At 49.4% G+C, this 127,265-nt stretch overlaps 5 protein-coding genes, 1 long non-coding RNA gene and 1 pseudogene across 11 annotated transcripts; 4 read left to right on the plus strand and 3 right to left on the minus strand.

Moving 5' to 3' along the window:
- Positions 1-2,073: 2,073 nt before the first annotated feature.
- Positions 2,074-7,865, minus strand: LOC134049558 (zinc-binding protein A33-like). 3 transcript variants are annotated; one of them, XM_062502088.1, is made up of 7 exons: positions 7,807-7,865; positions 7,006-7,280; positions 6,316-6,411; positions 4,453-4,686; positions 4,060-4,079; positions 3,246-3,361; positions 2,074-3,150 (listed from the first exon to the last, which is right to left on the minus strand). In XM_062502088.1, exons 2-7 carry the CDS (start codon positions 7,276-7,278, stop codon positions 2,606-2,608), a joined length of 1,284 nt encoding a protein of 427 aa, XP_062358072.1. In that variant the 5' UTR covers positions 7,279-7,280; positions 7,807-7,865; the 3' UTR covers positions 2,074-2,605. The 3 variants fall into 3 exon arrangements, with proteins under 3 accessions (XP_062358072.1, XP_062358073.1, XP_062358071.1); XM_062502089.1 differs by having other exon boundaries at positions 7,777-7,830; XM_062502087.1 differs by lacking the exon at positions 7,807-7,865 and having other exon boundaries at positions 7,006-7,762.
- On the plus strand, positions 6,975-13,428 carry LOC134049559 (uncharacterized). 3 transcript variants are annotated; one of them, XR_009933618.1, is made up of 3 exons: positions 6,975-7,071; positions 10,412-10,711; positions 12,160-13,428. It is a non-coding gene; the product is annotated as an uncharacterized LOC134049559 (long non-coding RNA). The 3 variants fall into 3 exon arrangements; XR_009933617.1 differs by lacking the exon at positions 12,160-13,428 and adding an exon at positions 10,737-10,892 and having other exon boundaries at positions 10,412-10,572; XR_009933619.1 differs by lacking the exon at positions 6,975-7,071 and adding an exon at positions 7,158-7,234.
- An 11,963-nt stretch (positions 13,429-25,391) lies between these two features.
- LOC134049720 (neuropeptide Y receptor type 2-like) lies at positions 25,392-26,630 on the plus strand. The gene has a single exon (XM_062502336.1). The coding sequence runs from the start codon at positions 25,446-25,448 to the stop codon at positions 26,628-26,630; it is 1,185 nt and encodes a 394-aa protein (XP_062358320.1). The 5' UTR covers positions 25,392-25,445.
- An 8,574-nt stretch (positions 26,631-35,204) lies between these two features.
- LOC134049490 (E3 ubiquitin-protein ligase makorin-2-like) lies at positions 35,205-36,260 on the plus strand (annotated as a pseudogene).
- A 9,588-nt stretch (positions 36,261-45,848) lies between these two features.
- Positions 45,849-65,268, plus strand: HMGXB3 (HMG-box containing 3). The gene is made up of 20 exons (XM_062502548.1): positions 45,849-45,943; positions 46,618-46,765; positions 47,191-47,365; positions 47,813-48,376; positions 49,044-49,142; positions 50,625-50,756; positions 52,540-52,955; positions 53,299-53,474; positions 53,765-53,862; positions 54,448-54,546; positions 55,099-55,248; positions 56,872-57,173; positions 58,517-58,644; positions 59,171-59,302; positions 59,572-59,756; positions 60,313-60,532; positions 61,538-61,671; positions 61,969-62,085; positions 62,417-62,626; positions 63,340-65,268. Exons 2-20 carry the CDS (start codon positions 46,620-46,622, stop codon positions 63,808-63,810), a joined length of 3,954 nt encoding a protein of 1,317 aa, XP_062358532.1. The 5' UTR covers positions 45,849-45,943; positions 46,618-46,619; the 3' UTR covers positions 63,811-65,268.
- A 135-nt stretch (positions 65,269-65,403) lies between these two features.
- Positions 65,404-85,369, minus strand: CSF1R (colony stimulating factor 1 receptor). 2 transcript variants are annotated; one of them, XM_062502549.1, is made up of 21 exons: positions 85,219-85,369; positions 80,465-80,710; positions 79,422-79,706; positions 78,546-78,682; positions 77,722-77,881; positions 76,670-76,859; positions 75,563-75,678; positions 75,188-75,308; positions 74,260-74,450; positions 73,556-73,668; positions 72,031-72,157; positions 71,441-71,545; positions 71,013-71,123; positions 70,678-70,840; positions 70,012-70,112; positions 69,749-69,867; positions 68,868-68,990; positions 68,632-68,743; positions 68,226-68,325; positions 67,565-67,670; positions 65,404-67,095 (listed from the first exon to the last, which is right to left on the minus strand). In XM_062502549.1, the coding sequence occupies exons 1-21, from the start codon at positions 85,265-85,267 to the stop codon at positions 66,964-66,966; spliced, it is 2,907 nt and encodes a 968-aa protein (XP_062358533.1). In that variant the 5' UTR covers positions 85,268-85,369; the 3' UTR covers positions 65,404-66,963. The 2 variants fall into 2 exon arrangements, with proteins under 2 accessions (XP_062358533.1, XP_062358534.1); XM_062502550.1 differs by having other exon boundaries at positions 69,749-69,860; positions 70,008-70,112.
- An 8,874-nt stretch (positions 85,370-94,243) lies between these two features.
- On the minus strand, positions 94,244-115,205 carry PDGFRB (platelet derived growth factor receptor beta). Its single transcript, XM_062501949.1, is given in 23 exon segments — positions 94,244-94,394; positions 94,895-95,133; positions 95,621-95,726; positions 95,834-95,933; positions 96,209-96,320; positions 97,735-97,857; positions 98,981-99,099; positions 99,332-99,498; positions 100,333-100,486; positions 100,847-100,957; positions 101,056-101,160; positions 101,559-101,691; positions 101,948-102,042; positions 102,684-102,895; positions 103,056-103,182; positions 103,713-103,828; positions 104,039-104,231; positions 104,813-104,987; positions 105,276-105,403; positions 105,678-105,947; positions 106,381-106,677; positions 107,685-107,761; positions 115,063-115,205. Coding segments are annotated over 23 exon segments (3,453 nt in total).
- Positions 115,206-127,265: the final 12,060 nt, after the last annotated feature.

Consider the following 127,265-nt stretch of genomic DNA (forward strand, 5'->3'; position numbering starts at 1 on the left):
CACTGGGGTGGCTCTGGGAACACCCAGGGACAAAGCAATGAGGTAACCTACAAGAAAAATACAGCCTGGACCTGGGAGAAGATGGCAAGAGCCAGCCCTGGCAGGTGTAGAGTCTGGATGCTGGGGTGAGGGGTACTTCAACTCCATGGTGCCCACTCTCCCATCCCTATCCCCTCCTGCCTGAGCCAGGCCAAGCTCAGGTAGTCACTGCATTCACACCTATGGCTCCTACTCCAGGGTGCTCTGGTTTGTCAGAGAAATGTGTTTTTCAGGCAGCATTTAGTGGCAGACTGCATTTCCTCACTGGACTAATGCCACACCCACAGCAGCCCAGAGCAGCATTTTCCCTGTATGTAGGAGCTGCTCTGCATCCCCAGTTCATCCCTGCCAGAAGGACCAGGCAAGGACATTATACCCCAAAATGTGCCTCTGCCTGGGAGCAGTGTGCCACAGCCACCACGCACAGCCTGGCAGGAAAAGGAAGGATGTGCTTCCTGAGGAGCATCTGGGACAAGGCTGCTCTTCAGCTCTGCCTCAGGCATGGGGAGGGTGTGGGAGGTGGCAGCAGTGCAGTGGCACATGCTGGCAGCTGGTGCCACCACGCTGGCCCATGCAGCACACGGCAGTGGCACTGGGCAGCAGGAGCTGGCAGACAGCAAGGCCTGGCTGTGCTCACCCTGCCAATGCCTGGCAAATCAGCCTCCCCTCACACCTTTGGGACTACCTGCTGCTGCCCAGCTGCACTTTGGGGCAGGCTGGGGAGCTGATGGGTTTCAGCCTTCCCCACAGTAACTCCCTGCTATGATCAAACCAGCCTCACCTTTCCAGAGGCTCTGAGTCCTTGCAGGGGTAACAGCCCTGCTTGCAGCCCAACAACAGCCTTCTCCACTCTTATTTCAGCTAGGGCTGTGGGGCAGTGAGGGGAGGAGATGAGAGCTGGGAGAGGAGGCTGAGCCCCACTTGTGGGTCCAGCACTCACTGGCTAAAAGCTACCAGGGGCCAGGAGGGAGTGCAAACCCCCAGCATCCCCTCCACACTGCAGCCCTGAGCAAGGCTGCACAAAGCAGAGGCTTTCGCCATCCCTGGGAGCAGCCCCAGGCTGTGCTCAGGGCTCTTGCACAGGACACATCCGCCTGAACCCTGGCTGGGACATCCTGCCTCAGGCTTCTCCTGTCCTGGCACAGGCACCAGGCACCCCCAGCACAGGCACACAGAGAAGAAACATCCCTTGTAGCACCACAGAGGAACAGGGCCCCTGTGCCATCCCCTCTGGGCAGGGAGAGGGCCAGTGAAGGTCTTCCTTTGGCAAATGGCCCTGTGCCCAGCTGTGGGAGCTGGAAAGCCTCACACCTGGCCCTTTCCACACCACAGAAAGCTGAGTCAGAAGTGTCTGGCTCCAGCCAGCACTGGGGACAACACAGTATTGGGGAGCTCCAGCCTCTGCTTTGAGCCTGGAATGGATTTGGGTGGGAAAAACATGACATTTCCACCCACCCCAAGCACTGTCATTTTCCCTCCCACCCACCATTTCCACCAGCCAGGCCTGGACTAGCAAGCACCTCTGCTGACTCATGAGGCAGAGACACTGCCAGCACTGCCTGGGCACAAACCACAGCAGTCAACCCCCCTTGACTTGCCCCCCTCCAGGGACCCCTGCCTGCCCTCCTGCAGGTGCAGTGCTGCCAGCAGGGCCACATGGGGCTGATAGGAACAGCCACATTCTCACTAAATTTGGAAATTGGGACTCGCTATTTTTCACATGTACAAATCCTTAAGACCCAGCCAGGCCAGAGATGGCCAAACCTTAAAACACTGTAGCCCAAGGTCAGGGCTAGGCTCAGGGGACCTCTCTCCCTTGTTCTCAACAGTAAATGATGAAAAGCTGCTGCAAGAAGGGCAGGGAGTGCTCCAAGGTACTACTATTCTTCCAAGCCTCCTGTGCTGCAGGCACAGAAGAGCCAGGGCTGGAGCAGAGCTCTGGGGGGGGCTGTTCCGTGCCCCCTGGCTGTGCAACACCCCAGAGCAGCAGATCCCCCCAGCACACAATCCCCGAGCAGGCCCAGCAGGCACCAGTGGCTTTCTAAGGAGCTTTAATAGTAAGGGAGGTGAGGGAGCTACGCCGCAGTCCCTGGGCTGCGCACTGGGCTCCCTCTGCTGCCGGCCCGGAGCCCTGCCCAGGGAAACTCTTCTAGCAGAGGCTTCTCGCGGTCGGGATGTGGATGGAGTTGAGAGGCACCTGATGGTGGCCCGGGACTGCTGCCCTCCTCCACGGGGCAAATCGGTGGGAGCAGAGAGGCAGGTGATTCCAGCAACCCACAGCCACCGCCCCTGCAGCCCCGTGGCTGCTGCTACTGAACTGTGCCGTGCTCAGGAATGGGAGGTTCTTCTACTAGGGGTGTCAGGAACCCCTGTGAATGCCTTTTAGCAACCACAGCCATGGCACAGGGGAGGGAGGCAGGTCCTCGGAAGACTCATCCCCTCCTTCCTCCCAAAACTGAAACTAGAACAGTTCCTCCAACACCTATCAAGTTTGTGTGTGCAGAGCTGGCATCCTGCACAGCCCCAGGGAGGAGCCAGGCTGGTGTCCCCAGGGCAACCCCATCCCTCACAGGGCCAGGTGACAGAGGCGCATGGGCTCCACGTTGTCCCTCCCATCACTGAAGCAGGTGCTGAAGAAGGGGCAGTATCTCTTGGCAGAGACCTGGTGGAAGGTGAAGAGGTGGGACATGTCCCCAGCATCAAAGAAGGTGACTGTGCCCTCTTGGCAGTCCAGGAAGATGCCTACTTTCCGTGGGGGCTGGTGGGGAGTCAGGCGCACCCAGGGGGTGGCAGAGGCCCAGTACTCTGTCCTGTTCCTCAGGCGAAGTGTCCAGTAGCCATTCTCTGGGCACAGCTTGACCTTGGCTGCCCGGTCCACAGTCTCAGCAGCCACTCCCAGGTCCCACTTGGTTTTGCTGCCTACCCAGACCTCCCAGTAGTGGCGGCCGCTGTCGAAGGTCTGCGAGCCCAGGACATTGACACACTGACGGAAGCGCAAAGGGCTGATGGGGACAGGCTGGGCTCGATCCCTTTCTGTCACTGCTGTCAGATCTCTGGAGAAGACCAGGTTGGGGTGGGCTGACTCAGGGTCAAAGGTGAGTGGAGCAGGAGCTGCAGAGACATCAAGCATGACATCTTACCAGCTGTAGACTCCTTCTGCAGAACATCCCTGGCCCACCACACCCATCTCACAGCGATGTGCTCACCAGGGTAGATGGAACGCAGCATCTGCCTCCAGAAGATGTACTGCAAGGGACCAGTGTGGCAGTCCCTGTAGTGCTGCAGGTCCAGGGCAGGCAGGCTCTCAACACACACCGAGGGCCTAGGGCAGAGAGAGGCAAGCAGGGTCAATCCCTCTGTTAAGCCACTGCCAATGCATGCAGGAAAAGCACAGGCAGGGCTGCAGGACAGCACTGCATGGGACAGATTTGGTCAAGACAGGACACAAATGTCTCTGCTTTCTCTGCCTGATGCAGCTCTCCTCCCAGTGCAGTGAGTGGCTCAGGGCAAAGGTGTCCCAAGACAGAGCCAGCAGCTCTGCTTGTGGAGCAGTGACTCCTGGCAAACCCATGCCCAACACACCCAACAGGATTCCTGCATGGCTGAACAGGCCAGGCCTGTGGAGTCAGGCTGCATACCAGGGAGGGAAGGGACAGGGACACACTCCCCTTTGGCAGCTCTGCAGCCTCATGAGCAGCACAAAGCTGAGAAAGGGCACGGAGAGGATGAAGCACACAAAGTCTGTTCCCTCTTGCAGCACACATAGCTCTTGCACCAATTCCAAACCACTGTCTCCTCCACTCATTCTTCCAGCCACATCAACGTATAAGATGCGCCCTGGGAAGAGCATTCAGTGTATGCTGGGTACCAGCCTTCAACTTGCATAGCACCAGCAATTTCCTAAGAAATTTGTGATGCTTTTAAAACTTGAGATAAAGAGTCTCTCCCCATGTGGTCCCAGCCAGGGACTAAGATAAGCTCCTAGAAAGGGAATCAGCTTCTTTCATGCCAGACACATACCTGATATCCAGGCTCTCCACCTGCAGTGAGAAGCAGAGAGAATTAGCAGTCACTCGAATTCATGCAGCTGCACAAATAAATTCCTTGTCCTACATCCTGCTGCCACAGAGCACAGAGAGAGGAAGCCAAGCTACCAGGACCTGCATCCTGGGGAAAACTGTCTGGGCGCCTGGATGGAGAATGAGGAAAGCTCCCAAGACCTACCACATCTGATGTCACCGTATCCCTTGTGGCTAAAGTCTCCAGACTCCAAGGGACTGGGCAGATAATCCAGAGGGATGGCAGTGAGAACTCTGGGGTACAGCCCAGTGCTGTCATTTAAGACTCTCGCATCCCAATCTGAGATCCTGAAACATCCCTCAGCCTCCTGCCAGAGTCAGCAAAGCATCTCACCTCCAGCAGTGACACATCCTCCATCTTGCTCAGGGTCTGCTTGACATGCTCAATGTCCCTCTGTAGCATGGCCATCCCCTCCTCCAGCTGGCCAACGTGCCTGTGCAGCTGGGCCAGTGACTGCTCCTCCTTCTCACCCAGCTCTGCCAGCACAGCTCTCTCCTCTTCCTCCAGGATCTGATGAAGGCGAGCAAACTCAGCCCGAATATTGAAATTCAGCTCCCCAGACACTTTCTGAGCAGAGGGAAGAGGCAGAAGGTGAGTCCCACAGATAAAACATACAAGCAGGTGCACAGGATGGCTGTGCCTGTTACTCTGCTTACAGAGCCCTAGAAATTTGAGGTTTAGACATAGCAATGACTTTTTGGATGGAGAACAGGACACAAAGACAACCTTTAAGGCTGCAGAACCAAAGGAAAAAAAACAACAAAAACCCTCAAGAAAGAGGCCTACCAAAGGCCCAGTCACTGTAACTAGAAATCCCCATACGCAGCCACAGCCCTCTCCCACACCACCAGGAATTTGCCTGTGGGCAAGAACTGGAGCTCTTTAAATTTTGCGGAGCTGCAGACTCAGCTGTTCAGGTTAGTTTGCATTTATTTCACATCGTTCCAGACCCCGAGAAGAACTGCCTGATGGGCAAGCTGCACAAACTAATCTCTGTCATTAAGGCTGATAAAATCCCATTCAGCTCTATCCAGAGGTCACTTTTTTCCAGTTGTTTACTTGCCAGCCAACCTTGTTGTGCTCTCACTGCCTTCCTGCCTGTTTATAAGAGACAGCCAATGACTTTTTATTTTCCTTAAATCTTTAAGCTTTTAATCTCCAAATGCAACCTTAGCCCTCATTACTTTCTTGAGGAGTGCTTCCTGAAGTGCACATCCCTTTGTCCCCACAGGAAACCCATCTCCCTCAAAGATCTGAAGCTTTACCATCCTCTTCTTGCTCTAGCAGGTGTTTGTGCTAACACACCAGAAGCACAGAGGAGGTGCAGGGCCTATTCAGATCAGCCCTTTGCTTTTTTACTCTTGAGACACCTCTTGGCTCTTGCACAGCAACAGGAAAACACGTGCTTATTTGCTAATACTTCCTCATTAATCTCAAAGGTCCATTCTACATCTGGCAAGAGGACAGAGGTTTGAAATGGTACAGGCTGGGGGATCAGAGGCTCAAGTCAGAAGACAGGGTTTTTTCCCCCCTCTCAGTTTTATCTCATCTCTGAACTACTTCCATTTTCCTTTAACTCCCCTTCCTTGGTTTTAAGGCTTTTATGCCACCCAAGAAAGCAGCACAGTCAGACTGTGGCTGTTCTCACTTCACAGATCTGTACCCACAGGGAGCCTGGTCCCTCTCAATCCCATGGAGAGCACTCAGGCTCCTCATTCACCTCGGAGTTTTGCAGTGAATCCCAACACTGTGACAAGGGCCACTACTCTCACAGTGGTGCCAACCCTGCCACTGACCCAGTTCCTTCAGCTTTGCTGCCATCCCTTCTGACATGAGAGGATTTTAGAGCTGCCAAGAGTTAATGCTCTCCCAAAGAAGCAGCACTGCAGGGCCAGAGCAGGTTGCCCACAGCTCTCACCACTCACTATGTCTCAACTCTGTTACACCAATGCACTTTATAAACACTGCATTAATATGAGTGCTAATGCTCCTCCCAAAACCTCTGCTGAATATCCAGCAGTGATGAGCATGGGCATACATGCAAGGGAGTTGGTGTAGAACCCCATCTAGAACTCATGTAGAACTTATCTAGATTTTTACAGGAAGCTGAGCTAAACCTCAGCTGAAGTGATACACACATCCTCTGTGAATACTGCCCCAGAAGCTCTCTGAAGAGCAGCTCCCACAGCGTGTTACCGTCAGGCTGCAGATGTCCTCCTGCACCACACGCTTCCTCTGCAGCAAGTTCTCCATCTCCTTCTGACGAGCTTGCAAAGCATCTTCCAGGTGCTTCTGCAGGAGCAAGGAAAAGAAGGTAAGGAGGCCATTTCACCATTCTATTGTGATTCAGGTACAGCCCAAATTCCTATGGTCAGCATCAGAAGGAGACTGCAACAGGATATCATATAAAGTCTGTAAGGAGAAGCAAGCACCTGATGCACAGCCTTGAGAATTAAGTATATGTGCATGTAATTAATCCAATTTATTTTTAACGCTGGGAGCTCCAGCCTGGGATATCTGTTTGCACAGGCTTTAAATGCTGCATGTTGTAAAAGGACTGTCTCCTCAAGCAGAGAACCTGGCACAAGCAGCCCTCACCCCCCTCTCACTTAGGGACCATATCCTTAAATGAGAAATGACAAAGCTGCGGTAGGAATCAGACACAGCAGTGAGGGAAACAGAAATACAGAAAAAAAAATGTTCAAGATACAGACAGCTGTAAGGAAATAGGGAGAGGGACTAATCAGGAACAGACACAGACGTCACTACACTTGGGTCAGATAAGGTTTCACAGCGGGGGAACTGCCCGTGGGAAGAGGGGCGGTGGCTGCACAGGGCTCATGTGGCACCTGTCCCCTTCTCCCCACCCTGGCAGAAACCACTCACCTGCATCTTTTGCTGGTGCTCCTCGGTGCCGCAGCGCCGCACTTTCTCCACCAGCCCCGAGAGCAGGTAGTGCGTGCGGAAAGCGCGGCTGGGGAACTTGCGGCGGCACTGCGGGCAGGAGGGGACGTGGGCGCAGCTGTCCCAGTACTCCTGGATGCAGGCCTTGCAGAAGTGGTGCATGCAGTCCAGCATGACGGGCTCGCTGAACAGCTCGCAGCAGATGGCACAGGTCAGCTCTTCCCGCAGGCTGCGGTCCTGGCTCCTGCCGGCCATCCCTGCTGGCACACAGGTCGCACCCTGAGCTTCCTGCCACCACCATAAGCAAAGTCCCATCCCTCCGGAGCGGACCGAACTTCTGCCGCTCCTGCGGTCTGGATCTGGCAGGGGTGGTTACCCGACTTGGGGCGGGAAGCACAGGGCCTGCCCAGCTGCTACACTGGGTGGTCGCAGCGCTGGAAAGCCCCAAATTATAGAGCAGACCTGGCCGAGGGTCACTCCTTGTGCACGGTAACAACTTTTAATTTCCCGTCACTTCAGCAAAACCGCTGAGTGCGTCTGACGCGGCCCGGCCTCGCATCCCCACGGGGCCCCAGCACAGGGGTCACCCGGCCCGAGGGCTGTCAAGCACCCACCCACATCGCGAGGAGCTCCCGGGCCGAGGCGGCACCGGCACCGCCGTGCGCAGGACCCCTTCGCTCGAGTCCCGCGGGGCGCACCGTCCGCTGCCCTGCGCAGGCCCGGCCCCCCGCCATCCCAGGAACCCCACCGTACTGAAACCGCTTAGCTTAGGTCCGGTCTAACCCAGGCCACTCCGCTCCAGTCCCACCGCGTCCCTCTCCCACCTCCGACCCTCCGAACTCGGGACCATCGCCCCGCCCCTCGCGCAGACTGACGCCCGCCCTGACCAATCACGGCGCGGACACGCCTAGTGCCCACCAGCTCATTGAGTGGGATCCCGCGGGGGGGCGGGGCGCGGTCCCGGCACGTGACCCGGTCACGTGTGAGCGCGCCGAGACAGCTGCGGGGGCTTCACGCGCCGCCCGCGGGAAAGCGCATGTGAGGCCGGAGGGTGCTGGAGTGCACTGGACTAAAGGACACTGGAGTGGAGTGGAGTGGAGTGCACTAGAGTGGACTGGACTGTCCCTTTGCTGCCCGAATACTGCCTCTGCACCTCCCCTGCACTGGCCTTACACCGTCGTGCACTGGCCCTGCACTGCATAGCTTCTGCCCCACTGTTGCATTCAGTAAAGAGCACAGAAATGAGCTCCAGGCCAAAGCCTCCCTCTCTTTCCCCTGCTCACAGTACCTTCAGAACACAGCTCTGGCCAACGCTTTAGAGTCACAGCTTTGGGTTACCTCAGAAATCACAAGGGCTGCGGGCTTGTTAGCGAAAGAAAGATAAAGAAGGGTTTTCATCCTTGTGTAGTCACCTGATAGTGGGCCCTGCAATGTGGGAAGTGGCAGACACTGGTGGACATGTGAGAAAAATCACAAGAACTTTCAATATTGTAAGTAAAATCAAATAAACCTGAAAGGAGAGGGGACACAGGGACTCACAATAGCTGCACAGACCGCCTGTCTCCTTCCTAACCACCATTAGAACCGGAGCATGCCCCCAAAAGGGCGATGTGGCAGGCACTGCCCAGCTATTGCCCTCCTCCTCCTGCTGCTCTGTTTTCTCATTACAGCCGTGCAATTAGTGCAGAAAGTATTTCTGCCCATCTTCATTTGCTTGTCTGAGAGATTTTCCCAGGCTTTCTCTCGCACTGTGCATGCTTGGTGACTGGCACGTGGCCACAGCAGCCCTGTCTGCAGGCATTGGCCTCTGCCTTGTCCCCAGCTGCCCCTCAGGCTCACACGCTCAGCCACAGCCTCATGCTGATGCTTGGACTTGGAACATCACTGCATGCATGAAGAGCAATCAGTCATGGGGGATGTTGGTCATAGGCAAGCAAGGTACCTCTGGTTGGCCAAGCAAGTGACATCTATGGACACCAACAAGGTCAGGCCTTGGCCAAATGGGCTGGAAGCTCCCACACAGTTATTGTGGGGGCTCAGAACTGCTCCAGCTCTCTGAGAAAGGTGAATGTTGGATGCACCCTCCTGCTCCAGCACCCATGGTGGCTCTGGGACAGGGATGCTCAGTCCCCACTGCTCACTGGGCACTGAAGGACAAGAACTCAACTGGGCAGGGATTGTTTCCAGCAGGCTGAACCTGCTCCCATTGCTGCCCTTTTATCCTTTCCACTGCACAACCTGGAAGAGTGCCCCTGGGAATATCACTAGGATGATGACACTGGGACCTAGGGATGACACAAGGATCCAGAGATGCCTGAACAATCTCTCAGCTGTGATTTCATGCAGCAAAACCTCAGTCCCACATTTAGATCTTTGTGCTTCCACTAGGCTGGCTCTCACCCTGTGAACATGCCACGGCTGAATGGGAGTAGTACCAGTGCCAGCCCATTGCAGCGGGACAGCGGCTGGTGTTACCTCCCATCCTCCTGTCACATGCCAGCAGTCCTGAGAAACAGCTGGCTTTGAACTCGTAGATTTTGGATGGGAGCAGAATCATCTCCTTAGATGCATCCTTTTGAGAAGGAAATGGCTTTGTCATCTGTGTCCAGCCTCCTGGCTTTGCCACTGCTCCTTATAAACTTAGGAGACCTTATAAACTATGCACAGACACACAGACAAGATTCCAGCAAAGGACACAGAGCCTAGGGTGAACCAGGATGCTTCTCCCTCACCTGTTGCAGCACTGTGATCCTTTACATGTGAGGCTCTGCAGAGAGGTCAAAGCTTTAATAATTGGTTTTTAGCAGAGATCTGGAGTATGCTGTGAAAGGTTATGTTCTCCCAGCAGCCCAAGCCAACAGTGCTGGGAGGTGTCCCTGTGAATCAGGATCTTTGCTGTGGTCAGAGCTCATCTCTCCCCATCATGGAACCCAGGAGGTGACAGCCTCCCTGGGGCACCTGTAGGCCCGTTGTTTGGAGAGGCCATAGCTGGATAACTGAATCTTCACCCTGAAACAGCAGAATTTGGGATAGCTCAGCTGATGTCAAACTTCCCCATTGTCTCCTCTTTTAGGCCCAGCTGGAGCCTAGTCCTGGTCCCTCTGTGCAGAGTGAACAGCAGTAGCATCCCCCTGGCATGGCACCAGGCTGGGCAGTGCCAGCACATACCCTGCCCAGGACTGGCACAGGGCTATGGGATGCTGTTCCCATGGAAGAGATGCTCTGCACCAGGGTGTGGAGCTGCCAGGTTGGGTTCAGGTGCTTCGGGACATCCTTCAGCACCCAATGGAGTCCTGGACCCATTGATATATAGTTTTTTCCAAATAACTCCTCTTGCTGCCAACAGAACCTGTTGCTCATGTAAAATTACTTATTTCCATCTTTGCAGGTTTGAGCTACAAATGCAGATTTCGGAGCCAAAGGAGGAGTGGCACCATTTTACCATGCACTGCACTAACCCATCAATCCAAGAAGAAAGTTCTAGTACAGATGGGAATGTCCTTGTCACGGCCATTTCACTTTCTGGGACATCAACTTCAAGGTCTAGCAGTGAGTGACAGTCATTTCCCAATGAACACATTTCCCTTCTGGGGATTGAAAACACACACCCGAGCGTCCCCTGGTCTCAGATTCCTGTTTAAGTGCTCCTGGCATCTCCTTCCTTTCAGCACTCACTTCAGTTGGCAATGTAATGTTTTTCTTTCTTTTTTTAGCATATTCTTCTTGGGAGGCTCCAAGCTCTGGGCTGGGACCTGAGAATGCTGTGTTTGGAGAGTTTGATTATGCGCTGGGGAGGTGAAGGATGACATGGATTGAGAAGGGTTTGGCTCAAAGCACATGGATTGGGTCCAAAACTCTTCACTGTTCTCTGTTCCATGCAATAAATATGTATTCTTGGAGATGGGTGTCAGAGGAACTGTTTGGCCTTGCAGGAGGAGGGGGATGAAGTGGGAAGTGTAATGGGTCCAGTTGCTGGGGACCTTCCCTGGGGTGTCAGTGAAACACGAAGGGAAGGGGAAGCAACTGCAGATCCCAGTGTCAGTCCCTTGTGTCAGTTCTCCAGAGGCAGGCAGGGAATTTCCATGGGGGACAAGAAGTTTTGCATTTTGATTTCCCTGCTTCACTTTGGTTTGAGTGCAAGTACACTCTGAGGACTTTGATTCCTCTGGATCCTGCTCTCCTGCAGTCTCTCCTGGAGGATCCTGTGGCCCTCCCTGAGCAGTGCCCAGCTGTGGGACAGGAGAGAGGCAGAGGGGTAAATTTGGGTTGATCTTTTCTTTGTGCTGACATGGACAAGCCCCAGGTGAAGGACTCCATCAGGGTGAGGATGGGGTAGCTTGAAGCCAGCCCTTCCCACTGCTCTTGGCATCTTTGTTCAGGGAGGAGTGGGGTGCTGCTGGTCCAGGAGAAATCCCCAGACTTCCCATGTCCCAAAAAGCAGTCTGCATCCCAGGAAGCTTTGTTTCTGTGGGCTCCTGCCAGCTCTTTCCTGCACTGAGAGCAGGAGGGGGAAGAAGTGGAAAGGGATTGCTGTAAACAGAAAGAAAAGAGTGAGAGAAGAAGGGATGAGGTAAATCAAGGTAATAGCAGCATCACTGCTAATGGATATTACACTTCCCTCCGTGATCTCAGCTGCAGGGACATGATTTAGAGGCCTTGGTTAGAAAGGCGAGCAGGAAATGAAGCAATGCTCCAAGATATGGTATCTTTGGACAGCTGCAGGAGAAAGGTGGCTAGAGGCGACCATTATTTGCCAATATTTTCTTCCCAGCCCCAAATGATATTGCTGTTTTGCTAAAGCCAGGGCCTTCAAGGCTTTGGAGCCTCTGAATTTGTCTGACTATGAACTGGCAGCCATAGTCCAGTTAAAAGCCCTGATGAGATGGCAAGAGGTGTTGAGCAGGCTCAAAACATCCTAAACACACCATGAAAGGACCCAGGTGAAGTGAGGGCAGGAGTCTGAAGGTTTATATGATTTTTCCCCTCATGTATCCAGGAGAAGGATTGGGGATCAGCATAGACAAATCCATCTCCTACTACACAGAGGGAGGGAAACAAGGTTTGGTACAGGCAAAGGAAGATGAACATGGCCTAATAATGTTTATGGGTTTTTGTTTTTGTTTTTTTTTCCCCCAGGGATGCTCAAATAACTCAGTTCCAGGGGACCAGTTTCATGTGCTACTGAACTTCTCAGCCCTCAACTTCTCAACCTCCCTCCCCAGGGCTCCTTATATGAACCATCATGAGCAGGCCTGTCAGGCAGTCTGTCCTGCCCTGTGAGATTCCCCATGCCACCCCACCAGGCAGCCAAGAATCCATTATGTTTGCATTCCGCCAGCATCCTTCAGCTCCCCACACCCAGGCGCCAAAACCAGAAGATTTCTGCAAATATTAACATTTCTGGCTGCCACTTGTTTGCCTGTTTATCCTGAGCTGTGCATGAAACCTCTCTGATACTCCACACGCAGCATGGGCTTGGCCAGAACAGCTTTGTCCTCTCAGCCTTCTCTGTGATGGGTTGTGTGTCAGCCCCCAGCCCAGTGCTGGTCACTGTGTGCAGGAAGTCTGGAATGCTCTTCTTCACTTGGATCTCTGGTTCAGGGTGCTGAGCATTCATAGATGTGCTAAGATGCCCCTTCAGAGCCTGAAACATTTGCAGATTTTGATTTTTAATGTTTATTTAGGTTTCTGACCTCAGCTCTCTATAGGAGGGGTGTGGCAAAGGTCGTCATGACCTCGGGCTGGGAAGGCTTGGCTACTCAGGATGCTGGAGTTTTGTCCATTAGCATCCACATTCCAGGCTGAGAACACAGTAGCCATGAAATCCATGCCTGTGGTCACATCACATACTCATATTGCTTTTTCCTGGCTGGGCTGAGGCTGTTTGCTATATTCATTACTTACATTAGAGACACCTACAGAGCCCAGTTCTCTCCCTGATGTCACATATGAAAGTCTTCAGTCCATTCAGTGGAAATGGAAAGAATTAATTTACCATCACACAGCCTTCAAGAGCCAAGGGACGTTTCTGCAGAAGATTCCACAAGAACAGTATTTCTCAGTGCAGCATTTCATACACGGCACAGGCTATTAGGCATAAATGTCCCCCTTGCTATTTATTTTACACTTTGCTATCTGAGAAAGATGCAGATGTGCTCCAAAATCTCATTCATTTTGGAGAAACTGAGACTCCACACTGCCTGCAGCTCAGCAGCCTCAGCCTGGATGTACCTTCTGTGCTCCCAAGAGGATTTAAAAGCAGCTCTTTACAACCTGGCTCTACTTCTCCTCCCTCCACATTCTTACGTCCATACACTGAAAGCTGGAGCCTGAGAATCACCAAAGTGGTCACCAGAAACAAAATGAAAGAAATTCAGTTGCTGTTGAGTGAAAGAACCATCTCCTTTAAAGAAAATTATTAAAGTGGCTGTACCTTTGTTAAAAAACCTGAAAGATCCTCAAAAAGACTTTCCTTGTGGAGCTGTCGCCATAACAACGAATGTTTGCAAAGGATGCAGTGGGGAGGGAGCAGGGAGAAATGTGCCCTTGTTAAGCACAGAGTCCCTGCCTGGCCACACAGCCAATGGCTGCAGGTGATGCCAAGGATGAGGGGCAGGTCAAACCAGCATAGTCCTGAGAATATTGCAGAAGCCTGAGCTGTTCCCAGTGTCTGTACTCGTGAAGTTGTGGCACTGCTTGGTTGGGCAGCTCACTGCCACCTCAACCCTGTGTCAGAGCTGCCCTGAACAATCCAGGGGCCAGGGCTGCCACAGGGGCCAGGCTGAAGGTGAGGCCAGGGGTAGGTGGTGGCCTTCAGGAGGCTGCAGCTCCTGTCTCTGGACAGTACAATAAATACTGAGAGGGATGATCTTACCACAGAAATCATCTTTTTTGAAGTCCTGCCCTTTGCTTCCCATCCAAAGCTTGCAACCTGATTTACTTGTAATAGGAGATGAGGAGGCTCCTTCCTACTACTTTTTCAGGGTAATAAGCTGGGGTGCTGCCTTGCCCAGGACAGTTGTCAAAAGAAGGAATAACCCATTCTGGATGCATAGCACCAGGGGCCCTTCTACCTTTTCCCCTTTCTCCAGCTACCTGGGCTGGCTGTGCTCCTCTGCTTTATGCTGCAAAATAACATTACATACTCTCTGGTCCTGCATCTTCTGCCCAGAATGAATGTCACCCTGAAGGAACATGGTTTTCCCCACGGGAAGCTGAGCACTACAAGCTGCACCACTCGAAGGCACTGAATGCTCCCAGAGGTAATGCTGTGCAAAGCCATATTTCCCTTGATACCTTAAATATCTTAAATGCCTGGGGAGAAATAAGTCTTTTCTCTCTTCAGCACGAAATGGCTTTCAAAGTAGATTTGCTGGCTCCACGCTTACCTCCCTCGTGTCTGGTGTGAGCTCTTCAGCGAAGACAGAGAGGAAACTGCTCATCGAATAATAAATTGCAGGCACGTGCTCCCTTGAGCAGTTGTTTGGAATGTGTCCCATATGCCTTGTGCCAAATTTGCTGGCCAGGGAAGCTCAGTGGTATTAGCATGTTCCAGTTAATTAGGGCTGTGAGTTGTCCTTTTCATCGCCTGAAGAGCTGAGAGAAGGACAAACCCAGAGCACTGCCTTTATAAGGCTTTGTGCTTTCCAGCACGGTCTCCACTTGGCTTGTGTATGCTCTGCTCATGCCCTGGGGACCTAGCTCTTCCCCATGGGGCACTCGGCGTCATACCTACCTCACAGTGTCAGACACTGACTTGTGAGTCATGTTTCTGGGGAACACGGAGCCAAATGGATTTTCAGCCAAATCCCTGGGTTTATATCAGGAGTGGATCTAACCCTCCTGTAGACACTGCTGCCAGCCCAGCCCGGCACTGCTAAGCTGAGCAGGGCACAGGTAACCGGCTCCTGCCCACACCTGACGTGGGTCCCCACAGGACCAGAAAAGATGGAACAAGGCAGTGAAGCAGCAAATATGACCCTGCTGTTGCTAGGGTGGTGCTGAGTGCTGGATCCCAGCTCCTGGATACCTGGTGCCTTTTGGCAACCCCAAGCCCATAGAAGACAAGTCATGATCTGAATTTTCCAGACACTTGCATCACTTTCAGTCTTGACACTTTGGAAGGGTTTAGGCTGGGGCTGCCATCAGCCCATCCAGCTCTGCCTGTTCTCATCACACAATCCAGCAATTATAGTGCTGTTTGTTATCTCAGGAGTGACAATTTTTTTTGCCTGGGCAAAAATTGCTTTGTGGGACTGTGAAGCAGGAGTATCCAGTCTGGGAGAGCAAGACCATGATGACAGAACACGCTGCCTAAATGAGATGGGCAACTTAGAAAGAAATCCCATGGGGCAAAGTGGGAAAGCAGCTGCCACTGCTGCATGTCCAAGCACCAGGTCCTCTGCTGCAGGGGTGAGTTTGCCAGAGTGAAGCATTTTTATCACCTTTTTTATGTACAGAGAACTGAGATACATCAAACTATTTGCCCAAAGGCAGACAGGGAGTCTGTGGTAGATGGGGGAAACACGTTCCAACCCAAAAACTCATCCATGTTTCTATTTTACCCAGACAACTGCTGGTCTACACTGTATTGTATTTTTGCAATCCTGGCTCTAAAGAGCTTATCTGACTGCAATTATCCTCTTCTGCAGAAGCTGTTTTCTACCTGGCTCAGTACACAAACAACAAGCAACCCTCTAATAAATTAACAAAGCTTTGAGTGCAGTGACTTGCAGAAATGGCAGCTAAATGCAGAGGCCAGTTCTGGGCTTCTGCATCAGCAGTGCTGATGTCTGCCTGGAGAAACTGCCTGGAGTCCTTCTGTCCTGATGTGAGGATGATCTAGGGATTTTGTGTGTCAGGGTCAGATCCAGGGGTGAGAAGGGGATGGAAGGGGTAAACCCTTATAGGCATTAATTGACTTAATCAAAGGAGCCCTGTGGGTTTGCCCCTGGTGGGGCAGGAGCTGAAGTGTAGTGATGTGTTCAGCAGGACAAATACTGTTAATCTTTTTCCATATGATCATGTCCATCCTGACTCACTGACCCTCACCCTGCAGACACGCTCAGCATCTCTGACTTCTGCCTGCCCTGAAGGTGAGCAGAGCTGTGGCAGACCCAGGTCAGTCCCAGGCCAACCCAGGGCTCATCTCTCCTGCTGCTTCTTCAGTGTCTCTCACTGACAGACACTATCAGTGTCAGATAGCTCAGATATTTTAGAAAACCTTGTCCCTGATGGTGTCTTTGCTCCTTCATTAATTCCAGGAATGTTCACATGGGGACAAAAAGCTGTTATGAAATGAGAATCTGTTTTAAAATTCAGAGAGGGTGCAGAGAGCTTTCGATCCGCCCTCCCACCCCTGAGTCTCTTTGTGGCTAATTTAGTTCCCAAATGCATCAAACTCCCAAATCCACTGCATCCGTGAACTCCGGGGTTCAAATGGAAAAGGGGCTTTTGTGTTACCAAAACTTGCTGATACTTTGAAAGCTGCTCAGGAAAACAGAGGCATGACACCTCAGGAAGGACCAGTGGAAATATTTTGGTTACATGCAGGTGGAATTAAACAGATGTTTAAAAAATGAAAAGCTGCTTTTTAAAGTATGTCACTATTCCTGCTCTAGATGAAGCAGGATGAACCAGAGCATCTGGAAGCCTTGGTAACAGTTTTCTTAGAGATTCCTCCCAGGGACTGAACAGATAATCCACCTTCCTTTCTGACAGAAGTTAAACTACAGCAGATGGCTTACAGCTGCAAGGTGGTGAGACCGAGGACCTGCTTGCTCACTGAGGCAGAGCAGATTACAGGCCAAAAGACAGCCCTCTTCTCTGCCCCATTTCTCAGCCTTTTGACATAATTTTTTCTCCCTGGAGTACAAAATTCATTGTATTTCTCAGAAGCATGGGTGAGCAGACTCGCTTTTGCCTAATGAAAGCCCAACCACTGGGAAAGGCTTTCGAGCTGCAAAGATCCTTTGAATGATCCCGTCATGTCTGGAAGGACACGAGGCTCCTGGGACACCCGTGCAGGAGTTTGTGGGTATCCAGCCTGTGTGTTAAAATGCCCCAGGCTTGAGATTGCAGTGCATGCAGTGGGCCCTGGCATCTCTGCTCAGGGCTGCTTGAACACACCAGGACAATGCAAGGCACCATCTTTGTATTCTCCCAGTCTCCTCCTTCAGAGTGTTGCTGGTTGGGGCTTGGAAGACCTTCAGCTGCTTTGGGATCTGTAGGCTGTGTGGGAAGGTTGTTTTATGCCTTGGTGTTCAGGCTGCTGCAGTTTTTCCTGTGAGTGGTCCTCTGAACCCACCAGGAGTCTGAGGAGTCTGGCACCACAGCCCCCAGGTGTCCTTTCCCAAGAAGAAGAAGAAGAAGAAGAAGAAGAAGAAGAAGAAGAAGAAGAAGAAGAAGAAGAAGCCAAGGCTGTGCTGCACCCACTGTTGGCTGTAATTCTGTGGTAGCTGGGTGAGATTAAGCAGACTGGCAAGCAGCCTATGTCTGTGGCTCTGAGAAGAGCCTGACTCCCAGGGACAGGGCTGGGGAGCACCCAGGGACCGGGCACCAAACTCCAGATTGGTGGGTGCCATTTGGGATGACAGTCCAGGTGTGCTGAGAGGTCAACTGCACGTTTTTGCACTGCTCTGTCTGGTTGAAGAGCTGAGGTGATGTTTTGGAGCACAGCAGGTTTTGGTGCTCCACTGACCCCTTAGACCATGGGAGAGGACATCTTAGGGACTTGCACTGACTAATCCATGATTTAAGAGTTTGCATTTGCTATCATCCAGCAAAATCCATGTGCCAAAAATGACTGGAATTCACCCCGTGGTCCTGATGAAGGTTCACAGCTTCAGACTGCACAAATTTCTCTCCTGTCAATCACTGCCTTCTCCCCAGGCATCTTATTTCAGCCCTGGTAAGAGAAGAGTTGGGAGTGGTAGCAAAGGAACCTGGGGAGAAAGCAAGAAAAATCTCACAGAAGAGAAAGGAGGAAAAAAAATAAACTCGAGCTGAAATCAACCATCCACTGCTGAGGACCCTGGAGAGGAGGAGTATCCATCCACTAGGAGCAGGGGGAAATAGCATGCACCACTAAGTTCATGTTAGTTGCTTTTCGCCTCTCTCTGCAGACCACTGGGAGACAGCAATGGCTCTTTCCAAGCAGTTTTGTCTTGTCCTGCTTCCCTCCACTCCCAGCTTTCTGGAGCAGCTAAATCAACAGCCTTAGGGAAAGTGAAGGGAGAGAAGACATGAAACTCCCACAAAAATCCAGTTAGCACAGCTGGTGGATTTCATGCCTGGTCCTTTCCATTCTGAAAGGGAGACAGAGAGATGAGGGGAAAGGATGGGACTTGTAAGGACTCTTGTCCAAGTCTTGGGTTCAAGTGTCACTTTCCATGTGATTTCAGGAATGTTCTCATTCCTCTTTTTCTGCTGAGACATTAGAGTGTTTTCTTTTTCCTGATGTATTGTGACTTTTTGGCACAAAAGGGTGTTTGAAAAGCCTCCCTGTCTCTGCTCTCACAATGAAAAGGAGTTCACTGTGGAGGTAAAGAGTAAGATTTCTCTGATAGAATTCCAGCTGTAGGTACTCAAAGCCAAGGAGAGGTGCCCTTCCCCTCAGACTGTTGGAGCATCTCCTAGCCCAGGTGAGCTGCAAATTCACAAACTGCCTGAGTTAGAAATCCTATGCTAAGAACACACAACTTCTCCTTGAGGGCACAATCTTTGAACTGGTAGGGCTTATCTGTGCTTATCTGTTTCCCTGTGTTGTGTTTAGAGTGCTTTCCTGGGCTCCAGCAAGCTTGGATTTTGCAGATTTGGACATGAGGATGCTGCTTTCCTGTCTCTCCCTCTTTCTTGGTTCAGGTGTGTGGACAGTGTTGAACATCCTAAAATCGAAAGTCACTCTATTTCCATGTCCACGATGAATCTGGCTCTGGAACAGAACAAGCCACTTCCAAGTAGCTAAGCCTTTTCAGCATTGCTTCTGTTTGTACCTCAGGATTCCCTGAAGTCCCATTCCACAGCTGCAGATTGCTCTGTGCACTGTGCAAACTCTGAGACGGAGGAGGGTGGAGGGAGGTCTGTGAAAGCTCTGCTGAGCTGCAGGACCTGCAGACCTCATCCTGCAGGGCAGGACCCTCCCCCCTCCCCCCCCGGACATGACTTTGCCAGTCCAAACGAGTTTAAAGCTTGAGGAGATGGGACAGCTGTGGAGTGAGGGCAGATAACACTTGCCCGGGTCTGTGGTATGGACAGGGAGCTTGCAGAGCTCCAGCTCCCAGCAGTTCTCCCTGGAGAGGAAACTGGATGTGGTGAAAAAGCTTCTCTCTGCTCGATGCAAGAAGCCCCTCAGTGGCTGAACACTGTATAAACAGCAGCAGCAGACTCCCTCCCCCTTTCCATTGCTGTTTGTTAAACACACGCTCTCTGCCTTTCTCTCATTCAGGAGCAAAGACAGCATCCAGCTTCATGAGACAGGGCTGTCAGTCACCCTGCAAGAGGGGGCTCTCTGGGTGCTCAGGGAGGGGTTCTAAAGCTACTTCTGGTGATGAAACACTCTCCAGCAGCCCAGATCCTCACCTGACTTCCTCTCTTCCGAGGACAGTTGCAGAAAAGTGCTTTCAACTCCTTTGCCACGGGTTGACTTCCAGAGAGTAGAGAGGACCAAGTGCTCCATCCTGGCCAGCGATGAGACAGTAACTGGAGGTGAGTGGCTCGGTTCCTGAGGAGGAGCATGCTTTGGCCTTTGTAGGTGGGTCAGGGAGGGCTCATCTGAGCAGCAGGGCTGAGATGGGACCAGGTCTTGTCCATGCCACATGGTTCAGGCAAAAGAAGTCCAAGCGTCTTTGGGAAACTGGATTTGGGGACTGACAGCCCTAAGAGCTGGAATAGAGAAAGCAAACAAGAGATAATGGCAGGAGAGTTTTGAAAGGTCCCTGAGCAGAGGCAGGGAGTGTGGGAAGCAGGATGCTAGGTGAGAGCAATCAGGAGAGCAGGTTGCTCCAGGGTGCTGCAGAACCTGGGCACATAGTGCTCCAGAGGTGCAGGTGTGGGGCTGAGGTGCACTGAGCTGTCTGAGAAATCCTGATCTCTCCTGCAGTCTGCCTCCTCGTGGCTTGGTACAAACCTCCCTCAGCTCCTCTGTGCTGGGACCGCACATGCTGCTGGCAGTCAGCTCTCTGCCACAGATCACTGTCCTCGGAGAGGGAGATGCAAAAGGGGGTATGGGATACAGGAGGAATATCAGTGCTTGCTTTCTCTCAGCACCCATTGCATGTTAGTCCTTGAACAGAGAAATCCTCTTATGGTCCTGATGCAGATGGATTTTACCTGCAGAGTTTCTGGTGTGTCCCAAAGCAGGATACTGCATTTTCTCCCTGTTTGTTTTGACAGTGAGTTGTTATTTTCCTCTACTCCACTGTCTTACCTACCCCAGACTCCATAAATTTCAGGAGGTAATCGATTCCCTAGGTTAACCAGGATCCATCCACCATGCTGTCTCTTCCTTTCTGCAGCCCCAGCAACTGGTGTGTCTCCATCACAGTGTCACCTATTGATCCCTACGTCCCAGCCAGCCTTGCTCTGTTGCCATGACACATCCCACAGGGCAGAGGTCCTGCACTGCTCCCCCCTGCTTTCTGTAGGATAAATTCCCATGACAAGGCATGTATCCCTGCCAAACAGATCTCTTCTCACCACCTCCTTTTTCATCCTGTCCTGAGCTGGGTGATTATAGCAACCTCATTGCCTCGTTCCCTTCAGAGTCTTCCATGGCTCCAGCCTAGGTAGGGACACAAAAATATTTAGTGTGAGGAACCACAAGAAATCCCTGGTGTATCTGCTCATCCTTGCACTTTGTCTCCCAGTGCCAGTTCTATGCTGGGGTCCTCCAGTAGCATTTCTGGGTGGCAATGAGTGTCTGATGCCATGAGGTTTCTGCACCAGTGGCCCTGAGCTGGATAGATAACTTACAAAGCCTCAGCAGATGTGCAGGTGTGCAGGTCAGAGGGTTTTCCCTTTTGCTGGAGTATCACAGCAAGGCAATCACCCCTTCATGGGAGATGGAAGGAGCTGGGATAATTTCTATCTGTTCTTTGGCTCCAGGAAATCATCCAGAGCTGCTGTTTGTCCTGAAACCTGCCCATTGCACAGAGAAGACCAAATTAATTTCCCTACATCAGTCATATTTTGCATATTCATGCAGTTCCTGGGATCTATATTCAGGTTTTATGCTGAGATGCTGAGTCCTCTCTGGTGGTAAATACAGGAGGCTGGAGTAAGAAAACTTGGACTCTGCCCAAGCCCTGCCACAGATGTACTGTGTGGTCTCTGGCAGGCTGGTTAACCTCCATATTCCCATTTGTTGTGTTGTCCTCCCTTAAGTGCTGTGCTGTGGGGTACAGAGACACTGAACTGCTGCCTCTTGAGTGCTGGAAGGGAACATGAAGGTGGTAGAAGGTGATTTGTCCTAGGATGACCACCAGCTTCTTGTGATGAGGGATGGTCTCAGACCTCCTTGTCATGGACATCTGTCTGGATATGGGTCTGGGAATGAGATGAGTCAGTGCTCCTGCCTGAGCTGCTGGAGATTAAGGGATTTGGTGGAGTTGGGCTCCTTTGGAGGAAGGATAAGCATGGAATAAATCAGTGGGCCAAGCCATAGAAGTATCCATCAGCCTCAGTTCTCACACTCCAGCATCACTGTAGAAAGAGTTTGTCATTAACCAAATAGCAGAGACTGGCCCAAGTCCCTTCACTCCTTCCTTTTGATTCCATGGACTCCAGTCTCCCTGTTTGGACAAAAAAAGAAATTCTAATTAACAGGCTCTGTTTTCTCCAGCCCTCTGTGCACCCTCCCAGCCCTGCTTTCTGGACCCTGCCAGGCTTTACATATGGCTCTTCCAGGTCTGGATGTGCCTCTTCCAGTCTGGCTGAATGCCTGGGGCTGTATCAGGGACATGGGGAGAGCTGGGGCGCCCCAGGAAACAGAGGTGGACAAACCCCAGGGCACCTGATCTAAGCCCTCTGTAGGAATGGATTTTGGAGCTGTCACTTTGGTCACTGTCCCAGTCATTGACAGCAGTGTGCTGAGTGAAGGGCTCCTCTATGCTTCCCCACTTCCCAAAGACTGAAGCTTGCTGGCACAGGGAACAACTCTGTCTCACTGGGAGCCATCCCTGGGTCCCAGCCCTGCCTCAGGCTGAACCTCAGCTGGAGCAGAGGCTGAGGGTTAGGGTTATCTTGATACAGGCAGCACACTGTTTCTGCATCTCTTCATGACAACTCAGCACAGAGGAAAGGATCTGGATAGTATTTCTGCCTCCTCCTGATCTTTCCTGCTGCTTTCTTGTCCCAAAAGCAGCTGGGTCTCAGCTCCAAGGATTTTTTTCATCTAGTCTGACAGGCCCGTTAGGCACTGGGCCTGACAGCAGCCTACACATATGCCAGCACTTCCATTACTTGCTAGAATAGACCTCAGTCCACTCCTAGCAGCATCCCAGTGACCACCAGACAGCCCCTAGAGTGGGAACATTTATTATAATCATTTTGTCTCTTAATTAAAATGTCTTAATTGATTTGTAATGGTTCCCCTTTGGAGAAAAAACAAAACAAATGAAGTCAAATAGTAATTCCATTAAGGCCATTTTGTTAGGGAGTGAAGCAGCTCCAGTAACGATGATGTTCCTGGCTCCTCTCATATAGTGGGTAGCTGCCAGTCTCCAGCAAAAGGAAACAGGCTGAGATGTGAGCATGGGAACTGGCAGCCAGTTAGTAGATGAGATGGAGAAAAAGAGAAGGAAGTGTCCACTGGTGTGGTGCCAGGACTTGGGTACAGAAGATAAATGGAACAGGCAAGCCATAGAAAGGGTGATAAGAAACAATAAAGTAATGCTGAACAACCCAGAAGGTTTGAATCCCAGACGGGCAGCAAGCACGAATAGTACAGTCACTGAAAGTGTCCCTAGCACTTGCTCTGTCTCCTTGGCTGACCTTACTCTCCTGGCAGTGGGGTTTGCTCAGGGCCAGCTGCAGAACAGGGGTCTGCGAGGGCGCCAGGCTCTGCCAAAGAGGCTGTGGCTGTGCCACCTTCTCAGGGCCCTGCCTGTTCCCCTGCTCTGCTTTCCACTGCACCCACTGTATGTCATGGCTCTGGGTTCCTCTCTCCTGTCTTAGAACCTGGAGCTTCCCCTTGGTCTTTCCAAGCCTGGGGCAGGGATGTTGTGGAGGTCTGAGATCACCCTTAAACAAACCCAGACCCTAGCAGATCCACCCATTTTTTCCTACTCTTCTAGCAGTAGCTACATGGTGTCCACTATCTCACAGTGTCTGAGCCCAACAACCTCATTTACAGGAACTGGCATAAATCAGTCTGCAGAGTGAGATGTTAGGCAGGCAATTTGACATGGAGAGGGAAAGAAAAAAGGGTGCCTGCAGGGGTGGTTTTACTGCAGGCAGCTCTTCTGCTGAGCCTTTCCAGGGTCCTGGCTTTGCAGCCAACCAGGCTGGGAGCAGCTCCTGAGGGGAAATCACTACCCTTGCTCTGAGGAGGGATGACAGGACAAGCAGGTTGTTCAGGTTGCAATGTAATTGCAAAGCATTCTCCCCTCCCAAGGACAGGCTGTCCGTAGACCTTTGGCTTGCATGAGACTTGTAGGAAGCCCACCAGCACCCAGTCAGCAGTGCTCACATCTTTTGTGGGACAAACCCAGTTCCTCGAGGAGCCTGAGAAGATACTCAGCAGCCTGCCTCTAATTGCCACTTCATTTAAGCCTCCCTCCCTTAGTGAAAGGGCATTTCCCCCCCTCTCTGCAGGTCAGAGAAAACACAATGCTTTGCTGACCTCCCTGCTTGAGCAGAGTGATGACTTTGTTTAAGTCTGCAGTGGGAGTGGGGCCCCACTTACAGTGCGGGGGAGAGGGGATATATGAGAGCCGTGTCCACCCCTCACCACATAGCCCACAGGAATTCTGTGGAGGCTGAGGAGCCAGTAACAGAGCTGGCTTTTCTCCTGCTGTGTTTTGATTCAATGAACACCCTGCTGTGACAACACTCTGCTGTTCCAGTGGCACCTACTGCCAGCCAGGGTTCCAGGCTGCGTCAGCTCTGGCCCCTGGTGCTCCCTGCTCCCAAAGCTATCCCACGCAGGCATTTGAGCACCACGTGGCAGGAGGCTGATGGACACTGGGGCTCTGGCTCTTGGCCTGTCTGTGCCTGGATGCTCAGCAGCAGCTCTGTCAGAGGTTTGTTCACAGCTTCAGTGGTTTATGCCCTGCAGATGCATATCCCTATAGAAGCTCCCTCCTCTGCTGAGCCAGCGGATGGCTGGGTGTCACCAACACTGAGAGGACAGAGATGTTCTTTTAGGGATCTTTGGCAGAATGAAGATGGCACTAAATCATCGTGACAGTTAAAGCTTTGTTTCTTTATCAGGGTATTATGATTAGTGGAGAACAGAATTTATGATTGAAACAGCACAAGATTTCTACAAGCAGAATCAACATAGTACAATCTACAAATAGCAAAATACAGAATTTATAAATAATTTATGATTTCTAATCACCTAAGTAATACAGAATTTATAATACAACTTACAGTTTATAATCACCTGGACCCTCTTCAGATTAGACCAAATCATAATACATGGTTTATTGTATCATTGCAACAATCATAATGTAGACTCAAAAATTCTATAGAACAATATGAGCCACTCACTGAATACTTGGAGAAAGCACAGGATGGTGGAGGTGTCTCCTGGCCATAAGGTCCATGGGTCTCACTGTCCAGTAGTTCATTACTTAGGACTTGTAACTGTGCTCTGTGTGCTGTCACACTTCCCTCTTCTGTGGTGGGGACACAAACAACACCTGCCTGGCTGGGTGCCTGTGGCCGTCAAAGCCAGCAAGGCTGGCAACAATTGCCTGATGTCTGGGAGCCTTGAGACTGGCAGGGGAAGAAAGAAGAAAACTGGTTTGTCTAATTGGTCCACAGGACCTCAAGGGCCTGATAATGAGGGCCAGGGAATGACTATGTGACACATTGGATCATAGAGACTGGTCATAAAATGGCACTGGTTGTGCTACCCAGATCACTGAGAGGGAGAGCAGGCAGTACTGGTGGATTGGGTGGTAGCATCAGTAGCAGGAGCAGTGGCAGAGGCTTATGCAGAGGCAGGGGGACAGATATTTTCACCTGGAGGGGTGAGAAATAAGAAACAGAAAACAACCTGGTACACAGTCTAGAAATAAATAAATTGTTATGGGGAGGTAGAAAAGAACACCTTGACTTTAAGATGGTTTGTTTCTCTCCTTTCCTAGTTCTTAAAGTGTTAGGGAAGTTTTGTAGACAAGTAAATCTCATCAGAGGTAAGTATAACCTGTGCTCTCACTTCTGCTGTCTGTGTTCCAGACCTCCTTCTCCTCCTTATGGAAAGTCTCAAGCCAGACATGGGACCATTGGAGGGAGCCAACAGCACATTCACTGTGGAGAAGACTGCATTAGATGAGAAGCTGCCACATGGCTGGCATGCCAAGGACTTTGTCACTCCTACCCAGGATCTCTCTGGTTCCCGCAGTGTCATGATGGACAGCACCAAGATCCTGGGGGTCCAGGTCATCCTGATTGCTGCCTACTCCCTCATCATTCTTCTGGGATTCATTGGAAACTCCCTGGTCATCTACATCATAGTGAAGTACAAAACCATGAGGACTGTCACTAACTTCTTCATAGCTAACCTGGCCCTGGCAGACCTGATGGTGGACACACTCTGTCTGCCATTCACCCTAGTGTACACCCTGCTGGACGAGTGGAAGTTTGGAGCTGTCCTTTGTCACCTGGTTCCTTATGCTCAAGCTCTGAGTGTCCATGTGTCCACTCTCACCCTGACTGTGATTGCCCTGGATAGGTACCGCTGTATCGTTTTCCACCTGGACAGCAGGATTTCCAAGAGGCTCAGCTTCACCATCATAGCTGTCATGTGGCTGGCAGCAGCTGTCCTAGCAGGGCCTCTGGCCATCTTCAGGGAGTACCGATACGAGGAAATCCCATCCATTAACCTCAAAATGGCTGTTTGCTCAGAAAAATGGCCCTCTGGTAACAACAGAGATGCCACCATCTACAGTCTGTCCATGCTCCTCCTGCAGTATGTTCTTCCTCTCGCAATTATTTGTTATGCCTACACCAGGATCTGGTTCAAGCTGAAAAACCATGTCAGTCCCACTTCTAGAAATGAAAACCAATGCCGGAGGAGGAAAACAACCAAAATGCTCGTGATGGTAGTTGTGGTATTTGCAGTCTGTTGGCTCCCCTTCCACATATTCCAGCTTGCCATTGATCTTGATCTGGTTCTTATCTTCCACGAGTACAAACTCCTGTACACTCTCTTCCATGTAGGGGCCATGTGCTCTACATTTGTCAACCCCCTCCTCTATGGATGGATGAACAAGAACTACAGGAATGGCTTCATTATGTTCTTCCGTTGCCAGAACAAGCCTGAAAGCATCCACACTGAAGGCTCAGTTAGAGGGAGGTCTTATGTCTTCAGGGCCAACACCCTAAACGGGAGCATCAAACAGACTCCTGGCAATGGAGCACTGCCCACAGAGGTTTAGGGATGGGACATCCACCTCCAGCATTGAGGCTGGCTGGGCCCAGAGACATTCTTGGATGAATGCCTTTATTTGACAGAACATTGTGCCACCAATTATAGCTACAGCAGCCATGTAGAAATGCTAAATACCCCCTGTATCTCTCAAAACAATAAATCTGGTGCATTTTTGTCTGACCAAAGATATTAATTTTTCCTTTCACTGTGTTCAAATTATGCATGGAGACACAGGAAAAACTAACACACAGAGAAGGCTTTCATTTAGCCAGAAAAATACACCCTTCTTGCTATTTCCATTTGCCAAAGTGGGTTGCTCAACCTTCTACCCCTGATACATTACACATTACAAATGTGCAGCTGATACTGTGTGTGATTGTTCATCTGTATATCTCCTACCCAAAAGCCTTAATGATCTATCTTTAGTTAATGCCTCCAAGGAGAGGGAGACCTGCACTCTGTTCTGCAAACACCTGCTTGTTAGTGCCATCACTCCTCTGACCTGGGGAGAGAGTGGGCTAGCACAGATTGAAGCTGGGCAATCCATGATCTCTTGCCCAACATTTGCATAAATCTACATTTGCAACCCACGGGATGTGCTCAAGTCCTCGGAAAGCCCGGGAGGTGGCAGTGGCACTACTTACCACAGTCTCCATTACAAGTGCAGAAAGCAGGGCTTTGGGAATGCCTCATTAGCCAGGACTTGTGTGCCAGCACACTGGAATTAGCAGGGAGGAGAGCAGGAAGGGAAGCAGATAAGTTCAATTTCAGTCTTGTTTATCAGCTGCCCCAGCTCTTTCCTTTCCTAAGGGATTGGCAAAGGCAAGCTGCTAAAGACCCTAACATGTGGCTCCTGCCGTGCAATAACTGGACATATGCCAATGTGACCAGAGAGGCAAAAAAACTGCCAATGATACCATTCTCCAAGGCACTCAGAAGGTTTAAAGCTTTCCCATTGCTGAGGCTGAAGATATTATGGGTCTGTATATGGGGGCTTCATTTCAGAAGACAGATGTAACCTGCTTGCATGGTTGTCACAGGTGTGGCACAAGATGTGGAGACTAAGGAAGATGTATTCTTACAAACCAAACTCTGTGTTCTCCTACTGAAGGCTTGTGTCAGCTGGGGAGTGTATTTTTAGCTCTGCCATCAAAGGAGTCTTGATTGCTACTGTGATCTTGGTGTCATCTCTAAAAGTCAGTGTTCATCAGATTGGAAAGTAACTCCCAGATGCAGGAAAGAGACTCAACAGACCTCCTCATTAAAAATAAAATGAAAAGAAAAACTTTGAGTTGTAGGTCTTCACTGAAGCAAGGGCAAGAGGTAAGAGGACCTACAGTACTGAGTACACGGTCCTGGATCAGGTTGCTGGGCTGTCACATCTGGGTCCTCAAGAGATCAATTGCCAGAGGGTTCATTTGAAATTCTGCCTTCTCTCCAGCTTGACCAGACTCTGGCCTTTGTTCTCCAGCTCAGCTTCCAACTGCCACACTAGATTTTAAACTCTGTTTATTTCTGCTCCCTGATCCTCTGCTCCATTTTCCTAAATAGGTATAAGAAAGTTGTTTGGTTCCTTCCCAAGAGACAGTGCCAGGGAGAGACTGCAGACCACACTTCACACTTGGAAGCATAAGCAAGTTGATGCCTAATAATTTCCTCAGCACCTGACCCTGCAAACCACAGCCTGGCTTTCTATCCAGGGAGATTCAGAAGCTATGAAGATCCTGTCAGGAAGTCACTGGTCTTCTAGTAAACAGATCATCTGCTTTCTGACAGGCCAAGACGTGATGGGAGAACCAAGACACAAGTTAACCTTCCTCATGTGAGTGCTGTGGAGTGGCAGCAGGAGTTTGCAGTTTCATCCTGATGGAAGGGGGAGGATATTCTCCTCCATAGTACTGGTAAATTCTGTCCCTACTTAATAGGCTGGTCATTTCTAAAGTCCATCCTCCTGAGGAACTCTCCCCACCTTTCCATCGAGCTCCAAGATACAAGGAAATGTTTATGTTTCAAAAGTAGCTCAAATGGGTGGAAAGAATTCAACTATTACAAATAAACACTTCAGAAAGTGATTTAACACTCAATAATGTAAGTCAGAGTAAAATAACAAATTTAGCAGTGCAAGCTTGGAAGCCAATCATACTGCCAGGCAAGATGGATGAGGAGCTAAATTGCTCTTCTAGAGGCCATGCCAAAGGTTTTATCCTGTGGCACCATACACAGATCTAACTGCAGAGCAAGGCAGATAATGACATTATGAATGACTGTTTAATTTTGAGCCCAGATTTTTAAACTAAATATGGATAAATAAATAAACAGATCCAAATTCTTCAAAAATTAGTACTGGCAGTGGCATATACAGGGCAGAGGGAATTTTATGCTGGAGCAAACAGAGGAGGAGAAACTATTTACTTGAAAGGAAGAAGCAAAGTTCTTGTTAGCTCTGTTTAATACACTTGTGCAACTTCACTGATTTGTGCCAGTGAGCTTGCTGTTTTTTCCTTGCCATTGCAAAAAGTTACAACTTTCTACACCCACTGCTGGCAAGGAAACCAGCTCTTAGTTGTGCATCCATGTTCCTGTGGAAAACTATGATGCCTCTATTGAGGGGGGGCCTTAGTGTCCAGTACCAAACAGAACAAGAGAAGGTGGGGAGCAAAGAAGCAAAGCTATTTAACAAAGGGTGATCAGGGCAGATAAAGAGTAAGTTTTGACTATTGTGACTGCATAGAAGACAAGAATTAATTTGTTTCCATGAAAAGAACCTCCTGGAAATGGAGGTTCCTCAAATATTAACACTCTGCTAAAGATGGCCTTACTGCCATGATCAGTTCCATGAAACCAAAGACGGGCAGCTTTTTAAGCGTTTGAACTATTTAGAGCTCTGGACAGGGTATGACCCTGCTCTGTGGGTGCCAAGGGCATATCCTTTAGCAGTTAGAGATAATCTTGGAGTCATCTTCCCACTCCCTGTTGCTTGCCAAAGGCACATCTGTGACTGCCTGGCCAGCCGGGTTCCTCTTGAGCTGGCCCTGGTGTTACTGACGTGGGGCAGAATGACTCCTGTCACTGGCACAACAGCTGACAGGGATGAGGTATTTCATTACAGAGCTGGAAACACAGTGACAGAAATGAAAATGAGCAAGCGTTTCATCAAAGCTTATCTGGAAGACAGTGTTGTACCTGGTGGCCAAATGAATTTCCTCTAGGCTCTTCCTGATTGGTGGTGACATCGTTCTCAATATGCTGCTTCTCTGAGCTGACCTGAGGATATTTCACAGCTTTTAGGAGGGAGATTCTGAATTCCTTTAGAAATGCCCTATTTCTTATACTAGGATGCTCCTTCTGGTCACATCATACAAATCTTGTATTGTAAAGTGTACCACTGAACAGTCCTTAATTGCCTACAAGATCATTTGAACAGACACAACAGGTGGCAATGCCTTTAGCTATTCCATACAACCATTCCTCACATGCCAGTCAAATCCAAGAACAGCTGAGATGTGACAACTTCTTAGTTTAAAACCAGCAGCATCAATAACTGTAGTTCTCTAGAACAGGATGCTCTAAGAGCTCTTGAGAACCAGTCTCTTATCAAACTTCCAGCCTTGACAAAACACATTGAAATTTGCAGAGGACAGGCTGTGCTTTGGACACAGGAGACTTTCTGAGCACTACAATTTTTGCCTCAAAACACAGCTTGTTCTGAAAATCCCTTCCTATTTAATTTTCAGAGCATACACATCTGTAATGAGGTAATGCATGTACAAAGAGCAAAGGTTTGAGCTTTTTATTTTTCCTTGTCTTAAGGCAATATATACAGCTGGCACTGCAATCAGTGCAGGGTGAGCTGGGTCCTTTGGTCACGGCTCTCTCAGAATCAAAAATGTGACATGCCCCTGCATTTGCCTGTGCTTCATCCTGCTCCTTGATAGGCCGGATTCAGCCTCTCATCACTCTCTGCCCTTCAGTAATAGGTGCCCTCTCCCATTCTCCATGGAGGCCCAAGCAATCAATGCCAAACGGCACATGTTTTATTCAACATACCCACAAATGTATCATCAGAAACACTGCTCTGAGCTCTGTACAAAGGCTCTATAGGGAAATACACACTAGTCCAAGAAAGAGGCCGTTCCTCTAACACATGCTAATATGCCAGAGGGGCTGGAGGAGTTGTGCTCTGCTGAAGGAGGTCTCAGACAGTTCAGCCTTTCCCTTGATGTCAGGTGCTAATCTTATCATTGTTACAGCTAACAGGGTCTGAAACCAAATTAGCTTTTGGGCAGGAGCTGGGGAGTTGGCACTGTCTTTGCATGCCTTTGTCTTTCAGTTCTGTTATTGTGTGATTCCACCAGGGTCTCTGAATGTGCTTCGCTTTAAATAAGGCCCCATAATCAGCTACTCTGGTGAAAATCGGGAATTACTGCAATAATCTGGAAAAAAAAAAGAAAGTATTCTGGGTTCATATGGGTAAGCAGAATTTTGTCACTCACATTTAAGAAAAAACAGAGCTTTGTCTTCCTTTCAGTTTTCCCTTATCTAGCTTGAGATTCTTTGAGTGCCAGAAATAATATTCCATATTACTGCCAGAACATTTATCTTTGTTTTGAGCCCCTTTGAGAGACAGGACTTGTTCAGGAGAGCCTGGGAGGAGACAAAGGCTAGGGTTTTAAAGCTCATCCTTATCTCTAGTCTCAGGTTTTAAGTTAAAAGACAAATCAGAAAAAGACAAAGTCACTCACGCCAAGGGAGATACCAATTTATCTTCAGCCAACACAACCTCTATTTAATTTTCCATCCAGACACCCCATCACCCTTTGCCAAAGTTGTATGTACACGGGGCTGGATGAGATTGGGGGAGAAAAGCATTTTTCTGCTGCTAATAGCAATACCTTAGTGTCACTCATGATTTATAGCCAGCAAAGAATGCTTTTTCTGATCTATGTTCTGTTCACTGTAATGAGTTCAGAAGGAATAGTGCAGATACCTCATGGAGCTCACAGGAGGAAATCTTCATTAGTCCAGTCCTCTCCAGTGTGGTAGCAAGGACTGGGAACATTAGAGGAGAAACCCTCTTGTTTATAACTAGCTTATTGAAGTGCACAGGCATGGAGTTGTCACTGTGTTGCTCTGTTAATGTGTCACAAACTTTCAGGCACTGCTCATCTTCAAGATTCACAAGCAGCTCAGCCACATGTGCTTCTTGCTGGTGTGTGGAAGGAGAAGGAAAAGAAGGGGACAGAACAACATTTCAAGATATTCAGGAGAAGATGAACCCTTGGATGAAATCTGGAGGTTATCTGGTTCTTTATGTAACCTGGGGTACATTGTTGGTTCTGATGGGAAAAGGATCAAAGGGGAATGAACTCTGCCATGGTACAGGAAGAACAGAGCCTCTATCAAATTAGAGACAAGTAAGAAATAACAGCAAACCTGGATCCATCATGTCCAGTACTCTGTTGTAGATTGAGGCAATAAAAGATGCTATTTAGGGAAAGCATGCCTGCTTGGCCACTTTAGTGGTCCATTCCCCTCATTCCTCTAACAACAGCCATAATTGTTGTATCAGCTGTGTTAAAGTGGACATCCCTGCCTAGGGCATTTAGTGTCCATGTCTAGACATTTGCTTGTGATTTTGTCTAATTGCTGCCTGACTCTGACAATTCAGTCTGCTTCCCAGGGCAGCCACTTCCAGAAGTTCACTTGCACAGTGTGAAAAAGCACTCCCTTTTATCTCTTAACACCAACTCCCTATTAGACTCAGCAAATGCCTGCTGGTTCCAGGACTTTCTGAACAGCAGCTGAACCAGAGCTTACCTAGGGTCTTCTTCACCTTACAATTCTTGGTGCTGTCCTTATTTTTCAGCATTCTTCTCTGCTGGTTCAATTAACATCTCCTAAGACAGTTTTTCATCCCTCATCATCTTGCTTGTCCTTCTGTGGACCTCCTTTAGTTCCACAAATACTACAATGAGCTGAATTTTGCTCCTAATTCCTGAGAAGGATTGGGATCTATCAGCTTTTTTCTGACCTTGCTTGGGATCAACCATATGAGTGCTTTGCAGTAGGTGAGGAGGAAGAACACCTCTTGAAAAAAAACCAGGCTGCCTCTTCCTGGCTGCAGTGTCACTGTATTCTTAATGAAATCCCATTACACTGGTCACTGAGTCAGTTCAGTGAATTGTGAAATTCATACCCAGTTTTGTTTTTGAAGATGAGAGACAAAAGGGCAGTCAGATCCCTTCCTCACCCTGAACTCTGTATCCAATAGATTTATCCAGGGGCAAGACTGGAGTCTAAACGATCCTGATACTGAACAAGTGTCACAGATCACAGCTTCATCTGTCCATTCCATGAAATTGAGAAATGAGGAATTATGCATTTCAGGAAAAGAGTGATGAGGTTTTGTTACTTGGCAACTGTAGCTCCCACATATTTTGGAAAAAACTGAGAACATCCTGTACCTCAGAGAAATCAACCAGCTTAGGTGAGGAGGAAGGGAGCTGGCAGCAGATCTCCAAAACTTTGAGCTGGAAAGATCTCGTGGGGCTTGTGGAAGCAAAAATTGCTTTATATCTTCATGTTCCTCAGCTTGTCTCCTCAACGTGACTGTCTGCATCAGTTTCTGGGCTCTTCATGGTGAAATAATCCATTGTTCTGCCATTTCTGTCTCGCAGAAGCATTTCACAGCCATCTGAATGGGCTCTAATCCACCTGCCAGCTGCAATCAGTACACAGCATGGCTGCACTCCTGTCAGCCAAGATTTGAGCACCAGAAACAAAAGCCTTCAAAAGAGGAATCAGCAAGAGATCTGCATGTGAAAACTGGGGAGGGGGCAATCAAACCTGAGGGCTGGTGAGTGTACACACAAGGATAGCAAATCCAGGCAATGAGGCCAGGGTAAAGTTTGACTTGCTCTCTGCAGTGGCAGTTGATATCAGACAAGAATTCAGACATGCTTAATAAAATAATAATTTAGGGCTTCAGTTGCTGGGAGCCAATCTCCAAGGTTGAGATCAGCAGATGGCTGTGTTGCTGGACACCAGATAATGCATTTATGCAGTGGTTCAGCATCTTTGGTTCAGTTTTGTTACTGACAACTTTGCTGTGTGAAATTCCATTTCTCCTTCCTAGGTTGCATATAAGAATCCAGTGGTTTCAAAGAGCAGATCTTAAGTCTCCAAGACAACCCTGCAGTAACCAATTAAGTAAAAGTAAGATAACAAAACTACCATGGCAAGAAGTGATTGAAACAGTTTGTTGCTTCAAGGAGCACAGCAACACGAGATTGCTACAGCGGCAAAGATGTCTTATTGCAGACTTTGTAAGGTCTGCTTGGCACTGCAGTCTGTTCTGTGAAATTCCAGGTGGCTTCATGTAAAATCAATCGAGTTGTGTCCTTAATACCCAGTAGGGTATTAACCATGTAATATCTGTGTAGGTGTAGACGAGGAGATTACAGGTGACCTTGCCCCTGATAAGTTACAGTTGTGCTAATTACCAAAGAAGAGGAACAGCCTTACCCTTAATGAGTGACTAATAAAGGTAAGTGTGCTAAAAGGAATGGGTTGGGTAGAGAGGGATGGTCTTGGAGAGAGACGCTCTGAGGAGGGGGGTCAATGACCCTGAGAGACACAAAGACCAAGACAAGGAAGAGAGGTGCTGTAGTGGTGATCTGCTATGAGGTTAGTCTGGGTCTGGTGGAGTTAGATCCTGCTGTTGGAGCCTGCAGTCACAGCTGGGGTAGGTGAAAGCCTGTAGTCAGAGTCTGCAAACCAATACTTGTAATCATAGTCCAGCATGAAATAGCCAGCACTCAGTCTGCAGTCAGATCCTTCAGTAGGAGCTTGCTGTGGTCAAAGTCAGGATGGCTAATCAGTAAAGAGGAATAAACTGGTATCCTTTTCATGCTGTTAAATGAGAGCCTGTGTCTTGGCTCATTTTTACCCCAATGAGTGGTCTGCTGTGACACATCTGGAATCCTGTTTTTTTTAATTATGTCATTAAAAGGACACTAGCTAATCTCACTGCAACCCAAGCAGCTAGAACAGCCTGGCAAGAGCCTGTCTATGAGACACAGCTATTAAAGTACTTCTCATAGGTCTCCCAGAGAGCTGGGAGAGGTTCTGGAGTATTTTCATCATGGGCATAGTATAAGAAAAGATCACAGGAAATAAATGCAAGGAAGATGAAACTTCTTTGGTTAAACCATTCCTGATCACAGGGTGTCTCACCTCTTCTAAGGCTCCTGTGATGGTAGTTTCATCTGCTCCCCACACAGTGTAATGTGAGCTCTTCCTAATTGTAACCAATAAATCTCCCTTACTGCAACCTAACAATTCCTGTCTCCTGGAAGATACAGATAATAGTTTATTACCTTCTATACTGCACTTTCATCTATTTAAAGGGTATTATCATGCATCTCTTCCACTTTCCCCTGACTAAATCAAGTAATTTTCTTCTGTGCCTCCTTGCAGGGCTCATTTGCTGTACCTCTGGTTGTTCTTGTCGCTATCCTTTGGATTCTCTGTGTTCAACAGCCAGAAGTAGGGGCTGGGGGCCAGGCAGGGCACTGCCATGATGAGCACAGAACAGGTGACATGCAGATCTACATCCAGAGAGTGTGTTGGGAGGAAAATGAGCGTCTGTTCTCACATTATTTGCCTACAAGCAAACCTTTCTCTGCCTTCAAGTACTACCAGAAGGGACAGTGTGCCTGCAGTGCTTGGTACAGGTGTGATCTGATGAAGCTTACAGCCCTGGGGGTGAGCCACAGCCACTGTGCTGCCCCTGGCAGTCCCCCACAGCCTCTGAGCATAGTCCCACCATGACATGGAGCAAGCAGAGCAAGAGGATGCTCAGGGACAGACATCTCTGTGGCTCAAGTGAAGAGCAGCAGTAGTTCAGTGCCCTCAGAGTTGTGCTGTGCTGCAGTGACTGAAATAACAATCTGGAAATGAAGCCCTGTTACTACTTGGAAGCAATTTGCAGTGGACTGGAAGATCTGGTCACTAGGAGCTCTGGTGGTGACAGGGAGCAGCTGTGTCCATACATGGTGGAAGGAATGTGGCACTTGGGAGAGTGCTGCCTGTACCTCCTTGAGGTTGTGGGTGAGATTATGTGGCCTGCAAGTCCTTTATCCTTTCAGCCAAGAACAGAGGAAAGTTCACAAGAAAGTTCTCAACATTTCTCAGCAGTTCTCAACATTTGAGCTTGATATGGAGAAGGCCTTTGCTTTCCAGGCCAGTCAGGTTAAGGTGTGCAGCATCTGTATGGAAGTGCTACATAAGAAACCACCAGCCTCTGAGAGGAGGTTTGGGATCCTTTCCAACTGCAACCACATGTACTTCTTGTCCTGCATCTGGCAGTGGAGATGTGCCAAATAGTTCAAGAAATCCATCATCAAGTACTGTCTGGAGTGCCAAGTAATATTAAAATTTGTCATTCCCAGTGTGTACTGGGTAGAAAAGCAGAAATGAAATGAGATGATTAAAGAATTTAAGCAGAGTGTGGAAAAAGCCCTGCAAGTACTTTGAAAAAATGAATGTCTCAGTTTGGATGAAAGTGTCTTTGCAAGGAAGTTATGCAGGGAACAAAAGCACCAAAGGAGGCAACAAGGTTCTGCAGAAATGTTAGGTTTTCTGAGCAATTGCTCTGTATACTGGAATGCAAAATGGGGTGGGAGCTACTCTTTTCCAAACACAGTGACTGCCTGTATGCTATGGCAGGAGACCAGGGTCTTTGTTTCACTGTCAGCTGAGTTGTTTCCATGTTCTGACTCATCCACGGCTGTTTCTACAACAGTCAAAGCAGCATTTGCAGCATTGTTCAAGCCCTCACAGGTGAAAACAATTATGTGGCAAAAGTTTCCCTACAAGTGGCACCAATCATACAGTTTTTCACTTTTTCCTTTGTGGGTGTTGCCTCATGTGAGCAGCCCTGGGTATGTTCACAGCATGACCATAGTTCTCTAGCACAGAGGGACACAAGTGACAGGAGGCCACAATTATCATGTCCAAACCTGCCTTTCCTCAGGAACCTGGTGCCTCAGAAATTGTCTTTGAGCCAACCTCAGGACTAGTTCTTGTGCTGCCTTCACCCTTCTGCACTCCCCATCGCTGTTGTGAGTGCAGCATCACTTCCTTCTCACTGTCCTGTGTAGCTTCTGTTCAGGCAACCTTTAATTGCTAATTCTTCCACCTTCCCTTGAAGAACAGCACTGACATTTTATTTCCTTGTGTATAGAAAGTATAATTCTTTTCAGCTAGTTCTCTCTTCCAGTTTTGTTAAATTCCTGACGAGTTGATTTTAGACTGCTGAGCCTTGCTTTCCTCTTCTATGAGACAGGACAAATGGAGCACCCAGAGGCTTATAAATCCTCTCATTTGTGCTGCTGCAGCAAAAAGCATTGTCATTGAACACATCTTACCATGATTGTGTTGCTGGGGTTCTAGGAGGCAGATCTTACTTGGAAAGTGCCACTAAATACTCAGAGAAAAGCAAATCTTGACTTTTCAGGGGTAAATATTTTTTCCAGACTCTCATAAAAGTAGTCATTTGTGAATCCAGGTTAGGGGTGATAGCATCTGGAATTTTTCAGCAGATTTTTTTTTTCTCTTGTTGTGACTTCTCATTAACAAGCACTAATGGTCATGGCAGCAGCTACACAGTGTCCTGTCAAATGGAAGAGCTGGGGCAAAAACTCTTTGTGCCCTCCAGGGCACTCATTAATGTTTTGTCTCTTCTTTTTCAAGCCATGGATTCCCCTTGGGTCCTTTTGGGGCCATTCCATGGGTAAATGAGCAGCTGCTTTCTGATTCTCAGCACATATTTCCCCTTTATTACAGTGTTCTCATCAGGTCTCATCCCACTCCCATGTATTCTGATATTTCTGGTACCCTGCATCATCTTAGGAGAAATAAATTAATAAACTTCCTGATATGCACACCCTTCCCTGTGCCCACTTAAAAACCAGTCCTGTGGCAAAAATTCTTCAGCTCTGCGTTCAGATAACTGGTGATCTATAGTGAAAGCAAGTTACAAATGAGGCTCCTAAGCAGAATTTAATATAACGTTGTTGTTGCAGTGAGTGCAAGACAGTGCAAATTCAATGTTTTCAATCCAGAGTTACAACGGCATGTGCTCTTATCAGTCTATTTGATTATAAAATCCTTATCTCTGTTGTACTGTAGGCGTTGGGGGTAGCTCAATTTGCTGGTTGATAAACTCTCTTGAATGTCTATAGCCCTTTTATAACATCTAGAACTTCTTGAGTTTCATGGTTACCACAGTGCTATATAGAGCTTATTCCTTCTATTTACAGGTCATTGTGCTAATAAATAAGAGATAGATGCCTTTGGGCATTAATAAACAGGTGCAGCCCTACAGTGTGACAAGGAAATTATTTTGGCTGGGACTTTCCAACAGTATATTCAGAGGGGACTGTATAAACAAGTCAGTGCTTGTTGGAAGGAAGCATGGGTATGGGACTTCATTGCTGGCTGTCATCCTACTTCACAGTCCACAAAACCTCTCTAAGACAATGGATCTCTGAAGGCTGGAAGCAGCTTGCCTGTGTCTCCCTGCACAAACTGTGCTACTGAGGGTCTGTTCAGGGATCCCCCAGAGTGATGAATACGCCAAGTCACACCAAGGTATTATATGAAAAGAGACCCTGGAACCAAGTACTGCTTGCCAGAGGCTTGGAGACATTTAGAAATGCTGTCATGTAAGCCAAGATACAGCTCTAAGTTCTTTTAATTCCTGCAATGATCATACAACTGCTGAATGTGATAAGGCAAGGATTTCAGCTCAAAATGAACTAGGGGAGGGGAGAAAGGCAGTAGACAGATACCAGGTAGAAGGTGCAGGTGTTAAACTTTGATGTTCTCCCCTTCAGCAGAAAGAGTGGAGCCGAGATTAGCAGCACTGTGCTCTGTAAGGGTATTATGCTGCTCAAAACATCGGGAGATACAGTTGTTCTGAATGTCACTGTGTCAGGGTACTTGATCCTCCACTCAGTTTGCTCTGTTTGAAACCAGATTAATATCTGAGATCACAATTGCACCTTTTATATTTGACAGTTGGAGCTGGTTATTATTTTCAAGCAAAGTGCCTCCTTGCTGGAGTGGCATTCCAGTACTTGTCCTAGAATAGTTGTGTGGTGTAAGCCAGTAGCTCCCACTAAAGGAGTGGCATTTCTATCCTAGCTGTGCCCTGACAGCAACTGTCAGCATCCCAGACATACCTCAGATACTGGACAACATACCTGAGCCTCCCTATTTTCATGGACACAGCAGAGCAGGAGAATGAGCAAGATCCTGGAGGGATTCAGATGTGTTCTGTATATCCCAGACAAGCTGAAGCTGTAAATGAGCTTTTTCCAATGTAGCACAAAGTGATTCACATCTCTCCTGTTGCTCATTGCATCTCCAGGGAAAGATGTGAGTGCATGGAGTGGCTTGTTCTGGTGGCTATCTCTAAAAAATATGTATTTAATTATCTTGTAGGAGGCAAGATTGAAAAAGCAGTCGCACTGCTCCAGGACCAGAAATCAGTGGAATTTATCATGGACCCCAGGTCCTGGGATCCAGTTCATTTTGCATTCCTAGATCAGCTTTGAGATGACTCTGCTGTCTCCTACCCAGTCAAGCTCTACCATTATTGTGACAACCAGCTGTGCTTTGCTAGGGGAGAAGCTCTTGGCTCTTGCTTTCACCCCTGGCATTGTGCTGCCCTTTGCTGCTGCAGTGGAAAGCGTGTCCATAACTTCTGTCACCCTTTTGAGGAAGCTTTAATCAGGGAGGGGTGAGGGTCTTCCTGAGGAACGTTATCCTGTTCTACCAGAGGTCCTTCCTGCTGCACCTACACAGTGACCAAATCCCTACCTGTGCCAGGTAATGTACAGCCGTGTGTGTGATGTGTGGGCCTCCTGTCTGCACTGTAGGGCAGAGACTTCAGATAGTGTCAGCCAGAGGATATGGGTCAAGACCTTGACTTGAAGATTCCCTTTCCTTCCTGGGTCTACATTCCTAAGAAAAAATTAAGTTATGGTGTGGGGTCACCCTGCAGTCCCGCTGTTTTGATGACAGCTGTGGGGCAGCTGTGCTGGAAGATGCAGTTACACAGTGACAGAAATAGAAGTTTATCTCAATCCAGTTCACTGGTCTTGGGTTGAAAATATTTTAGGGCATCCTGTAAGTCATGCCTTATCGTTCTGAATTTTCAGGGATGCTGAACAGTGAGTGACTCTACTGGGTTTGGCAGATATCCAGCTTCATGTATTCTTTTTAATATCTTTATTCCTCACTTTTTTATTCATTCAGGTGGGGAGTGAGAAGCAGCATTTACCTGCCTTCCATCACGTAGGTATCTGCTGTTGTTGAGGAGGCTTCACTGCTGCTGCTGGCAAAGTCTCAGATCAGAGCTGCACCCCCAAGTGCCAGAGCTTTGGGTAGCTTTTCCTTCACAAACCACATAGATCAAGTCAGGCTTGTCACAGTGAACAGGCTCAGCACAAAGCACACTCTTTATTCCACCTGGTGATGTCTTCTTAAGGGGCAGCTCCTTATTAATGAATGAATTTCCCATTCAGTGAAACACATTTCTGTACTTCACAAGTTGTAAAGGGATCTGAGTAAACACGTGGCATTGGGAACAGTGGAAACACCCAACACGGACCAAAAACATCAACATGCTCTGAAAAGGAAGGAGGGATTTTGATTCATTTCAGGAAGATGTGAGTGTGCCACAGACCATGCTCAGGGCTTCACAGGGGTTTGTTCAAGCAAATAAAGAACACAACTTACAAACAATGGGAGATAACTCAGAGTCTCTTTCTTGAGGCAAGACCATTTTTCTGGCTCACCGAAGAGAGCTTCAGCTTAATCAGGGATAACCACACATTATTCCTGATGTTCCTGAGGAAAGAAATGAATAGGGTCAAAATGTTTACTTAAAGAAAGTATGTTCTAGATCCTATGAAGAGTCAGACTTCATCAAGCCTTTGCCTTTAATAACCACCAGCACTGTATTCAATCCTCTCTAATACACACTTAGGGTGATACAGGGCCTTGGGGAATTTTTCCTGGTCTTATAGACAGTGATTAATTTATTTTTTAGACAAGAAGTTGTTCAGCTCCTATGTTATCTTACACAGTTTTTTAGATGAGTGCATTATCCAGGGGAACTTTTATTGGGTTTTGGATACTTGCAGATATCCTATACTGCTCTGTGATCAACTGGCAGTAAAGCTGGAGGTATTTCTTCCTCTGAGCTTTGAATGGTTAAGTTTCCATTTCACTTTCCAAATCTGAACAAAATTAGAATTTCCAATTTCAAAAGCTCTCTCCTTTCCTTTATCAGCAATAAAGAAGAAATGGGAACGCTCGCCTGGCCTGTTCTGCACTGTTCATTATTTTACACAAATGTATCACTAGGTTTCTCTTCTTCACAAAGTCTCTACAGACAGGCTTTTAAGCTGTGCTTCTTGTGTTAGCTTTCATTATTTTCAACACCTAACATGTAATAATTTTATGTCTCATTTAATAGAAAACTGTAAAGATCAAATTTCCTTTTAAAGTACAAAGCCTTGTTAAGAGTTTTTTTTGAAACAACTAAAATAGAGAAGTCACATGAATCATTGCTTCTCCTCTATTACTTAGGAAAAAAAGGAATAAGTGTCTAGAAAATGTTTTCTGTAACATTTTTGAAAGAAACATATTTCACTGACTGTAAACTATATGCTTGTTTGCTTGCTGAGGAAAAGATTGGTTGGATGGTGACTCAAGAGCCAAAGCAATTTCAAAGAAGAGAGGTGAGTTCTGTTTTATAAACACAGGAATCCCAAGGGCTGTGTATGGCCAGGACAGCCTAACAGAGAAATTGAATTTTTTATGATCCTAGAAGATTAAATGAGAGATTGGTGCAATAACTATTGGTTTAACACATGCTTTATTTTGGGTAACACAAGAAGAGATCTTCTACTGCCTAAATCAAATGTAGTACTTTTGGTCCCTTTTCTTGTTGATTTTGTGCTGTGAGTTCAGTTACCGGCCAAGTTTTGTTTTGTTACCACCACCCAAAACTTGTGTATATAACCAGAAATACTGAAAATGTTAACATTTCTGAGCTCCTTAATACTTGCTCTTGCAAAGACCTCCCAAACAGACCAGAATTCATCAGAAGTACTACAAATCCCTTTGTTGCTTTTCCACTGGTGCCATTTAAAAAATAGTAGCATCTTTATTGCGACACTTCTGAGGGAAAGGGGCTCCTTTACTCTTCAGCAGTCAGACAGATGCTCCTTTTGTGTCTCCAGTCCTTTGGCTGCTGCTCTCACACCGTGCAGTTACTGTCAGCACAAACCCCACGGACAGCACAATGACATGGGAGCTGTAGCAGATGTGTGCGTAGAAAGAGGGACAGGTTCTTACTCTCAAAGGAAAGAAAGTCCCCACAGTTGCCAGTGCAGTGCCAGAGCACATCTCAGGGAGGTTTGAAGCAGTTTAGAAGAACTCATGGAAACTTTTCCTGGTGACTACAGCTGACAGCAGCTCCACCTGGCTACTCCTAAATCCCCTACCACACCCCCTTTACCACAGCACATCACATGGGGGTTTAAGCTCTCCACCTCCAAGGGAACATGATTTCCCAAAGCCCTTGGCAGTGCTTTTCTCCTTGCTGCCACGCTGTCTCAATCTCATTTGGTTTTAGTTTCAGGGCATGGGGTCATGAAAGCCTCCTGAAAACTGGTGCTGTTGAAGGTGACACACAGAGATGATGTCAAATCACACTCTGAGACGACACCTCTGCCCCACAGCCTCACACGACAACATTGTGGTGACTGAGCTGGAGCAGGGATGGAGCCTTGGAAGGCTTGCAGGTGGGGGAGCTGGATGAACTGTTACTGAATAAACTTACAATTTCTCGTCTATTTAAGCAGGTTCTGAAGTCAACTCCTCAGAAGCAAAGGCTGGTATCTGCTGCAGTTCTGTGTGCCTGCCTGTCTTTTGAACTGCTTCAAAGAGGCCCTTGTACTTTGTCAGGAAAATGAAGAGGGAGATCCCTATGTAATCTCCATCAATACCTTTCATTTCCCGAGGTAATGCTGCATGAAGTGTCCTGGGGAGACAGTGCCTTTCCCCTCCTGTCACAGCAGGGGCTGCTTCATAACCCTCCTCTAGCTCACAACAGACACCCCGACAAAGCTGCTTCCCCTGCTCCTCAAAGTGCTATCACAGTGTAGTTAAAATAATTTACATGTTGTTAATGTACTTTTTTACTGAGCCATGTAAATGTCCAGGGAAGAGTCAAAATGACACATTCAGGAAAGAATTTGAGTTTCTAATGCCATCGACAGCACTGCACATTGTCAGAACTCCTCCACGAACAATGAGAGAAACACGGCTGCTTTGCTTCTAGTGTTTTTCTCTTAAATTATCATTTTCAGTTGTTCATTAGTCCTGTAAAGTCAACCAACCATTTTGTTACAAATATTTGGCTAGGTAATAATTAAAAAAAAATTCTAGTGGTCGTGTATTGATCTGAATAAAAGTATGGACCTTTGGAAGAGTAGAGGGGCTGAATGGAGTGTTTGATGCAGAACAGACAGCTTGCCTTAAATTATCACAAATAAACACTAACAGAGCACAGAATGGCTGCAGGACTTCAGGAGAATAAATAACCATTTGCAGATTGAATACTGGCTGTTGTATCAGTGCTTTGTGGGGTTTATTAATGACTGACTTGGCAAGGAGCCCTTTTCTGCTCCTCCACAATCAGAGGAAGCACGAGATAGATGTGGTTTACATTCATCTAAAGTTAGAAGATCATGATGTAAATCGCAGAAATAGACATGAATACAGAAAAAATAAAAAATGTGTAATTTGAAAAACGTGTTCAATTAATAGCTGCACGCTATCCAGCTTTCCAAAAGGTTCAGAGGAAGGAGGTTATGGGTAGAGAGCCGAATGAGGCCGTTTCCTGGGGGGCAAAGCACTAAGCTTTAACATTCATAAAAACTGAGAAAACAATTACTTTGTTGTGTATGGAAACTTCTAGCCTTCAAAAGTCAGAGAGAAATGCTGATAAAGAAATACTGGTGTGAAAAATGAGGTTCACTTTCCTGGTAGATTTTAAAAGGTTGAATAAAAGACATTAAGAGACAATGCAAAAGGTTATAATGGCCAGGTGCTTGGCATTCATCCAAGAGCACACCTGCTGCTTTGGAGACACCCCTTAAATTCATGAGCTGTTGCACATTCATAGACCTATCATGCATTTTCAAATTTTTCTATAAACTATTTTCTGTATTCCAGGAGCTGTTTTATAGGGCTACTCCTTGAGTCTGCCATTTTAGAGCATGCGTGTTTCTTGGCTGTGGTTTTAATTTAATTTTTTTATAAGTCTTAATTTGGACTGTGGTTTTGAATTTCTACAGACAGTTGCTGCTGGTAATTGGTATATCAGTAGCAGGTGTCTTCACTGCATGTTATCCAACCAAGCAGGTAGTTCACTTACTACAGTCACTTTATCAGCCTATGTTACTCCTAAAGAAAACTGCATCTTAGAAACCATTTCAACACCACACATACAGTATACACTCTTAACATTTGCAAAAAGCCAATACTGTATTTATGTACTAGTATTTATAACACTGGGATCCAAAGGTCCCAACAATACTCGGAGTGCCTGCAGTACCTGAGGGTGTCAACCCTCGTGACACAGTGGTGACACAGGGCTGACCTTCCCTGGATTTCCAGCTGGATTGCTGCTTGTCACTCCACCTGCCTCTTCACCAGGACTGGGAAGCTGGACTGACACCACTGCTGACTGCAATGGACTGACTCTGGGCCCCTCAATTCAGGAAGGACACTGAGAGGCTGGGGTGTGTCTGGAGAAGCGAAGAGAGCTGAGGAAGGGTCTGGAGCACAAATCCTATGAGGAGCAACTGAGGGAGCTGCGTGTGTGTAGCCCAGAGAAAAAGAGGCTTGGGGGTGACCTTATGTCTGCAAGTCTCTGACACTTGGAGGGTGAAGCCAGGTGGGGGTCAGCCTCTGTTCCCAGGTAACTGTTGGAAATGATGTAATGTTCCTAATTAATTGATTTACTTTCCTAATTTCTTTTAAAAATACATATACATGTATTGCAGTGACATAACTAGCAACACAACGAGAGGACTTAGTCTTAAGCTGTCCTGGGGAGGTTCAGGTTGAATAACAAGATGAATTTCTTCACAAATTTTCCAGTTAAATATTTAAACCCTTTTCTAGCTTCTAATTTTTAAATATATTGTTTCTGCCTAACCAGTCAGGTTTCAGTTGTATTCTTACTGATTCTGCTGCTTTTGATTTCCCTAGAAAACTATTTCATTAATAGCTCTGACATCTTGTACTAGCTTGTGTTCATTAGTATGTGGCTTCTTTACCGGTATGAGTACTATATTCTGATTCACATCCCCCTAGTAATCCTCGTTGAACAAATTTTTTTTCCACAAAAACGGTGATTAGACATTGGAATGGTGCGCTCAAGGAGGTGGAGACACCGTTCCCAGAGCTTTTTACTGGACATGGCACGCACGGTCTGTTTGACATGGTGGTGGTATTGGGTTATAGGCTGGATTCCATGATCTCAGAGGTCTACTCCAAACTAAATGATCCTGTGATTGCTGGGACGACATCACCGGAGCTCGGAGCAGTGCTTTGCCCCGGCGGTGCCGCACTCACGAGGGGAAGGGCCAGGCTTGGACCGCTGCTCCAACGAGCGCAGGAAGGAAAAAGCGTGAAAACGGCGCAGAGCACTGATGACGGTAAGAGCTCGATGCTGTTCCTGCAAAACGCAATCCCGCTGCCGCGGCCCACGCCCTTTGCTAACTAAGCGCTAATTAAGCGCTAATTGCGCCTCGCCGCCCCTACCCTGTCCCATCCCGCTCTCGCGCGCGCCCGCCCTCATGAGAAATGGCGGGAATAGGGCACACGCCCGCCGTCCTTTCGCCGCGCACGCGCAGAAGAGTGACCCCTCCCGGCCGCCGTCCCACCCCGCCATGCCCCGGATGCCGTCGCCGCGCTCACTTCCGGCGGAGGCCCCGGCGCGGAGGCTCCGGTGCAGCCCCGCTCCGCCCGGGCCCGGCCCGCAGCCGGCCCAGCATGCCGGGGCGGCCCGCCCCGCTCAGCCCGCCCACCCCTCACCGCCTTCACGTACGGTCCCCCCTGCGCGGCCGGCCCGTGGCCCCGACGCTGCCTCCTCCACGCCGCCGCGCCCCGGCGGGGACGTGACCGCAGCTCGCCGCCTGTTCGCCCGCACGGCCGCGGAGCTGTCCGGTGAGTGGGGACGCCTGGGAGGGGGCCGCGGAAATATTTGAGAAGACTGGAGGGAGCCGCGCCGCTCCGCTTGGCCTCGGGCGGTGTGGAGGAGACGGGGCTCGGGATAATGGCCTGAGGTTCGCCCGAGATCACCGGCTGCGCGGGCCCGAGGTACGGGCCATGCCGGGGCCGTACCTGGCGTAGGTGCTGCTCCCTTTCTCTCCTGTGTCCTCCCCGCCTCCCAGCGCCCCGCGGCCTGGAGCCGTCCGTCATCGCTGTCAAGCGAGGAGCCCCGGAGAGCTGGGATTGTGAGACTTCTTGCTTGTTCAGCCTCTGGCCGTGATTTTGTAGTGTGGCCGTGATATGACACCTTGTAGCCAGACAGCTGTTGGCTGAGTGTATGGTTCTCTCTGGGTCACCAAAGGTACCTGAGAGTTTCCTGTGGAGTTGCAGCTCTGGAAATGCAGATGCAGTGGATCTGCACTGAACTGATGTTATGATGTTATTGAGGTTATAGATGCAGAAGTTTCCTTCTAAAAGTAGATAAATAGAGAACACATAGTTATCTTGATTTAATTAAAGTCAAACTTAGATAGCAACAGTGCTGTTAGTTTACTAAAGTGATTAAAAGTGCTATTTGTCAGGAGAAATGTATAACTTGGCAAGAGAATAACACAGAATATGTGTTTTAGCCATGGAGGCTCCCTATGATGGCACTGAGGTAACTGTGGTGATGGAGGAGATAGAGAGCACTTACACTTACATGTCACCAGTGCCATCCAAGAAGAAGAAGAAACATAAAAGTACTGGTGATCATGGAGAAAAAGCCAAGAAGCCTCGGTAAGTTCTTTCTGCCTTCATTTAGTTCCTTTGTAGGGTGTGAGAGCAGTTTTCCTTGTTTCTGACATGAGTGGGCTTAGCAGTGCACTTGGAACACTTCATAGTGTAAAATATTGTATATGAAATACCATGACACTTTGGTCCTGCTCAGACATTCTTTACAGGTGCCACTGTTGCTCAGTTTAGAGTTTGCCTACCTCGGAATAGTTTGCCTTAGGCTGTTCCTCAGAGCTTCTCTTTTTTTTCTTCAGAGGTTCTCTTCAGAGGGAGAGTTTTCATTTGGTTAAAAATGCATTTACATATAAAATTAAATGTAACTTGCTTGTTGCATGACTTTGAGACAAACCTAAACCTTGTGGATTTATTTTTCCCCAAGGAATTTATGTAGAATGACCTTAACATTTAAATTTCTGGTTGTATTTCAGATCTGCTTATCTTCTCTACTATTATGATATTTACTTGAAAGTACAGCAAGAGCTTCCACACCTCCCTCAATCTGAAATCAACAAAAAGATCAGTGAGAGCTGGAGGTTGCTCAGTGTGGCTGAAAAGAGCTACTACTTGGAGAAAGCCAAGTTGGAGAAAGAGGGATTGGACCCGGTAAGTTGTCTTTGTGGAAGTTGTTTAGCTGCTGAAGAGAGAGGCAGTTATCTGCTTACACAGCCCTGTGTGGGAGAGTTGTTTAACTGCAGGTTCCAGTTTGTATCCTTGCTCAGGGCAGCCTTTAAAGAAGTGGTCTGAGGCCATTACCTTTTGCTTTTGCCTTCAGTTCAATTGAGGGAGGATATTTTGTAATCTGAGATGGATATATCTGGTACCTGCTCACAGCATTTATTTTTTTGTGTCCTTTCATCAGAGTGAGTGTTGGTAAAGTGGGTGATAATACCAGGACTGAGAGGGGTTCTGCAGGCTCTTTTCTGTGGAGAAATTTCCAGCAAACTCCTTCAGGATACCGTTTTTACCTTAGGCACTAAAACAGCAGGATTGAGAACTGAATCTCTTCCTTTTCTCATATTCATTTATTCCATCCTCTGGTTTTACCCACAGAACTCCAAGGCACCCACTCGAACTGCAGTAGTCCCTGACATTCCAGGCTTTCGTAAGATTCTTCCTCGCTCCGATTATATAATTATTCCCAAAACCACTCTTCAAGAAGACAGGAGCAGGCAGGCTCTGGAGCTATGTGTTACACAGAGCCCAGCAGCATCTGAAGGCTTGGTGGCTCCCAGGAATGTCACCAGTGTGTCCCGTGACACCATGCAGAACATCCTTTCCGTGGACTCGGGCCAGGCTGGTGTCTCAGAGCAGTGCATTGCCATCGAGGGGCTGGCAGAGGACACAGCAACGTTTGCCCAGCCTGAGGCTGCAGAAGAAGCAGTTGCCTCCGACGTTCTCTCTCGTTATGTTGGGCCTGTGACAGAGAAAGTGGCTGGAGATATCCTCTTGGATGAGGCTTCTTTGGAAATAGAAGGACAGGCGTACCAGACAGCCCGAGTGGTTATTGAGGAGACTCTGGTTAGCAGCTCCACAGACATCTCCAACGGGAGCGTTGCTGTGGCCCGTCCCCAGGTGCCTGATGGGATGTCTGTGGTAACTGTGGTGACTGGGAGGGTAAGTTTTTCCAGTGACACTCAGACCCCTGCCAGATCTCACCTGAAACATCTTGAGTGTTGTTTCCCCCATTTTACTTGAGATCTTCCGTGGGTGTAGGAGATCCTCTGCCCAACTTGCTGATGCTCAGTGCTTAGAGAAACAGAAACTTTTGTAATCAATATTACAATAGTAATTCCCTGACTAAGTTGTCTCTGTTTGCAGATTGACTCAGCCATATGCTGGTATCAATTGTACCTTAACATAACTGAGTTCTTTTAATTGTTTGTTATAACAATACTTGGGGTATTGCAGTGCAAGTAATTAGGTTCTGCAGTTACACTGCAAGATTTTGGTGAGAAAAAATGCTACTGCTGTACTGTTGATAGCTGTTTCCTGGTTGCAGAGAGGTAGAAGGGAGTCCTTTTAAGCTGAGATTTTAGGGATCAGTAATAGAAAACCTTAGTCTGTAAAGAGTTGGATACTCTGTTTTCAGTTTCAAAGTGTGAGGAGTTTGGTAGTTTCCAGGGTACATCTGGTAAGGCCATTGCTTTTGATATGGTTGTTGCTCTGTCCTGTATTCTGGTCTCATCAGTCCTTAGGACACATTAATGTTCATGAGAGGGAGGGATATGGGTCACCATGTCTCTTGTTTTCTGCATGTGTTTTCCCTTTGACTTCATTTTAGGATACTGAAGAGAGTAGCTCCTCCACACCTGCAACACAGTTTATCATGTTACCTTTGCCAGCTCATTCTGTTGTGGAGAACCCAGCATCAATTAAATTGGTAAGAATTTCAGAGCGTTGTATAGTATGTTAAAGTTTGGATGTTGTAGATTGGTCTTAAAGATGTTAGAGTGGCAGGGATTTTGCTCATGGTTCAGTTTTTAAACATAACCCAATTTGGAGTTGCCGTATCAGCTGATGTATTTCTTGTCCCTTGCCTTATGTCTTGCATAGGCTAAGAGGGTTACATTTCTACATTTCTCCTTTGTGTTACATTTCTTCTGCCTTCCTACTCAGGGAATTATTGGAAGCAGATGGAGTAGATAAAGCTATCACAACACATCTGGCCAACAGCAGTTTCTGTGTAGCCATCTACATCCACTACTTGGATGCATATTTGGCTTCATAAAAAGCCAGCATCTTATCCTTTAAGGGCAAGGATCTGCTCTTTTGACAGGAAAACTAACCCCAAAGCTATTGCTTCGGTTGTGTGGCAGAAGGGGAGCAATAATCTGAGATTTTGAGAAGCCATATAAAAGGTTGTGTAGCCTCTTGCATGAGGAAGAATAGTATTAATTTGCTAATTAACCACTTCAGACACTTGTGTTTTTGTAGCCATTTTGGGAGTTCACTGTACAGTCAGTACTGCAGCTCCTTCTGTTATATAAGCTAGCATCAAATCCTGTTTTCCAGGTTCTCTATGCTTCCAGCTGGTGGAACACTGCTGACATTTATAGTGGTGCATAGTGTAATGCTCTTCCAGTTGTCTCGGGCAGAATGGTTTTTGTTCCTGAGAAGGATCTCAGGACTCATTTTTTTGACAGCAGCACTTGCATTTCTAGAAAAAATCTGTACCTAGTTAGGGGGGTTACAGTACAACAGCTCCCTGGGAGGTGTTGAGAGCAGGATATTGGGAAGTGCTGTGCTGACAAAAACTGAAATGTGTTTATGCAGTTGTCCTGACAAAGGTGACAGGTTCTACTTTAGTTATTTGTATAAATAGTGCCTGGTGATGCTGCTTGTGTTTCAGTAGTTCATAGCAAGTTACAGTGAAGGACCAGGGCACACTTGACCATCCCATACAGCAACAAATTGCTGATAAAACTGCATCATGAGTGCTTGTCTTCATTGCTTTTTGCTGTGTTGTCATGAGCATTAAATCACATCTTGTCTTACTGTGGATTGCTGTTAGAAGCATTTTAATGTCATCTTACTATGACTTTTTCATGTTCAAGAAGAATTGTGAAATCACTAATTGCAATATTAGCTTCTCCAGGAGGTTATGTGCATTGTTAATCTCTGCTCTGCAGGTTGATCTAGATTCTGTTAATGCCAGAGACTGAGCATTTAGACTTGCAGTAGTTATGGTGCTGTCTCACCCTGACTCAGCTGTGTGATGTTTGTTCAGTAAAATGAATAATAGTGGAAGGCTGGTGACCTGCCAAATAACATTTGTAAAATGCTTATGAGGAAAAAGGAAGTGATCAGCACAGCTTTGTGGTTTTTGGGTCTGTAGACAAATTCTTGAAAATTCTTGTTTTAGACAACCACCTATACTCGCAGGGGACATGGAAATTGCACCAATCCTGGCTGTTCCTTCACTTATGTCACCAGGCATAAGCCACCAAAGTGCCCAACATGTGGAAACTTCCTGGGAGGGAAATGGATCCCAAAGGTAAATTTGTCTTTCCTTTCCTGACTTTGAGACAAAAAAGCGCTGTTTTTGTGATATTTCTAGACTTGTAGATCTAGCACAGGAGGTCAGATACACCAGAAATGATCCCTGTACTTGTGTAGTTGTGTGCTGGAGCAAGTCACCATTGCAGAGGACACTTGGCCAAGGTGAGACCTGAAATCGCCTCACCTTGGGTAAAAATGCTACTTGTATCTGTTCAAATAGATGGAGCTGCATTTGCTAACTCTCTCATTGTGAGGATACACATTTTTCTGGCCCTCTGCCTGCACAGTTCCTGTGACTGGAAGGCATTGCCTGTTCTTCCTGCTACCGTTCCAGCTAAGCTCAGGATGTTGTTTTGTGGTAATTAATATCGGCATTTGAAATTCTACAAATTTAGTTTTCTGTGGTCTTTCAACATTGTTTTTTTAACAGAGAGGAGGAGCAACTCTCAACTTTAGGAGGTGTATAATCCTTTAGGAACTTGTTAATAAAGTTAGTCTAATGTAAGCTGAAGTGCTGTTGGGTATTGTTGTCTCATGGCCATGTGTCTGATCATGATGTTCTGACCTCTGAGTGAAAGGAAATTTCCAGGTGTTGGGAGAGTTGTGAAGGTTGTCTGAGTGGAAAAGTCTTTCTCCACATGATGCCTATTCTGCTTAAGTTACTGGCATCTCTACTAGCTGTGTACAGAAAAACACACTTGATCTTAAACCTTGTCGCTATCCTGGTAATTAGTCAGCTTTGAACAGATGTGCATTTCTGTCTGAAACAGGACTCCTCAGGCACAATTTAAAGGATGTTCTCATTGTGAAAATTGTCATTGACATTCAGTGGCTTTGTGTGGATTTGTTCTGAAGCTCCTTTGTTTTGTGTCTGGATCTATTAAACATTCAGGGATGAGAACTCTTTCGATCAGCTTGCAAACTCTGTAGTGTCTGAGCTGAAGGCTGAGCTTCCTGTGTGGTAGAGTACAAACAGTGATGGTGACATATTCACTTTTGTTTGGTAAACTTGCTGAGGTAGAGAAATGGCTGAATGCAAAAAGTATTTCTGGATTCTGCCTGAACATAGCATGTCTGCTGCTGTTCAGTCTTACCCTGGTTAGAACGGAAAGGTTTCAGAGGGAGTTTTCCTTTTTGTATTTCAGACTTATTCTGATCTGTTGGATTCCATTTCTGATACATTTTTCCATATTCCAATTCAGTGTTCATTGTACCTTTGACTCTGGTACAACGATTTCTGTAGCCATAGTCTTTGGAAGTAACATTTTTCTTAAAGTCAAAAATCTTCTTGAGTAATCCTGTTTTCTGGTTGGCTCACATGCTCGCTTTTCTGAAAGCATGTATCCAAAAGATACCAATTCTCTGTCCTAACTCCCTTTGCTCAGTAATGTGGAAGAACAGTCAGCATCAGAGAGCTGAAGCCATGAAAGAGGAGCGTAGGAGGTGGGTCCTTGCTACAGAGGGTGGTGGGTGACTTTGTGGTGTTGATGCTAATGGTGATATTTAAGGGAGTTTAAGAGAGACTGATTCTTCAATGTAATCAGTGTCTAAAAATAATACATGAAGGGGCAGGAGGCCAGATGCAATGTTAGCAGGACCTTTGCTGTTGTGGGAGATGCTGTCTGTCTACTCCCATACAATTCACTGCTTAAACACTTAGGATTTTGCTGTTTTGATCCAGCATTAAATAGGCCATGGAAAATGTGGCATATGTGCAAGGGACTTGCTTATCTGTGAAAGCTGAAAGCTCTGAAATGTGACTCTCTCCTTGTTTCCAGGAAAAGCAACCAAAAAGCAAATCTGAGCCAAATTCAGGCACCTCTCTTAAAACTCCAGCAGCTAAAAGAAGTCAGCAGTCAGCCCTCACAGAACCCACGGCCATTAGTGAGAGCTCCTCCAAGTCCGCCTTGGAGAGCTCTGAAGCTGTCAGCCAGCTGCTGAATGCTGTGCCTGTCGGAGGGCAGATGCCTGACATGGAGTGGGAGGAAGTGATCATCTCTGAGGACCACTTTCTCCCAAATAACATGCTTGCTGAAGACAGGAGGAGTGCTGTTGGAGTGGTGCTGGGCCAAGAGAGCCAGCGGCAAGCAGACACTTCTTCGGAGCAGGCAGAGAAAGGAAGCGTAGGGCTGGGGATGTCGACGTCTTCTGAGGTGTTGAGTCCAAATGCCTCTGTGAAAAAACCAATGGTGGGGTGAGTCAGTTTTCCATGTGTTATGTGAGCATATTATGTCTATTGTGTGCTCATGGGACTAGTCCAAGAAGTTGAAGGCTGTTGGCAGTGCTTCCTTTAAGACTTCTTGTGTTTACTATCTGTTTTGTGCCAGTTCAGGATTGTTCCTTTGAGTCTTTGTCCATCAGAACTATTTCTTTTTTAAGTGACAGGTTGTAGTCACAGGGCAGATCCAGCCTTAGCACTCTCTATTGCAACAGCTCTGATTAGTGTGCTAACAAAGCACAATTCAGGGAAAGGAGGAAGGCTGAAGCTGAGGGGAAATCGATGGAATATTTTTCCACTTGTAGTTCTTGTTTTCCAGAACTGATGCAACAGCTGCTACGCACAAGGGACAAGAAGTAAAGAGTAAACCAAGACCCAAGCCCTCCTTGCTGGCTGCAGCCAGACCCATGCGAGCCATTCTGCCTGCTCCAGCCAGCGTGGGGAGAGAAGCCAACACGGAGCAGCCGAGCAGCAGGCAGGCCTTTGCAAGTACTGGTAAAAGGAGCATTCTCTGTGTGCTTTGGGAGCTGTTGCCTTTCCTCACCATGCTGAAGTGGTGTTTGCCAATAAGAAGATAGGTTTCAAGGGAGATGGTTACCAGTGCTAGGAAAAAAACAGTTTGTCTCTGCCTGAGTGCAGTAAATGGGCCGTGAAACACCTGCTTGGGTTATTTTAATCTCAGAGGAAAGATATCACATGACTATAGTGGCATTTATCAAGGATGTGTCAGAAAGAAACAGAACCTCTTTTCTCACATTTAACCTGATGCATCTCTTTCCTCCTAGATAAGCATTCCCCTGTGAGAACATCAGGCTTGAAGCCCAGTACACTGAAACAGTTGGGCCAGTCAGTTCTGCAGCCACCAACGGCTGTGGAGCAAAAGGTTGTTCTTCAAATCCAAGTTTTTTTCCTGGATTTTTTTGGGGAGGAGGGTTTTATTTGTGGTTTTGGTTTGGTTTTTTCATGTTGTCTTTTTTCTCCCAGATGAGTGATACTACCTGAGTGAGAAATGGAACAAAAACTGTAGCAGCCTTATGATTATGAGATCTGTGACTGGCTGTTTTTAGTTATATGATTGGGTAGCAGAATGACTGCTTGGTGGCTGAATATGGGAACTGAGCTGAGAGATGCTGTTGGACAATCCTGCTGTTGGTTACTTTGGGAACCTCGCAGCTACTTTCAGAACATGCTTTAGGGATCCGCTGGTGCTTTGATAATCTGGCATGCAATACTGAATACTGAACTTTTCACTTGTAAAGTATGACTGAATATGCCAAGGTGCTGAAATGAATCTGTGAACTGTAATGCTTTCACATGCAAAATAGTGTCTTATGGTATTATGGATGTTAAGTGAACATTAATTAATCTCTTGGGGGCAGGAATGCTAATAGATACTGATTATTGATGCATGTATGTATTTATTAGTAGATATCTGATGGTTGTTGTTTTTTCTGCTTTCAATCTCTAGATCCACAGTTCTGTGACAAGCAGGGCATCTGAGTTTAAAATTGTGGAGGTCAAACCAGACATGTTCCCTTCCTACAAGTACAGTTGCACTGTAACTTTGGTGAGAATTTTTCAAATAGTGTGACTTCTGCCACAGGGAGTGTCCTCTCTGGTATGAGAATATTCTGGGACTTCTGTTCTACTGACTTGTGCAAATACATCTAATTTTTAACATGAAATAATCTGTACTTTATGTCATCTCTAGACCTAGGCCAGGATGACTGTGCTATGTTTTGCAGTTATGTTTGGGGCCTTGTTAAGAGATGGATTTTAACTCATCCCCATGCATAATCTCCATCCCCTCCTTAAGTTCAGCAGGGAGGATCAGGGGTTTCTGAATGAATTTAATGTGCTTCTGGTCTGAAGAACTGGCCCCAGAATGTTTAAGTGCCACTTAAAGGATTCTGTGCAAAGTGACAGGGCTTGCTATTGATGTTTAAACAAGATGTTATAAAGTGGAGATAAAAGATAAAATAAACTCTGTTAGAATCTTGTTGGCTTAGAATCTTGTTGGCTTAGAATCATAGTCATTCAGGCTGGAAAAGACCTTTAAGATCATGAAGTCAAGCTATTAAAAGTTGAGGCTGGCAAATGTCTCTTTTATGTCATTCAGGATTTGGGATTAGCAACATCACGTGGCAGAGGGAAATGCAAGAACCCCTCCTGCAGTTATGTGTACACAAACAGGCACAAACCACGCGTCTGCCCAAGCTGTGGATACAACCTTGCCAAAGACAGGACTGAGAAAACAGCAAAATCACTGGTAAGGTTCAAGCTAGTGTGTTTTATCACGTCTGTTGTGAGCTAGGCAGAGAAATTTAGTTTGCAAGTTCCTGTGGAAACGTGGTTTGGTTTTTTTGTTTTTTTTCCGTTATGATGAACTTTTCTGGTAGAGTGGTTCCTATTTAAAATATCCGTGATGATTGTTGAACAGCAGTGTTCTTCAGGCTGAGTGAGTCTGAACATACCCGGTGCTACCACTGGGTGTCTCCTCTACTTAAGAGTTCTTCTGTTGTGTCAGTACGTATTGGGAAAATCAACCCTGAAGTCACAGAATTGCTGTGTCAGCTTTGTTGAACTTCAAGAAACTCCCAAGTATGGTCTGCTTTGTGAGCAGTTTGGGGCTAGTGTCAGTTAAGTCAATACATCTTGTGTTAGAGCCTCCTGTTTTTAAGGGTTTGTAGAGCAACTTTTACTTCCAACCTGAATTTATTTCTGGATGTAGGGTTTTTTTTCTGATGTATAAATATGTTTTCAGTTGTCTGCTGTTCTGTGTGGATGTAATTAATTCTGGGTTTTTTTGTTTTTTTTTTTGCCCTTGCAGTCTCAAAGGTTAGCTTTTCTCATACTGAATTGTCATGTTTTTAAAACAATAAAAGAAAAAATGAGCTTTCCTGCTCTTAGCTGAAATGTCTACTCAGCAAATAGACAGGATTTTAGTCTGTGTAGTAGACTCATCCACTTGCCTTTTTTTTATTTTGAAGAACATAACTGTGTTTAGTGGTATTGTTTTTTCTTTTAAAAACACAAACTGAGATGGCCTGTGTGAAACTCACAAACAGCTGTGTAAGGAACAGCAGTATGCTTAGCTCAGCTTGCATTCTGAGAGGCATGTGGCTTTTCTCTTCCTCATTTAGTTTTTTTCTTTTTTTCTGGTTGTAGATGTGTTTAACATTCCTGTCTCAGAGTTCATTGTTGTCTCTTTTGAGACTGATCACTGGGCTTTTGACTGATCATATATCTCTTTGCTAGACCAGTCAGAAAACCAGGTTGAAATGTTGACAGAAGAGTTTCAGGGGTTAAACAGATCAGCCTGTTTATGTTCTCTCTGTTCTCCTGGGACAAGCTGTAGTTTGGTTCGCCTGTGTTTGTCCATTTTGTTGTGATGGTATGTGTGTGTTGGAGAAGGGCAGACTGTAGCTGATCAATTGTTATTGATTAGTGTGTTTTGTGTATCACAGCCCCCAGTTCTCTATATAGCACTTGGTTCCTCCACTTTCTGGAGAGCTGTACAGGCTGCCCTGAACCTGTTCCTGATAACCTGTGTAGAAAGACAGTGATGGGGGCTCTAGTGATGAGGGTTATTGAAGTGTTTATATACCTGTTGGTGGTCATCCTCACCTTCTGGATCCCCCGTCCCTGCTCTTAACAGTTTAATGGCTAATCCGTGATGATCTGGCAGTGAAGGAGTTTCTGAAGGGCTGGGAACTGATTTTGTTAAAGCAATTTGGGCTTGAAGGTCCTGTGTGGAGTCAATGATTCAGCAGTAGAGTAGAAGTCAAGTTTACTGAGTGCAAAGGTTACTGCGTTTCTGCTGCATTTTGTGACTTCTTTGGGCTTAATGTTTCATCCCCATGCTTGCCTAGTTGGATATGTTGCTTTCTAGGAGGTCAGTCCAGGTCAGTCAGACGTGCTGAACACCAGCGAGCCCCTAACGCCATCCCAGAAGGAAATCCAGCGTCAGTCCACGCTGCAGCTGCTGCGCAAGGTGATGCAGATCCCCGAGAGCGAGTCGGAGCTGGCAGAGATCTTCACCCTCATCCATGAGCTCAACAGCTCCCGGGTCATCCTGTCCAACGTGAGTGAGGAGACAGTGACCATTGAACAGACCTCCTGGTCCAGCTACTACGAGTCTCCGTGTGTGCAGTGCATCCTCTGTAACAGCCCCTTATTCAAAGGGGGACAGAAGTAAGATTCTGCTTTGGATTTTGGGTCTTTCAAACTCATGCTGATTTTCTTGTCCTGAGCCTGCCTGAAATATTTGCTTCAGCCCCTGGTAGTGAAGCTGGTGAAAGTGACATTGAATAAGCTAAAAGTGTGTGGAAAGGGTTTAGCAGGATCAAAGAGTGACTGCAAAGTCTAGATGTAACTTTTTTCTTATTGAAACAGAGTGTTTTCATTAGTCATCCCCTTATTGTTTTCCATTCTGATGCTTTGAGGCTGAGAGAGAAAAAACTAGTGTGTTTACAGATGTGCACTGTGAGATTTCCTTTCTCTCTCTCTCGCTGGTCTGAATATTTCCTGTGTGGATCTTTTTGCTTATGATATTTTCATTCCTTCATTTCTTAGTGTGTGCTTGAGTGAATACTTTTTTGGAGCAAATATCCAAATTGAAACCTGAATAAAAGTTTTAGTACACAGTCTAGACTGCCTTAACTAGATCTGTATGAAAGCCTGTAGGGTATCTCCTCCCTGAGGCTGCCAGACATCCTCCTGTTTCTGAAAATGTGACCTAAAATTTTTCGTACAGCAAAGTGCTGGAAAGGTTAACATTGTGTTTCTTTCTTCTACAAAAAATTCTTGATACAAATGATGGATTTGGTCAGGCTGGGACCAATTGAGGTGTCTCCAGAAGAGATTCTTTTTATGTTCTGTATTTTTTTCAGAACAGAGCAGTCTCACACCCTGTCCCTTACCTTGGGACTTACCAGTCTGTGCATCGTGAATCCTTGTGTGTGCCTGCCTGCATTGCAGTGCTCTGTGTGTGGGACTCTGTCATGTACCTGCACAGGCTCTAATTGAGGCCCTGCCAGTGGGAAGGAAGTGACTTTGGCTGTGATTCCTGTTTTCTCAGGTGGACAGCAGTATTTCAGCTACTGGCACTCTCCTGTCTGAACTTTCCCCTTTGCAGTTACAGTAGAGGAGCAGACCTTTCTGAATCCCTGTGTGCAGGGACAGGCTGTTGGGGGGAATGTGTTACTGATCACTACAGCAATGGTGGACACTTCTCCCAGGGCAGCTGGGGCCATAGGTTTTCTCCACCTCTCCAGTAACAGGTGCCCAGTGTATGGAGCTGGAGCTGGTGCCGTTTAAGAGAATGTAAGCAGTGACCTGACTCTGCCTGGAAAATCTATTTTAAAATGTAATCTTTCTTTTCTTGGTGTGATACAATGAGGTGAGTTGTCTTAGATTTACATAATGATGAATTTATGTCAACTAGAATGTCTACAGTTACTGCAGGCCTGGACTAAACAATGCATTGGCTTCACTCAGGAGTGTTTTTTTGTTGTTGTTTTTGTTGTGTGTTGCAGTTCCCTTGCTGGTCCTCAGGAGTGCTGGCTGCTGACAGCCAATCAGTTACAGGTGGTTACAGCTCAGGTCAAAGTGTGCTTGAACCTGCAGTGTCTGGCCCTCCATAGCTTCACTGACATTTACACAGGTAGGAAAGATGTGAGCATACAGCATGACTACAGTCTGAACCCTTTGGAAATCTTGGGATTGTATCAAGGCGTTGTCCAGGAAGCTTGTTCCCTTCCCCAGTGTACTAAATTTGAGTTATTTTTTATTTGCTTCTGCTTATTCTGCAAGTAAATCTATGTTTGTGAGTGAAATCTCATGAATGTTCTGGTGAGGAAGATGCACTGGTGTGGGTCTCTGTGTGAGTGTTGAGTTCTGCAAGGCAACCCCTGAGATCACAGTCAGAGACATCTCAGGAGAGTGCTGTTTCATGGCATTGGCTAGTGAGATGGATTGGCAGCTGTTCCTTGTAACTTTTTAAATCAATAGACAAGTCTATGAAAGGAGCTGATATTTCAGCAGGGAACTCTGCGTTTCAGACATCTGTTTGTGTTTCCATTATCCTCTAAATTACTAATGTGAGTGTGTTGTGTATCAGTAAGGAATATACTTCTTTTAGAGGAAGAGCTGGAACCCTACAGACAATAACTGTCTTGTTTTAACTGCAGGGCTTTTCAATGTGGGTAACAAATTGTTAGTGAGCTTGGATCTTCTGTTTGCAATCCGAAACCACATTAAACTTGGAGAGGATCCCAGAGTAGCCGTTGGCAATATCCTTGACTCTGTTCAGGAGCAAACTGGTGGGTTTTCCTTCTTGCTTTTTACCATAACATACCAATCTGTGACCTGATGATGATTGTGAGGTTATAAAAAGGCAAACCTCACCTATTTTAGTGTGGTATGTTTCTATTAAATCACTTCCTAAACCAAACAGTACCTCTATGAGCAGTTCTTTGTAACAATTCTCTAGAGGGCAGGTTTGGTTTTATCTTGCATAGGAGAGCCCTACTACCTCTCCGCTGGCTTCAGGATATGAAAACTGTAATAGGCTGGCACTGTTCTCTTTCAGAAAAAAGCCTGAGCCCTGATGAACTGGGTCAGCTCCAGGAACTGCTGTGCAATGGCTACTGGGCTTTTGAATGCCTGACGGTCCGGGATTACAATGATATGATCTGTGGAATCTGTGGCATAACCCCCAAGGTGGAAATAGCCCAGAGGAATACGGAAAATGTCCTAGCACTGAAAAATATAGAGGTAGGTTTTTCCCACAGCTGTTCATGTTCAAAGCAGATCATAATGATTTTTTGCTGATTCTGGTCTTCATGATGCACAATAAATACACAAGACTTTTGTGACTGGTTTTCTGATGATTCCTGACAAAAGGATGTGGCTGGAGCAGCAAAGCCTGTGCTTCCTCTTAGAGGTGTTGCTGTGTAGTTCAGGGAAAACAAGATCCTTTATCCTTCGACCACAGCAGCCTTGGGCAGTAGGAACCTTGAATGGAAGTTGTTCAATCTGGTCTTCCTTTGACATGACCACATTCTTTTTTTCCTGAAGTTTCCCTGAGGTGCTGTCTTCTCTAATGGGGGAAAAAGCCCTAGTAGGAGAAGGTGGCATGTCTGGCTTTTATGTTAAATATGTCAAATTTTGAGTCTCACCCCGTGTGGTTGTGGGACGCTTTAGGAGACTGAAAGCATCTTGTGATATTTGGGCTGAGCACTCTCCTGGATAGTCCTCATGCTGTGAGTGAGATTGACACAGAACTCAAATGAACTGTGGTTATTCAACCAGTGTTTCTTTCTCTCTGTAGTTTACTTGGCCAGAATACTTGCCATCAAGTGAAGTGAATGTAGAAGACTTCTGGTCCACGATGGAGATGGAGGTGATTGAGCAGGTGGCTTTTCCTTCTAGCATCCCCATCACAAAGTTTGATGCCTCCATTGTTGCTCCTTTCTTCCCTCCACTGATGAGAGGAGCAGTGGTGATCAATACAGAGAAGGATAAGAACCTGCATGCACAGCCAGTGCCAGGTAATGGCTCAGGTTGTGCTTATTAAGGGAGTGCTTGATGTGTTGGTGACTTCAGTCTTGGTGATGTTTAGCATTAAGAATTGCTGATTGCATGATGCTTTAAAAGTTACGTGGGGTGAGAAAAGACAGGGCCACTGGGGTGATTTCAGCTGTTCTCAGGCTACTTTGCTGTTTGAGGCTTGGCTTTTCCTGTGAAGTTTGGATGCACTGGTGGGCTCTGATGCATTTGATACATGGGGTCATGAGAGCATTGCACCCTAAGTGAGATTGCAGAGGGATGCATGCACATCTCGAATTCCAGTCGGTGTTTGTTTCATGTTAGGCTGATACTTGGAGTGGGAAGTTACAGGTAGAGCTTGGTATCTCAGTGTTGCAATCTTATTAAAGGGTGAATAAGTTTTTATAGAACTCGAGAAAAAACTAAGAGAGTGGTGTGCTGATCTTGATCAGAGTTGTCAACATTCAGTACATATTGACTGCATGGAACAAGAAACAGAGAGGAATAATCTCAGTTCTGAGAAGAAAACTGGCTTTGCAAGCTTAACAAGTGTGTGAGTTGGCTTTGCAGACAGGGCTGCAGCTGCTTCAGAGTTGGGCTACAGAAGAGCTGTGTGGGATTTTATGGAAGTGGAGCTCCAGAGAAAGAACCAGAAAGATGTGAAGGCTGAGCCAGGAGCTGTTCAGTCCAAACAGTGACATGCAGTGACATTTATCTCTGCTCTTTTTCATTTGGTTATCCTCACATCAGTAATTTAAAGGCTGCAAATGACATAATAGATAAGTGTTTATGGAGTCTTCAGCTATGCTGGGCTCAGTCTGGTGACCTCAGCAGTGAAGGGCTCAAGACAAGTGTGGGCTGTGATGTGCTTTGCAAGTAGGACTGTTCACAGCTTTCTCTTGCTGGCTGTGGGTTGTGCAGTCTGCTTCTGTAGTCTTCATAAGAAGTTATTTTAGTAAGTTCCCTTCCTGAGAATGAGTGCCAAGACTTGTTTCCTGCCTTTGCAGGTAATGGGAGTGCCTTGGTGAGGCTCCTTCAGGAAGAGGTCTTCAGGCCTGAGCTGATAAACTCTTACAGTGATGAAGAGCTGCAGAGGTTTCTGACCCAGTGTGGCATCCCCTGGGAAACATCACAGACAAAGGTAATGGCTTGTTTGCCCACATACAAGCCTGCAGGAGGGGAGCTGTTCTTCGCTGTCTTTCCCTCATCCACTCTTGCCATCCTAGACAATTAATTTCTCATCTGACTGCACTAAGGGCATGGGTGGGTGACAGCAGGTTATAGGATAATTTACACATGGTGAAATAAATTGAACCTTTGTGGGCTAGAAGAAAGGAGGCCTGTAATTACCTTGTCACCAGCTCAGCATTGTGTAATTGCTTGCAGCCTCACAGAGACTGTTAATTTTAGTCACTTTCTCTGGGCCTGTCTTTTCTAGGACGAGCTCTGCTACTCCCTCCTGGCTCTCTATGAGTTTGTACAGAATGGGACAAGCATTACACCACCTTCTGCTCATCACACAGGAGGGAAAATCTACAAAGTATGTCCACATCAGGTAAGGACAACTGGAGCCAGGATGTTTTTTTTTCCGTCCTTGGCTATTCATTATTTGATTTAACAGCATGGAACTTCCTTATTGAATAGAAGCAATGGAATGGACTTCTCTGAGCCTTAGGAATGAAACATGTTTCTGGGGGCTTGGAAAATTCCCCAAGACAAGGTGAATATTTATGAGGAGGAAACAGAGCATCTTTAGAGAAAGTAGCTGTCTGGTTACTGTATAGTCTGGAACATCTTAAAGGAAGCTGACTTTTTTTAAGACTAGATTTTATTTCTGTAAGTTTTCAGTTTTACTGTGCTGCTGATGTTAATCCTTTTTTTCCTAGGTTGTGTGTGGCTCAAAGTACATAGTAAGAGGAGAAAATGCTCGGGATCACGTGGACTTGTTGGTATCCTCATGTCACTGGCCTCCGGTATATGTTGTTGATACTGCCTCTTCAGTGGCACTATGTGCAGACCTCTGCTGGCCTGGCCTGACTTCCCAGATGTGGGGGAAGAACCAGGGCTGCTTCTCTGACCCTATGGAGCCTCCAACGGTTAGTTATGTCTTTGCTCTCTGTTGTGCCAGTCCAGTATGGAAAAGTTGCAAGGGAGATGAAAATTACAACCCCACCCCCATATGTAACCTGCATTGTGGCTCAAAATAATTCTGTAGAATCACAGAATGGTTTGGGTTGGAAGGGTCCTTAAAGCTCATCCGGTTCACCTCCCTGCAACAGGTAGGGTCCCTTTCCACTAGGCCAGGTTACTCACAGCCCCATCCAGCCTGGTCTTGAACGCTGCCAGGGGTGATTTTGACCTGTTAAGTATCTCCTGATTTAAGCTTTGCCTAAATCCCTCCTGCATCACTCCTAAGCATAGCAGAATTTATTAGGTATTGCCTGGGGATTGTGTTTTATTAGTTACGCCTAAAAGGAAGAGCTGTGCTAGCAGTGCATTGTAACAGTTCAGATCATGAACTTTGGAGCACGTCACTTATTTTGACACAGCAGCTCACTTCTTTCAGACTACTGCTATTCCTTGAGAAGTGGGAGAAGATGGTTCCTAGTGCCTTGGGATTATCTGAGGGCATACAAGTGAGGAGGGAGCATACATACCATCTTTGTGGCATGTAGGGGAAGCCCGGATCATTTAGCCTTCCCCCGTCCTGGTCTTAGTGCTGGAGTTTAGCCTGCCAGTAGTTCTGTCTTCTCATCTGTGGGGAAGTTAGTTGTTGTTCTACCTGGTGTGCATGTGTCTCTTCCCCCAGTACGTGTCCTGCCCTGAACTGCTGGACCAGCACTACAGCGTAGACATGACGGTGGCTGAGCAGTCCCTTCAGCACCCCATCACCAAGTCCTCTGCGCGCCGAATCGTCCACACGGGCTCGGAGCAGAGCGGCCCCTGGGATCCCACAGCTCGGCACCACTGCATCTCCCTGTGCCGTGAGCTGGAGCCCTACGGCGCCATCATCGCCGCCATCAACGACAGCAAAACCAGCAACGTGCGCCAAAGGCCCATCACCTTCGAGAACCCCACGCACTATTACCTCTACAACCGCCTCATGGACTTCCTCACCAGCAGGGAAATCGTCAACAGGCAGATCCAGGAGATCGTGCAGAGCTGCCAGCCGGGGGAGGTGGTGATCCGTGATGCGCTCTACCGGCTCGGGGTGGCCCAGATCAAAACAGAAACAGAAGAGGATGAAGAGGGGAAGCAAGAGGAGGATAGAGGTTGCTGAATAACAAAACAGCCTGTTGGTTTCTCTCTCTGGCCGTGTGGATGGGTGGGCTGAGCCAACTTTTGCAGCTGTCTGGCTTGTGAGTTTGTTTTTACAGGTTGGAGATGTAATGTTGCTGGCTTTGACTGCTGTTACTGACCAAAGAGCTCTGTGCTTCCATAGCATCGTGATAGCTGCTGCAAGCATGGGTCTGTCACCCCCTTGCAGAAGGCTGCAACTGCCTCCAAGGCATGTGATGGACCTGCTGTTCAGGGCTGCGAGATGTTGCCCTCCCTGCAGCTGGAGAGGGGAGAGGAGTTGGTAGCAGGGAGTGTGTGTGGTCAGGCACACACCGGTTTTTTCATTCTGAATCTTGCTTGCTGACTTCTTTGTGCTTATTGGTGGCAGGGCTGGGGGGTGTGGGACCAGGCATAAAAGGTAGATGGCTACAACGATTTCCCCCAAAACATTCTGAATAGGTGGATTTAGGATACTGAGTCCTACTTGGTAATCTTGCAGAGCTCTCAAAGGCATTGGCTGTCTCGAGGAGGAGGAGCTGTGCTGCTTTTACATGCTGTTATCTGGGGAGCCTCCCTGGAGGCTGCACTCCTGGTCCAGGATTGTGGGTGCTTTGGCTGCAGGGAGTTTCTAGAATTGTTTGTCCCGTCACATGAGCACTAATAACTTAGAAGCCAAAAGACACAGTGAGAGTATGTTCTGTATGGTAAGGTAAGAACTGAGCCCCAGGACAGCTGAGGGGTTGGAGGATGGTTTAAGTGCTGTGCAAGGAGTGGCTGTGGAGGGGGGAGGGACACTCAAATACTGTCTATGGGATCAAGGAGTAATGATGAGTGCAATGTCACAAAGCAAGCAGGGTTTTGTATTATGCCCTCATGGAAGTGCTGGGAGAGCTGCGCCCACATGTGCAATCTCATCACTTTGTCAGGTGTCACACCTGCCCTGCCCATGTTCTCACAGTGCTCTGGGAGTTGGAGGAGTCTCCTGCTGCCCAGGTTGCTTTGTCAGCCCCTTGAGAGGAGTTATGATGAGACCTGTGCCTCTGCAGCATAGCTGAAGAGCACCCGGGGCTGTGGGTGCAAAGCTGTGCTGTTATTACAGCAGCTCCCTTTGGCCATGGCTAGTGGTGAAGGTGTTTGGTGTTTGCTGTGACCCGCAGAGGAGATAAGCAGGATGCCAGACTGCTAAGTTGCCATCTTGGGAGTTTATTTTGTCTGGGTGAGCAGTGGGGAAGATTCTGAGGCTTGCGGTGTGGTTGAAAACTCCCTTCTGTGAAGGGGAATGTACTGAGTACCATACTGTTAAAGTAAATGTATTAAGTCTGAGCAAATGCAGTAATCACGGCTTGGGGTTTTTCTGTTAAGAACATTAACTTATTATAAGAGACATTAGTGACTTTTTTCAGTCAGTGATAAAGTTTAATAAATTATCTCCAATTTTGGGGGTGAAACTATGGTCAAATGACTTGGATTTGTTGTTTTTTTTTTTTGGTGTGTGTGTGTGGTTTTTTTTTTTTGTTTGTTTGGTTGGTTTTTTTTCCTGTGTGTGTATGAGACCTGGATGGCTTCAGGAGGAAAGGCACAAACACTGCTGAATCTCTTCTTCATTTTCCCTGCCTTTGACATTGCACTTGCCCCAGAGACTGCTGCCATGTGCCACATGGTGACTTGTCAGATGGCCCATCATCACAATTTAAATTATATTCCATTATATCCATGCACAGGGAGTACTTCAGAGCTTTAAACCCTTACTTTTATTTAGTTTTTGCATTACACAAGAAATAAGTGGTTTTGAGAACTGGTACTGAGGAACAGAGTTACAGGGTGAGTGGGTAGGCCAGTGCATCACCCATGCTCTGAGCTGTTCCCCTCTGAGAAGAGTCCTTAGAGCCCTAGCAGAGTCTCATTTTGTTAAACAACTTATTTTATTTTTTATAATGCTGACAGAGAGTTGCATTAGCTTTTCATTTAGTAAGGAGGAATGAATCACTTGGTGTTAGCATAAAACCAGGTTTAATAGACCCAGAAATGGCCCACAATGGAATTGCTCGGAGTGTGACAAAGGCCACCTGCACTGCAGTTGTTTGCCTGAGCCCTGTCAGTTGCAGTTTGCCTGTACCTGGAATAGAGATCCTTTACCCACTGAATCAGGTGAAGCTAAGGAAGGTTCTTTAGCTCTTTTAGGTAGGTACACAGGACTGGGTGGCTGGGGCAGTAGTAGCCCTGAGCAAGAGCTAGCTGAGAAATAGGTTGAAGGGCATTAGGCCCTAGCTTATGAAAAAAATCACCTCAGTTGCACTATTTAAAGTACGTTTAGGAAATTTAGTACAAGTCTGTAATAGTGGCAAAGGCAGTGATTGCTACGTGCTCAGTAACTCAGAAGTTCTGTATGATATGTAATACTGATAATTTCTAGACCTCTTTAAGCTGCCATTCTTTCTTGGATTTGAGTTGTGTTCAGTGCTCTCATGGAAGAGCACTGTTTCCTGCTGTATTTTACCTGAGAAAGAACTGTCCCTCTGTCCTGTTAGTGAGGCAAAAGTTCACATAACCCTGGGGTTGGCTCTATGGCTCACTTCACCCAAACACTCCCTGCAGAAGCATCAGCTGCAGAGAGGTGGATTGCACGAGGAAGTGTAGGGGTTAATGCATATTTAATGCTGTAGAAGCTTTACCTATATCTAAACACACTGCAGTGTCCAGGGTCAGACTGTCAAAAGGAAGAGAGCAGGACGGTCAGGAAGGTGTGTGGAGCAGTTCTGGTGCCAAGACATATTTCAAAATGTGCTTATAAAACACAAGGGTTCAGTAATGTGGGTGACACTTGTAAAAGTCTCACTTGACTGTGACTAGTATATATTTAAAAACTACAAAACCCATACTCCCACAGCCTTCTCTGGGGCATGGGGAGGCAGGTGATGGGGACTTCTGTGTGCCTTGTAGAGATGGAGCCTGTTAGCATCCTAACAGCTCTATGCTATGTGTGAGATAAGACTCCAAGGACCCCACAGTGAGTCCTTTGCTCTCCTTTTGGTGAGAGAGTCTGTAACACTCACACTTCAGAAAGCACAGAGAAGGCCAAAGCAGAAGGTGTCTGTGTCCTAGGGTGAGCTCTCTGTAGCCAGAACAAGGATCAACCCCAGGGTGAAGATCCCACCTAACAGAACTGGTAGTTGTTGCCCTTGAGAAGGGGCTGCCCACTCTCCTCTTGCTCGCAGGACTCCTCACAGCAGCCAGAGGTGTCACAGCCACTGTCTTCCTCAGCACCAGAGGGGAGGTTGGTGTAGTCCTTGAAAGAAAAGGGAGAAACACAACACCCCGAGTGTGTTTTGGTCCCTTTGATTGTGTATGACACCTGCTCCTGTGTGGGTGACCAGCTGGAGATGTGCTCACTCCACATTGCCACCCTTTGCAGTGCCCACAGGGCATGACTAACAGGCAGGGTGGTGCTTTTGTGGACAGCTAGTCCTGAGAGAATGCACAGCAAGCCCAGAGGAATGGGGCAGGGTGCTGTGCTGGTAGTGTATGACTGCCTGCCACAAAAAGGTTTCTGCCAAGAAGCTGTGCTTCCTTGACCAGCCCTCTTCGGCCGTGGTGGGGAGTGACTTAACCCTTCAGCTGGATGCCTCTCTGCACTTCCTACCAACACTACACTGTTCCCATCAGCTAATGGTAAGGGATATCACAGAAAATGTGTCCAGAAGCTGTGTTCATGGAGGGGGAAAGACATCCTCCCCCTTCTTTCCAGAGGTCCTCACCTGCTCCTTATGTACCTCCAGCTCTTTCTGGATGAAGCAGCCAATCTGGTCAAAGGTAGGTCTCCGTGTGGGTTCCAGGCTCCAGCACGCCTGCATGATCCTGTACCTGCAGGGCCAAATGGGGACAGGGAAATTGCATGGTCCTGCTGGAGGGTCTGCAGTCCCAGGCTCTTCCCTGCAGCACTCTATATGTCAGGGACACCAGTACTGAGCAGTCCCTTGTGTCCTTCCAAAAATCCCATGGTGAGTGCAGTGCTCCAGGGAATGGTGGGCACTGTTGATTAGCAAACTAATCAACAAGAAGCTTTATGCCACCAAGGCTTCAGGCTTACACCTATTACCCTCCTGTAGCCTACTCAGGCTTGTCTTCTCATAATCATAGAGTCAAAAGAACCTAACTAAAAAAAGAAGAAAATCCCACGAAGTTCAGGAATGTAGACATGTGAGTGTTCTCCTGTCCCTAAACAGGAGATAGACTGCCCCAGGCCTTGTTTTCCTACAGGAGCAAGGAGCAGCCTGGTAGGATCCATCCTTAACCTCAAGGCAGACACCTGGGAGGAGAAGGCAGAGCTGTAGGCAATGTGCCATGTCCCTGCCTGTTGCCATGAGGCAGCTCCAGCCCCCCTGCCACTGCTGTGTGAAGCTCAGTGCATCCACTCACATTTCCAAGGGAGCAAAGTCAGGCCTGGCCATCTGGTATCCCTGCTTCACCATGCTGTAGAACTTGCTGTTCACCACCATGCCGGGATAGGGGCTCTTCCCTGTGACAGTAAAAGGAGCAGAGGTGGCTCTCAGACCAGAGGGTCCAGTGCTCCAGCCTTGAGAGGTTGGAAGAGGCAGCCTGCAGCATCACCTGAGCCAGTGCTACCCAGGGAGGTTGGAGTTAGAGAAAAAGATGTGGGATTATTTGAGTGGTCCCTCTGGAAACATAACACAGTGTTTTACAGCCCTGATAAACCTAGATTTTTGTCAACCTTCCTCCTTTCTTGGAAATTTTTCTGCAGATAAGTTAGGGCAGTAGTGAGCCATGGAAAACAAAAGAGGTTCGCAAGCTGCTTCTTTCTTACCAAGGGAGAAGATCTCCCAGAGCAGGATGCCGTAAGACCACACATCACTCTGCACTGTGTAAATGCAGTCAAAGATGCTCTCTGGGGCCATCCATTTCACGGGCAGGCGGGCCTGGAAGAGCAGAGAGTCCTGCAGACTGGGACAAGCTGGCAGCTTATGCTACACCCTGTCTGTCTTTCTTGCTCCAGCCCCTCCTACCCTTGTACCTTCTCTTGTGCCCGTTTTTATTACTTACATTGCCTTTCACAACATAATTGGAGTCATTCATGATGTCCCGGGCCAGGCCGAAGTCACAGATCTTGGCTACCCGTCCATCTGATATGAGCACGTTCCTGGCTGCTAAGTCCCGGTGGATGCACTGGGGAGAAGACACCACATCTGAGACCCAGTCACTGGCCCTCAGCAGTGGGCCCCCCTAAAAAATTCCCTACAGCTTAGGCCAGCCATCAAAACAACACTTGTAGGGGCAAGGGAAACATACTTCTTGAAGAACCCCTGTCTAAGACACCGTGTCATATACAAACTCTGTGCTTGTAGCTGTCTTTCAAGCACTTCACTTGCAATGCTGAGACACCATGACATTTCATGCTCTATTCTTTAATCACTCATGGGGCTGTCATATTCCCCATAGCGGGAGGCTCAGAACCAGGGCCTGTTGACACCATGTCCTCATCTTTGAAACAGTCACAGGGTGACTCGGACTCTCTGAGCCAGCTCTGGCAGTCAGCTCAACAGGCACTTTCAGTTCCTTGTCCCTGAGGTAGCAGGGATGTTGCCAAAGTGAGAAAGCTTCACAACAAAGTTCCTGATCTCATGTAAAAGCAGGGGAGAAAATGTTGAGACCAGCATGATGCACAGCCCTAGGTTCCCCCTGTAACACTGCTGTCCCATGATGGCCATGGGAGACAAGGGCTCTGGAGGCAACACCAGAGCCCAGCCTGTCTGAACCCAACAGACAGAGCAGAGAGGCCCATTTCTCACAGCAGCTTGCTTGAGCTTGGCTACCCCATCCAAAGACATCCCCAGCCTTCTTCAGCCAGGATAAGTGGCTCCTGCTTGGCTGGACTGGTGTTTCCCACTTGGTGTGCTGGGGGCAGTGATCCTCTTGGCACTCACATTTTTTGATGAGAGGAATGCCATGCCCTGGGCCACCTGGCTGGAGAACTGTAGCAGGTCAGAGAGATTGAGGGGACGGAGATCCTCCCTGGCTTCATCTTCTTCCTCTGAGCTTCTCCCTGAAATTCAAAGCAGAGATTTAGATTTGCTGCAAAGCTGGTGAGGAATGCAAACTGTGGTTGGTTTAGTTCTGGGAACCACAACACAACAGGATGGCCAAAAGAAACAAATCATGAAATCACAGAAATGAGCCCTTGACTCACCCCTGACTTGCGCAGAATCTGATGCTGCTGAAGATGATGATGATGACACAGGCCTCATTTCAACATATGTTTCCAAACCCTGGCTTGAAAAGCCACTGTCACTGAGTGAGAAGCAGCAGAGAGGGGGGCAGGCTGTTAGAACCCTCCAGCACTACCTTCTGCCCTGTTCCATACCCACCAAGAGGAGAAACCACATGCCTGCCTGCAGAAGGTGACTTAGACAGGTGCTTAAGGGCAAAGGCAAACTTGAAGCTGATTCAGAAAGGGGACCTGGGCCCTGTGTGTTATGGGGCTCCAAGTACTGTTCCCCTTTTTTAAGCTCTTGGCTGATGGGGAGCAGTCAGCTTCATCCTACCAAAACCATGTACCCAATAGTGCAGGAAGCCAAACAGTTGTTTTTTTTCTGAATTGTGGAAGGATAGACTGAGCTGAAACCTGGATTTATTGTGGGATATTCAATGACTGCTGTCAAACTCTTTGAAAAACTCAGAACTATAACCAGGTTTAAATAGATGCAACCCCAGTGGCTTTTACATCCTGGTATCCTGCCAGTCTCCAGATCTTTGACCTTGATCTCTCTCTAGCACAATGCTCTTCACATTTGTCCCAGTGAGTACCCAGGCCCTGCATCGCTCAGCCCTGCAGCCACCTGAGCTCTGCTCCTACCTGCGGATGTATTTTTTCTCTAACTCAACGTTTTTGTAGTCAGCAGCACTGTCTAAAGAGGTGTCCAGGCCAGAATCCTGGATAATTATGGATTCAGTCTTCTTCCGCAGGAAATTCAGCAGATCTCCATAGCGACAGTACTCGGTGATGACAAGGATTGGGCCTGGGAGAGCAGCAGAAAGGGTTCATTAAGGAATGATGCTGCTGTGACCTGTCCTGGGGATTGCTTTCCCTGGGAGGGCAGCAGAATCCACACAGCTCATCAGCTCATGCTGTGCCTCAGAGGAGGGGCCCTGTCAGGGGTCTGAGGGGGCAGCAGGGCTGGGGGATCCTACCTCCACAGGTACATGCCCCCAGCAGGTTAACAATGTTCTCGTGGTGTCCCAAGTGACTCATGATCTTCAGCTCAGACATGAGAGCCTCCTGCTCATCCGTGTCTGCTGATGCTGTGAGGGGAGAGGAAGACTGTGTGAAGGAGTGAGGGAGGTACAAGGGGGAGAAGACAGAAAAAGGTGTTGACAGAGTTATGGAACAAAAGGAGGAGACACATTTAGAGTGAAAACTGTCCTCTAACTGTGCCTCTGACCTCCTCCTGTCCACAAAAAAGGTAGTAGTGTGATTTCAACATCTGGTACTTAGCACAGAAAGGACTCTAAAAAGTAGCTCTTGCAGCCTGTGAGCACCAACTTGTGGTGAGCACACACTACATCCTGCCCAGAGGAGCTTGGAGGATTTCAGCCCTTGCAAGTTGCTCTGTGCTCACACTTTAGCATCTTCACAGCCACTTTGAGCACCGAATCTTCTTTGCCCAGTCCAAAAGCTGTGGCTTCTACCACTTTTCCAAAGGCTCCTGCCCCAAGAGTTTTTCCTGCAGAGAGGAAGAACAAGTATTTGTAAGACATTTTATAGAGAAAGAGTGAGCAGCTGTCCTGCACACAGCCTTGAGGAGGATGTCTGGTCGATGGGGATTCCTGCTGGGCTCGCACAGGATGACACATCCTTTAGTCAGGAGCTGGCAAACATCCCTGGGGAACTCTACTGTAAGCAAAGATGGTGTGAAAGAGGCTATCTCCAAACTTTGCCTCACCAACCCTGTGCCTTAGGAATGACCCCACATGCAAGAAGGATGTGATCCCTGCAGCCTTCCTTGGAGCAAAGGAGGAGGGAGGCAGGCTACACCCTACCACTTGGCACTCTGTGTGGAAGAGAGCAGCAAGGCCTGCTTAAGGATGCTGCTGGAATGTCTGGATGCAGCTTTGGATACCACCCAAAGCTTTGGCTCTGACTCTTGAAGCATTTCAGCTCTGTGATGAGCTTTATGCCACCAGGCAAGCAGCAGGGAAGGTTTCTTACCAAACTGGAGGTTGTTCCTTGGAAACTCCCATTTTTCATTGTATGGAAGCTGAGTGGGATCAATAAAGATGTAATTATTGCCTTCACAGGCCTCAATGATCTTCCACCGCACCTGGTACTTGGGTTTCTGTAAGGAAGAGACTCCAGTTACGCTGTGTTTCCCAAGCTGGGAGGGTTCCCCAGCCCCAGTATCCACCCAAGCTCACTCTGCAGGCGCAGAGGGAAGATACAGATTTCAGCCCACCAAATATCTTTTGAATCTGGACTGACTGAGAGAGGCTTTTTCTGGACAGCCTGAAGTCTTTGCAGTTATGAAGTCCCCCCAAGTCATCACCTATGACTGAGGGAGGCTCTCCTGTCCCTGGAAGCAGTCTTTTGCCATTATTTGGGACGGCAGAGCTGGGATATCTAGCATGTCCCACCAAGAAGTGGCTGACAGTGCCCAGCTGGTGCTGGAGGAAGATGTCCCCATTGTGTCTCCTTCCTTGGACCCCTGGCTGCTGAACACAGCAGAACAGTGGAGCTGGCCCAGCCCCACTTCCCTTACAGGGGTAAAATAAAAAAGGAGAAAGAGAAGTAAGTGTTTCTCTTTTCCAAGAATGTCATGGCAGAAGTAACCAGGCAATGCAGAGAAGCAGTGCTGGAGTCCTTGAGCAGAGAAGACTGGTAGCTGTCAGAGATAGGTAACTGTGCTATTTGTAGACACATCCTGCTCCTCTTCGTCTTGCAAGCCCTTCCAAAAAGCTATTTATTTCAGACCTGTGCTTGCACATTGATCCATCTTTCTCTGTCTCTGGACCACTGTTCAAAGGCAGTGATAAGCTGTAGGTGCTTGTCTGAGAGAGGGTTCTGATGGATCTTCTAACACCCAGCACCAGAACTTTGCTGCAAAATCTTCAGCCTTGATAGGCTGTCAAAGGAAAGGTGCCAAAAGGGGGAGATGAAAACCAGGAGATTTTCACCCACTGGTGAGGTGGCTGATTGGTTCAGTTTGTGGAAAAAACAGAGAAGGAATCCAAATGCTGGAATGAATTGCAGAGAAAATGGGGCAAGTTCTTATATAAAAATAGTGACCAAGTCTTCCTGGAAACAAACTTCTTCTAACATCATCCTGTTTCTCCATAAAACCAGTTTTTTATAAAGCAGTGAGCGGAATAAAAAGTAGATGCAAACTGCAAACCACTTTTTTTTTTCTCCCTTAATTCAGTCCATGAGCAAACCCAGCTGCAATTGACAGCACAGAGTAAGCACCTTTGTCTGGCACCAAACAATAACCACACTGATCTGTGGGGTCCAAGACTGAAGGACCAGGGCAGGGGAGGTATTAATTCACTGAGTTGGATGCATGAGCTTTGCTCTGTAGCAGGAAATTCCAGTGGGAAGCTGGGAGGCAGGGGAGGTAAAGGAGACAGTTTGCCTGGTACCTCCAAGCTAAGTGGTCCCTGCCCTGGCTGCCAGGAAAGGCTCCGTGGCCTCTGAGGCTGGGCAGCCCTTGCAGCTCTAGCCCTGCAGCAAAGAATCTGACCTGGTTGTACTTGTAGAGCAGGAAGAGGAGTAGGAGGAGCAGCAGCACCAATGCACCTATGCAGGCTGAGAGAACAGGGTTGAAGAGCTTGTTTGGGAGGGCCATGACACTACCTGGAAGAGGAAAAAAAGGAGAATGAGTAAGCACTCTTATTTCAACCCCAGCTCTGGGAGCATTTTGCCCACCTATTCCCTTTGGATTCCTCTGTATGCCACGCACCCCAGCACTGCCCTCTGTACACCCTTTTGGGAACTGCTGGGAGCTGAAGGACAGTCTTGATGCCAAACTCTAGGCATCAATGGCTCTCCTCATGCCCCCCTATTTCCACACAAACAGCACCAGGTACTGGTCAGATTGACTGGGGACCAAGATCTGTGCAGCAAGAGTAGCCCCACCAAAAGATGCAACCCATGTATTTATGTGGGCTGAGAAATTGCTGGATGCCCCATGCCCTGGAGCTGATTCCTGCAGTTATAAGATGCTCATGGTGTGGCTCAGCCTTTGGCTTCAGGCTATAACCCAAACAGAAATTCCCGCATGGCTCTTAGGACTGGCAAATGCCAAAGCCTCAGGTCTGTGAGGATAAAGGACTTGTGGAATCTGTTCTAGCTCTCTTGCAAGACAGTGGGGATACACATAAAGGATGTAATCTCAAAGCCCCCAGATTCTCCCCCACTCTACCAAGCTGATGGTTTGTATCTTACTGGTGATGGTGAGTGAGTGAAACACATCAGAGGTGTTCCCTTCCCCGTTAATGGCCACGCAGCAGAAGGTGAAATTGTCACCCAGCTCCTCGAAGAGGATGATGCTCTCCACCTCCACCTCTTGGAAGGGCAACATATTTACCACCTGGGGTCTGGAGTCATTCTGTATCAATCTGTAGTCCTCACTGTACCTGCAGGGATGGCAAGAGGAAACAGTGAGTGCTCCTGTAGGGATGGCAAGAGGAGACAGCGAGTGCTCCTCTGCAGCACAGCAGCACACAGATGAGTGGGGGTGTCAGACTAGAGAAGAGACACAGGGAATTTGGGTAGCAGCTCTGTGAGATGTGTTACTCTTTGCCCATTTAAAGACCTCTCCCTGAACACCTCAGCCCTGTATAGACAGAGCCATGATTGCCTTTATGTGGCTCAGCACACATAATTAACATTTTATGTGTTCTGCCCTCAATCCCTTCAGTGGGGCTGGTTCTGAGACACAATAGCCCTGTCCAAGCAGCTGCAGTTCCTTCCCATGACTCTGTAGCTCAGTAAACCCATGCTCTGCAGAGCCTCAGACCTGTGGAAGTCCTAAAAAAAATTACTGGACCAGCCAGGATGTATCTCTACAGCAAAATACACAAGGGCACTTCTCCAAGGGATCCACATGTTCCTTGGAAAAGCATGGGAAGAACATGAATCACAGGTGGACAATCTCTCCAAGCTCAGGACTTTAGGAATAGAAAGTACCCCCTCTTCTCAGGCAGACCCCAAGAACCTCTTTTTCCAGCAGAGCAACATCCCTGTTGCTGTTACTGGACAGGCTCTGCTGTACTGCCTGCCCAGGAGCCCATGTGGTGCTGCTCAGCAAATGCCAGCTTGGCAAGGTCAGGGGCACAGCCTGGGGGTACTCAGTCCCCCAGGCAGCTCTCACCTGTCGGAGTGAACGGGGCACTGGTACCATTCTATGCGTGGGGCAGGGTACCCGATGGCCACGCACTGAAGGACGCCGGAGTCATCGGCTGGCACCTTGATTTTGCACACCCTTGGAGAAGCTGTTGGGGAAGTCACATAAACAGTGAATGCCATGACCAGAGGAAGAGCACATCCTTCATGCTCTGGTTTCCTTTCCATGTGTGCAACAATAAACCAGAAGGAACCCCTGTGCTGCACACAGGCAGGTTTGGGCTGGGTCTGTGTGTCCTGTGGGTACGGAGCTGGAAGCAGCCTGGTACCTCAACCAATTTTTTTTTCCAATTGGGAAGCAGTCCCAGGGGCAAGCAGGGTGAAAGAATGGACAAGCACTTACATTTCAGAGAGATATTGAAGGTAACTGATTCACTGGTCACATTGTTGAAGGCATAAAATGTGTAGAACCCTCCCTCTCCTTCCTTCAGGCGGTTCAGGAAGAGTGTGTTGTTGTGCCTGCTCACAGAGAGAAACACTGTGAAGAGCACACAGGTCTTGCTCAGCGAGATGCTGCTGCTTCCTGTGCTCTGGAGGAGTGAACCCTTCCAGCACTAATCCCAGCCCATTAGGGAGACTGCTAGTTGATTCCTCAGGGGAAGTAAGGAGGGTCTAATCTTCCTTAGAGGAAGCACTTTTGCCACCAAGTGCACTTCAGCACTTCTGAAAGGCTACAGGTAGGGGAATGCTCAGAAATAATTTAACATCTGAATAATTGTCTTTCAAGGGTGACGGGATGCTGGTCCTCCTGCCTTTGGCAGAATGAGTTTCTCCATGAAGTTGTGCTCCCTAGTGCACACTCCCCTCTGCCCCCAGTGCAAGAAAGAGTTCACCCTAAAGCTGTATTTTTTGCCAAGTGGCACAGTCCCTCTTGTGGAATTTTTTTTTTGTTTCTAAAAAAATGAAAGAGGAATTTCCCAAAATCCCAACAAATTCAATGATTTTCTTTCAGTCTCCCCTTGGACTCAGTTGGCTTCAGGCTTTGGAAGAGCAGACCTGAACCCTCTGTTAGATCATATTCACATAACAACATTTGTGAGTTCTCTTGTCATGGGGCTCTCAGTGCCTCTCAGAGCACACTCTTTCAACCTCAGAGCAGTGGATGGGTCCAAGGACCAGTGAAGGAATTCAGCTTTTTTTTTTTTTTTATCCACTCCTGCAATTTATTCTGGCAAGGAAAGTGCAGAATTGAACAAGCAGATCACAAACGTGATACTGCCTTCCATGAGGCTTTCTAAAGAGAAGGCTGCTAATTTAGGGGAGGGTGGTGTCCTCCTTGATCTGATCATACTGTGGTTTGCTGATAATACTGGAAAGAGAAAACGAAAAAAGCAGAAGAGTTCCCCCTCTTTAAAACCAGAGAGTTTTCTGTAGAATGGGTCCTGACTTTCTGAAGGAAAGCTCTCTTGGACACATGCCATAGCCAGTGTAGAAGACAAAGCTCACATACCAGTTGTTTCCAGAGACTGTTTCGCCCTTGAATATGGAGGGTTTAGAGTTCTTCAAGGGATTAATGTGTTCCCAGAAGCATTGGACAAGTTTTGGGTAAGCCTTAATATGGACCTGCAGCTTCACACTCTCTCCCAGAGCAATCTCCTGGCTGGTGGCTTGCCCTGGGATCAGGTGCACGTAACCTTTCTCTGCAGGATGGAGGAGAGCATGACTGTCAGCAGGCACGTCCAGAGACCTGGAATAACCTTATACCAGCTCCACAAATGGATCATTATTGGAAAGAGCAGCCTCAGCTGGAAGACTGCAGGAAGGAATGAAACATTATACAGGTGTGCTCCCAAAGGAGTACTCTTAAATTACTTCTTTGTCATGGCACCTTGGATTACACTGCCTGAGGAGAGCTAGAAAATCTTAGAAAGTCTCATGAAGAAATAAGTTTTACATGCTGTATCCTAAGAAGTGATGAGGCTAAAACAGTATCTCCTAATTGTTTATAGAAGACAGGCCCTTTAGCTAAAATCCTGGCTTCTCACTAGGAAATAACTCAGACTGAGCATTCTGTCTGGGTTGTGGTATGCAGCAGCTTTGGATCATCAGCAAACTCCAGCCTGTTAGCTGTGAGGATGAATTTTTCCATCTTGAGATAAAAACAAGTGTGTAATAGACCTGAATGCTCTTGTGTGCCTCTGTGGCTGGAAGAGACAAAGATCCCTACTCTGCTCATGTGGCTCACCCTTCCTTCTAACCAATATTTCCTGGTCTTCCAGCACAACCTTGCCCCATTCCCTTTTTACTGTTTCAAAGCTGTTTATAAATGCATAGAGACTGAGAAGAGCACTGCAATTTTTCATCCAGAGCCCAAAACATGTCCTCTGGCCCCTCAAAATATGAAGGGATCATTTCCTTTCCTAGCAGCTAAATGCAAGCCCTCAGGCACAAGTGAAAATTCTGTTTTCAACAAAAAATCTAGGAAGAGGATGGAGACAGAAGCAGCAGATACTCAAGGCTACATATGATTCAGCCCTACTAGGCTTTTGGGGGAGTACTCACCTACTACCTGAAGCATTGTTGAGGCATTCCTGAATCCTACTGAATTGTTAGCTACACAGATGTACTTCCCACTGTCCTCCATGGTCACAGCTGACACGGACAGGGTGTCACTGATGAAGTAGTTACCATTCTCAAAGTCAGTCCTTTTAGTTCTCATGACCTGTCAGGCAGAGGGGGAACAGCACATGTTGGAAAGGCAGAGCAAATACACCACACCTGCTGTGGGCTAAAGAGCTCATCACTGAGAGCAACCAGAGATGCATGAAACCCAAGGATCCAGGGCAGATATTCCACAGCAGTCAGGTTGTAGCTATTGGCAGTCTTCTGACTGCAACTTGGCCCTACACTGTGTGATCCAAACATGCCTTGTGTGTTGTTTCATCTCCTTAATAAAGACATCAGTTATAATAAGGACCTCCAGCACACCTCATCTAACCATCTAGCAGTTAGAAGTCAGTATCACAGAGATTTTGAAATATATTCCTTTTCTTCAGATGTATCTTTTCTATGGAGAACACTGTCCTGAAAATGTTTGCTGCTTTATAAGCCCTGACAGGGCTGGATGGAGAAATGTTGCTTTAATAGGTACTGTGGCTCCTGTCCAATAAACTCAGCTGAAACAACACACTCTCCTCTCTTGAATCATGATTCTGACAACAGGCATGTGTTTCTTAATCCTATGTCACCCCAAAGAAAGGTGACTCAAATTTCTACAGCTTGGATAGCTGCTTTGGTTGGGTAGTGCAAGGTTTTGGTGTGAGTCTGGGCAGTCCTTGCCACCCTGTGTCCCCCAGTTTCCAGGAAAGCTCCACACCCCAACTTACTGTCTTTGCTGCTGTCACCCATCTGATGTCGTACTTGTGGGAAGGAGCAATCACTGTGCAGGTGACTTGGAAAGGCTCGCCCACGATTCGCACGTGGTCTGCAGGGTCCATCATCACTGACACAGGCTGCTCCAGGGCTGCACAAAGGCAAGCAGGGAAAGATCCAGTGTCAGCTTGTCCAGTGATTCCATGTGCTTTGGAGACTCCTCAGGACCTGGCTACCTTGGGTGGTGAGGCACTGGCACAGGTTCCACCCCATCCTGAAGTGTTCAAGGCCAGGTTAGGTGGTGCCTGAACAACCTCATCTAGCAGGTAGCATCCCTGCCTGTGGCAGAGAGCTTGGAACTAGATGATTTTGAAGGTCTCTTCCCATCCATACTATTCTATGACTCTATTCTATGATCTTTCCTCCTCCTTTCCATCCTCTTTAGCCTCTTTACTCCCTGCTCTTCCCCTTCCCTAGTGACCACCACTCCCTTCTGAGCACGTGTCTGTGGGAAGCAGTACAGGTGGGGAGAACACAGAAGTCAGGACTGTGGGTTGAAAGGGAAGGAGAAACTTTTGCTGTGGTTCCAGATGGAGCATCAGGGCCTGAGGACTTGCAGAACATTGGAGGGATTGATGGACATTTTTGTCTGGTCTGTGACAGTGCCTGCAAAGTTTTGAAGACTGCTGAACCCCTACAAACCCATCTGAAGGAACCAATTTGCCAGAGGCTGATGGAATTTGGCCTCCATTAAATAACCTTTGGAAACTGCAAGTTCAGGTCTTTCTTTCTTTCTCCTTGCCACTGGCAAGGAGATTTTCCTTAACTATCTACTGTGGCCATCTTAGCTATTTGTGGCCCTTAGGACAGCAACAACCCCCGTTCTTTACCTTCTTCCATAACCAGCCTTATTCTTGATGAATTCTTTATTTTTCCATTTATCTGTGCTTGGCATCGGTAAGAACCTTTATGCTTGCTTTGCACATTGTACAGCCTTACTCCTTTCTCAGCACTGAAGGAATAGTTGGTCCCAGGTGGGAGAGGAGAGGCATCATCCATTATCAAAGTCACACTGGATCCGTACTCGGGGGCTGTGATGAGACAGGGGAGATCGACATTCCCACCTTCAACTCCCCGGATCCGGAAATGGGGGGTGTACCACACATTATCGGGATCTGCAGAGACAGGATAGGCTCGTGAGAAGGATCAGAAATGCACTGAAGCTGAGAAACACACCCCAGCAAAGGCAAGTGTCCAGCAGTGCTGCCCAGCAGGAGTTCAGTCCTGCTCAGCCTGCCTGACTCAGCCTCCAAACACTCCCATGACAAGCCCAGTTCCAGCTAAGGCATTTGAGGGGATCACAGCAAACAGCTCACAAATGTCTAAAGAAGAGATGCTGAAAAGTGTGCATACCTCTAATTAAATTTTCACCATGGTGCTAGTTTCACTTATGAGACCTCCAGCTTCCCTGCTCAGGGCAGCACCTCTAGTACAAGGGAAGGAGTGAAGGCAAGTGGTAGAGCTGCCACAGCATAGCTTCTTCAGGGGTAAAATAATATTTGGGGTTCAAGCCAAGTTGTGAGGATTTAACTCCTATGACTCTCTCCCTTACCTGAGGTACTGGCAATAGGGTTCTCGGATTTCCAAATCTCACTGCTCATTACAACACTGAACAAACTTACATCCCTGTTTTTTCATGAAGAGAAGCCGCAGTGGAAGGAGGGAGAGGTCCAGGAGAGATCAACATGTACTTGAGATGTAGCTCCGTGCTTTATCCCAGTGCTTTAACCATGGGATAAAGCCATTCCCACTTTATTGTGGCTCTACCAGGAGCCTGCACTGCTCCTCAAGCACACAAACAGGGACCTGTGCCGTGGCTCCCTGGAGGGAGGCTGTTCTGCCAGTGGAGGTGGGAAGAGAGAAGCAGGGTTACCTCGCACAAACAGGTGGATGGCTGCAATGCCCTTGTCACTGCTGTTGATATAACCACAGCTGTAGGTGCCTGTATTCCTGAAAGTGACCTTGGGAATACTGAGTGTGCTGATGGTGTGGTTACTGAATGTATTCTTTTTGCTACTCCATGCAACTTCAGAGTCTCCTGAGCAGTGCAAGAGGACTGGATCACCCGTGTTGACAACCAGAAAAGGGAGGTCAGGGCTGATCACTGGAGATGCTGAGCCTGCAAGGGAAAGAGAAAGTGAGAATGCAAAAATGATCCCTACAGATCCTCTGTTGGAGTTCACACTGCTAGGAATGGAGTAGCTCAGCATCAGGAAAAGGCTGAGCTTGGGATTCAGACTGTCTTTTTGGCTCTCATCACTCCACCAATTCTCTGTCCTACCAGACCCATATGGCCTGATACTCCAAGGAATGAATTTCAGGGAAAAAACACCACCCTCCACACTTCCCTCTTCCCTGCCATTTGAACATTTAGAGCACTGAGACAGGAAAAACAATCATCTGGAGCTGACTGGGGCAAATGCCAGCTCGGCAATTGTTCCTGTTGATTTTTGTCTCTTCTTACAATAGTTTTCTTTTTGTGGCCGAGCTGGAGCTGCTCTATGAACTGGGTTAGCCCACAGCATCATTTGGTGGAGTTTAAGCCAAGTTTGGTGCATGGGGCTCTCTGTTGCACTGGTGCTGAGTTAGAACAGACCTGGAAGGCTCCTGCAGAGCAGAAAGTCAGTGCATATAATTTGGGAAGACTGGCATTTTCTTGCCAAGTACTGGATTTTGAAGGACACCTCCTCATGTGTGTCATGGAGTCACACACTGCATTGTCCTTGAAGACATCAACAAAACATTGTGAAAAGAGACAGCATTATTATTCCTATTTGGGAGAGGAAACTGAGGCATGGAAAATACAAATAGCTGATGAAAGGCCATAGCTGCAGTTGTCCATACAACATACCAGCCCTGCAGACACCAGCATCACAACCAGATGGAGTTCTGGTGCATCTCTACTTTGAAGATGCCTGCTCTGCTGGCTGAATAAAGGGGAACCAGGGTCCTACTCCAGCCTTAGTGTTAGAGGGAAATATTTTTTTCCCTGTTGTGCCCTGTCAGCAAGTTCTTTGAGTCACCACCTATATTTAGGGTGGGGGAAGTGCAAAATGAATCAATGCCACGGGGTTGGGGAAGAAGTGGAACAGTCACCCCACGCCAGGCCCTCAGGGAGGACAGGAAACACATTGCAAATGGCTATCTGTGCTTGGGGGGCTCTACACCCCCTTCCAGCCCCTATCCAGGGCTATTCTCCCACTTCTGCTTTCCTTCCCAGTTGCTAACCCAACCTCATCTTAAAGGGACACACAGCCTCATTGAAATAATACTGACATAAAGGGAACTGTACAATTTATCAGTTCACTGCTCTGCAGGCAGTGATCTTCCTGCCATGGACACTGTCCCTGTAACAGCCAGCAGAAGCACACCCCATCCTCATCTACCTCTGATCACAGCTCTTTTGGGGAGGAAGGTGATGCCCAAGGTACAACTGTGTGTCCTGGGCTACCAGCTGTGCTCAGGGCTGTGCCATCCATGGTCCCCACATCAGAGCCCAAAGAGCATCATTTAAGCCATCTTGGGCTGATGACTCCCTCCACGCAACAAAGGGTTGAAGATATGAGACTCAAGACTCTGGAGAGTGTTGCTGGTGTGTGTCTATGACACAGTTGCCATGGGGAAGCTCAGATAAAGCCTAGATTAAAGTCACTGCTCCTTTGGGTAGAAGCAGAGAACAAGGATCTTCAGAGCATTTACAAAACTACATTTTCCACATATCTGAGGCAAAACATTCCTCCCTTCTTGCTAAGCTGTGCTTTCTAGTGGGGCTTGATATTTCTGTTGCTTTAACTTTTTGTTATTGGATCCTTTTCCCTCACCTACTCTCTGCTTTGGCTATCCATCCACATCCAGGGCTTTGGCACCATTTCATGGGGAGCCAAGCTCTTTTGACTCAGAGTTGCATTCAAACTAGTTCAGAGAAAGACCATGCTGTCACTTGTCCTTGGTTTGACCACAGCAGGAGGACAAGGAAAGAAAACAAAACGAACAGGAGTCATCTCATTGTGCATCTTTGTTGTCACCAGCTTACAGGTACTACTGAGATGCTGTGGCCAGAAAAAGCTCTGGTAGGTGCTCTCCAGAACAGTGAGGAAAAACTCTTTAGGCTGTCACTAGAGAATCACACCAACAATATAAGCACCACACAGGTGGAGTGAGGACGGACAAGACTGGGACACTAAATGCAGGACAAGGTGAGGTGAAGACCACCCAAGCACCGACTCCTTCATGTGTGCTGGGGGATAAGTCAGAGCAGTGGGTCCTTTTCCAGAATAGGGAAGCAGGGCTGCTGGGGGAAGCTTTCTCCCTGCTGACCACTGTGCAATCTTGCACGAAGCCCAAGGATGTCTCTCTTCTGCTCTCCAGCAGCTTCCGCAGCGCTGCCAGTAACTGCTGGCCAGAGGTTTTACCACACTTGGGTTGTGTAACCATGACCTCTCCTTCCAGCTGCAGGCTCTGTCCCTGTCTCTCCTGTGCCAGACAAAACACTACTTTCCTCTGGTGAGCATTTGGTGAAGAAGTGAAGGCTGGATGGTATGACAGAAGTGCCAGGATCCTTACCACAGAAGCCAGCCACCAGGATCTTGAGTTAGTTCTGGGGAGTAACTAGGCTAAGGTCTGGCCCTGAGAGGGACCCATACCAGACCTGAGCTTCCTTTGTCCCACCATCAGTGATAGCAAGGAAAAGTTTGATTTCTGAGGACCCCTTCCCCATAGTCACCTACAGTATCTGGGGGACTGGGAATGGAGAAAAGTGTGCTCGTCACAGCATTGCTTGGGGCTGCTACCTCAGAGGTTTAGATTACCCACAATAAGAAAACAAAATTCCCAGGAATACATCTCAGGATGCCCAAGAACACAGATACAAGATGATCAGGTTTAAAACATTTCCTCTGCTTGATCTGAGCCCCTCACCCTTCCTCAGCAAAAACCCAGATCACAACAATCACATCACATCACATCACATCACATCAGCCCTGGTAGTCACAGAAGATGCACTTGCAATCCAAGAGGTAGGAGAAGGAAGTCAGACTCTGACTCCAGCTGGAGGCTGTTACTGTATAGAACCTTGGCATGGTGCAGCTTTGTGCTGCAAATGGCCAGCAGTGCTGGTACTCACACAAATGTGTGTCCTACAGCCTGACATGGCAGACAGTGCCTCATGAACTTGTCACAGATGGTGATCTGCACTGGCCAGTGGCTCAAGGAACCTTTGGAGAGATCCTGACAGCTAGTGTTATGATCTCTCACAGATCTCTATTAGACCTGCCTATTCCCTATTATCATTAATAAAAAAAAAAAAAAAAACACAAGAAAAACCCTTCAGCCTTCACAACCCAGTTCCCAGCACAGCAGACGCAAAAAATTCTTCTTGACATGTTGCAAATGTCATTTCACATGAAACAAGTGAGAGAGGGATGCAAATCTCCTGGGCTGAAAACAAAAGTGCTGCAGTGGCCCGAGGAGGATTTGCCTTCCTGTCACATGCTAAATGTTTTCCCCACAGGCTGTCCCCTTACAAGGAGGATTTCACACCACAGTCTCACTGTGTCCCCAAGCATGCTCAAAAGGAATACTAAGGTGAGTGCCACACAGGACCTGAGAGGTTCCCAGCACCTCAAAATACAAGACTAGTAATGCTGGTTTCAACTGTTTTGGTTGTAAACCTCAAAAGAGGCTTAGTGACTCTTTTTTGAGGTTGGTGGGTTATCACCTCTTGGCCATCTCTGCAGCCTCAAAAAACAGATGTGTTCACCTTTCCCTTCTTGGCTGGCTGAGTTCTGTTTCCATCATATCCTGGCTCTACAGCCCTGCTGTGTGTGCCAGCACCACCAGAAACCAGCAATCCTCAGACACTCCAGCTGGGCATGAGGTGCTTTGGAAAGTGCCAATGCAGCTGATTTTCCTGACTCCTTCACCTAGAGACCAAACATCTCCAACTCTTCCATTTGAGCAAAAGTGTTATTTTGGAAAGAGCTTCCCACAGGACACAGTTGCTGCTGAACCATTCCTTCATCTTAAACCCCATCCAGACCCAAAGAGTGGGAAGTTTCCCTTTCCTATCCCCCCACAGCCAAGGTTCTGCCTATACTACATGTACCTCTCCACCCTCCTTGGCCTTACCTTGGCAGGGCTGCAGGCAGCCAAGAGCAAGCCAGGCTCCAGAGCCAATACAGACCAGCAACACACCCTCTTTCCACTACTGCCCTCCCTCTCTAATTGCAGCCAGCTCTGGATGACCTTGAGAAAGAACTTGGCTACAGCCAAGTTGCGCTGGATTCCAGCACTGGTGTCTCTTTCCTGCAGTGCCACAGAGCACAGACATTCTGCCTACCCATGCCAAGGATCCTTAAGCCTGCTCACAGCATCGTCCACTTCACACAGCAGCCTCCAGAAAGGGACCATCCCAGCCCACAGCTGCCATTTGGGACACATGACTGGGAGCCCAGCTTCACCCTCCACCTGCAGGAGCTGTGTGCCTGTTAGTCCAGTTTCGGCACAGCCCCCACCAAGGCCATCACCCTTCCTTACCTGAGGAGGAATGGAGCAGACACCCAGGGAACCCTCACCACATCCCAAAACTCCCCTGGAGTGACATGGGGCTTTGGGAGCCAGTGTACTTACCATGCCAGAAGCCAGCTGTGGTGAGGAGCAGGAGGAGAGCAGGACCCATGTCCCCAGGGACTGTGGTGTCCCCAGTGTGGAGCCAATGCTGCTGAAGGATCCTCTCAAGCAGTGGGTGCCTCTTCTCGTGGGCACCGTTCCCAGAGCTCCCTTGTCGGGAGCTTCTCCTTTCTGAGCTGACCACAAGTTAACAAATTCCCTATTTTGTTTGTTTTTGAAATGGGGGTAAAAAACCAGGCTGTGTTTTGTCACGTCACCAGTGACAAACCCCATGGCAGAGGTGGGGCCATGTGCACAACCTGCTGAAGGGTCCCCCTGTTGTTGGGAGTCCCCATCATGTCTCAGAGACAAGTCCACCCCCAGACCACTCCCCAGGGCTGGCAGGGGCCACTGCACCATGCTGGGGTTAGGGATAATCCTGATGTTCTCTGGCTTCTGCCACTCCAATCCCCAGGGACATTTACACACTTTTGCCTTGCGTGGGGACACAAAGTGTCCCCACACTTGCAGACAGTGGATTCCATTTTATTTCACCAGGACAAGTTTCACCTCAGGCTCAGTGGCTCTTGCTGGCTTTGGGACCTGAGGACCCTCACAGGACATGGCAGGCTCCCTCACAACAGAACCACAAAGGCAATTCAACCCAGGGCAGCTGCCAGCTGGGGAAAAGCCTGTGAAGATGCTAAATGATTCTGTGTTAACCAAAAGTGTGATCCCTGCTGCAGAGAGGGGTCCTCTAGCCACACAGGATCTCCCCCAAACCCCATGCCAGCTTTACCACCCTCCCTGGCAGGGAGATGTGTTGGAGTCCAGCATGCAGACCCCTTCTGGCTCCTGGCTGGGCTGGGGGGGGGGAGGGGCACATGGGAACCCCTGCTCTTTCCTGTCCCAGTACCTCCAAGCCTGGGGCTCAGAGTGACCCTGTCACCACCAGGCAACGGCAGGGATCAAGCACAGACCCTTCCTCCCCTGGAGCCCATCCCACCCAGCCATCCTGCCTTGCTGGTGGGGAGGATGCTTGGAGCTGTGCTGTAATTGACAACCTGGCCGGCACCTTGAAGCTGTAATTAGACAGTTAGCTAATTAGCAGTGTTAGTAATTAATAAATCAGACACTTTGTTAACCCTCCACTGCACCATGGGTCTTCCAAAACAGGTGTGAGGGAAGGCTTGAAGTAAAGCACTTCTCCCAGGGACACCCAAGTCAGCAGGGTGAGTGGATCCTATCAGACATGGGGTACCCCTTGCTTTCTGCTCTGTCTCTGGATAACCTCACTCTGCAGCAGAAGTTCAGGGCTGCTCACAGCAGCTCTGGGGTGGGAAGTGACAGCCCGCACCTGGCAGTGCTGAGAAGGAAGCACAGAGGAGGGAGGTCCAGCCAGGGGCTCTGCCATCTGCCTGGCTGCAGCCCCAACAGCAGGGGAGGGGACAGGTACCCCGTGACAAACCATGGGCAGAAATAGAAGGGTTGTTCCAAAATATCTGCACAGAGGTGGCTGTTGAATCTGTACCTGCAGTGCCCTGAAAGCCCCCACAGCCTGGAGGGGAATGGGCTTCTCCAAAGGGGGCAGTTAGAGAGGTACCAGCATGACAAGGTCCTGGGGCCAAGAGATGAGAGCACGGCTGACTGTGCTGGAGATGACTAAGAGTCATGGGGACGTGAAGAGCTCTTGGTTTTGGCCAGAAGGATGGCTGGAGAGTGGGAGGGAGTCCAGAGAAAAGGAAAGGCAGCATTTGGCCAAAGAACATTTCCCCTCAGCAGTTTTTCCTGGCAGGATGCAGGGAAGAAGAACGTGAATTAGAGGCAGCATGGTGCTCTGGGGGGCTCCTGCCCAGAGTTGGGGGGGCTGTCAGGCAGCTGGGCCACAGGAAGTGTCTGCTTGATTATTCTTTCCTCCTTTCAAGCCAAAGGGGCTTTTAAAAGGATGTTTCTTTCCCTCTTACTTCTTTTTAAGATTTGGTTCTTTTTCCCCAGGAGCAAATGCCAGCTCAGAGAGAACTGTCACACCAATGTGAATAAGTATTAAACCAGACAGGTTTAATAGAGAGAAGGGAAACAATGTCTAAGCCCTCCTTCTTCTCTTTGAGGGGGCCCCTTGCAGAGCCTCTCTGATGATCCCCAGGTGACAGCCTGGACTGGGCACACCTGGGGATACTCACTGGGACAAGATTGGGGTCCCTCCTTATTTATGTCCCTCTCTTTCTCCTGCAGGCTACACCCCAAATCTTATATGCATGCAGCAGCTCAGCCACAGGAGTGCTGCTGGAACTCATGTGCCCAGGCAGCTCTGAGCACAGGGCAGGGATGCTCTCAGAGAAGCTGCAATCTTACTTTGAACAGCTTAAAGCCCAGAAACATCTGTGGAGGCCCTGATGGTTGTGAAAGATGGGATAAGACTTGCCCAGTACCTGGTAGACTGGCTGGGGAAGGGGGAATGGAGGCTGCTGTGAGCCCTGGTTGGGAGCACTGGGAGCTAAGGCTTATTTCCCAGGCTGGGAGCCCCATGGGAACCCAGCACTGGGCACAGCTGGCCATGGTGCCATGCCTGAACTGCCCTGCAGCAGTTTGGGGACACATGGGGAACACCTGTGCCCTGTTGGTACTGAGCTGTTGGTACCCCCACAGCTACAGGGTTTGTCACTGTAGTCTCCCTGCTTCCCTGGGCTCTTCCATGGGGTGTCTGTCTCATCACTGGAGAGCAGACTTGTTTTAGACTGGGGGAAATGCATGCAAAAGATCTGCTAGGTAGAGATCAGTAGGATCCTGAAGGGCTCAGGGCTGAGGTCTGTCAATTCCCCTCCCTGGGCTTTTGATGCAGCCTCTCTGGACAAAAGGGGATTTTTTTTTTTCTTCCTGCTGATTCAGCTCGTGGAGAAAAATGCCCTGACTGAGCTGTGCCAGGTGACTCAGAGCATATATGGGGAGAATCAGCCTGAGCTGGTCAGAGAGACTGCAAACCTCCACTTCGGAAAAATGGGCACAGGCAGGAACCCAGAACAAGCTGTGCTGGAAAGGGGAGCCTTGCTGGAACTTGGACCTGCTTGCTGCTGCACTCCATGCCTTGGACCTCTGGGTACACAAGGAGCTTCCAGGAGCTGAGGGAGGCATGATTGTTGCCAGTGGGGGCTGTATCATGTAGCAGAAAACAGGGTCAACACTAATATGTTTGAACCAAAAACCCCTCTTTGCAGCAACCCCAGGCTTTCCAAGCACATGCCTCAGAGCAGATGCAAATATCTCTGCTCTGAGGCTTGAGATGGATTTTGGAGGAGCAGTTAAATTTGAGCTAGAGAGAGGAAAAAGCTTTGGGCAAGACTCATCACAAGGTGCCTGTCTCTCATGTGGCTGGGGGACCTCAGTGCCTCTGGAAAGGTGACTGGGGGAAGGTGATAGGAGCAGAGTGACATGTGGATCTGAGGGAGTGGCAGTATGGGGAGCCAGGATTTTGGAGTTGTATCTTTTGAGGGTATCAGCAAATTCCTCATCCTAGCAGGAAGGGAGGAGAGCTGGACATGAGAAGCCCTGTGTGCTGCAGTGTGGCTCCTGCTGGTGTCCTGCCCTATTGCTGAATTCAGGCCCTCCCACTGCCCTAATCCATTAAACTATGTGGAAAAAATCAGTGCTGTAGTATCTGCCATGTCTTTCAGCCCAGCCACTTTGAGTTTGTAATTTCTCCTGCATCCCCACCCTGATCTGAGCACAGACCCAACAATGCTCCAAGGAGCCAAGTCCTAAGCTGGGACTGCTGGCCCAAACCCTAGGCAGTGGGGACATGGGAACAATTCCTGGTATCCTTCCCTCTACCCACCTGCCCCACGAGCCATGAGCTGTACAGTTACCAGAGACATGGGGCAGATCCTGCCCCTTTTCCTTACCCTGTTTCTGGGCTCAGCTGCTCCTTGCAGTGCTTCTCCCTGCCTGGCTCCCTTGGCTTTCACTAAGCACTGGGGTCATGCACAGCGTATTAACGTGCTTAGCCTTCACCCACCACAGGGTTAAGCTGTATTCCCAGCCCCATCTAAGTGGGAGCAACCAAAAGCAGGCACATAAAGGAAGAGATGGAACTTTGCAAAATGAAAAACACCTTTATTTTTAAACTCTTTCTTTAAAAACATATTTGTAAAAGTTTACAGCATAAAAATAATATCTCATGGCTATAAATGTGACATAGTACAAATCCTACAAATACATCTGTAAACCTAGAAAAATGTTACTCTTTGGTACCTTAGTCTGACCTCTGTTTTTTTCCTTCGCCCTCATGCTGATTTTGACAGAGAACATGGAGATAGGTGCTGCTGCTGTTCAGAAAGGTTGCAGAGGAACAGTGTGATGCCAGCAAGCCAGCACAACAGGATGGAGAGAGGACACACTTTGGGCAAGATTTGCAGTTCTGGTGCAATCAGTCCATGAAGGAGGAAAGAAGAGGAATGATGGGACACTGCAGGCCTCCCAGCACAAGCTGGCTTCCCTGCTTCCTCCCACCACAGGCAAGAGTCATCCCTCCAGAGTGCTGCTGGAGCAGTGCCCCTGCCTTTGCCAAAGCCAACTAGATCCACCTTGGCATTTCCCAGAGGCCTCAGGTCTCCGGGTGAAACAGGGGAACTATGCTGGTAGCCCAGCAACCCGTGTGCTGGCCTATGAAAACTTATTCCTAGCAATATCTGGCCTGCTCTGGGCAAGTCCTGCAGGTGACATGGTGTCTCCACTGTTACAGTCAGCACTGGCCACTCAGCATCCAGGCAGGGTGGGGATCTGCTTCAGGAATGACCTGTGTGTCCCGGGAGCTTCCCAGGGCACAGGGAGAAACTGCAGCTGCCCTGCCTGCTCTCTGCCTGGGCAACCACCCAAGGCAAGGGATACCAAAAGGTTACTGAGGGCCACCAAAGGGAAACATTGGGTTCTCCAAGTGGGACAACAACCAGGCTGCATCCAGGCTCCCTGATCATCCTGGAACCTGAGCTAAGCACTGAGCCCAACCAGGACTCTTCTTTGTGCTTATGCGTTGGAACAGGGGGTTTGTCTCCTTAGTACTCTGTGAAATCCCCTTCTGCAGATCTGCCAGCTTTGCACAGACCTTGGGCTTCCCCACAGGCAAACCCTAAGTGCTTGGTACCCTTTATTTGTGGTGCTGTCTCTCCCTCAGCCCGGTGCCCTGATTGGGAAGAAAGAGAAGAGCTGCTTCTCACTTCTGGCTGACTTCCCCTGACTGCACATCTACACTGCACTTCTGCCCCCATCCCCGTGGGACCCTGTCACAGTCCCCTTGGCAGGTGAACAGAGACAATTTAGTTACAAGTAAAGTCCGCTGTGCTCTAGATTTCTTAACACAACACAAACAAACACTAAACGTGACACGCGCACTTAAGAAAATAACACACTCAAACTGAGAAGGATAAAAGGATTAAAACCTGTGCACACATCAGTCTGAGGAACATCTTAAATGTGGAAAGAGACACCAGAGTGCCGCATTAGTTTCTGGGATACACATATGAAATAGTGACTGGCAGTAGGATTATGCATATACTGGTTCTGATAACAATGTAACAGCTGCAGAATAAAATATAATTACAAATAAAAAGATATTGCACTAGAGATGGGCCCAAGCTGTGGCATGTGTTCCTGCATGGGGGGCTCAGTTTGGGTCCACCTCTAAACACAAAAACACACCCAAACAAAAATACTGCTCATCAAAACAGGAAACTCAATGGGACCAGCTCCCTTCAGAGTCCCAACAGAGAAATTATGGCTACAAAACCGATGGGCACAGGACAGCCAAACATTTCTCCTGGCCCTCACCTGCCAGGCCAGGCAGGGACTGGAATGCTGGCAGGAGACAGGGAGTGTGGGGCTGGATCTGTCATTCCCAGCTCTGCCAAGCCCTCTCTTTAAGGGATGCTTAGCAAAATATGTTTGCTTTGTCCAGCTGCCAGCTTGTCCCTAGCTGAGAAGGTCTGGTCACTGCAACTTGCTAAAGGTGCTGTGAAAGGTTGAGTAAGGACAGGAAAATACCACAAAGTGCAAAATTCAGACCTTAAAATCACAGGGCCAAGGGCAAGTATTTGGTCATATCGCTCTGGAGTGCAGAATGATACCATTTTGCAAAGAGTCTGGCATACCTACTTTAAGAAGGAAAATAGGGAGGTGGGGGTAGCATCCCATCAGCAGCCAGAACAGATTTTGATGCAAAAATCTACAAATAGGACAAAATGCAATACACATTCAAATTAGCTAATACTTGAGCTCCCTCAGCAGGGAGATCTCCCCTTTCAGGACTGTGCAAATTATTTGACAGTGGGGAAAATAGTAATTTCATTAGCAATTAAATCTGTACAAGATGAAATTTAGAACAGGACTTTTGAAATAAGCAAATGACCAAAGGGAAAGTGAGAAGCTGTTAATTGATGGGGAAATCTTTGGACTGGAGATAGTAAATGCAGCTCTTTCAGACTGTTCTTGCTGCTAGAAGTATCTAATATTTTTATTAGTCAGTCCAGCCCCAAAAATAACAGTTTGTTAACAAAATTTGCTGATGACCCAATGTCTGGAACAGCAGGGAATAGCTTGGTTAGAAATGCTGGAAGTGTAGAAAGATGTAGGTGCTTAGACTGGTCAAAGGATGACTCCAAGCTCTCAGCATGTTGTGGCTGGGAAAAAGCCATTATCCAAAGCTATACCAGGCAAGTGGAAACCAGCACAGGCCAGAACTATTAATGCCCTGTGTGAGGTCTAGGCTTGACCTCACCTGCAGTACCGGGTACTTCTGGTCACCCTTGATAGAGAAGGATGAATTAAAAATGGAGCTGGTGCAGATAGGGGCTATTAGGATAATCTGATGTGCCATCCTATGGGCTCAAGTTGCAGTGACACAGGTCCTACCAAGCACCTTACATGTTAAAAAAAATCAAGCAATCTGACCCAAAGGACCTCATAAATTACTGCTTCTCTGCAGTGAGGATCATTTAATGAACTGTGGCCAAAGGAGATGACTCCTTCATTACAAGCAGGAGGAACGGAGGACGGAAAAACAGTTGTCATTCACAGTATGTTTCCTATGGATGGTGGGGAATCTGACCACATAGGCTGAAAATATCCTCTGCTGGCTGTCAATAAAAGTGCTACTTCTTATGTTCACATTTTACCAAGGACATCAGCCCACAAAACACCTACTCCTCCTTTAGATGCATAAATGGTAGCACTGGAATGGTAGAGAATTTAAAACAGAAGCTGTTTTGCTGGGGATTTCTGGCAGAAGTTCCATATTTTCAAAAAAAAAATTAAATTCTCAGTGGCTCTGAGATGGCAGAAGCCCAGCAAGATGCTGACTGAATTTCTGATTTTGTTAACCTTCCTGTGCAGCTCCTGTAGGATGCACAGAGAGATGTGCATGAGTAGGACAATGAAGAGTTAATGGGAGCAGGGGATATGCAGTGAACAGAGCTCTGTGTGAAGTGAAACTCATTTTAGAGAAAAGCCTGCTGTTTTCTGTGGTGTCAGACCTGTGGTTTTGGGGGTCCAGCTTTCATCTCTGCAGAGGTGGGGTTCACAACTGATTTCCAAAGCCTGGTGTTCCTCCTGCTCGTTCAAGCTTCAGCTGAGAGCACGAGAAGCCCCTGACTCATCTGTGAGAAGTGGGGAAAGAGGTGAGAAGCAGGGGGAAGGTCTGGGCCCATTTAGTTTTCAAAACACTCTCCAAGAGAGAGGAATCCTCCCCGATTCCTCTTGCCCTGCTGGGTTGCCTGTGACATTTCACAGCCCTGGCAGGCTGCAAGTGGCCCTGCCCAACCTCAGAGGGTGGCAGGGCATGCATGAGACACAGTTCAACTGTGACCAAGGATCTTGATCTTCCCCAGCCTCTCTCCCTCTCTTTCTTTGGAGCTATCCCGGGGTTGGTGTTCTGGCATCCTTGTTTCTGTCCATAATCTTGCTGTGACTCAGGAGGGAACAGTGAGCCCTCCCATCCTGAGAAGGGAGGTTTGGGTGAACAGTTTATCAAAGGTGAACCTTTGCTTCCCAAAGATAAGGCACAAGGATTCTGCAGCTGGCATGGCTATATGATTTCCCAGCAGATGAGCTGGGTGTAGTAGCAGTAGATTAATGAATAACCATAATGCTTCCTTATACTGGCCCTGGCTAGTGGATTAATATATTTGTTCCCTTTAAATCTTCAATGGAGAATAATTAGCTTAGTGTCCACACAGACAACACGAACAACAGTGACTGCCCTCATTGCTTCTACAACCAAGTCATTGTGAGGGTGTTTGGAACTCCTGGCATGTCCCTGGGGCTCCTGGTGCCATGCTGGGCACAAAAGGGTGTGACAGCCTCCAGGTGGATGCAGAGCTGTGCCCCAGAGCTGAGAATACCTGTAGTGCTTCTGGTGCTCTATCCACCATAGAAGTGCTGTCAAGAGAGGAAAATGGTAATTCCATACCTCCCAGACACTGCCTGGCCTCTTCAGGACTTGACTGTGCTTGGAGGAGAATCCAATGTACTCCTGACCTCCAGCAGCTGAAGGCTGCTGTTGCAGGTTCTCTACACCCCAGCAATGGGCTCCAGGAGGATTATCTGTCCCAGTGGCATTTCACAGAACCATGGTGTGGCTGGTCCTGAGACCATCAGAGAAGTGCTGGTGCAGAGGAGATGAAACTCCTTGCCATGGAGGAGGAAGAGGCTGAAGTATCATCTTGGCAATGCAGAAAGTAGCATCTCGTGTGGATCCAACCCACGTCTTCCACTGGAAAAGATGCTGGTCTGTGAGATGTCACCCTCCTGCAGTGGTTTGATCACTGAAGAGGATGTGGCAGTGATCTAGGGGGTTTCTGGCACTGAGCCACCTCTTTTCAAGGGGGAAGGGGATGGCAATGGGGAAAAGTCTTTAATTCCCCACCCAGCACTGGGAGACAGGAGCGAAGGAGGAATGCTGGGACACGAGGGGATGTCTTGACGTACATGGCTCTCTGTGACATCTGGGTCAGCCCCTCAGCTGGCCTCTCCATAAGGAGATGCAGAGTCAGCCCAGTTCTGACTACAGGAAACTCTCCTCCACCTCTTGGTGTCCTGTGGTTGGCTCCTGGCAGTCTGGTTGTGGGTCGGATTCCTGCTCCTCATCCTGCCGGAGGCCCAGGGGGCTGTCACAGGATATTGTAGATGATGTGTTGGCCTCATTCAGCACAGAGCTGAAGGGAGACAAGAAGGAGAGAGAAATGAGTCCCAGGTCTCCTGGTGGGAGAGGATTCCCAGAAACTGAGATATGTGCTGAGCTCCCAGCAGCCCCACTGTATCTGAGTAGCTTCTCACAGTGGAACAGACCATATCAGGTGGGTCTATTCAGCCTTCAAACACAGTACAAGGTCAGTTGGGGTCCACACAACGTGGTTCCCTGCCTGCTCTCCTCCCTGTGAGTGGGGTTTCTTGTCCTCAGCTGTGCTGGCTGATGTGCAGGGATGTGACATTGTGCCCTATCTCAGCTCATGTCCCAGCTCCTTGGGTTCATCTCCATCCCTGTGGGCTCATGCAGGTCACAGCACCTCAGATGGGGTGACACTGCCCTCCTTTTCTCTCAGTATATCCACCCCTACTCTGTGCCTCAACAGAGCATCTCCATTTTCTCTTGAGGCCCTTGTTTCAGATTTGGACAGCTGGGGGAAAGGACAACACTCGGAAGCAATGTTTTTACCTGGCCCGGCTGATGGAGGCCTCCTGAGGGAGGTCACAGCTTGCCTCAGGTTTGGGGTCAGGAAGAGGGATGATATAATCATTCTCGCCCCCGTTCTGGTGCACGGCTGTGTAGAGGATGCTGCTGCTGGGGGAGCTGGCAGCAAGGCGGGCATTGTTCAGCACAGGAATTGTGGGTCTTGTGCGGACAACAGCGGGGTGGTCACTCTTCATGAACTCTTCATCCACCTGCTGGTACCTCTGCTCTCACAGGGCAGGTTACCAAAGAAAGGGAAATGTCTTGTGAGTGGGGAGAATGGATTTGTGTTGTGTTTCCTTTTCCTGCCTGCCAGGGTTTTCCTGGAGGGGTTGGCATCTTCTAGCTGGGTTCAGCTGCCCTTACTCCAACAAAGATAGGCCATGAACCTTTCCTAACGGAGAGACCAGTGGCACAACTTCACAGCTCCAAAATACCAAACAGCTGGAGGCAGGATTTTGATCTCCTGCCAGTTCAGATTTCTGCAGTTGCTGAGTTACCAGCTGGCTGTCTAAGTGATGCAGTTGTCTTAGCAATGTTCTTGGGACTCCCAAACCACCTTTGCTGGCTGTTCCAACTAATGAAGCCTTGGTCACAGCAAAATTCTCTGGCACTGCAGCACTAAACACTGGTCTCCAAACCCTGACTGAGGGCCCTCACCAAGGCACTGACCCTCTTCTGTCCCTCCAGCACAGGGTCCTTCAGACATACCTTTCTGTAGCAATCCACCAGAAGGTTTCCCATAAGCACCACCAGCTGTGAGAAGGATGGCCTGATCTCAAACTTCTCCTCCCAGCACTTCTGCATGATGTTGTAGCTGCCAAGAGGGAAGGGAGAGCCTGAGTCAGCAGGTGGGGAAAACAGGTAGAAATGCTTCTGTAATGTGTAGAGCACATCCAGGGCAAACGTGTTGACAGCACTTACATTTCATCAGAGGCATGGGTGGGTTTGGACATCCGATAGCCACGTTTGATGGCATTGTAGAACTGCTCATTCATAGGCAGCTCAGGGTATGGAGTCCCTCCTGGGGGTAAAGGGAGAGCAGGAGTTAGGCTGCAGGATTGCCTGCCACCCTCCAGCAACATACATTTCACACCAAGGTTTTCTTATTCCTTTACCTTTCCTGTTTCATTTCACTTCCAAATGCAATGCAAGCATGGGGAAGAAGGAGACAGGGAATGAAGTGTTACTCCGATAAAGTAGGGACTTGAGGGTTAGAAATGCATTTTTATTGTTTTTGAAGGGATCCTGCTAACGTATTATCAGAACTACAGATACCATGACCTCCAGAGCACTTACCTAGAGTGAATATCTCCCAAAGAAGAATCCCAAAAGACCACACATCACTCAGGGTGGTGTAGAGGTTGTTGAAGATGCTCTCTGGAGCCATCCACTTAAGGGGCAAGAAGGTCTAAGAAAGAATCAAAAATGAGACAAGAAGAGAGTCACCCATAGCACTTGTTTCAACTGATAAGAGCCTGACACATAATTTACAAGCAAAGAAGACCCTTCTGATCTGCCTGTGAGTCCAACACATCTGTTGACATCTGCTGTCAGTCCGTTCTGGAAGGGACCAGTTGCCTCTTTCTTTGTGCAGAACAGACCCAGCAGGCAGGAAGAAAGAATGGATGTGCTGTATCCATTTCCATCACAGCCTGCCATGATGAATGCACACGTGTCACAGTGTGTGTTCTCTGTTCCCTTGCTCTTGAGGAGGCCACTGACTTTCACAACCTGACCAAAGACTCCTGAAGAAAGTCCAGGCCTATCTGACTTTGGAAACTTGAGACCAGGCTGTAGGGGGCTAAGGGATGACCAGAAAAGAGCCAAAGGATACATCCAGTTTCTTTTCTGCTCTTACTCATGCAGAGTAATGAAAAAGAAAGCCTCGCTTGACCACTTTGTAGGCAGCACTGCCTGTGCTGCTCCTGGGATTTGCTTGCACAATGAATACCAAAATAATCTCCAGGAAGGATTGCAAAGGGGCTCAGTTTCATTTCCCATTTTGGACAGGAAAACAGCTATGTCAAGGCTGGACTGAAAACCCCAAGCGCCCTGGGGGAGGGTCCCCCTGACCAAACTCTGGGTACCTGTTTGACAGCACATGGGAGAAAGCATGAGAGAAGTAGCGGGTAGATTAGATAAAGATTGGGGTTTAAGACACCTGTCTCTATTCTCAGCTCCCCTAGCCTCAGTTCCTCTGGGAATTACATGGTCTGCTTTGCAGGACTGGAGATTCACAAATGCCTCAGGGCTGGAGTGAATAGGTTGTTATCGAAATCACAGGGAAATGGTTTCTGGCAAAACTCAATTACAGCCTTATCCTCTCCTGCCTCAAAAGACTGGAGACATTTCTATGGAAAGTAGCTGTTTGCAAGAAGACACTTCTTCTTAACTTGTGGTCTAGTGGTTAGAGCAGAATCCTGTAAATCTTTTCCCAGAGTGGTCAGTGAGTCACTACAGCCATACCAAGCTGCCCAGCCTTGCCCTCCTCCTGCCTGAAGCTCAGGACCACACTCAGTGCTGGCAGGATGCAGCCCTGCTGCCATGATTGGGACGGTCTACAGGGGACAATCCTGAGTTTTGCTACTGCTCAGGCTCCTCTGTAAAGAGCCAGGAGATGTGGGCACACAATTCTGCTACTTCACAGTGTGCCAAGCAAACAAAGTGAAGGATGGCTGGCTGTTGACATCATCTCCTGGGAGTCCTGCCCTGTCACCACCTCTGGGCACGCTTATGGACAGGTGGCTCCCAGGGGGACAATATAGGGGGTGCCAGGCCCAGAGCCTGGGGAAGAAGGAGCTTGCAAGGCTCCTGGTACTCACACTGCCTTTGGAGATATAGTTGGAATCCCTCATGATGTCCCTTGCCAGGCCAAAGTCACAGATCTTCACCAGCTTCCCCTCACAGATGAGGACATTCCTGGCAGCAAGGTCACGGTGCACACACTGTAGGGGGGACACAGAGCACTGTCACTGCAAGAAGCTTTCACACAACCTGAGAACACCCCCAGCTCCAGCACTAGCCCATTCCTGGGGCTGCAGGGACAGGAGGCTCCTCATGTCATTTCAGGTGTCTCCTTCACCTCTAGGGACAATCATGGCTCAATCACTAGCAGAGCTACCACAGTTTTGCTGTTTGCCTGGATTGCTTCCCCCAAGACAGCAACAGCCAGACGGATCCAGCAGGGGGAATTGGAACAACACAGCAGAGAGTGGATTGCCAGGGCTTGGACCAAGCGAGGGCACTTGGGCAGGAAGGAGGGGCTGTTTCCATATCTGTTTGGACAATCCAACCCAGCAGGCCGAAGACATCAGAGTTACACCAAGCTGGCTTGTGTCTCCTAGCTTGCCAGCAGGTTGGATGTTTTCCATATGAACAGACATTTCTGTCTGACATTTGCTCCCTGACATTAGCTGCGGGAGCACTGAGCATGCATTTTAGGTATCAGACTGTCTGGCTGGAGGCAGAGATCCAGGAATTTTTCTCTGCACTGATGCCATTCATGCCTTCCATTAGCCCTGCCCTGTGTGATGCTTCACACAATCCAGCTATATTACTGCCTGCCCTGGGCTAAGCCAGACGTTAGGAAATCCCAGAGCTTAGTCCTCCATGGTGGCTTAATTTCCAGTGATCAAGCACTTCTGATGAGTCCTGGGGTGTGCAGAGCATGCAGTGCAATAAGGGTGTCTAGGAAGAGTAGTTGCTCTGCTGCAGAGTGCCTTGTGCTTTAGCTCTCTGTATGCTGTTTGGTCATCCCAGTAAATAGGGATGATATAATGCCACAGCTGTGCTGAACACGGATCAGGAGGAGCACAGGAGGGAATTTGAGTTCTGAAGCTCAGTGTGAGCCAGAGTTAGCTGTCACATGCAAATACAGTCACGCTGATCTCCAGGACTGTGTTTTCAAAGGGAAGTGGTCAGCAGCTCTTCAACTGCACAGCCACTTATCCTACAAGGAGTTTGGCACAGACAGAGGGACAGTGGGAGGAAGCTGACCACAGGACATGGCAGAAAACTCACTGCTGGCCACCACCACTACGGACTCCACAGACCAGCCAGCATACGTACATTTTTGGAAGCCAGGAACTCCATCCCATTGGCCACCTGGAAGCTGAAGCCCACCAAGTCCATGTAGCTGAGGAGTGGAGACTCATTTATCAGTGTCACCCGGTCTGTCCTTTCAGGAGCTGGAGGGCAAGCAGAGATGGATGTTGGTGTTACCCAGCATACTGGTGAGCCTCCCACTAGTGGAAGGGGAATGCTCTGCCTCCAGCAACAAAGAGACAGAGCTGGGAGCTCTCACTGTGAGGGAGATCTACCACTGCTGCTAGACGAGTCCCAAAAGTGACCTTTGCAAGCAAAGGCATTCAGCACCCAAAGTACAAGCACCTTTCCCTCCCGCTGTGGCCAAGCTGTTACCTGAGGGGGAGTAGCTGTCCAGCTCATAGGGGGTGCCATAGTTAGAGGACTCGATGTCAGCATACTTGACTTCACCCTTCATGTCAGACATGGGCACATAGTCCAGGGAGTCATCCTTGCTCATGTCCATGTAGCCCCCATCACTCTCAACAGACATGGAGAGGTGGCTGTGGGGAGAAGAGAAGAGGCTGTTCAGATCCAGAGGAGAGGAGGAGACACGAGAACTGGGGACAATGATTTGTGAGTCTCAAATTCCCAGACCCTCAGCCCCAGCACTAAAATATTCCACAGAGCCAGGAAAGAAGCCCTGCATCATGGATGAAGTGGAGTGCAAATGGCATAGTGCTTAGGAAGATCTCAGCTGCCCTCAGGCAGAAAGGGCAGGGGGGAGCTGTAACACTGCTCTATTTTACTACTGTTTTGGTGTGTTGGAAGGAAATGCTGCTTTCTAACTTCCCAGGGGACCATTCCTCTGCATTGCTGTGCCTGAATCCCTTGCAGCTGGCAACCAGATAAAGGACCATTTCCCTTTCCCTGTGGCATCTCTTGCGCAATTGCCCTCCTTGTAGCACTTCTCCCTTAGGCTCGGTAGCAACTCAACCTGCCCTGGAAATGCAGAGCTGAGATCTCCAGTGGTTAAGACATGCTGGAAAACCCTGTGTCTCTGTACTCATTTGCTATGGTTAAGCAAATAAAGTTAATGATACCAGGAAATATTCACAACTGGCATGGAGCAGCTGGCATGTGTGCTAGCAAACTCAGGCTCTAGGACAGAGTTTGCTAACTCCTCGCTGTCAGAAGCTGATTGAAGGTCACTGCTTGGCACATGGGCTGGTCTAACAAGGTAACAGAGGAGCCAGCTGTGTCCCAGTGCTGGGCCAGTGTTTATTTCACTGCTCTGGAGAAATGTAGGATCCTTCCTGGGAGTACCAGCCTCCCTCTTTGATAGGACTACGATGGGGCAGGCAACAGGGAGGAGGAGAGAGCTGCTTTCCTGGTACCTGTGCACATGGTCCTCCTTGGGGGTGTTCCCGTAGAGCTCTGCCTCTTGCCGTGCCTTGTCCCCGTAGGATTGCAGGAAGGTGTGCTTGTTGCGGTGCAGGTAATCCACCAGGTCCCCATAGCGGCAGTACTCGGTGATGATGTAGATGGGTCCTGGTGGGACAGAACACCTGCATCAGCCCTGCCTTGGCCACCGTGCCCGTGAATTTCATCGCCCAAGGATATTACCAGACTATAGGATATCTAGGCAGGGCCAAAGGGAAAAGGCACCTTTGTGGTTTGGAGTATTTTTTTGGCATTTGAAATTTGTGTTTGTGGAGGGAGGTGGCACGTGCCTTCCCAGTTTCAGTCAGGTTGGAAGAAAGGTGTTCAGAGTCCCACAAGGCTCTCTTAGGAGAAGGTTGAATCATTTGGAACCAGAAAACAGGAATTGTTCTACCTAAAGACAGTTGTCCTCCTAAGCACAGCCCAGGGAAGCAGAGAGAGGAGACAGGGTGCTCAGGGCTCATCTACCTCCTTTGGTGCAGGCCCCCAGCAAGTTGACAATGTTGAGGTGAGGTCCCAGGTGGCTCATGATCTTCAGCTCGGACATGAGGGCTTGCTTCTCACTACTGCGGGCTGTGGCTGTTGGGAAGAGCCAGTGTGACCAGCAGGGCAAGGAGGGAAGAGTGTGGCACTGATTGGTCTTGGGGCTTTAAGGTGGGGAAAGAGGGAGAACTCACACTTGAGCATTTTGACTGCCACTTTCATGGTGGACCGTGAATGGCTCAGGCCATGGGCTGTTGCCTCCACCACACGACCAAAGGCACCAGAGCCGAGAGTGCGTCCTGCAAAGAAACAGCCAGGAGGCAAAGTTGGCAATGTTCTAGAGGAGAAGTGAGGAGAAGAGCCTGGAAAATACAAGTTGCTTGTCTGAAACCACACCAGCCTTGCTGCAGTCATTCTGGTGGGCATGGATATGGCCATGAGCTATGTTTGGGGTTGGGGCTGGCTTCCAGAACCTCCAGCTACAAGGTGGGATAGCCAGGAATAACACGGTACTTAATGCCAAAGGGAGCAGCTGGCCTCCCACCATGGTGATGATGATCCCCCTGTTCTAGGACCACATCGTATCTCCAGGGATTTCTGTGTCTGTTCTGGGCTGGCCTCTTTTTGAGATCTCAACCCAAAACTTATTATCCCCAGACAGCCAGGAATCCATCAGTGGGACCTGCAGAGCCTTTACCTAATACCAGCTTGTCCCTGGGCACCTCCCAGGTGGAGTCATAAGGGAGCTGCATGGGATCCACATAGATGTACTCATGCCCATCAGAGCTGACTGACTCAATCACCTTCCAGCGGATTTCATAACGAGGTTTCTGAAAAAGGGAGCAGAGGGAAATATATCTGAGAGGCTGGGAGTCAGAGAGGGCGTGAGGGATATATCTGGACTTTTTTTAGGGAGCCTTTGGTCCCCACAGCCATTGTCTCATTCCCCATCAACCCCAGAGATGCCAGGGGCATGCAGGAACTGATAGAGGCCCACAGATCCTGATGCAGCTGGGACATCATCAGGCCCAGCACCTTAACCCTGGAGTACCACTGTGTCAGCCTGGGAACGCTCTCCTCTTTTACCTTCTGCCACAGCACAATCAGGATGATCAGGGAGATCACAGTGAGGACCAGCAAGGCCAGGATGACAGAAATGATGACCACCTTGAACGGCAAGGCTACAAAAATAACAGGGACAGCAGTCAGACTCCTCCACCCCTACATGGCCTGAGCACCCAGGGAAAGGAGGTGAGAGCAGTGCAGAGAGATCCCCACACACTCCACCCCCAGACACTGACCCTGAGCTGTTCTCTAGGTAGGGACATTATCCTCTTGGGCAGATTTCCCAGCACTTGCAGAGCCAGCCCCCCAGGGATAATGGGGTGATGGGTTGTTTCTGGCTTCTGCCTCAGGAGAGGTTTGGCCACAGGAGGGTGAAAAGATCTAGAGGGGCTGTTTTGCTTGGGGAAGATCTGGCAGCCCTGGGCCTGGGCTTATCATCCTTCCTCATATTTGGGATGTTCAGCACATGGATGTTCAAGTCCGTGGCACCATCTAGTGACCCATGGGCTAACAACAAGACACTGGGGACCTGCTCAGGCACGCTTGTCTTGCCTCCCTGGAGAGATGACCCTGCCAGTAGTGGGAAGAGCACACCCATGGCCGTTGGGCATAAGGGCTCCACATTCCAACTGGAACAATCTTTTCTGTTCAACCTACAGGAAGCTTCATTTGGGGCAGAAGCACCCAGATTTCCAGGCTGGAAACACAGAAATGTCTATCTCCCCACTACTAGCTCAAAACTTCTCTCAGCCCTTACCGTGTGGGACCAGAGTGATGTCCTGGGAGTTGGTGCCCAGGAAGTTCTGCACGGTACACCTGAGGAGCAGGGGCTCGTGCACCCTGTGCAGCTGCAGGGTGCTGTTGACACGGTAGAGCTGCCGCTCTGCGTGGTACGAGGCGTTGGTCTGCACACCGATCTCGGCCGACTCATTCCCCAGCAGCCGGGTGGGCTGTCCCTTGGTGCTGCACCTGGTCCAGAGAGGAGAAAGGCACCTGAGAGGCAGCAGGGACCATGCACCACCATGGGATGCCCAGGTGTTATGTGCCAGCAGAATACAATTAAATAATAGCCTGCTATTCTAATAAATAAAAGTCCAGCTGTTCTTATGGCCTCCATCCCTCCACTCACCATTTGATGTCACTGCAAGTAGACCAGCTGATCTCTGGCTGGGGCATGCCTTCAGCAGAGCATGTTACAGTCTGCTCCCCACTGCTGGCACTACTGTTCTCCTTGAGATCCACCACTTTAGCTGGCACTGAAAACAAGAGAAAGTGATGGGAATTAATCTTCTTTTCTGAGTGCAGGATGGAAGAAGAACATGATTCCTTTAGGGAATGTGAGTCTACTGTATCCCTACCATAGTCTAGGGATGATGTAGGACTCATCACATGCATTGTGTTTTATTTTTGAAAGGGAACAGCAAAAAGAGTAAGGTTTGAGGGGGTTATGGGGAAGATTTGCCCCATGCAACTTGACTGGAGACACGGTGAGCATGGGGGAATGTCCTGGACATCACAGCTGTACAATCATCTCTACATCTACTACCTTGGGCCAAGCTGATGGTGTCTGTGCTGCCTCCCTGTCCCCCTTGCTCTGAGGCCAACTGTGAGATATTGCACCCAAGTGTGTTTCTTTCTTGAATGCTCTTTCTTTAAGCAAGACCACTCTGGAGCTGAGGCCATAAGAGTAACACCTTCATTCTGAGGGTTCTGCAGCAAAGGACAGTGCCACCCCTTGAGGCTTCTCCCGCTCTCCTCAGCCATGTGTGTGCATGCCCATCCTCACCATTTATCTGCAGATGGAAGGAGAGCTCCTTCTCATCATCCTCATTGGAAGCCCGAATGGTGTAAAATCCTCCTTCTTCCTGCTTCACACGCACCAGCACCAGGGCTGTCTGGTACCTGGGGGAGACACAATCCCAGAGTGATGGCTGTGGGAAGGTACCTGGGGACTGATAATGCTTGGAGGCAACCAGCTCCCACCCACCTGAGGGGTGCTCAAAATCCACTCATAGAAAGCTAATCAATCACCAACTGTGTCCAGCCAGCAATTTGGAGATTCCTTTCTGAATTACCCCCTCTCCACCCTGGTGAGGAATGATGGGCACGTACCTGGTTTCTGACAGATTCCTGCTGGTGATGGTGAACTCGCTGCTGCTCTCCATGGTCAATGTCTTGTTGTTCTTCAGCCACACAATGCTGGGTTGGGGATAAGCCTCCACTTCCACCTGGATAGTGTGACTCTTGTGGACCTCAGCATACACTGTGCTGGGCAGGTGGGTGTCAAAGTGCACAAAGCCACGCTCTGAGGCAAGAGGAAGAGGGGGGTCAGAGAGGGGAAGAACCTCCTCCCTGGCCCTTTGGATAAACATGGATCTGGAACAAAACTCTCTGAACAGCCAGAAGTGGTAGGGCAGATCCAGATCCATCCCTCAAGACGTCAGACTTGTGTCTGAGGGGAATGTGGATCCAGAGCCACATTGGAGCAGAGGAGCTCACAGGGTGGAAGCATGTGGCTGTTATCTTGTGGAGATAATGGAGATGGGGCAGTTTCCCTCAAATTACATGAAAGAAGGTCAGATGCAGATGGAAGACAACATGTCTTCACATCACTTGGCACTGCACAGTGCAGAGGAGCTCTTACCAATACCCTCAAGGGTCTTAAAGGGTCAAAAAAACCATGAAGGGAATTTTGGGATGTGTTGAAGCCAAGCAGTGGGCAGGGGTGACATGGGGTGAGGTTTGGCTTGTTGTCATGGTTACTTAGAGCAGAAGTGAGGAGGGAAGAAAGCTGGAGGCTGTGAGAGAGGAGAGGGGGTCACTCTGGGACATCCTGCCTGGATGCCCACATGGTTTGCTGGCTTTGGGTGTTGGGCCGCAACGCACCGATCACTTGGACAGTGATGTCTTTCCGGTCTGTTTTCTCATGGTAGCCCTCAGAGACATTGCAGACATAAGTCCCACTGTCCTCCAGCTCTGCATTCTGAATGATGAGGATGGAGCGGATCTCATGAGTGGATCCAGGCAGGAAGTCAGTCACTGGCTCCACAGCCTTCCCTGCCTGCAAAATGGGGACAGGAGATACGGTCTGAGGAGCCAAAAACATGTTCTGCCATTGGGCTTACAGTGAGGAGGGAGCAAGTGGTAGAGGATCCCAGTCTGGCTACCACAGGACAGGGAACAGGCACCAATCACAGACCCCTGAGACAGACAGTCTTAATTCAATCATATCCCCATCAGAAGCAGCATCCCATAACTTTTGCCATGGGATACTGATGAGTGATTGCCATGGCATATCTGGGCGAAAGCTGGAGCTGCTGCCCAGAGCCTGTGGGTGTGGAGCACTCACTTGCTTGCGGGGATAATCCCAGTTGAAGTTGACCAGCTCGTTGCCACTCACGGTGCACATCACGGTGACATTTTCTCCCTGGCGCACTATGGTCTGCACTGCACTGATGGAGACGTTCACAGATGACACTGTGGGAAAGGTGGAAGAACGGAATGAATTATGAAGGGATGAGTGGGCACCCAGTCCATTTACCCTTGGATGACTGGTCCACTGGAAACCATCTTCCCTGAGAGTTGTAGCTGACTTGTAGGCAAAACCCATTCTCTACTGGAGACAGGACTAAATCTAGCCTCCAGACTGATCATCACTGAGGAGACGGGGAGAACTTTGGTGTCTCCTGCCAGCGGCCTGAAGAAACATCCACAGCAGGTGCACAGATGTGCTAAGGCAATGTCAGCTCACCCTGGATCCTGTAGACGTAGAAAGTGTCTGAATCCACTTCCTGGTCATCCACAAATGTCCGGCAGAAGTAGGTCTTATCCTCAAAGAAGCCTTTAAATCCCTGTTGTGGATCATATGTAGCTGGGATGGGGTTCTCCACCTTCTTCTCATAGAGGGTGACCTGCATCTGTGGGTTGGTCACACGGCATGGGATGACAGCCTCTGTGTAGCCCGTGATGAAGATGAAGACCTCTTCAGAGGTGACCGTAGGGAGGAAAACCAGGGAGGGATCTGTGGGAGAGAGGGAACATTGATTAGAGAAAGCTGCTTGGAAACTTAACCAGGGCTGCTTTGTGCTCCGCCAGGAATACTCCACCACAGGGCCCTGGCTCCATGCTGGTGGGATGCTTCTTGCCATACTTCCCTTGGGAAAGTAGAGCTGCATGTCATGTGCTTGTCAAATGTCTCCTGGGAGGGTGACAGAGACCCAGCACCACCAAGCACCACTGCTCCCCTACCATTTGTCGCAGCACACCACACTCTCCATGAGCTGGTACACCAGAGACATGCCACAGCCAGAGACCTACCATGAGGGCTCTCCTGCTATTGGAGAAGGGATTTGGGGAGGCCAGGTGCTTGGAGACAGAAAAGTAAGTCAAAGCCCTCTTTTTCCTGGTTGCTAAACCCCATGGAAACCTACAGGCAATGACATGCTGTCCCCTACCTGGAACGTAGATGTACAGGGCTCTCCTCTCTGCTGGCTCTGGAGCCTGCTCAGGACTGTAGGTGCACGTGTACTCCCCGGTGTGATGGCCTGTCACATTCCTGAGGGTGAGATTGCTGACAAAGACACCATCCCTGTGCTCCAGCGAGGCACTGAGGGGTTGCCCCTCCCGTTCCCAGACCAGCTCTCTGTCCCCATAGCACAGGAGGGAGAAGGTGCTGTGGAGGTTGAGGACAAGCTCAGTGTCTCTGGGTTCGATGTGCAGCCTGCTGTCCCCAAACATTACCTCCAGCAGACCTGAGAGAGGAGTGACATGAGACCAAATTGAATTCCTCTGAAATCCACAGAAAAGCACACCTCACGGCAATCTGTTTGATTTGTAGTGTCAGCCTTTACACTGAAAAATATCCTCCCTGGGTTTGCCTTCCCAAGTGTAATCACCACTGACAAAACCATGGTCTCCTCAAAAATACCCTGCCAGTCCAGATCATGGTGGGTCACCCTTCATTCCCTGTACCTCCTGCAACCCTTACTGGACAACAAATCAGACATCACAGGATTTAGCAGTGCTCAATGCAGCCCATGTTGTCTGTGGCAATATTGGGTGGAGAACCCTCAAGGAGGATAGGAGGCAATACCCTGCTCTTCTGGTGGGCTGTCCACATGGACAGCATCAGACAGGACACAGTCGAGGCTGAAACAACGTCAGTTTACAAAAAAGTGAAAAAAGAATGAAAGGAAAACCTTGCAGGAAATCCTTTGGAAGCAATAGAGCAGGCAAGGTCTTCCTGAATGGCTCCCCGTGTCTCTCCCAGCTTCCTTGCTTCACCATTTCCCCAGATGTCCCAATGGGGCTGTGACATGCTCCTCTCCGGTGACCCCACAGGTGGACAGGACAGCTTGGGACAGATCCAGGGACTTTCAGCAATGCAAGTGAACAGCCCAGGTGCAGCTGGGAGCCCTGGTGCCTTGCTGTGGGGGGCTGTTTGATGTATGGGATCTGACCAAATCCCTCCTGCTGTGGGGTGACTGCTAAGGAAAGTCTGAGCACATCTGGCACTGCTGCCTATGGAAAGGTCTCCTTCTCCCACCGTGCTGCGCACCACCATGAAGTAGGTGGGGACTTCACATCCACCCTGCCACAGTACTGAGTCAGTCCATGGGTGTGAGGCATCAGCAGGGTTAGATGTGACTGGAGCATGCTGTGCACCCCAGCACTTCCCCATGGAACTGCCCCTTTCCTCCCCCTCACCCCGAGGGGAGACCCCAGGGATCACACATCCCTGCCCAGCCACAGCACTCACCAGTGAGGATGAGGAGCCAGAGACACATCTTGAGAGTGGGGCACAGCATGCTGGGCTCTGGGCTTGGTGTCCGAGTCCTGCCAAGTGCAAAGTGATATGAGCACAGCCCTCGGCAGAGGAGGGTTCCCTCGGCCGTCCTCCAAGCCCTGGCCTCACTTCTCCACCTCAGAAAATTTCCACCTCTCCAGTTTTCAGCCTTTCCCTCCTGGGGGAGTGGTGCTTCCCCCTCATGCTGGATTTGCAGTTTCTAAGGCTTCTCCCACTGGTAAACAGGGATTTTGCTGGAGGCTCCAGCAGTTGTGTCAACTTTTGCTCATCTCAGCTGGAAATGCCTCTCCTCCCTTGGCAAAGCCCTGCCTTCCTCCCTCCCTCCCTCTGCTTTACCACTTGCCTTTTTTCCTTAGTTTTTCTTCCCTCAGACACAGTGAGATAAAATTTGCTAGAAAACAGATGCCCCTCCAACTCTCCCACACTGTTTGCTGCTTCCAATGAAATAAAAGAAGCCTTGTCATGGCACTTGGTTGCTGGCTGGGGTTAAACCACAACAAGCCAGAAGAAACTCCACCAAAAAATTAGATTTTGTATTTAACTTTCAAATACATAAATTTAAGAGAATATCTAAGAGGTTTTTTTAGTTTAAAATCCTTCTAATCAACGTTTCTCAATAAATCTTTCCCACAGAGCTTTTTAAGCCCTCCCTGGTGCAAGCCAGGAGCCAAAGGAGACAGGGCCAGAGATCCTGAGAGCAGGGATCTGTCTCCTGTGTATTGGGGTGACAGGTACTCCTCCCCGTGGTGCCTTGTAGGGGTGGGAACGAATATTTCTGAAAAGCAAAATGAACACACCGATAAGAGGAAGAGTAAGGGAAAAGGCTTTCTCTGTGCCTGGGCAAAGCCTGGGGAAAATGAGTTCACTGGGGAACTCAGGGATGCTCCTGCATGGAGCTGAACCTCACAGCTCAGCCACACTGCAACCCGGGGCTGAGCTCCTGCCCCGCCACTGGGCCACCTCCCAAGGCAGGAGGAGCCCCCTGTGATGCTGGCAGTGCTCTGGGGAGCTCCTGCCAGGCTCAGGGAGGGCTAGTGGCAATCTGGGCTTGCTGACCCAGCCCCAAGTCCCATCTCTTACTGAGCTCTCCGCTGCCTCTTGGCCCTGGAGCGGCCTCCCGGTCTGCTTGATGTTAAGGAGGAAATGGTTTTTAAATGACGTGCGCTTGTCAGATGTTTTTATTATTCTCTTGCTTTGGCTCAACACAAGTCTGATCTACCACAAATCCTTCCAGGTCTCCAGCTTATTCAGCAGCGTCCGACTCCCTCCTCCCGGGAAAAAAAACCTCTGTAACTCTTTCTCTTTCTTCGTTTGCCAGAGGGGATAAGAGCACATAGGGCAAGAGATGGGAGTGGGTAGGATGAAAGGACCGAGGTGAAACTCAGGCTGTAAATGAATGTGACCTCCCTGCACCCACCCTCGAAGCACCAAGCTGCAGGAGAGAGAAGGATGGACAATCTAATCTCTGTCCCCCGAGGCACTGCCGTGAGAACAATTACCTTCGTTTCCCCATTCTCCTTTACAGAGGTGTGTGATTCATCCATTATTCAATGTTCAAGGTTGTAAGGACAACTGGGTTCCTCTCCTTTCACCCCTCCCTGCCTGCATGCACAAGCCGGATTGTATTCATCACCCCAGCCCCCAGATACCTGCCTGTAAGGGGCTGAGATCCTCCCGAACTCATGCCTAGTTTTTATATGCCTGTCCAGCTCCATGGCTGTCACTGTCCTGCTGCAGGCGAGATCCCGGCTTCCTGTCCCCACACAGACAGCTCCCTGATCTCTGCAGGATCACTGATGGGCAAACCCCTACCGTGCACTGGGCTAGCAGGGGTGTAGCTCCAGCGAGCAGGGAGAGCCCCACAGCCTCCTCCTGCCGCCTCCGCCGTGTTCATAGCTGGTTTCAATAAAGCTGCTGGTTTTGCAGAAAGGCATTTCTCTTGGAGATGCTTCCCAAGCAGAGTGGGAGGGTGGCAACGTCTCGCAAAGACTGGTGACCTCTCCCTTGTTTGTCTGCTCCGGCCGGGGCGAGAGGCATGCTCAGAGGCGCTGGCTGAGCTCTGCCCGTCCTGCGGGATGCAGAGGGACGAGCCTTGCCCTCCCTGCCACGGGGACGCGTGTGCTCGCACATGTGGGTGCGCACAGGCATTTCACAAGGAATGCTAAAGCACCCAGCTCACTGCCAGCTTGAGAGCACTTGTTTCTCTCCTCAATCCCAGTTTTTGTTCTTAGCAGGAACTGTGAGTGCCACTGAGAGTGCCAGACGAGGAGGAGCAATCCCACTCAGTGATACAAAAGCAGGCACCCAGACGTTATCCCACCAGGGACCCAAACACCTACAAATACCAGGCACCTACACGATGCTCAGCTGCCTTGGGTGATCTTCTCTCACCCTTATGGGTTAGCAGGGTGACACAGAACCCTCAGACTCCTACAAGTCCTTCCCACAAGCCAGGACCTGAGTATTTTCAAGCCATGGGATCCTTTGCCTTCACCCATCCAGGCACAATCATGGAGGCCAGGGAGCTCCTACAGCAATGCCATGTCCAGCACCCTTCATTCAGCCTTGCAGCTCCATGGCAGCCTCCCACTTTGCAGATGCTGTCCCAGCTCTCCATACCCATTTTACACCCCTCACCATCCTTTTCTGCCCACCAGCACCAGTACAGACCTTCCCTCTGCCCTTCTCCAGCTCTTCGATGTGAAGGCAAACCAGTCCTAGCCAGGCAGGGAAAGGAGCTTTTCTCTTGAGCCACACTGTTTATTATTCTAAAGGAGGAATTTGGCTGGGAGAGGAGACAGGAGGTCGACTGGCTCGCAGGGCAGCCGTGCTGGCTGGGTGACACAGCCCCACACCACATTCAGCCCCACATGCCTGTGGGGTGGCTGTGCTCCCCAGGGACTCAGGTCCCAGGGGCACTCTGGGGCTTGGCCAAGTGCCGTGGGGAGGCTGGTCCCTGACAGCTGGCACGTCCCTTCTCACCCCCACACTACACCCAGCGAGGTCAGAGCCAGGCACTGCTGGACTGAGAGTGTCCGGGAGGGTTTGGAGTCCAAACAAGACACAGATACAGGCAAATGTCCCTGACTGGTGACACAGACACTGCCTGTCTTATCTCCCCTCTGTAATCACACCAGCCTGGCAGAGTGGAGTTTGCAGCAGAGATGAGGAGAGCTGAGCCAGTCCTGGGGCTGCTGGCTTTCCCAGCTGGCAAAGAAAATTGTCTGAGGGCTGGCTGAGGTCAGGCACTGCTGGAATCCTGTTTGAGCATCTCTACCTTGGGCTCTTGCTGGGGGTTTCTCGGGGATGGAATCAAAGGGGTCACCCCAACATTGCAGAGCAGCGGCAGCACTGAGCACAGGGCTCTGGTGGCCTGTGATCCCACAGACATGACACAGGGCCAGAGCAGAGGTCAAACAGAACGGCCAGGGCCATGGCTGTGCCAGGACCGGGATTCAAGTCTCATGATTCCCCATCTCATGACTACACAGCTTTTCCAGAGCAGCCCACTCCCGTTTCTCCTGCATCCCAAGTCTGATGACAGCTGAGCTTTCTCCTCCGCCTCCTCTCCCACTCCCTCACTGGAGTGGCCGGGGGCTGATGCCTCTTCAGCTGATGAACTTGGACAGGAATTTCTGCAGCAGGAGCAGGGCTACACCCAGGAGTTTGGATACAAGCAGGAGCTGTATCCAGCCTCTGCTGGGGGTGGTACCACCTTAATTTAGGGAGCCACCTCTACTACTCCTTGAACTCCTCAGAGTGCCTTGCTAAGCAGCTCAAGCATCACCAAACCTTATTGATTCATTAATGTTCCCCCACTCCAGACGTCTCTCTTCCTTAAGAATGCTAGTAAGCCTAAGATGCCTTTGCTAATGCCAAAAATATGCTGTGTGGGTTCAGTCTTCACTATTCTTGGGTAACAAGGCAAGAATTTCCTCTGACTTTGCTCTGAGTCCCCTTCCCTCTGCACTTGCTCCCTGCATGTCTCCCAGCATCCTGGCAGAACACACATGGCAGCCACTGCTGGCACAGACACTGCATGGCACTGCCCATCCCCAAGCATGCATCATGTTGGACAGGGCCATTTCCAGCCCTGTAAATATCATAAACCGTGGGAGAGAATGGGTTAGGAACACCTAGGACGTCCTCCCAGTCTGCCTAGACTGTGTTTCTACCTATACCATGGCTCTCCACAACCAGTGCCCTGTGCAGAACCAGTATCTGGAGGGGGAGGGGGGGGGGGTCCCACAAGCATCCCCAGAGCTATGGGAGCTGAGAACCAGCCTGCAGAGCTGGTGCACAGGGAAGGGGATGGCTCAGCATGCTGGGGAGTGTAATAGCAGCTACAGCTGCCCTGACAGCCACCTCAGCAGGAGCTCTGGTCCCCACAGACCGTTAATCGCCAGTAAGGTGACTGGTGTCAGTCTGTTTGCTGGAAATCAAGGTGCACAGCCCCCTCTCAGCAAATTCTATTTTGCATTTCCAGGGGCAATTCCTGCATCCATTGCCCACGGTGTTCTTCTCTCTGGTCATGCTCTCCTTGCCCTCATCACTGCTCCTGTGGTGTTGGACAGAGGTGCTGAATGCTGCCCCTGCCCATGAGGGCATCTTGTCTGACCAGGAAGGAGCTTTCACACAACTGCCAATCCTTTTCCTTCCTCTGGATTTCTATTTCTAGCCCCTTTTCTAGCAGGGCTGTGCTTCCAGGCGCTCCCACAATGCTTGATGGCCCCGCCACCCTGCCAAACAGGCAAGGGACATCTGGTGCAAATTAGCGGGAAGTCAAATATACTTTATTTCTTCTTTGTCTAAGCGCATCTGAGTCATTAAGTGAGATCATGGGTGCCCATATGCAACAAAAAATTCCCTGTATGGATCCCATGATCAATACTGCTCACAGCCAAGGAGCAAAGGCATTCCTGCAAGGGGAGGGGGACACCATCCCCCGCTTTTGAAGGCAAAAGGCTCCCTGAGCAAAGGCTGATGACCCCTGAAACCCAAACCTTGCTTGTCCAGCAGTGAAACTCCTTGGCTTGTCCTGTTTTCCTCTGCCACCCTCCCTCTGGCCTCTGCAACTGCTTCTTTCCCACCCTTTAATCTAAATAAAACTGAGTGGTTGTGGGGTTTTTTTGGTTTGTTTTTTTTTTTTTTCCCTTGGCTGGAATTGTCCGGAGTTGCAACATCTCTCCTCTGGGGTCCCTTGGCTCCCATGACACTGTGTTTACTCACAGGCCAGATTATTATCACAGAGCCCTTTTTCTTTTTTCCCAGCAAAAGGCTTGAATTAGGCAGGGCACACGCATGGGGATCTTGTCATCCCAAGGCCCATAAACGGCTGCTGATAAAACACAGAGGTAGGAAATCTGAAACCAGACCGAGGAGCAGAAGGGCTGGGCAGTCCCTGTGTCCAGCAGACCATCCCTGCCCCGAGATGAACACCTGGGGGCAAAACCCTCCTCACTTGGCCACTTGCCAATGCCAAGGGGGCCCCAAAGCTTTACCCAGGCACTGTGAGACCAGGGGATGCTAAGAGCCTGGGTACCTGTTGGCAATGTGCTGGATCTGGGGGTGTTTCGGTCTGGGAGAGGTGAAGTTTTGCAAGCACAGGCAGTGTCATTAATGCCAAAACCCTCTGAGTGGTTTTGTGAGAGCTCCTTGGCTGTGAAGATGTGACTAAAACCACAGCCTTGGTATGGACTGAGGTCTCTAGGAGATGGGAAAAGCATGGGCACATGGCACCTCTGGGGATGCGCTGAGGGATGAGCCCAGGGACACTGCACCCACAGGAAGGGATGGCTCTCCTGCTGACCTCTGCATCAGGGAGCAGATCTGACATGACCAAAGCCCTTGACCAGGACCCCAGATTCCAGTCCCCAGCCTCAGTGGCACTTGGAGAATGGGTTGTGAGGTCATGAGGGTCCTGCAGTAGATGTCAGCACACCAGATGGCACAACCAACCTCCTACAGGCTTTGACAGGATCCAACAGAAAGCTGAAAATGAGGACTGTGGCCCTGAAGCAGAAGAGAGAGACTGCCAGGGGAGATGACAAGTCCACACTGAACCCCAGCAGTATGATTCAGCTGCCCTGGGGTCAGCCACGTGAGGAATGGAGTGGGGAGGCGAGCCCCACGCATCCCTGTCTGACCATGGCCATCCTCCCTCTCTGAGCAAGGGCAGACCACAATGTCCACACACAGAATCCAGCAAATCTCCAGCCCTGGGCTCTCCACAACATGTCGCTCTGAGGAGGCAGCACAGAGGGACGTGAGACCAGGGCGAGCCCTGCACTCTCACCCATATCCCCTCCTCTTTCCCCCTCTGTTTTAAGCCCATGGGAGACAGAGGAAACGAGTGACCCATTCAGTGCAAGTTCAGGATAAAAAGAAACATCTGTTTGGAGAGGTGCCAGTGTTATAAATAATCCCCCAGCCCCGAGTGATGGTATTCATGGCTCTTTCAGCTGCGCATGCTCTCCTGCTTCCGCTTTCGGAGGAAAGGCCAGACCCCGTGGGCTGCTCCCCGGAGCCTGAGAGCTTGGCCTGGACTGTGGGAAAACCCTGGGTGAGGACCAGGGCTCACCTGGGCCTGGGGAAGGAGGGAGGGGGTGTTGGGAGGAACGGCTGCCACGTGCCGGGCAATGCCCTGCTGTCCCTTGCTGCATCTCCTGCTTCCCACACTGGTCAAATCCTGCCCACCCTGACCTCCTTGGGGCAGACAATGTGTGCCAGGGCCATGGAGGTGCTGGGACTGGCTCATGGTGATGCTGGGACTGGTCTGGGGTGGTGCTGGAGGTTGGCCAGCATTTTGGAGCACAGCCCTAAGTCTGGTATTGTCCATGTCTGGGGATGCTCTCACCGGGTGTGGGGAGCAGCCCTGGGCAGACTTAGGGCTCAACCCTTGCAGTGAAATGACCCCCTCAGCGAGATACAAATGTGCCCCTTGGGAGCATTTCAGCTCTTTCCAGTGCTCTTTTCCAATAGGATTCTCTAAAATATCCAACAAGCCCAGCCAGGGCCGTTCATCACTGTCCCTTAATTTCTCCATTACTCCTGACAGCACTGACATTTTTGGGAGAACATACCACGCTGTTTCACAAGTATGTGAGCAACGTCAATTATGAACATGGCTGCAGGGACCCAAACCAGGATCCACACATCTCCCTGCATCCCACTGGCCCCTCCAACTTGGTAGCAAAGTCTTGGGACTGGCTGAGTGACTCAGAGCTCTCCTATCCCTCCACCCCCAAACTGGAATATTTAGGGGTCCCAGCTCCTGAGCATGTCAGACTGGCTGGGGCTTGCCTGTCTTGAGCAGAGTCCATCTGCTTACCTGCTGCTTCTCCTCACCAGATCAGAGAATGAGGGAAGCAGGGGACACAGAACCAAGATCAGGGACTATCCTGGCTTCTCATCCCTTGTCCTGGCATCCGCAGGGCATTCCTCACTCTTGTTCCATGGCTGCCAGAAAGCCATGTCTGCCTTCACATGGTGATCCAAGGGAAGCTCTCTGCTGATGTCTGCACAGGGAGGAGAACAGTCCCCAGCAAGTCAGCCCTTCCATCACCTGCTCACAGCCACTGAGCCAGGGTGACTGCTCTGGTGGGGCCAGGGCTGGAGCCAAAGGTCTGGCTCTAATTAACCACTAATAAGCTGCGAGGGGAGGGCAACAGAGGCAGGATGAGAAAAAGAACCATCCTAAATCCCCAGTAGGATGCAGGGGCTTTGCAAAGCCCCAGGAGCAGACAGAGTGTTGTGGTCTTACCAGTCCAACATTTCAGCAAAGGCTGAGCAACCTGATCCTCTTGTGAGCATTTCCCTGAGATCTGCAGAGGAGGAGATAATCCCTGTGGATGCATCAACTCCTCTCAGCTGCCTCTGAGGGACCCAAACTTAATTGCTTTGTTCTAGGGCTTTAGGCTCTCGTGGCTGGGATTAGGCACTCACCATCTCTGTGGTCAGGGCACCCTTTGCCTCTGCAGGAACTGGAGAGAAGCCTGGCACTATGGCCAGGGTAGGAAAGGATGGAGCCAGCCAGTGCTGGGTGCAAACGGCAGAGGCTGCTTTCAGAGGGGCTTTTTGTTTGGCCCTGTTACTTCTGGATTTCTGAGATGGAGCAAAATGCATCTTCTGGTGCAGCTCTTGATGCTGTGAGCTGATTCTGTCCCCTCCTTCAAAGGTTCATGTGTGGGGCAGGAAGACCAGGATGGTGGCACTTGGCATCAGGACTGTAGAGATGGATAATCTCCTCCAGCATGCTTTGCCCAGGCAACATAAGCCATTCTTGCCCACCTGCATGCAGGGCTCTTTATAACTTCCCCTCTCAGTCACAAATGAGAAATCAGCTCCCCTCTGCACCCATGCTCTGCAAACAGCCCCTACCCCCAAAACCTGACAGAACCTCCAGAGGAGAAGCTGAGGCAGGACTTGGCACTCAGGAGCTGCTCCCTCCCACTGAGTGCAGCTTTTAAATGGGCACTGAGTCCTGTTCCTGAATCAGACCATATTCTCCCAAACAGCTCCCAGGCTGGAGAAGGAAACTTGGCAGCTGCCTGTGGGGAGAGAGGAGGGGACCCCTCTCGTGGTGCCTGCAGCACCCGGCCCTGAGGAAAGCAGCGTTTCTGTTCTGCCACCATTGCTTGGCAAAGGCTGAAACCAAGGTGACTTCCAGTTTGGAAGAGGAGAATGAGCTTGCAGAGCGCAGGGCTTGAAATGGTGTATTTTCTGCTGGCACTGGTTCAGACAAACCCACAAGCAAACATATTTTTTTGTATAAATAAGACAGTGTGTCTCGCCAGTTAAAGCAATTCAAACATGAATGTAGCAATTTAATTGGTGCCAATTGCTGGGTCTTGGTAGCATTAAGATTTCAGTCACAGACGCTTTCACATGGGAGCTGGGCCGGAAGAGGGAAGGCAGAGGGGCTGGCAGCATGGAGCTGAGGAGCAGGATTGCCCATCTCCTGCTGCTTCAGGAGCATCACCCCTGTGCTGCCCACGGGGACCTGCCAATCAGTCCACTTCCACAGCAGGGAGAAGTGCTCCATCTGTTTCCTGGTGGATTTCCAGGGTTTAGCAATCAGTGCAGTGCCCTGATACATCCCTGCATTCTCAAATCTTTCCCAGCTCCAGCTCCTGCACCCCACAGATTCCCACCAGCTCCATCACACACTGGCTCTTACTGAGTCTAAGGAAGAGTGTAGGATGGGTGTTAGTGAATTCCTGGATGGATAAGCAGATGCCCCTGCAGGCATGGCCTGGAGAGGATGAGTCCATCCATGGGTGCAGGACAAACACCACACACTGCACCACCCTGGCTCTCTTGGCACCAGCCTTTCTGTGGGATTTTTGTGAGCTCCCTGCATAGGCTCCACACACCATGGTCCTCTGGTTGGTGGTTGCCAGGGAAGGTTAAACAAACAGACCAGGGTGTGCAACAGCCTGGTGTGCTCGCAGGGATACTGGAAAAGGAGGGTGAGAGGGGCCGTGTACATCAGTGTACAGCTCCTGTTACCAGACTGGGGGACACTGGACCCATGGGGTCCCCTTGCTCAGCACCCGACCCATCCCAGCACCCCTCTGTGCATCCCCAGTCACAACTGGGTCTGCTCTGTGCTCCCCATGGTGCTGGAACATGCTGCCCTTCCTGGAGGTGTCTCAGTGGCAGCAGAACAGGACAGAGGTGAGCTTAGCTTGGGAACCCTAATTAGGCAATGGGGGAGAGGAGGAGGGGGAACAACCACCCCTAAAACAAGCCTCATTATGTCTGATTTGCCTGGCGGAGCGGAAGGAGCCTCCTGGAGCTGCTCCAGCCCCTCAGGAAACAATACCCAGTCTATACCCTCCCCCTGCAGCTCCTCTCCAGGGGATTTCTTTCCCTTGGTTAAAGTACAAACAAACAAACTCCACGAAGTGTTCAGCTCCAATCCTCCCTTGCAGGGATAGGATACATCCAGCCAACCCCAAGTCCCAGCTCCTTCCAGCTCTGGGTCAAAGGCAGCCCCAGTTGCCAGGGACGGCGGCTGTGCTCCCACGGGACTCAGCCACTACACAGCCCCTCTGCTCCCTGCCCTTTGCCACTCCATCCCAGGAAGATGCTTTGCTGGAGCCTGACACTCTGGACAGCATTGTAATCCCATCCCATTTCCCATCAAACACTGAGGTCAAAGGAACCCTGATGACCAGGCAGAGAAGTCCCTGCCTGGAGGCTCTGGCAGCAGCTGGACATTTGGCCAAAGCCACATCCAGCCAACGTGGTCTCTTTTTGCATGTCTCCTGCAGACAGGCTCAGTGCTCTCCTCTCCCTGAGACTGCTGCTCTGAATGCCTTGGAAATCCTGTCACAGACCAAAAAATTAGGCTGAAAGAGATCATGGTATCATTGTCCTGTTGCTTGCCCATGTCTTCCCTGATATGTGCTTTGAGACTTGTGAGGCTGAAGGAACTCAGTCTTCTGTCTTTAAGCCCACAGATGTTTCCCCGAAAAGCTCTTTTCTCCCTGTGGTGACCTTTTCTGTGCATGAAGACTGCGTGTCACCTTCCCACAACACCCAGTGACCAACAAGCCACATCAACCCCTCTCCCAGTTCTTGGCAGCTTCTTCTGGACTTCTCATCATCCTCACTGCCGTCCCTGAGCCTCTCCACACCAAGTCTATCCCTGCTGAAGCACCTGGTGTCGCTTGCTGGGGAGGACCCATTCCCTCCACCCTGCTTCTGAGCTGCCTCAGCCATGCATCTTTCAGCACATCCCTCAGGAAGAGTTTTCATTTCCTGGCACCATGCTGCAATCTGATTTGTGTCCACTATAGCCACTGAGAACTGATTGGTTCTGAACTCTGCTGGAGCTCTTGGGATCCTCCCACACACCCATGCACACCGGCTGCCCACCTGGCTTGGTGCCATCCCAGGGTGTAGGATGTGTGCTCAGCCACCTCCCAGGTGGTTCATGTAGGGATTGCAGAGGACCAAGCCCAGACCAGAACCCTGCAGCACACAACAAGATATGCCCAGGACTGTGGACAATGGCTAACTTCTCCCTGACTGCAGTACTGTAGCTGGCCATGCTTCTGTTCACACTGACCATGGGCAGGCACCCCATACTCCCAGTCCTGTGCAGGGATGCAGGAGGTGATCCAGGGACAGGGAATTGAGTGGCTGTTGTGTCCTTGCCTGCCCCTTTTGTGAGGACCCTCCATTCTCTTGAGCTGGAGGGACAGATGGCTTTAGGCAGAGAGAAAAGCCCTGTGCATGCTGCAATTGGGTTGCTGTGGCTTGGTGCTTATCCAAAACACCCATCCCTCCTGATGCTTTGACTGATTTAGGGGTGTTTCCTGGGCTCAGGGACATTGCCCACGGTTTGTGGCTGCCACAACAGCCAGAGCACACCCAAGCTTGGGTGACATCCCTATCAAGGAGTGACTCCAAGCCTCATGTCAGACCCTGACCAGGGCTGCCAACCAGGGAAGCTGCCTGGCAGCTCCCCATCCAAGCCAGCCTGGCCTGTGCCCTCTGCTAGGCAGAGCCATGTCCTTGACACTGGCTCACGGTGACCACATGAAACTCACTTCTTTCCTGAGAGCATGGGAGGCACAGGCTCCTTGTCCTGCACAGTGCTGAGGGGGAAATGACCCTCGCACCCACCCCTCAATGGCCTCTGGGAAGCACTGGGTCTCAACACTGCTAATCCTTGTCATCAATGGGAGACCCTCTGAAAATATTTGGGAATGCCAAGGCTCTGTGCATTTGCACATCAGACCAAATACTTTAAGCTATTTGCCCCATGCTTTAGCATAAACCCCACTTGCTCTGGGGCCAGGATGGAGGAGCACAACATCCCTTTGCACTACAAATCCTGTTTTGAATGACTCCCAGTTGGCAGGTGAGTGCAGGAGCTGGATACTCTGAGCTCACTGTGAGCACCAAAGCCCCACAGGTCATGCTAGCCCCTGGGCTGTCAGAACTTCAGACCAGCTCTGCCCTGTTTGAAGCCCTCAGCTCTTGTGCTTTCAGGACAGTAGAGTAGTTGCCAGCATCCATGCCTAGTAGGGTTTTACCCAGCTCTGCCCTCCCCAGTACCCAGACCCTGGCACAGACCCTGGGCAGGGCTTGCAGACATCCCACTCCGTGGCCCACAGGCACAGGAGCCCTGCCATGGCCACAGACAGAGGTGACATGGTCCTTGGAGCAACCTGCATTCAGGCATGGCCTTGGATGTGTTTGGACAGGCTGACAGTGGGGTGACACTGCTCTTCAGTGGGGCACAAACACCTAAAGGATATCTTGATGGGCATGGTGAGCAGCCTCTTCCCCATTCCCACTCCAGCCCTCCCACAGCCATCAGCCTGCAGAGCCAGGGCAAGCCCCTGATCCAGGGAGAAGCAGAGATCACCTGGGCCCTATTCCCACTGCAGTGGGGTCCCCCCTTCCCATCCTACAGCCACAGCATCCCCTTGGCTCCTCTCAGCCATGCCAGCCCAGGACCTGGTGAGAGCTGATGGCATGGCTTTTCCCATGGGATGCCACAGAATTCAGCTGCTTTCCAACAAACACCAACTCCCCAGAGCTTGGTGGGGCATTTTGGGCTGCCAACCCCTTGGAGGGTTGCCCCCTCCAGAGCAACCAGGCTGGCTCAGGGAGAGAGTCCTTAGGGACTGTACCAGCTCCAACACGACATTTCCCATCTGGAGAGGCAGAGCTGAGCAGGAGGGCAAGTCAGCCCCCGGGTGGGCGATACGAGAGCTTACCTTGGGCAGGGTCCCACCAGCCGAGTGCCTGCGCCGCACGTCCCACCGGGAAAGGCCCCGAAATTCCTTCTTCTCCTCCTCCGCACTCTATCTGCTCCTGCTGAGGCTCTCCCTGCCCTCCCAGCCTTCCCCAGCTGGCAAGGCTGTTCCACTTAAAGGCGAAAGAGAGGGAAAGAAAGAAATGAAGCGGAGGGGAGGAGGGGGGAAAAAAATAATAAAATAAAACCAAAAGAAGAGGCAAGGCTGTGCCAGGGCTGGGCTGCAGCCAAGCCCCTGCTCTGCTCCTCTAGTGCATCTCAGCAGTGCCCTGTGCAGCCCCCAGCCCAGCTGGGAGGGGGTTCAGCCTCCTCGGACCCGAGTGTGGAGCAAATCCCGGGGCCGAGGGATGTGCACGCGTGTGTGTGTGCGTGTATAAATAAAAGAGACCTCGGGAGGAGGAGAAGGGGGGAGGCTGTTTCGCCAATGAGGAGCGGAGCTCCTCCGACTTCCTCCCTCCACCCTCTGTGGGGACCCTTTGCAGAGCAGAACTCACGATTAACGCCCGGCGGACGAGTGCGATGGGTGAAAAAAAGAAATTTAAAAGGAGGAGAAGCCAAAGCGGCTGCAAGGAGAGGGGAGTTTTGCTGCGGGCTGCGATGGGGCGAGCGATGGTCCCGGCTGACAAGGAACAAAAGGAGCCGGGACCAGCCCGACTATCGCCTCCTTAAACCGGAGGGAAGGAGCTGCTCTCTCCCTGTGTCTGCTTTCAATTCTGGCCTTTCCCCATGTTTTCTTTTTCTTTTATTTTCTTACTCTTTTTTTCCCCCTCAAGCCCCCCTTCCCGTTTTCTTTTTTCTTTTTTTTTTCCCTTTCTCAGGATATGAGGGGATGTTTAGAAAATCCACTGCCCACGCCAGCAGCTGACTCATGTTTTTATTAAAGAAGGCCTGTACTGAACTGACTCCGTGTATTCCCCCCAGATGCCTCCCTGTGATGTGCTGTGCTGTGCTGGCACTGCAGCTCCTGGCCCCTGACCCCCGACTGGCCACTGCCCCTTGGGGACCACCAACACACCCTTGCAACTCTTCTTTTTCAGAAAGGGGGATAAAAGGTTTTCTGCAACTGGGATGCTGAAGCAGAGGGTGGGTTTAGCTGGGGATTTGGGGCTGTTGGGGTTGCCGAGGGCACAGAGCTGGAGAGGTGGCAGGAGTGATCAGCTCAGCCATGCCATCATCTCAGATGTCCTATACCCCTACTGTCCTGCGGGGGAGGAATCCAGATGATGAACCAGCTTTAAATCCTCCCAGCATCTTAATGAGTTCAAATTAAATTTCTGACAAACTTTCAGTAGGTAGAACATTATTGTGTGTCCAGAAGGGGATTTCTTTTTTATATTTGTTTTAGCACTGTAACAAGGAACAGGTCATCTTTGGATGTAAACTGCCTTTTGACCTATCAGTTCTTGTCACCATTTTCATCTTGAGGATGCTTAAGGGTGGTCAGGCATTGGAACAGGCTGCAAAGGGAAGTGGTGGAATCACTATACCTGGAACTGTTCAAAAATGTCTAGATGTGGCACTGGGGACATGGTTTAGTGGTGAAGGTGGCAGTGGGGGGTTGGACTCAATGATCTTCTTTAAGCTTGATCATTCTGTGTTTCACTCTGATCCAAACAACAAAAAGTGCAAAACTGCACTGGCTATCCTGTATAGATACATGTCCATCTTTCTATAATTTTCCTTTCTAAGAATTAAAAAGCCCTCCCCATAATGGCAACACTGCTGAAATCTGTGTTTCTGCCTTTTTTACAAGGCAGACTCATCCCCTCCTGCCAAGCTAGTAAATGCCTCCACAATGGCCACAAAGAATGATTCCCTGGCTGGACCAGCCCAAGAGATTTGCTGCTTATCTCACGTTATCTCCATGTTTTCTTTGTATTTATGGAGAACCGAAGGGGAGGTGTTTATTCTGTGCAGCTGTGGAGGGTAAGGCGTGCCAGGCTGCAGCACCTAGGTTGTCCCTGTGTGCCACTCATGGCACGGGGTTGGTGTGCCAGCTCCGTGCCTGGCAGTTCCTGGCACCAGGACAGCTGCAGGAGGGATGCAGCCCTGGCTAGGATGGATTGTCCCAATTCCAGACCTGGTGGTGGCCCTGTGTCAGGGGCCCTGTCACCCTCCTGGGCAGGGACAGGCTGCTGTGCAGAAATGGAGCCAGCGAGCGTGAGAGCAGCTCGTGTGGGGGGCAGGCGACAGAGGGGACGTGCTGTGCACATGGCTCTTCTCCCAGGGGACAAAGATGTGCCTGGTGGGTCCGTATGTGGGGACCTAAGGGCTGCTGGGAATTGCTCAGCAGAGCTATTTCCTGGCAGTGTCCCTGTTCCAAGGACATGACTACTCCAGACAGAGAGGAGAGGGAGAAACCCACTGTGACAATCCTGCTGGGCCCCTTGCACTGGGGATGGGCTACCTGGGATGAGCAGGGGGTGGAAAAGCTGACACAGACCATGCTTGAGAGCAGAGCATCCTGAGCCTGAAGTGGAACTTATTTCCCCCTATGTCCTTTGCAAACAGATGGCACCAATACCCACTCCAGGATGGGACCAGGAAGAATCTGGCAAACAAAAACCTTCTAGTCTGCAAAGGCCAGGATTCATTGTTTGGGGATGCTGAGAGAGCCCTGGGGATCCCAAAGCAGCCGGGCAAGCACACGTCAGCCCACTCTGTATATCCCCAGGGAGCATCCACAGCCACACACTTTGTTTAGGAACAGCACGTTGGGGTTACAGCAGCTCCTGGGAAAGGCCATCTCAGAGGAAGCACCAAAGCCAGAGGAACTGGCCTGTGCAAGTGTGTGGGTGGAGGGCAGCAGCTCTGCTGCTTCGGCCTCATCAGCTCTTCATTGCTCACCTCTATTTTTGGCTCTTCATGGTGCTGCAGGACCCAGTGGTCCCCCTGGGGCTGGGACAGCTGCAGTGTGGGATGCCAGACCCCTCAGCTGAGATTTCCAGTCTCAGTTTGCATCGTTAAGAGCTAATGGGGGTTTGGGGTCATGTAGTGCAGCACCTCTGGTGGGGAAATCAGCCACAGAGACAGGACATTCCAGGGTATTTGGTCTGCTCTGGCATCACGTGGATCAAAGCAGGTTTCTGACCTCCTACCCCATCCCAGGCAGAGCTGGGACCACAGAGAAAAGCCCACGTCCCATGTCTGACATGGAGGAGAGAGACCAGAGCCAGATGACCTAAGACAATGGTGGAAACAGCCATGCTGGAGTCAGCAACAGGTACCATGTGCCAGCAGGTGACATGCAGATATGAAAGAAGCAGCAGATGTTGGCCTACCTCACTTCTCTGAAGGTTTGATGAAGGCCAGATTTGCTCCAGCTTCAAGTTTTCAGAGCCTCTATCAACACCGAGTCAGCCCAGGAATTTCAGCATCGCTCTGAAGTGGTGTCAAGCCGCAGACCACAAGAGAGGAGGGGTGGGTGCCAGGAGCACAGCATCACATCTGGGCAGCCCATCTGGTGTGGCAGCTGACAGCACTTGCTCCTGGCTGGATCCAGCTCCTGGGCCCTGCAGGGAGCTGCACTGAGGCTTCATCCAGCGTCCCTAAAGCTCTGCCCTGGCATCCAGAGGAGCCTGTACCCTGTGTTTTCTGTGGTCCTAAATTGACTGGGTGAGTGACACCAGCACCCAGAGAGGAAGGGGAGGCAAAAAGTGCTGGGCTTCATCCAAAGTGAGTGTATGCCCAAGCATAACACGAAGGAGAGGATCCTGCAGCATTCCCCAGCGCTGGGAACACTCCTGCAGTACTGGAAACCCTGGCCAGGGACACCACAGGGTGCCAGCGGTGCCAGGAGGTAGCACTGGGTCATACACACATATGAGCAGTGTCCTTAGGGGTGCCAGCCCATTCCCCACATCCCCTGGGCTGGGGCACTTGGAGGAGGCAGCAGCCAGCAGACCTTGTTATCCCACTGCCTTTCCCCACCTCGGGGCCCTCCCGACCCCGTCCCACGCACTCTTCCTAACCCCCATCACGAATCTTGGTATTAAATGTGCTCGGCAGAGCCCCGGGAGGCAGCGACAGGCTCCTGGGTGAATACTAATAACGATGCCGGCCGCTAGCCCCAGACTTTCCCACACATCTGCAGCCACTTAATGTGGGAATCGTTAACCCTCTGCTTGCACCATGCCTGAAACACAGCGAAGGACTGAAACCGGGATGCTCCCCACCAGTGTGGGAGGAATCACACCCCCAGCACACTGAGAGCAGAGCCCACATGTGCTGGGAAGTGCTGAGGGCTGCCACTATGTGTCCCTGTCCTCAGTGCCCTCTTGAGGACAGTCACAAAATCTGTGGCATTTGCATTTCCAAGAAGGCTGATCCAGATCCCAAAGAAGATCACTGAGCCCTGGATGGGGAGAGGTGACCTGTATGGCAGCACTGGTGGCACATCCATTTGGGCTATCCCAGTCCAGCACCCATCTCTCTGTGGACCAGATCTGCAGACTCTCCTCAGCAGGGGACATAAGTGACGGCACAGGGGTGTTCCAAGCATCTGGGGAGAGCCAAAAGCCACACAGGAGCCTGAAGTGAGGATGCTGGAGATGAGGCAGGGGGATGTCCTCTGCAGGAGTGTTGCACTCATATCTCCATTGGTAGAGAGGAGGGGTTACTCCCAGGGAATACAGAAGCTAGGGAATGACTGAAAGGGAATGGCTGGACTGGGATGTGAGTGGGACCATGCTGGTCTGAAGCCACAGGTTTGCCTTTGGGAGCAATAGGAGCTGGAGGGAGTAGGGAGGTGGTGGAGCAGGAGGCTCTGGGGGAAAAGGGAAGCAAGGGGAGACACCTACTTGACTCTCTGTGGGCATCTCCCTCTCCTGCAGAAACCATGGTGGGGTTCAGAGCAAGTTGGGGAACTAGGCAGGACTTGGTTTCCCCTCCTGAGTGCCTCCTCCATGGGAACAGGAGCTGATGGGATGGTGTCCCTGCTCCACCCGTGATAACTGCGTGCAGCCTGCCCCTAGGGACCTCCCCGCCCTCCTCCTTCCAGGAGATGGCATCACTCGATCACGGATAGCAGCACCGAGCCCCAGGGAGCATCGAGGGAGCCCTGACTGCTCTCCCTCTCCAATGCATCTGCCTGGTTTCCACCAGAAATACCAGGCCTGAAGGACTAGGGGTGGTCCCCAGGTTGGGTGCATTTCTGAGGGTCTCTAGGATGGATGGAGGGGGTACTGCTACCTGCTCTCACCCAGCTGGGGACCCCCAGGGGCTCTGTCAGTTCCTCATCTGCTCACCCAGTGCAGGTGGCATCCTGAGGCACCAAGGGTCCCCACCAGCATCCTTCAGCCCCAGCTGAGCAGCTGAGATGCTTCTTGGGGAGCCCATGAGGGGCTCTTCATCTGGCTCCTCCCCAGCATAAACTTCACCACCAGTAATAAATGGGTCAAAGAAAAGAGGAAGACGGGACTTGTTGGTGGATCTTTATGGCTCAGTTGTCCTCCCCCATCCCCTTTGCCCACACTGAGGGAGATCATGCTCAGCTATCCGTTTGCACCTGGCCACGCTGTGCCCTGCCAAACCTGTCACCTACTCCCTCGGGAGGATACAGGTGTGGGTTGCTGGCCCAGATCCCTGGGTCCCCCAGTGCCCAGCAACTGCCTGAGCCCTTGGTATTGGCTCCACAGACTGGGAGAAGGTAAAGGGGGCCTGGGCTCCCTGCCACTGCCTGTAAGAAACAGCCAGTGGCAGGAATAACCCCAGTCCATAAAATGCAGCCACTCTTGGGATGGGACCCATCAGCCACCTGTGTTCTTCTATACCTTCCACCATCTGCTCAGGGGGAATTTTCTTTCCTTCTTTTTTTTCCTCCACTTCCTGAGCCTCTTTGCTGATGGGAAGAAGAGGAGGAGTAGAGCGGCCTTGACTCTCTACTTTACACAAAGCTGTGGCTGTACTGAGAGCTTGGGGAAAATCCAGGATATATGGGGTTATGTGGTACATCAAGCAATTTGAGCTGAGTGGTGAGCTGAGATCATCACTGGGTGGGATGGTCATGGCAATCACCTTTGTCACAGGGGAGGGACCTGGGACAAGGCTGAGTAAGGTGCTGGGGACCCTGGGGACCTAGAGGGCACGCTGCAAAGTGTTCACCTCTCCTGGTGCCTCCAGCCATGCCAGGTTTGGGGAGGCAGAATGCAAGTGATGCCAGCTCTGGGGATGATTTCCCATTACTGGGGGTTTACCCTCCTCTGGCCTCGTAAATCAGATCACTGACCTCCTACCCATCTCCCCTCCATCTCATCCTGGCACCCACCTCCTTGCAGGAAGTGGGTGTAGCACAGGGGAATATGTGCACCCAGTTTCGGGTAGAACTGGGGCTAGACCAATGGGATGAGGTTCTTGGGACTCACACAGACCACTGAGGGTCTAGAGCTCCACTCTCAGTGTTATCCTTAATCTCTTTTCAATTTTTTTTCCTTGTTTCCTATTGTCAAATTCTAGGCTGTTCTGGTCCCGAGAGAGAGAGGATCATCCTTGCCCTGCTCATATTTCTAGAAAGGGAAGGGGTTGGCACAGAGAAAAGGACAGAGGCGGCCTTGAGGAAGTGGCAAAACACTCTCCTGGGGCCTCTGTGGACTCTGTTTCTGATTTTGAGGAAAAAAGCCAGTCTGCAAATGACAGCTGTGGCTGCAGTGGTGGCCAGTGCAGCAGGAGTGTGACACTGGTGGGGAGGGGGACATCAATGGGGCCGAGGTTCCCAGTGCTGCCAGTGGTGGGGGTTTCTGGGCAGTGTGTCACTCAGT

Source organism: Cinclus cinclus, chromosome 14 (assembly GCF_963662255.1).
Source record: "Cinclus cinclus chromosome 14, bCinCin1.1, whole genome shotgun sequence".
NCBI classification, from domain to species: domain Eukaryota; kingdom Metazoa; phylum Chordata; class Aves; order Passeriformes; family Cinclidae; genus Cinclus; species Cinclus cinclus.

Coding starts and splice junctions, on each gene's coding strand:
- HMGXB3 (XM_062502548.1), top strand. CDS start 46,620: ATGGAGGCTCCCTATGATGGCACTGAGGTAACTGTGGTGATGGAGGAG. Junction 50,757..52,539: donor GAGGGAAATGGATCCCAAAG/GTAAATTTGTCT, acceptor CCTTGTTTCCAG/GAAAAGCAACCAAAAAGCAA. Junction 62,627..63,339: donor ACCCTATGGAGCCTCCAACG/GTTAGTTATGTC, acceptor CTCTTCCCCCAG/TACGTGTCCTGCCCTGAACT.
- CSF1R (XM_062502549.1), bottom strand. CDS start 85,267: ATGGGTCCTGCTCTCCTCCTGCTCCTCACCACAGCTGGCTTCTGGCAT. Junction 71,124..71,440: donor GGCTGTGAAGATGCTAAAGT/GTGAGCACAGAG, acceptor CTCCCCTCACAG/CATCAGCAGACACGGATGAG. Junction 70,841..71,012: donor GGGGGCATGTACCTGTGGAG/GTAGGATCCCCC, acceptor CTGCTCTCCCAG/GCCCAATCCTTGTCATCACC.
- LOC134049558 (XM_062502087.1), bottom strand. CDS start 7,338: ATGGGACTTTGCTTATGGTGGTGGCAGGAAGCTCAGGGTGCGACCTGT. Junction 4,080..4,452: donor AGGATGTGTCACTGCTGGAG/GTGAGATGCTTT, acceptor TTCTCACTGCAG/GTGGAGAGCCTGGATATCAG. Junction 3,151..3,245: donor GCTGCGTTCCATCTACCCTG/GTGAGCACATCG, acceptor ATGTCTCTGCAG/CTCCTGCTCCACTCACCTTT.
- LOC134049720 (XM_062502336.1), top strand. CDS start 25,446: ATGGAAAGTCTCAAGCCAGACATGGGACCATTGGAGGGAGCCAACAGC.